The sequence below is a fragment of the Xiphophorus couchianus genome, chromosome 19 (assembly GCF_001444195.1).
Source record: "Xiphophorus couchianus chromosome 19, X_couchianus-1.0, whole genome shotgun sequence".
Taxonomy (NCBI): domain Eukaryota; kingdom Metazoa; phylum Chordata; class Actinopteri; order Cyprinodontiformes; family Poeciliidae; genus Xiphophorus; species Xiphophorus couchianus.
The window spans coordinates 12,729,183-12,854,941 of NC_040246.1; the positions used below are offsets into that span (position 1 = coordinate 12,729,183).

Below are 125,759 nucleotides of genomic sequence, written 5' to 3' on the forward strand. Positions count from 1 at the left end.
AAGGATGCTAAGGAACTTTTATGTAAAACTATAAGTAAAATCCCATGTTTTTATTTTATTGAAGTAGATATATTGTGTTGCAGAAGGTACTTTCGCTTCCTTCCCTAAAATATCTCCTTAAGAAACCCAGCAAAATTCAGCAACCACTGATTGATCCTTTTTAATGCCTATACGGGCAGCTCCACCTGTGAGTAAACCCCCTGGTGTTTAGTGTAGCATTCAAGCATACGGCCATCCCCCATCAGTGTCCGCGGGAAGGAAGGAGGAGTTTAACCCCACATTGTCTGGGAGGAGTCCGCAGTCTCTTACCGCTCCGTCCCGGGATCGTTTGCTCGGATAATGTCGTGGAAGAAGATTCTTTAATACAAGTAAAATCCTACCTTATGGTTGCAGCTGTTTTGTCTATTTTACTGTAAAATGCTCTGAGGACGAGGAACATGCGAATGCAGCGACAGGTAGAGGAAACATTAAACGGTGAGTTGGAGGCGAACTTATTTCTCAGTCATGCAGCTTGTAAAGGACTCTGCTCATAACTCTTATTTGTCTGAAAATGCAACATCCGCTTCAAAATATTGGTGCGGTTGTTTTGTGGTTTGAATAAAAGTTTGCATGTCTCGTTTAAACATGCGCCGAGTTGATTTCTCCTCTGACTTTTCATTGGCTGCAGTGAACATTAATCCCACCGTGGCAGAAGAAATCCCGTAGAAACACGCGATTGAATGGTGATTTCCATTGTGTTACGTTGAAATGTTTTGTTAGAATAATGCCTCTATGTTACATTTAACCAGATCATATGTACTTTTCCCATTCAGACATACATTAATGTACATTATAAATATTTAAAAGTAAAATTAAATGTGTGAATGAGAATAATTTTTATTTATAGTTTCTTTTCGTAATAAAATAATCAAAAATATAAAATCCAAAGTGAAATCATAGTTGGGCCATTTTGTTATTTTTTGTCACCCTCCACATCCCATCATATGCTAGCAAGATATTTGCTTCATCCTGTGATGTCACAGTTGGGGTGGGGGGATTGCTTTGGGCTCACAGAATAAAATATGTTTTGATTAAAAAAAGAACACAACCTTGTAAAAGCTTATCAGATATATTTTATGTTTCTACTCTTTAAAGCTTAAGTTTCTTGGGCATTTTATAAATTTGCAGATTTTGTTAATTTGACTCAATTTGTAGTCTGCTATGGCGACCCTGCTAGAGTTTACTTCCCACTTACCACAACAGTGGACAGTTTAAATTAATGTCGTATATGTTTTTTTACAGTCTGCTGGTTAAGTGACTTATATGTCATATGGGATCCACTTAGATTTGTTTTTGTTTGATAAGGGTTGTTGTATGTCATATTTTATGACAGTAATGCAAAATTTTAATATAATAATACCAACTTAAATTGTATATGAGATTTGGGCATTTTTATAACCATAAGAGAATACCTAACTACAGTGAAAAATTAACTCATACACCATGGTTCAAGTACAAAATGGTCTGTTCAAGAACACATGAAATGGAAGTAGGAAGTGATGAAGTTGTAACGGTAGGTATGAAATGGCGGAATGAATTGTTAGAAAGGTCCTCTAGAGTCTTTTGTTTCCATATTTTGCTTGTATGGTGAAAGAAAGTAGAAGTGTACTGAAGAAACAGGGCCTCTTACGTTCATGGGAATTGATGGAAAAAAAAATTGGCCATCATTGGTTTGTTTCTCATGGTGAGCAACTTGTTTTTAAACAACCACTTATTATTATTATTATTATTATTATTTTACTTTTTTTTTTAAGTCATTTTGTTTTTTATCACTGGTCTCTGATGAGTACATTCAATTACCAAAACATGCACAGACCATCACTGTGGGGATTTGTGATTTATGCATTGGGAGCAGAGCTCATTCCACTAAATTTTTGCTGTTTCGGGTTTCGATGTAATCTGTCATCTATTTGTATTGTCGCTTCACTGTGTGCTGGGATGGAAGTGCTCTTCAGCCACATACAGAGGCAACAAAAGGGCCATAGGACCCCTGGAGTGGAGGTCCAGCCCAGAGCAAACAGATCTATGAAACAGTGAGGGGGGGTCCAGCATGCCTTTTGGCTTATTAGACCCTCAGTCATGAAGATGGTACACGGGAAAGTGTCATCCAGCTACCTTTTAAAATGAGTTTTAATAAGAAAAACACAGGCTAATGATTAACTTCTAGAGGCTGGTTGTGTTGCTTATCTATCTGTGTTGTGGTTCCAGTTTAAACCACAAAGTCTTATGAATCACTTAAGAAAGTGGTGATTAACTTGATTGATGATGATGTAGTTCCACCAATGTCATCTATTAATTATGACAATGGGAGAAAATAAGCTAAAATGCTTTCTATTTTTTTCTTCAGGGAAGAAACATGCTGTGTGATTGGTTTAGTATTTCATCTCTCTTCAATGGACAGAAATCATTACTTACCCACGTAATTACTGCTGTTCTTTTGTCTATATGTGAGTGTGTGTGTGTGTGTAGGGGTGAGTCTCCTACTTTTTGTGTGTTTTACTTGGATATCAGTAATTGAGCTTCGGGTCACAACCACCAAGCACATATTTTGGGCTTTGTGTTCTGCATTTTCCTGTAGTAACCACAGGGAACATCAGTTTTTTTCCCCTCCTTGCTGGAACCAAACAGATACGGATACAAGTATGAGTAGTAATTTCCTCTTCATGGAAAACACAAGCTTGTTTTGGTGTTTGGTTTTCAACTTGTGAGTTGTGTTTTGTAGCTGGCAGGTCTGTCAGTTGTTATAATTGTTTGGTAGTGAGGGAAGAGTAAACCGAGTGTTGCTTTCTCTCTTTTTATGTCGCTTTGGAGACGCAAACAGCTCATTGCTTGTGAATCTGACATATTTACCACTAAAACTTCCCATATCAGAATATCTGTTGTTTTTTCTTTAAGCCAGTTGATACTGTGTGTGGGTCTGCTGCTAAATAAAGTGCAGCAGTCTGAAGGTGTTCCCTGCTCTTGTCTTTGGAGCTTTGATGCTTCATGAGAGCAGCAATGTTCTGACAGCCGGCTGTTTGTAGGTGCTTGTTAATTCTAAAGCTGCTGAGCAACACCAATGTTTCATGTCTTTCCTCAGCGTATTGTGTCCATATAAGGGCCTGTGCATGTGACCTGTAAGGCATGGATAACATCTGTGCTTCTTGTCACGGGGAGATGAAGTTCTCTCACTGCCTCTTGGTGGGAAAGACGCTGCAGGACAGTCAGGATAGTACAAACAGAAGATCAAACCAAAAACTTCTGTTTCTTAGAATCTTTGCCTCAGTGAATTCAAAGTTGAAGCCAAAATTTTGACACCATGACAGTGAGATATATATTTCTATTTCATGAAGCAGTATTTTAAACTTGTTTGACTTTCAAAGCATGTATAGTTTGTGTAAGGCCTACAGCGTCCTGAGTGGCTTTTATAAAACGCCGTTGAAGTAAAATACAGTGTTGAGTGTCTCAAGAAAAACCTTTGATTTGGTGGTAAACAGAGATGACAAGCGAGGCCAGGATTGTCCCTGTTGATTTTTGCTGCCACACTTTACTTTCAGGGGTACTTTCAGCAAACACTGTAGATGTCACAAATTAATAAAACTCAAACACTTGAATAAGTCTTGCTTTGGACTGGATTTAAACTTTTTTGCTAATGGGTTGTTTTTTGCTTTGTGCCCTTTGCATCTCTTAATCCAGACCTCGTCCAAATGGAAGATATGTTTCCCAAAACAATTTAGTAATAGTTTTTAGTAATGATTTCATTGACCTTAAATGTTGTAGAAACTGTACCAGGTCTGTCTATGGCGCAGACATACAGCCACGAAAGACCAAGAGAATCACAGATTGTCATGGAGCTTGTGCATAAAACACACTCTGATAAAGCACTAAGTGGAATGTCTGCTTGAGGTTCATGACTTAAGAGTTCAGCCTTTTGTGGATATTCCACAAGCTTTACGTGTTCTTCCTGTGAATGCCATAAGTTACAAGTCTTTTGTTCAGCAATCTCAATAGCAAAATGTAAAAACATACAGATAGTAGGTTTACTTTTTAATTATTACTGACAAATGTTGGTCTAGTCTACATCAAAATATCAGTAACCATCTGGTACAGATAACATTATTACAACTGTAGTGGTTTTCTGTTTTAAGTAAAAGCAACTAGATCATATTACACATTTGTGTTTACATTTTTGGTGTTACTACTTCAATATTTGCAGCTAGCTCAACGGCAGGGTCCAAAAGTGGATGACACCTCAATGCTCTCTTGAACTACAGGAACCTTCTGTCAAGCTAAGCAGAACAGCATGATCTTATCCAGCTTAACCCATTCATTCTCCTCTACAGCCACAACCTAAAGGCCTTTGAGGAGATTAATGTGTAGGTCTAAACTGAAGTGAACTATTCAGGGTCACTAGTCTAAACAATACACTAAAAGAGCCAAGAAGAAAATAAAGATTAAATGGAGACAGACTCTGTTTGCCAAATGAGGTATCAGATTAAGAGTTACCAAACTGGTAAATTAGGGAGTGTATGTAATTTAAATAGCACCAGATGACTTAATTTGTGAGTCAGAATTTCATTAACGTCAAAGAAAGAACTGAAAGAGGTAACACACTTTTTACTGATGGCAATATAAATCATAAAGGGAATCTTTTTACGTAACACGACTGCAGCTGAGCAGGGGTTCATGTAATTCATGCAGGCGAACAATATTTCAATCTGATAAAGCAGTTTGTTGAACCTGACAGAGTTACGTACAGGGTGTGGATAAACCTTTCATAAAATATGTTAGTCAGTGTTGGAGCAATGAGAATATGACAAAGACAAGAGTACTGAAGCTGTTGGGGGGGCCTACATATAGGTAGTCATACCTATATGGAAGTTTAAGTGCTGTATGTACAAGACGTTTTTGGCGATGTATAAACTACGTCAGAGGCTTTAAATATAAATTAAAAGATGGATGTAACTTACATAGATCACGTTTGCAGATCAGCTACAGCTTTGAAAGGCCATGTGTTGTAAATTTACTATCCTCGTTGGTATGGAAATGAGTGAATCTGCAACGCTTACTCATTAGCCCTAAGATGCCATATAGGTCAATACGTCCAACAAAAGAAATTGTGATTGATCCACCCTGCCTCTCTCCGGTAGCCATAAGGTCCACCTCACTATATTTGTCCTATTGGAAAAGCAAACGCAGCTGGTGCTACAGAGTAAAGTGCTCTACTTCTGGGATGTTCAGTTGGCGCCATGTGTCTTGTATTGTCACACATGATGGATGGGGGAAATTTTAGGTACACGTTTACTTAAACACGTCCCCCCTGCTCCTCGGTAGGCGGACAAAGACTTTCATTGAGTAAGGAAGATAAAATGCCTACTTACTGTATTTTTATTTTTTAAAATTGCATAGCTTGGTGTGTTTAATCACTGTACTGTTTTTTCCAACTGTGTGAGAGATTTATTGGCCATTTTACATTAAATAAGATATTTTTCCATCACCAAAGCATAATTGCCTTGCAAATTAAATGCAGCCAGCATGTCGGATACATCTTACTCTTGCGTAATTACAAAAAGCAGCAAGAAAAGATTCTGATGCACATTAACGGATCATTGGCCACTTTCATACATTTATTTGTCTCAGAATTGGCCTGTCTTGTTTTGTAACTTATGATTACTGTTTTCTCTCTCAGAAGCTTGTAGGCTCTGTGGACCTTTGACAACCTTCTTCTGCACTGCTTCTTTGGCGAGCATGACATTTTGGAGGGTCTTTGTCTGATGATGTATATTTGTGTTTTGTCGAGGAACATTTTCAGGCTCATTAGCACTTATTCCCCGGTTTTGCCACCAACTTTGCTTTAAATGCTTGGTGGCTTGATCTCCGATCAAGATAAACTAATTTTTCCACTTCTCAGTCTTTTGTCATGTTGCTTCAGTCATTTGGAGTCCAGCCAGCGCAAACAAGAAGACGAGGGTCTTGATTACTTTAGGTCACTACCAAACCTTGCATCTACACACTAAACACGCTCAATTAAGGCTTCCTTGAAATTCCTTTTCTCCCAAAAAGCTAAACAACTCTAGAAAACCTGTTTCCTCTGATGGTATCAACAGCTTTAGCTGTTTAAAGTAAAAGGGTACAGCACATGAGTGAAGGTTTTTAATGTAACACTTGTTGAAATGAGGTCAAAGAAAATAAAATGTCTGAACATTTTATCAGTATTTGCAACTTGGTATTCTATGAATTTGTAGCTAGCAGTTCAAGGCAAATTTTAGTGCTTCAGCCTTAAAGAACTGAAATCAAATCTCAGAATATTGATATTGCCTGAATATCATTCAGTGGAGCACATGCCAGGGAGCCATTTCTCCAACATGGAACTTAACTTATTTTTAGTGTTTTGGCAATAATTCCAAAGCAAGGTGATTTGGGGGCACAATTATATATTTCAGTTTTGGAAGCCGAAATATCAAACTTCAGTATTATTTTCTGGCCAGTTCAAACAATGCACATGGCAAAAACACATTGTGTGTGTGTTTTTTTTTTTTATATATTCAGTATGGGGTGAAAAAAGTACTATATATATATATATATATACATATATATATATTTTTTTTTTTTTTTTTTTTTTTTAAGTCATCTTATGTTGGCTCAAAAACTCTTGCTGTATGGGACAGATATTCTTGAAGCATAGAGCCTACCCCTTCAATATCTGTTGTTGTCTACAAAGCCAATGTAGTTTGCAAGATACTGTGATAAATCATTCACTTAGCAAATCATCATTATGGTTAGAGAAAAACATCTTTTAGATGAAAAGAAGTATGACTCACACTAGGCAAGGAAAATGTATTTGTACATAAACATGTAAGCACAGGAGCAAACACATTAAACCCTGCTTCCTCTAGTGTAGCTCTGATCCGGGGGACATTGTGAACAGAGCTTTAATAAAATTAGGGGTTTGCATAGGAAAAATAAAAGTTGTTTGTCTTTAGCATATGTACGGTAAGAAATTTAGCAAAACTTGATATTTTGAGCTTGGAGGAGCATTTATGTATTAAAGAAAACAACCCTGAGATTAGAGCCACGAAAAACTCAACATGTGATCTCTGTTCTAAGTTCTAAATGATGCAAAGTTGTTACATTTTTCATGGTACCAGACAATCTTAGCCTTTCAGTACCGACTGAAAGGCTAATCTTCTTTAGCCTTTCAGTCGGTACATTATGATCAACTTTATCATTGATTTCACAAATTCATCCTGTTGCTCTACAGTTCTAATTATTCATTTAGCATTTTCTTGCTGACTGTGTAGAGCTCTAGCTTTGTGTCACTACCACAAGGTCCATTTATCTTCGCATTCACATCCGGTGTGGTAACCTTTTCAAAAAAAGTTGATGAAATTCTCTGTTGAGACATGTGTCATCATAATGTAATAAGTGTATCCATAGGTAGAGCTGAAGTAAAGCAAATTACTGAGTGCAGGTCAAAGCCCGCTGGGTTGTTGTTTGGGACTGTTGTCGATATTAATACCGTCTCCTCAGACGGTGTCACAGCTTATGGTACCAGGCTCGCTCATAAGTGCTGCCTCTCAGCAGTCTAGCCTGTGGGGTCACAGTCATGTCAGTGGATTATTAAATCTATTCACGTGCAGAAACTCAACACATAACCCTGTGTCCCTTAACCTGATGGTAGGTGTAGGGCAACCAGCTCACCAGGCTACTGTAAACACACGGAAGGTGGGGGAAGGCTATTTATGGCATCACATATTCAATTGTCATTGAAATGGCTTTTTTGCAAGCTAAAATGTGATGTTTCGAAAATTTCTATGTGATTCTTTAGTTCAAAGCAGCAAAAAAACAGATTTTAGCCTTAAGTTGACCTTAATGCTCTACACAGTAACCCTCTTTTCTTACTGTGTCCCATAAGACATGACACCTGTGGCAGTACCTTGTATGATGTACCTCATATGATTTACTTCAACCTTCTGGTGCTTTAAATCAGTGGTCCCCAACCCCCGGACCAATTGGTACTGGGCCGCGCAAGAAATAATTAAATATTTCCGTGTCATGTATTGAGTCTGGAGGATCTTTTATTTTGAAAATCCTTTAACCAGATTGTGTCGGTTACGTTTTGCGCAGCAACATTGAGCCCACAAACAGCATCGGTTTCGGTCTCCTTCTTAAGCATACCCCCGGTCCTCCCGACACACGCACCCCAGTTTCTTTTCCAGACACGTGCACCCCCCCCCCCACCACATAACTTTGCGAAGTCTTAACCGGTCCACGGTACTAAAAAGGTTGGGGACCACTGCTTTAAAGCACTCAAGTTGACCATTGTTGGCTTTCCTAAAAGGAGCTCTCTAGATATGGATGGTCTTTTTACTTGAATGAGAAGGTATCTCATTCAACTGTATAATCTTCTTAATACATGCTGGTTTTGATGGCCAGCTCACCTGCTTTGAGAAATTGTTCTAGCATATAATAGACAAAATAACAGCTCCTCATAAGCTGTATAGTCCTTGATATTCACCTTGGCTCTGACAGAATCTGATGTACCACAGTGATGTCATTCAGTCTAAATTATTTCCCCCTTGGAGGGTGAAATCATTTATTCTCAGTCTCTTAAGGTTGGTGAACCGGGGAGCGCGCCCTGACTGCTGACTAATAGGTGAGGGATGTTGTGTCAGTCAACCCGCTGACTTGAAGCGGATACGCTTTGGCATCTGCATTACAGCAATTAATCTTCACTGTCAATACAAACTGGAACTAGAAAGCTTAATTTCACTTATCTGTGCTCGGGTGCTTTGCGTTTGCTTTTTGACATGTTGGTTTTTATTGGAGCTTGCCTGTTTCCTGAGTCCAAGTGGATATAATTTTTCATTTTTTGAAAATCATTTTCTCTTGTGTTTACAAATGAGCTATCTTTTTTTTTTCAATGGAAACATGTGGTTGCTTATGTTAAAGAAATAATTTACTGTACATACATGGGTTCAAACTAGCTTAAAAGTCCTTAAGCTAGTAACAACAGTTGTGAACCACCGGGAACTGGGTTTTCCCTGACTCGTGCAATGATTGTTTGGAGGAGGAAGCCTAACTTATTCTGTCATGTTGTGTTATTGGGCTCATATATCATTTTCTTTTCTCTATGTGATTAATATATTCAGAATTTAAAACTTGAACGCATTCCAGTCTTGCCTTACACACTTGAGCTGGCTTTTAAATGTACCCCAACACACAATAGGCCATTATTTTGTGGGAAGCTTCCCTAAAACGATGTGTTTAATGCATTGGATTCTCTACATGTTCATGTTTGGTCCCAGACATGCCTGCTGCTTTTGCCAATTATGCTATCATAGTGTGCCAAAGGCAAGTATTTTAACAAGCTGGAAGACTGTACTCACTCTTTCCGAGCGTCATCCATATCATCCTGCTTAATGTCCTGGCCTCTTGACAAGCTGTGCAGTAAGCTTAGTTTAGCCATGGGAGTTCTAGTCCAATGTATTTATAAAGGCATATACAGTATATCACAGTTTTATACAGATCTTCCCTTTAAATTGTATAGCTTGGATTGTAGGATTGTAGCACATCATAGATTTATTCAGAAATTTAAGAAAGCCCATAAAAGCAACAAAATGCAGCCAAGAAAGCAGCTGACAGTTACAGAAGACCAATGATGTTTCATCTGGAATGAAAAATTGGGGCATCACTGCATAATTTTTCACCCAAGACAAAATCGTCACCACAAAGTCTCAAGCTTTATCTTAAACTCAAAACTCAAATAGTTGTATGAAGATTTATTCATATGAGAAGCTCAACAGTCTGCCTGTAATTTATCATAGCAGGTACTGACCACTTGTGACAAGAACGGTACTTCAGAACGCTAAAAATCTGGCAGTGTTCAGATAGACATATTTGTTCCAGTTCTGACCAGCAAAGTTAATCTGATTCCCACAAGTGTATACTCTCCAAGCAACCCTATCACAGCCCCCAGTTAACCTCCAGTCTGCTTGCTTTTTCAAGCTACTCATCTGTTTAACTTTATGCTCATAAGCACCACTGATGGTTGCCCAACAGGTCTGGCTGTTGACTGTCTGCTCGAACTAAATGCTTCCTGTTGGAGGATATTGGTTTTTGTGGGTGAGGAGAAACTCATCTGCCCAACTTGTTTACTCCCACAAGCTAACCAACATTTCTGTCATTGATGATCTACAGTATGTAGCAAATATACTACCGACATCCTTTTTGTGTGGCCAATATGTGGGAACCCATTCAATCAACATATTTCCATTAAAAACACATTTTTTGGAAGCAAAACAATCCACTTGGTGATAAGTGCTTTAAAATTCAATAAAAAGGCTCAATAAAACAGTCTTTTTTGAGGATTTTTTGAGGAAGACTGTGTGCAGCCTTTTTGATTTAATCTGACACAAAAAAACTTTGCAGGCTGACAAGTCAGATCAAATTGTGTGCCTTTGTGGACGTTACTGTCTTTAAAATTGGGTTAGTCTTGTAAACGTAAATTCTCTGGATCACTTGGGATTCAGATTGTTTATGAATTTTCATCTACAGTTCATGCTTTTTTGTCTTTTGCTGAGAAGCTTTTCTGAACCAGTTACTGTATAACAGTAGTAATGAGAGAGACAGTAAAGGGTTTGTGATTGACTTTTACCTCAGGGGTTAAGTGTCCCCCTCTGTTCCCTCTAAGGCCATCCCGGCTCAGGAGGAGAGGCCTGTGAATAAATGCCACCCTTGTCCTCTCGTAATGGAACAGCTTGGCCTTATGAGACCTCTGCTGGTCCAAGCATCTGCCTGTGCTCTCTTCCCCCAAAGTTGTCCTGTGGGACCCTGCCTTCCTGTCACATCTGCCTGTAAGCAGTAACTCAATTAGTCGAGGAATTTCTTTCTAATGAATAAAAATTCAAGACTGGCCTATCATTTTTCAAAACCACAAAAGAAAGTCTGTCAGCTAGAACATGTTGCTGATTTATTCTATAATTGTGTGAAAGGTTGTTTCCTATGCGTTGTGCGTGACAACTGCATTATGAGCATGATCCTCATTGACATTCTTGAGCCTTCCTGTGTGGATGGGATAATAATGAGTTTGGCAGTGGCCTTAATTTAATCATGCCGGTAAAAGAGGTGCACATGTGGCACATCTGCTCGTGCTCTGCCATGTTTCGCCGTGCCCTCAGACGAGATGGCATCTGGTGCCAGCAGTGGCTTGTTCCTGTTTTATCAGCCCTTTCATAAAAGCACATTCCTCAATCAAAAGGCTGTGTAGCGTCGCACAAAGGAGTTTGTTTTCCAGAGATTTGCCTGTGACTTCTCTGCGGCAATCAAATGCACTCACGTGGGTCTTCATCCTCGTGAATGCTAAAACTGGTTGCACAGGTCAGTCTTTGTTTTGTGTTTGCGTGTGTTTTACTTTATCTGAGGAATACAAAGTGAAGGCTTGACTGCTTTGTTTAGCACCTGTGGAGGATTATAGGTCAGTAACGACTGCCAACTAATTTCTTGTGATAATTCAGATCTGGAGCAAACATAGTCTTATTCAGTTTGATTCTCTGAACTTAAGTGTGCCACTGTACTAAAGATGCAAGATTTATTTTTATTAAATTACTATTTTTTTTATTTCTAAGCAAACTGGAGTTTTTTTGTGCACTCTCAGCTTCTTGCCAGTAGACCTCTTGCCCAGTTTTGGTAACAGAAAGAAAGTTGTACACAAACTTTAAAATGGGGCTAAATTAATTATGAAGGTTTGTCTATATAATAAGATAATCACTGGCTGTAGGTTTTGAACTAGTTTTGAACTGTTGGCTCATGTGGCATTTATATACAATATCTCCACTCCCCAGAGTCAAACCAAACAAACCAGACACAGGAGCTCCAAGCAAATTTATACACACTGGCTGCTAAGTGGACAAACTATAGTAAAATTAAAATGACTGATCTTCTTTAATCTAGAGCCAATAAGCATCCACACCTTTGGGTTAATCTGTGTGAGAACTTGGCCGTGTTTATGTGTTCCTGGATCCAAGACGTTTGTCTCACCCAGTATCGGTGCTATACAAATAAAACATGCAGCCGAGCTCATGTTTGTCTCTGGTATTTGGGTTTAGATGTTCTTGTTAGGAATGCACCAGTCAGAATCTTTCTGTGCATTTTTGATTTACACATTTTAAAAAGCCTGACCAACTTATACTGATTATTGTTTATTCTATTTTCTCTGTGTTGATTTTTTTTTTCTTATCCATTTCTGCTGTGCGCAGCCATTACAAGCATAGGTGATGTCACGGTGTATGAGAGCGGACACTGAAAGACAGAGTCTCACTGTTTATGCAAAGACAAAATGGGCATGGAGTTAATTTAAGTTGTCTTTAGCATCTGTTGGTTATTAGTGCAGTTAGCATAGCTGGTAAAACAGCGGTTTCTATGTGGGTTCCCTGAAGCAGTAATTTTCAAACTTTTTCCACATGGGCCAAATCACCAAAGCTTGACAGAACGCTCAAGTTTGCTACTAAGTAGCAGTTACTAACAAGTACTAAGTTACTATAAAATTAAAATGTATCATAAAATGTGATCTATTAATAAACATACTCAGCTTATTTATATTTTTTAATTTGTCCACATCCACCTGCTGCCTGTGCTGGCTGTCCAAATCTGTCATTCTTGATTTCGAGCTGGTAATTCTGCAAACAGTTATTCCAAGGGCCAGACGTGGACCCCTTTGCCTGTACTTCAGATTGCCCTGCTCATTTCTTGACTCTGAGATTATAGAAAGAGTGTCAAAATCCAGCTTGATGATAGAGGTTGAAAGCGCAAAAGAATCAGAGCACTTTTATTGTACTGATTATAGCCTTCCTGCTATTGGGTGAAAATCTCATTCTAGTGTACATCAACTGAATCACTAATATAGAAACTGGCTAATTTTGAGTCTTCTTCTCAGTTGCAATCATCACCCTGAAGAGGGTGGTGTTAAGGAAGGTGTATTCACTAGGTTTGAGGTGATCTGATTTTTGATTGTTATTGATTCATTCCAGACATGTCCCCATCACTGTGTTGAGCAAATACACACCAACACTAGGATGAATCCATACATGTAAACACACATACACACATACTCATATGCAGCCCCACGTGACTGAACACACATAAAAACAGAATGCACACAAGAATAACTCCATAAGATAAGTATATACCCAGTATGAACACATCTATCCATACATACATACACACAACAATATACATAACCCAAAAGTCCCACTTAATGTGTCTGAAAAGGCATAGGAAGAAATAAGAAGGTTTTTGTTCAAGTTCACAATATTGTGATGCTGAGAAGGTGTTGAATATACAGTAACTATTCAACTATAACATAAACAGAATTTTAGACTTTCCTTTACACTGTGAGTTTGTCTTTACCTGTCAGGTTTGACAACTCAGACTTTGATTATAAAGTTGTGCTATACATCCAAAGAAAGAACATATATGTTTCTGTGTTTGATATGATGTAAAGCACTTTGAAATGCCTTGCTGCTGAAATGTGCTATACAAATAAAATTTGATTGATTGATTGAAAACTATGCAATGTTAAAGAACATTTAACATTTGACTGTACAGAAATATTAATGGGAGTGGGCAAAATACTAATCACCTGAATGTCTTGTTTTTCACTTTGCTTTGATTTGAGCCCACAATCTAAGAACAAAACTTGGCATTAGATGGTTTTCAGGCGGCTTCATCCACCATAGAAGTTCTACCTTGGATGTTAACTTTCAACATTCACTTATTTTAGGCTTTTCTTTCTGAATGTCTGAGTTTGAAAAGGCAAAACAGATTATGGATTGCACGCTAAGCCAAGATTAGCACATAAAGAGAGGGTTGATTTAGCGAAAATGCCTCACACATGCACTCCTGAATGTGTACTCACCAGGAAACATCAATCCAGAACACTTAACTGGGTCTGACTTGTTAAATATGGAGGAAGAAAAGCTAATAGTAGCTCCTTTTGTTCTTTGCTAACCTTGACCACAAACCAACCAGACGGGCCCAGGCTGGTCTAAGCACCACTAATGCACTTAAAGCACCATCATGGCGTCTTCCTGTCAGGTTGTCATGGTTATAAGCTTAAGCAGACGTGTGATGAATAAACTGCGGTGAGTGACATTAACCTGCTTGTTGGATATATTTTCATTTCCCGTCTATTAATCATACCAAGGTCTACTGCTTGTGTTGTAAGTCGATCAGAGTGACCTGAGTGATGCATGCCATGTTTGGCCTGACTGTGATCTACAATTTGGCCTTTAATAGGCCATAAAAGTTGAACGGCTGCCAGTTTTACAGCTAGTTTAGCATGAACATATGGCTCAGCTTGACTTAGGGAGAGGACGTTTGCTCTCTGAGTCTGAATCACATGCTGGTAATTCATCAGCTCTGGCTCTGCCAACATATTTGGGGGGAAGAGGGTCTTTCCTTGGACTGGGTAGAGTGGGCACCCTGTGAAGGGGAGGCTGCAGGAGCAAACTCCCATTTGGCGTCAGTGCTCCTCAAGAATGCAGAGAGGGATTAATGCATGCCTGCGGCAGTGATGGATGGAGCTTGACGCGCCCCCCTCTCCACCTACGCAGACATACACTCACAGAGCATATGGATGGAGACTGTTGGGCCCTACCCTGCTGCTGAATGTACCAGCTTTGCAGGTACGTTTGTATGTCTGCTGAGAAGGAGCCAGAGTTTGGTTGTTTGCCCTGCTACCCCAGATAGAGCTGTACTTAACCAGTATCAGGGCAGACTGAGCTTCTACCATCCCAGGTCACCTTTGGGACACTTTTAGTGCTTCACTTTGTAACTTTTACATCTTTTATATCGACCTCTTCCCCTCAATGCATTTCTCTTTCCAAATGCATCCGATGATCAATGTTTCTGACAGATTAGTACCTGTTCCCAAATCGACGTAGAAGCTCTGCTGCCGCTCTGTGACGTTCAGCAGCAGACTGTTTGATTTCTTTTTGTTTTGCAGTGGTCAATGATCTCTGATGGATCACCTCAGGGAGTGATCGGCGTATCTCACAAGAATGTCAGTACACTATGGCAAATGTTGCTACGATAATGAGTGAGTGAGATGTGGGTGGAGACCATTAATCACTCACACCTCGTAGCGTGAGACCGATTATCCTGCATAGCACGAAGGACAGCAGCAGTCAATTCCAGTAGGAACAATAGAGCATCTTAATGGGTTTAATGCAGATGTTGCATGTTCCAACAAGCACAATGTAAAGTCATGCTTTAACTCAGCAAAAAAAGTTAGTTTGGTAAAGTTTCTGCCTTATTTATGATGACATAGAACAGGACTGCCCTTCCTGAAGGGTATCTGTTATACTTTCTCCTTATTTCTTGGCCTCAGACACTTCTTTTCTTCTGCCTCTTATCATGTGTGAGATAATTGAGAATCACTCCTCTCCCTTTGAACGAGCAAACTGCCATGCTTTGTCCCATCATCCTTGAGCATTCCTCCGCCCCCTTAACCTTCAGGTCTCTTATCTGACCCTGTGACTGAGCACATATTTGCACCGTTTGCCATTCATTTCATCACTTGTCCTCTCATCATCCAGGAATTTTCTGTATAACCCTGCTGGATGAAATCTGGGACTCTCATACATTTACAGAATTGATTTTCAGGGATTTTGCGCTGCAGGAAAGATCTTTAGACGTGAGAAGTGCTGCATCTTTGGAAGTGGATTAAGTCCTTTATTGTTCCTTGACCTATCAGATGATATTAAACTTTTAAATAAATTGATAAAGAGCACAATTGTAAATGCAGTCATCCAGCTCACTAGGTGTTTCACACTGCACCTTCTCTCTTTTGGGTCTTTTGCTCATTACTGAGTCAGACGAGTAAAAAAAAAAAAGGAGAAGTTTTCTACATTTTGTCACATTACAACCACACACTTAAAAACTAATGTTTTTTTAAAAATAAAACATGCATTCGTATTTAATTTGCCTCAAGCCATAAAGGATACAAAGAAACATTGTTGTGGCGCCCTGGTGAGTTGAAAATGAACACATGAAGTGCTCTGTTTGGAGAAAAACTAATGCAACGCATCATCTTGGACTGCACTATAACAACAGGTTATAGTGCAGTCCAGTTTGGTAGTGGCAGCATTGGGCTGTGTAGATACTTTCACTAGGACAGAGAAGCTGGTCAGAGTTGATAGAAAGATGGACAGAGTAAAATGCAAGAAAATCCTAGAAGAAACCCTGTTAGACACTGTGAAAGACTTAAATCTGGTTTGGCAGTTCACTTTCAAACTGAACGGCCCTTAACAGAAAGCCATTGCTAAAGTGGGATAGTTTAAATTAAACCTTATTTATAAGTTAGAATGGCCTAGTGACAGCCCAGACCTATTACATGTACAGTAATGAAAAATTGCTGTTCTTAGACGCTTTATCTAATATAAGAATTTTACAAAGAATATGGAAATATTTCAATTTCTAGATGAGTAATGACAAATGAAACATGGACATCCAGCTATAATTGGTTCTAAATATTATTGATTATAGGGTGACTAAATACCAATGCATGTCACTTTTTAGATGTTTATTCATAAAACCACACGTGTTTAACTAATTTGTCTCAACCTTCCACTTGTGCTTCACTATATTGATCTATTAAATAAAATCCAACTAAAATGTATTTTATGTTTGTGGTTATAACATAACCCAGTGCAAAAAACCCCCAAAAACTAATCTAGTGGAATGAAAACTGTTGCAAGGCACTTTGCGCTTGCCGTGAAGCAGCAGATGGACAGTGACACCCCCTTGAGGACATCTCGAGTCATTGTCTCTTGTAAACAACGCCTTCAGAAGAGGTTAATGCCTCATGTCTCATTCTGAATTATTACACTAAAACCTGCACCCAGTTCATTTACAGTCTGCATGCAAGGAAGCATCTTTCTAAAAGTAAAAGCTGAACTCTATCCAGCATGGGCTGACTTGTTTGAAGAGATGTGCAGATTTCACAATTTATGTCATACTGCTGTTGATGTAACATTAGGAGATTATAACGTTTTAATCATGTTAGGAAAGCCAACCAAAAATACTTGGAATCCTTCACATGATGCATCTCACTAGTTAAATTGTCAAAGATCGGATAGGGATAGATTTTAGGGTGGAGCCCAGTGTGAAACAAAAGCTTTGACCTTTCACCCTGATTCAAAGCATCCCAGCTTAAGTAAATTCCATCTGTCTGTCTCTCTTTCTCTCACCCCCCACATCTCCCATCCTGCTAATTTGAAATGCTTCTCCAGACGCATTGATCTTTTTTTTCAAACCATTCTTCTTATTGCGACACTCTACTAATTGCCGCTAATATTAAGCAATTAAGATGCATTTATTTGTTTCCGAGGGATATTTTGTTCACAAATTGCTGCCCATCGGAGTCCCCAGCAAGCAACAGTAATCAATGGCATCAAACTGTAAACGGCCCCCAGCTACGAATGTGGCTCCATCATGCTGTTTATGAGGAAGCGGTTGAAATATTAGTGAGCCAACTAAAGAGTCATATTTCTCTCTCCCACGATTCTGCCCCAATGCTCTTCCTGTGCCCCATCTGTCAGATCGCTCCCATGAGCAAGCGCTGCTTCAATATGAGTTTTTCATCAGAGATAGATTATCACAGGCGATCGGCCTGAGATTAAATGCAACGTGATGAATGTGTTTTGCATAAAAGAAATGATTTACTCAAAAGGTTAAGATGTCTGCAACACCACATTAAGGGGATGGATGCCTTACTCTAGTTATTAAAATCAGATGAGGCGCTGCACAGTCCCTAAACAGGCTGCATCTATATGCATCTACAAGCTTAGAGTCAGCTGGAATGAAAAAGATGAATATTTGTTTGGTTTGGTCTAAAAAGATGCACTGAATTCATGGTTGGTCTCCAGTATTGATAACGCTTCGACCTTTCAAATCTCAACTTTGATTTCCTTAATAAGACCAGAATTTTAAATATTTCTCTCTGATCTTCCTCCCATGAGGGGTTCTTAATTATTAATATGCGAAACAGAGGGGAGGATAGGATTTTACCCTTTTGAAATTTAAAAAATAATATGGAGTTGACATTTTATTTAGCTTGGCATGGCTAGTGCTAGTAGAAACACAAAGCAGTATTTCTATCTCTGTAGAAATTATCGATTATTTTAAGTCTGAGGTAAAAGTTTGACAGCATTTTAAAATCCTTTTTTCCCATGACATGTTGAAAACTCGGTAATGAAACAAATCACCCATGATGTCTTATCAGCCTTCCTGTTATTCACTAAAAAGTCTTGCTCTCTCGTTCTTTTGCAGCCATTCAGTTCCTTTTTAAATAGCTTCTTGCATACGTTCCTCTGGCTTCATTTTAAACACATATTGTTCATAGTTTTTATTTTGAATCTTCTTCATGCAATATCAGAAATATGAAGAGTGCTTCTGTTAACAAGACTGGTTAGCTTCTGATCAGCCGAACAGCCGTAACTTGGTGTTGAGACCAATCTGGTTGGAAATTGGCAGCTTCGTCGGCACATGTCTATCCAAAAGTTATAATTTTAAAACAAAAAATGATATTCCAGGGCCTTTAGATTATTGAGTGATACTGTTTTCTGGCTTTACAACCTATGTTTCTAAATGCAAAGCGTAGTGAAATTAAATGTAATATAAGCTTTGCTAAAGTTCTGTTTAGAGTACTCCCTGCTGTGATGTTCTGTTAAATTGTTGTGGATCTTCGTAGCATCTGTGTGTGATGAAGATTCAATCTTCTTAGCATTGAATTATGTGACATCAGGCCATCAGAAGACACCTGAACCTCATTATGAGGGTAGAGTTACCTTTTTTCAAAGCATTATTCTACTAAAGAATGAATCCTTTGTCAATACCCGCAAACATAAAAATGCTGCTCCTGATTCGCATCATGTGAAATTGTTTGACATGCTTTCCTTCATTTTCTCTTGTATTCCTTTGCTCATAAATAGTAGTTCAAAATATCTGTATGTTGAATCTTTGACCTTCAGATTCATGTGGTGCATTCATTTCGAAGTGTAAGACAAGAATAAAAATTACCTTAGGGTGTGTGTGTGTGTGTGTGCTGTGGGTAAGTAAGTTGCCTGGAGCCTGAATATATTGGGATTTAATTCAGCTCAGGAGATTAGAGCTTATTGGGGTCTTAATTGATAATAATTAGGGGTCAGACAATTTGGCCGGGTGGAATTAGATCTAGCACCTGCTCTTCATGAATATGCATCCTATCAAGCCTCTCTCTTCGTCTGAGTCTGAATGTTTTCATGTCTCTCAGTTGCTTGAGGCGTGGCGTTGGCCAACCCTTTCTAAGATGCTTGCTCCAACAGGCGCACAAAAGCCTTTGAGAAGATCCCAGACTAGGCCACGAGAACTATTGTGCTGCTAACAATGTTGTTCAGTCCTGGTGAGCGCGGCTGATATTAGGTCTTTAGGTTGATGTCTCTGTCGACAGCAGGCCAGCTGAAGGCTGTTCCACAGCTGCTCCTGCAGCGTGGCACGGATAAGACTTTGAATTGCAATTCAAGACGATGGTTTTCTAGAGCAGAGCTCAGTTTGGTGCTTTAGTAATAGGCCAGGCAGCGGCTCTCATTTGTAAGGGTGATTCGAGTGACTCAGACACAAACCACTGGCACGTGAAAGCTTTCTAAACTGACTTTTCTAGCTCCGAGTGTGTTTTGTGTTCTCGTGTGGCTTTCTGCATGGTCCAGTTTGACCACAGTTATGTGAACCAAAGACAAATGGAGGCCTGCATGTGCTTTTAGGCTGACGGCGGTCTTGGGTCAGTCTCCACTGAGACAAGTCTTAGTCACAACACATTGGAGAATGTGATTCCAGGGAATGTTTTTCCACATTTCTTTATGTTCTGTGATTGGCCTTAGTTTGGAAAGGGATAATGCATGTCGTTGACTCTGTTTCCTTCTGTGCAGCTTTAGTGGAATGTTATGTGATGAACCAACTCCAAGTAGCACAGAGCTGTGAAGTGGAAGGAAGATGAAGCATGGGATTCAAAATTTTATGCAAAAAAAATCCACAAGTTGTGGAATGCATTTGTTTTCTGTTTACCACTAACCCCCTACGGGACACATGCCCCTGAAAACAACATCCACATGCTGGTTGGTACAAGGTGGCGGGAGCATCATGCTGTGTGAATGCAAGTACAGAAAAATGAAAACATGTCTATTTGTGCTTCTAAACTGACAACTTCACACTTTAATCTTTACTGCAAATATTTTGCCATATTTTATGTTTTGTGATTGATCTCTGGTCAGACTGCTGTGGGCATGCTGTTCATTAGTAGGTTGTAAGCGTTGGGAACATAGATGTAGCTAAATACATGTCAATCATGGAACATTGACTTCAAAAAATATGCTAGAAGTCATGGTGGTAGTCCCATTAGGTCGTGGGGATGACTTTCTTGATGCAAACCAGAGACAATTAAACATGTCTTTGTGTATGTTGGGCTGATGGTTAGTTGCTGCTGCAACATGTTTTGTCACTGGAGAAACTAAACTAAATTAAAGTTTCGCCACATTCCTTTATGTCCTCTGATCAAAAGACTGGCTTAGAAATCATCTGAAATCTTATATGTCATTGACTTCAGTTCCTCCTGGGTGACTTTTTTTTCTCCCCCTCCCTCTTGATTACCTCTAATCACTCCATGGTCTTTTTTTACTCCCACTTACCCTTACTCATAGGACACTTGTATGCTCACATTCTTTCTTTCCTTCTCCTCTGGCCTCCTCCTGAAGTCATTGTGGTATTTAGGGTCAGACAAGAGCTCCAGTCATTGCGCCCTCCCAGGCAGTACTGCAGCCATTACACGCCAGCTTGTCTAGCCCAATCGCCTCAAACTGCTTTGGAAAAAAACCAACCCTTTTTGGCTGCTACAAACCCTGCATCCTCCCTTCTGACGGAAAAGCTGAATGATGGAAAAAGAAATCAGTTACCCAGTGGAGCATATTTTTTTTTGCCTTGCACTCTTAATAGATGAGTGCTAAAAAAAACTCTTGGTGTCTTGTCCTGAGTGAGCTCTTATGTTAGGAACTTTTCACTTCTCCCTCCTCTTTGCTTTCTGGCTTTCCCTGCTGCCGCTGCGTAACCCAGGGCCACCCTTAGAGGACTGTGATTCGTTGCTCCTCCAAAGCCGGGAGGGAGTTTCCACGTGTCGTCCAGTGTGTCTGGGTGAGTGTGAGTCAGATGGCATATGTGTGTGTGTGCTGCTTTAAGACTATGAGCACTGGTAGACAAAATCCACTTTGAAAGTCAAGAGAGCACCAGTGTGATTTCCAGTTTGCGAGCTCTTCAAAGAGCTTCTAGATTAAAGCCTTTGCCACGGAGGTAAGCCATGTTATGGATTCTGTTTTATCTTTCTATCCCTTTGTTTCTGCTGTTTGGTGGATTAGTAGGGATCCAAGGTGAGGAGGTTGATTCCTATTGTTCAGCTGCACAGGTGTGGGTCCCTTTATGTGTTTGCTTGTGAATCCCCATTTAAATCTGGTAGATAAGTTTCATTTCTGGCCTACTTCCCTGTGGATTCTTCAGGATGCTGCTTTGTAAACACTGATATGCTAAAGTGACCTTTCACAGTCTCAGGCTTTATCACTTTTGTTGATGCATTACATGGTTTTTGGCATCTGTTGCCCCAAACACATTAATCTGAGGAAAAGTTATATCTAGATGCATGGATGCATAGTTTAAACTGTTTGGAAACTTTAATTTTCTTCAGGTCTCTCTGAAACGAACATCGCATACGTGTATAAATCTCTGCCTGGGGGCTGCCATGTCACTCTTGGTCGGTAGCCAGCCACGGAGCTTCGAAATGCATAATGAGAAAGTCCGAAAAACACTTAACAAGCACTCTGATGGATGTTTAGTGGCTTTGCTGGATTCACCACACAGTAATATGAGCTTTCAGAGTGATTCATAGACAGACTACTCATAAGCAAACTATTGTGTGATTCTTTAAGTCTTCTTCAGATGACAGAAACACAGCAGGAGATGGGATGTTCTTTTCTCCAGTTACACAGCTTTCCTTCACTTCCTGTTGTGGTTGTTTTCCTTTTTTTCTAGGTTTATAGTTGCAAAAGCAACTATAAACTTTGTAACTTTAAGAGCTTTGTTTTTGCAGCCCCTGAGAAAAGTGATAAGAGTCTCATGGGCTGTGATTTGACAGGAGGAAGGCAGCCCGATTCAGCCCCTACGAGCCGATGACCTCATAGCTATAACTCTGCAGTGCTGGAATACTCAACCTCACTGAGAATTTGTCACTTGCACTTCTTGTTTCTGATCTCTTTTCTGCTAGGAAAAAACCTCATACTTTTTTTTTTTAAGAAAACAACTTAAAGGTCAAACAAGATTTGTAACATTCCTAAAATGTAGCTGCAGTTTGTTGAAAAACAAACAGGATCATGATGCTTTTCTGGACAAAAACTACATGCAGGCTGGACCATTCATATGCAAGGTAATTTAAACGGCTTCACAGAAAAACAAAGAAGCAAAGTTAAATCAAATAACTGAGTACACAAGAAGAAAGAAACTATAAAATACTAAATTAAAGCAGATTCATATTATGATTAAATAAAAGTGACCCAAAAATTTTGTCTTAAGAAACCCAAATTTAATCTGATTTGTAATCCATAAATAACATAGTTCTGATTTGCTAAGTAAGGTCTCAGCCAGTCCCATTTGCCTTTGAGGCATTGGAAATTAATTATTTGATGGTATTCAGCTATTGTACTGACAATCCTATCCAGACTTGTGTTTTGTATGAGAAATATCAGGTCTAAAATACAAAATAAAGATACTGCAAATGTAAAACAAGGTAAAAAACTAATTCAAATTGAGATTTTACTGAACAAATTGTTTTGGAAGTTCTCAGGAAATCTGGAGGGAACAGTAATATTTCATTTAAATTAGCCAAATGTTTGCTACCCATTTAATTTATGGAAACTCTGAGCTGGTTTCCAGTGAAACTGCAACATTTTTGTTGTGGTCCAGCGTCTTGTTTACAAGTGACCATTAATTGGAGTCTCTGACACAGGTACTCTTTGGAACCGGATCTCAGAGTGGAACTTTTCAGAAACATTTTGATGAGACGATAAAATCACAGCACCATGTAGTTCTCTGGCATGACAACTACAGTGAATTCAAGGTGTCTCTCGTCCAAACAGTGACGCAGTGCCATCTAAACATGGAACTTTTCCCCAATCAACATCCGAAAATACCAACAGTTTCCAGACAGCGATTTAAGTAAACAAAGCTTTAGAAAGTGGAAGGATTGTTGTAGACACATAAACTTGTGAATAAACACAATGCAAGATGTAATATGTAATCTGGGTAGATAAAATAAAAAGGATCTGAAAACATAGCCTTAAGGAACCCCACTTGAGGTTTTTGCCATGTTAGACAAGTGAAATCTGTTACGAATGCTAACTTGAGACGGCTGTGTGTAAATAGTTTGGAGCTAAAACAAAGACTATTCAACATTAGACTCCTCATTCTTGTATGGGTTTGTATAAATAGTTTGAAGCTAAGCTTCTGTTTAACAAATACATGGTGGTCTTTATGTAGGAAAAAGTCAGTTACATCTTTAACACTTAAAGCACCTTCTGTGTTTATGCCACACCAAGGTGTGCCCCATTCTTTTGCAGCATCCCCGTCTGGAGGCACTGTTAGACTAAACACAAGGCTTACGTAGGAGTCACCCAGGGGTGGTGTGAGAAGAATTCCAGGTCATAGGGTGTGCCGAGGGGCACAAAAGTGGCAGTGGTCCCTTGGCCCCAAAGCAGATGGTCCTTAGCAAGACTTTTTGATGAGAACAGAGGGCTGAAGGGAAAGAGGGAGGGTGAGTTCATGGCTGGGCGCAGTGGTTTGCTGCTAAAAAGGAAGACGTGTCTTGTTTTCCCAGTGAAGTCACACAATGCGCCAGTTCAACTCGCAGCAGACGGCGAACGTGTGCGTCCTTGGAGTTTGTGTGTTGGGATGGCTTTGAGCCTTTCATACTCGCTGCCCTGCTTTGGCTGAATAAACCTTTGCAAGAAAGCATCAGCAGTGGTCCTCAATGAAAGCAGTGACTGTGACAAGTTCGACAACTGACTTTATGTTGACTCCTGGTGTCGTTGGCAGCTGTTTTCTCAGTCTTCATTTAACAAACAGAATTGTATGCTACAATTTATTCGTGTAAAGGCATTTTAAAACCATTTGGTTTGACTTCTTCAATATTTGTAGTAATTATATGATCTTCTGCCTGAATTAGATTATTGCAAGATGGTGGCATGTGTAACCTGGTTGTTGTTATAATTACACAAAATGTCTTTTTTTGTTGTTGTTTGTATTGTTCTCTACCTGACCGAAAAGCTGTCATTGTTTTGAATGTGTTACTTTAAGAACAGTAGCCCCTCCTTTTTATTTCTTCTTCTATGGTTTTGTCTTTAAAATGTTTGCGTCCCTTAGGCCCTCCCCTTTTGTCATGTTGTCCTGCGGGAGAGGTGTGTCCTATTTACTTTCTATCTAAATACTTCCAGTTTATTTGTAGATTTATTAAGTTAATTTCTGTTATGTATTTTTGTTTGTGTAGGACTTGGAGCGGGCAGCTTGTAACTATTGTTTTTCTGTTGGATATTTTCGTCAGGTATGTTGTATAAAAAAGGTTTATTTTATTTAATGTGAGACATGATCCCGCGGTCCTTTTTGTCATGTTGTCCTGCGGGAGAGGACTTGGAGCGGGCAGCTTGTAACTATTGTTTTTCTGTTGGATATTTTCGTCAGAATAAATCTTTGAAAGCCAAACAGAGTCACGTCCTGACTAACATCTAATAACCAGCACAACGCAGAAGGAATCCGGTTACACTTGGTGCCGTTTGACCCGCTGTAACGTCGAATCTCCACTGCTGCAGCTGCTGCTACGTTGTCCCTTTCCCGCCTTTGACGTCTTGCTCCGCCTTTGCCCCGCGCTTTGACTGGCAGGCGTTGGCGCGCTGTATCTTAGCAACGAAGTAACTGTTTCTGTTGGTCTTCTTTTTTTGTGCACCTCGTTTTATACAAGTGAAGAGGGGAAATAAGTGAAGAATAATTGAAAAAGTTTTTTAATTTTATAAAAGTTTTTTTGTGTGTTTTGGGACAATAAAATCAATCTTAAAACAGTACAATCAACAAATAATAATAATAATAAACAAAATGTAAAGACATGAAACCAGTCTGTTTATTACCCTTTACCTGTAGATAAGGCTGGTTGTTTTTTTGTTTCTTTTGCTGACTGTTGCATATGAGTTCTTGTGTGACTGATTTGTTTTTACACTGTTTGGGTATCTGCATTTTATTTTTGACATCGCTTCTTTTTGATCCACTGTTATTTTCCATAGTTTTTGTCTGTTATTGTTTGATGAAATGTCTGACACTGAGGTACCTTTTAAAGGTGATGAAGTGGACCGGAAGGTCACTTTTAGTTTGGGGAGGGGCCAACATTACATGTCATTTGGAAGGGGTAGACCTATGCCTTTTAGTCCATATGACTTTTCTGTTGATCAGCTTGGGATTAACCCCCCACCTGTCCCTGCTGCTGCTTCTACACCCATTGGCAAAGCAAGGTCTGACCCTACCCAACTTGTTTCTACTGAGGCTCTCAGTGGGGTGATTGCTGATCTGGCTAAGCAGATTGGGGACGCCATTACGACGAATCTCAATGGACTAAACCCACAAAGTCAGTCACAGTCTCAGGTTGCTGACAGCCAACCCAGCGACCTGACCGATCAGTCACAAGTGAGGTTTGTTGTTCAGTCTGATATTAGAGCACCTCCATATTTCAAAGGTGACCACTCTGACACCTTCTCCATCCAGGAATGGGAGGGTTTGATGAGATGCTATCTGTCAAGGATGAGATGTGTGGACCCTGTAGAAATGTGTGAGATCATCACATCCAGACTTATTGGGAAAGCCAGAGATGTGGTTCAGGTGTCGCTTCGTTGCCAGCCTCAGTCATGTAGTGACAAGTTGGTTTCTACTGTTTTTGATATTTTGAAACGCAACTTTGGTGAGCTGATCTTCTCCAGTTTGCCGATGAGAGACTTCTATAACATCCTGCCTGCTGATGGAGAGACAGCCATGGACTACTGGATTCGACTTAACAAGTCTATTGAAGCGGCTGATGAGTGTTTGCGTAGGAGGGGGAAGCAGGTGGAGGATCCAGGAGCTGAAGTTGTTACAATGTTCATCAACCATTGTCCTGATCCCGGTCTAGCTTTTTCCTTCCAGCTGAAACCTGTGGAGGAGTGGACTACTGCTGAGGTCCAGAGCCGCCTTGATAACCGTGTTGCAAGTCTTAGGAAGCCGATGGTCACTACAAATAGGACTCTTGGTTCGTCTGCAGGCCCTGTTCTCTCTTGTCTTCCTCAGCTTGGTGCTCAAACGCCTAGTGCTACGTTGTCAGCTGATGCTACACCATTTGCTGTCCGTTTTCCCCAAGCTGCTTTAGCATGTGATCGTTCCTCAGCTTCAGGGCCCTTGAATCAGCAGCCACAGCAGCATGTTGCTCCACAATCTACATCCTTTCAGAATACAGGTCCACCCCAGCCACCTTTTTCCTCCAGTTCAGGAGTTGACCCGCCTCCTCAGATGACAGAGATGTTCGATAAGGTTCTGTCTCTGTGTGCAGCTTCTCTTGCTACAAAACAGAGTGGTCAACATGTGAGGAGTTACACACATGGTTCTAAACGTCCTCAGCATGCACCATGCAGGGTTTGTTGCTCGGAGGAGCATACCACACACTCACACTGCAGATTGTTCAGACTGTGTCTCAACTGCTTCGGCTCAGGACACATTAAAAGGGATTGTCCTCAGCCTGCTCATCACACACCGCAGCTGTCCTCCCAGTATCCTAATTTAAACTAGAGAGCCCGTGTGATGAGAGGGGAAGCATGGGCAGAGTGGATAATACCCTCACGACTACACTGGATGCACGCTCTGTTTATACTGAGTGTTGCAATACTTCACCTGAGAACAGTGAAGTGATTTTCTTGGGGTCACAGAGAGTCCAGAGGGCTAGTGATTTGTTTTATGCCTCAGTTTCAGTTAGTGACCGGACTACACTGAGGGGTATGTTGGACTCTGGGAGTATGTCGTGCACATTGAGCGTGGAGGCAGAGAGCAAACTAAGAGCCGCGGGTGTTGATTTGATCCCTCTTGCAGTCCCAGAGAATGTGGTGCTCGTTGGGTGTGGTGGCCTTCTCACGCAGCCTCGATACATCTATGAGTTGGACATTGAGATCTATGGCTTCAGATTTACAGTACCGACATTTTTGATACCTGGCCAACATGATGAATTCATCATTGGTAGCAATGTGCTCCGGCCCCTTATTCAAAGAATGAAAACTGATTCGAGGTACTGGGAACTCATTACATCTAACACTGCAAACCCAGAGTGTGAGGAGTTTTTGCAGCTTCTGAGTTGTGTTTCTCGGTGGTCAAACTCTACTTCACCTGACAAGATTGGAACAGTTAGGCTCAGACAGGCTGTTACCCTCCTTCCTCGTCAGGAGTATGTGGTTTGGGGTAAGCTCCCATCCACTGCACCACTGTCACTGGGAGGCACTGTGGTTGTCGAGCCGTCATCTGCTCGTTCCACTCCAAAAAACATTTTGGTGGGTCGTGTAGTCACACCCATGTGGGGGGATCGTTGGGTCCCTATGAAGGTCCTCAACCCAACAGAAAAACCTCTGATACTGCGCCGCAATGCTAAAATCGCTGATGTCTTTCCATGTGTTGCTGTGGAGGACTTTGCGTTCAGTCAGGGGAGATCGGAACTGTACTGCAACCATTCAGCTGTTTCAACAGGTTCATCACATCACAGTGCTGATCCAGTGCAGATGCTGAGAGACTGTGGTCTGCATGACATTGACATAGAGAGCTGTGAGGTGTCAGATGAGTCTAAAAGAAGGCTGGCTGAACTCGTGGTTTCTTACCAGGATGTGTTCTCCAGGGGAAAACTGGATTGTGGTGAGGCTATGGATTTTGTTCATCGCATTCACTTGACTGATGACCAGCCATTTCGCTTACCTTATCGACGCATACCACCAGCACATTATCAGCAGTTGAGGGAGGTCTTGTCTGAGATGGAGATGACGGGTATCATAAGGAAGTCTATTAGTGAATATGCCTCCCCGCTTGTTATGGTGTGGAAAAAGTCTGGGGACATGAGGATATGCACTGACTTCCGCTGGCTTAATGCTAAGACCGTTAATGATGCCCATCCATTGCCCCATCAGTCTGACTGCCTTGCTGCTCTTGGTGGGAATGCGCTGTTCAGCACCATGGACTTGACCTCTGGTTTCTACAACATCCCTCTCCATGAGTCCGACAAACATTACACTGCTTTTACCACGCCGCTTGGACTTTATGAGTACAACCGTCTCCCACAAGGTTTATGCAACAGCCCAGCTTCCTTCATGAGGATGATGCTTAACATTTTTGGTGACTTGAACTTTTCCAGCCTCCTCTGCTATCTAGACGACCTGTTGGTATTTGCACCGTCTGAGGAGGAGTCGTTAAGGAGGCTGGAGGTTGTTTTCTGTCGCCTGAGAGCAAACAACTTGAAGCTGGCCCAGAAAAAGTGTCACTTTCTCAGAAAGAAAAAGTGTCACTTTCTCAGGAGGTCTGTGAGGTTCTTGGGCCATGTTGTGGAAGCTGGTGGTGTTTCTGTTGATCAGGAGAAGGTAAGGGTCATCTCAGGGTTTGAAAGAAAAGACCTCATGAAGGAGGATGGCTGTACTCCGTGCCAGAAGAAGGTGAGGTCATTCTTGGGCATGGTGCTATTCTATCAGCACTTTATTCCAGCTTGTTCCCGCATTGCAAAGCCTCTTTATGCCCTCACCGCAGGTCAGAAACGTAAAGTAAAGAGCGAAGGACATGGGAAAGCTGGAACCTTTCGTGTTCTGACTCCCCAGGACTGGACTCCAGCTTGTGAGAAAGCGTTTGGAGACCTTAAAACTGCACTTCTCAACTGTGTGGTGCTGGCACATCCTGATTTTGAGAAGCCATTTATTCTCTCAACCGACGCTTCATTGGATGGGCTCGGTGCTGTTTTGTCGCAGGTCCCAGCTGATGGAGAGATTGCTAGACCTGTTGCTTTTGCCAGCAAGACTCTCAGCCGCAGCCAGGCCAACTATCCTGCACACAGGCTCGAGTTCCTAGCCTTAAAGTGGGCTGTATGTGATAAGTTCAGCCACTGGCTGAAGGGTCACAGGTTTACTGTGTGGACGGATAATAATCCTCTCACATATATCCTGACCAAGCCCAAACTGGATGCCTGTGAACAGCGCTGGGTCTCTAAGCTTGCTCCATACACCTTTGAGATCAGGTATGTTCCAGGGAGACAGAATGTGGTGGCAGATGCTCTGAGCAGAGTTCCTTTTGTGAAGCCTTTGGCTGATCGCCTTCTGTCAGAACCTTGTCAGGAACTTTTGGAGCATGTCTGTGAGGTCCCTGATCATGCTGTGCAGGATGCTTTCCGTTTGACCTGTCAGCTTCAATCAGTGGACAGCTCTTCCTCCATTACAGCTGACACGTCCATGACCTGTGCCGAAGTCTCCTCTCTTTTGTCATCTGCCTGCAGTGGAGATGCTGGTCAGACTCAGCATGCAGCATATTTAGCTGATCATCTGGGCATGATAATCCCACACACCACAGGTCCATCAACAGCTCTTTGTCTAAGTGACCTGGTCTCTCACCAGAAAAACGATCCTGTTGTTTCCAGAGTTGTCCTGTACGTTGAGCGGGGACGCCGTCCATCAAGGCGGGAACGCTTTGGTGAAAATCAACTGGCTCTAAAAATTCTGAAGCAGTGGGATAAACTAACATTGCTGAATGGCGTTCTTTACCGTGTCATAAAAGACCCTCTGACAAAAGGTAAGCGCTTCCAGTTTGTGGTCCCTGATGCTTTGAAGTCTGTGGTTCTGACCGGTGTCCATGATAATGCAGGTCATCAGGGCCAGCCACGAACATTCTCCTTGGCTCGTCATCGTTTCTTTTGGCATGACATGGAAAGAGATGTGCGAGATTACGTGAGAAAATGTCCCAGATGTGTCCTCAGTAAAACCCCAGAGCCTGCTGTGAGAGCCCCTCTGGAGAACATCAGGACCAGTGCTCCGATGGAGCTGGTGTGTATTGATTTCTGGTCAGCTGAGGACAGTAACAACAAGTCTGTGGATGTTCTGGTGATCACTGATCACTTCACAAAGTTAGCACATGCTTTCCCGTGTCAGGATCAAACTGCTAAACGAGTTGCAAAAAAGTTATGGGATGGGTTTTTCTGTGTTTATGGCTTCCCACAGCGCATTCACTCAGATCAGGGTGCAAATTTTGAGAGTGAGCTGCTGGCTGAGCTTTTAGAGTTGAGTGGTGTCAGTAAATCGCACACCTCACCCTACCACCCAATGGGTAATGGGACTGCAGAGAGATTCAATCGCACCCTGGGCAACATGTTGAGATCTCTTCCTCCACGTTCGAAGCATAAATGGCCTCAGATGATCCAGTCTCTGACTTTTGCCTACAACTGCACGGTTCATGAGACCACAGGCTTTGCACCGTTCTATCTGATGTTTGGGAGAATTCCCAGGCTGCCTGTTGACCTTGTTTTTCGGAACGTTCTTCATGATGATGCTATTTGTGACTACCACACTTATGTCAAATCACTGGTTGAAGATTTACGTTCTGCCATGCTAATGGCTGAGAAGAACACCAGTGCAGAGCAGAAACATCAATGTGACCAGTACAACAAGAGAGTCAAGGGTCACCCTCTGTCAGTTGGAGATCAGGTCCTGGTGGCAAACAAGGGAGCCAGAGGAAAGCGAAAGCTTTCTGATAAATGGGAGCCTGTGATGTACACGGTGGTTGCCTCCAAACCTGCTCTCCATATTTATCGTGTTAGAGATCGTCACGGCAATGAGCGTGTGGTGCATCGCAACCTCCTTCTTGATGTGAACTTTTTACCTGTGGGGATGACCTTGGATGGGAATGTGAACCGCCAGGTTGATAGTGTGGTTCGAGTCCCCCCGGTTCCTGATTCACATGGAACAGTAAGATTTAGTGAGGCTCCTAGTGCTGTTCCTGCTGAGCCTTCCCTACCCGACTCCCTGTCCTGCAGTGATGGGGATGACCGTACTGCTTCATGGGTTCAGGATGTGTCCTCGGCTCCATCAGTTGGACATAGTGACCTGCCTCATGACTCTGAAAACTCCTCTATGGAAACAGGGGTACTGGCGACTGCTGGTTCCTTACCTCATCTTCCTGATGCTGCTGGCTCTGTTCATCCTCCAGACAGGGTGGGTGAGGATGTTGTTCGCCGCCTAACTTCACGCTTTGGGAGGGTTATTAAACCAGTTTGTCGCCTGATAGAGTCCATGGCCGTCATTGAGGCGCTTTATGATAAGGATAATGTTCAAACTGTTATTGACGTGTGAGTTTCCAAATTCTCATGTGATTCCTGCCATTGGCTAGGATTGTCTTTGTCTTGGTTTGCATAAGCTTCAGTACCATTTATGTGTTTACTCTGTATGGGGGGGTGTAAAAGGCACCTCTTGTTGTCCATGGAATACTGTGAGATTTTGCTGGGCGTCGAGCGATCTCTAGTCTCCTGACCCTATTGTAGGGTAGCTGTTTGGCTGATGTGTTACATTGTTGCAAAAAAAAAATAAAATAAAATTGTACTGCTACTAAGTGTCTTTATCACTGTTTTTTATTTTGTGTAATTCTAGGGGGGTGAATGTAACCTGGTTGTTGTTATAATTACACAAAATGTCTTTTTTTGTTGTTGTTTGTATTGTTCTCTACCTGACCGAAAAGCTGTCATTGTTTTGAATGTGTTACTTTAAGAACAGTAGCCCCTCCTTTTTATTTCTTCTTCTATGGTTTTGTCTTTAAAATGTTTGCGTCCCTTAGGCCCTCCCCTTTTGTCATGTTGTCCTGCGGGAGAGGTGTGTCCTATTTACTTTCTATCTAAATACTTCCAGTTTATTTGTAGATTTATTAAGTTAATTTCTGTTATGTATTTTTGTTTGTGTAGGACTTGGAGCGGGCAGCTTGTAACTATTGTTTTTCTGTTGGATATTTTCGTCAGGTATGTTGTATAAAAAAGGTTTATTTTATTTAATGTGAGACATGATCCCGCGGTCCTTTTTGTCATGTTGTCCTGCGGGAGAGGACTTGGAGCGGGCAGCTTGTAACTATTGTTTTTCTGTTGGATATTTTCGTCAGAATAAATCTTTGAAAGCCAAACAGAGTCACGTCCTGACTAACATCTAATAACCAGCACAACGCAGAAGGAATCCGGTTACACATGCACAAAAAAGGGAGGTAAAGTTAGAAAGTATCTCATCTTCCCCCGAATTAACAAAGGGAATTGAAATATTTACATCAAGACCTCCCATACAAAGTGAGTCCATATATAGTTTGGCCTTTGGATTCATTGGTATTATGGCTCCAGCAAGGGTGAAAATTATTGGTGTTTTACCGCTTTAATAAGTGAGTCGAGAATTATAGTTTGTCTTCCTCTCGGGATCAGTTCTACTTGAATTCAGTCTCTGCTGATTTTGACTCAGTGAATGAAACCAGTGTTTAGCTAATCTTCCGATCAGCCCAGAATGATGGTTCAAGTTCATTAGGAGCCTTGAATGTCTGCAGCCAAGTTTCCACTGGATTATCAGGTGCTGCTCTCTATCAAAGCAGAAGGAGAAAATCCTGGTGGCTTGTCCTTGAGCTTCAGGACCCCTTGCATATAAAATGCTGTGGATTCACATATGAACTGCACTCTTCAACAGCAGTGCTTTTACACTGCCAGTACTATTTCAATCTTGCTAAACAGTCAAGGTTTATTCATACAGAAGCAGTTAAACTCCTACCACAGTGGTGCAGATCACTTAAGCCAGGAGTTTAGGACTTTTGGCAGGAGTATATTTACCCTGCAACCTTACACATGCTGTTCATGTGTTGCAAAGCTCAGTGGCCTTACCACTATGTGTTTGAGCTAAGTCTGTGCAGTTAGGTTACATTACACACAACATTCATGCTTCCTCAAGATGCCAAAAGGCGCTTCAGTGTCTCCACAAATATCGCTCCTCATTGCTTCCTATGCCCCGGATCGTGCTTTCAGACAAATTTGGCACTGAGGAGAGGGAGGGGGAAGAGAAAAAAAAATCTAAGCTAGCGAGAGGAATCCAAGGTTTAAAAATAAACAAATGGTTAAACTGTAGCCGGCTTTGAAAAACCTTCCCGGACCTGATGAGAAGAGACATCATTTACATGTGGGGAGGTGGAAAAATGCAACATATGTTTGATTTGGATGGGTGATTAAACGAGGAGTGATTTTTTTTTTTCAGACCAGTAATGCTGTAGGAAGTCTATCCTGAGATTCCTGGGTGACATCCCATACACGTCTACATTACTGTGTGTTTGTCTTTCAGGCAGTGCCTGAATATGCTTTTGCAAAGCATTTTCTGAGTTTTATACCAGCAGCCTTACCCTTTTTTAATTCAGCTGCGGGACTGATTTATCTGTGTGAACAGATACAAAAAGTAGAGGATTTGTTTTGATCTTTAGGTTGCACACCTTTTATGAAGCACAGAGCTCATTACACAAAGTAAATTACAGTGCAGTGGAAAGACTAATTCCTCTTCTTCTGTTTGTGTTCCAGGTTCCAGATGAGCCACACAACCAAGGAATGAGTTAACTTTGGAAAATGAGGCACAGATAACTCTAAATTGTGAAACAAGACTTTCTAAGAGGTGAGTTTTAACAGCTTTTTGTCTTTCTTTTTTTTTAATCAGCATGCATGTAATGGTCTATGCTCCTTCCCTGTCCAGCTTATTTGTTCTTAATCTGCTTGGTGAGCTAAATTAAAGTCTTAAAGTCGACTGTAGGGGTTGATCTGCACCTGTTATGTAAGAGCAGTCTTCCTGTGATTCATGTTGTACAGCTCTCTAACGTAATCTTGGTCTGGTCACGGCTCTGACTCTCCAATGAAAACATGCTTTGGACAGTGTGGAAGAGATTTCCTATTGTTCTGAGTACTGTCACACGTAACAGCTATGACAGCCCAAAAGCCTGTTTATCTCACAGGGGTTTTCTGTTTCTAAAAAAGTAGAGGTGTAGACCTAATCATTAATGACCAGATGAGATAGAATTATTGCTATCTTCGTTTAAAAGCATATGGAAGATATTAGAGACATAGCTGCTTTGCTGTGGAAGCAGTCACTACATTTTGAATGATTATCTGTCCTTGTCTGTGAGGTGTAGCATTACGTTTTCAAGCAGGATTAGATTATGGGTGCATCATAATAAGTTAGAGCATAATCTAAAAAGTTTTTTTATTCCAGTAATTCAACAAAATCAATTGATGGAAGAGAAAAGTTGATTTGAAGGAAAAAAACATGATTTGTACAACAAGCATAAACTTTGGATCACTGAACAGTCCAGTCCTTTTTTCTTTTGCCTTGGCAGGAAACTTATGTTTTGCCAAAGATTGAATGGACACAAGCAATGTGGTAGTTGTAGCCCGTATTCTGTTTGCATCTATGTTTGGTGGCTCTCAAGCATACACAAATTGCCTTGTCAATCTTCCCCAAACTCATGGATAGTTTTTACTTCACCGTCTTCTCAAGGCCACTGTTATCATTCCCAATTGTGCTAATTTCCCCCCCTTCTACTAAACTTTCCATTACTATCCTTGAAATCCTCAGACTTTGAACAGCAGACTTTTTCCAGTAATAATCTTTTGGCATATGACTGTCTAATGGTCAGCAATGAAGTCTGCTATTTTTCAATTGATTGTAAAGCACTTTTATATGATATATTCTACAGTACAAAAATGTAAGTTTAGCTCTTTGAATGGAGTTGCTAAAATCTCAATCATGTTCTAATTGACTGAGATGCAGGTGTAAATGTCAATTATAGATTTGTATGTATTTCCCTTGCGTTTAGTAAAGGTGACCTTTATGGTTTGTCCATTTACTTTTCCAGTGCAGGATGGGGAATTCAGAGAGCCAGTACAGCATTGATGGTCCGAAAGGCACAAGCTTCATCTTCCCAAGGAAACAAAAGCCATATTCAATGAAACTCGGCTCAACCAAAGATGACGTTCTTTCCCCACACACGTGGTGGAAAAACACCCCACTTGGCTCAGGGTACAAGGCAAAGTGTGTTGGTCGTGGTTGTTTGTCACCTCCTAAAAGCAGACACTCTTACTCTGCCCAACGCTGTGACTATGTTTGCAAAGGAGCGAGGGGCAGCACTGAACATCACTGGCATCGCTCACCTGGATGCGGCATTCGCAGACGACAGTTGTCAGATGATTATGAAGAAAATCCATATGGGGCTGAGCTCAATGGGCACTCTCTGAACAGACACGGCAATGAGCAGGAAGTTCTGGAGGAACAGAGCAGCCCAAGAGTGGTGATCAAGAAGGATGGCACTCTCAGGGTAGAGTTCACAAACACCTCAGGAAACCCCTTGCTCCTGGATGAGGCCTCTGGCCCAGTCCAGCTGCTTAAGTTCTCTCCAAATTTGGAGGCTACTTCCACTCCGAGCTTGCCTGGTTCCAGTGGCAGTAGGCAGGAGGCCCACCGGGGTGGACCACCACCAGCTTCTACCTCCTCCACTGCCAGGACTAGCAAGGGAAGCTCACTGAGCTCTGAAGGCTCCTGGTATGATTCCCCGTGGGGTCCCAGTGCAGAACTATGTGATCAGGACCAACCATGCTGTACTAACAGAACATTAGAGCATTCCCCTATACATCAGCTTGACTCCTTTGCAGAAAACCCTGCACCTCCATCTAGTTCAGAGCTCTACAGGGACTCCACAATGGCTGCTACTTTTCCTACAGCCAGCGAGTTGTCCTCCCAGTCACAGCAGCCTCCGTCAGGCCGAAGGCTGCATCGCGCTTCTCTTGCGTCTGTACTGGATGTGCCTTTGGTGGAAGAATGTGCAGAGCCACGGCAGTATTCATCGTTCACCTTGCCTTGTCGCAGGCCCAAAGCCCATACCATTAGTTCAAATATGGACCAGTACCAAGAGCCGGCGCAGCAGCAGCAGCAGCAACGTAGGCACGACTTTGTTTTCAATAAGAAAGACTCTATCAAAAACCGGATCAGACGCTTCAGTGACTGGACGGGCAGCCTCAGCCGGAAGAAGAAGAAATCTCAGGTGAGTTGGTCAATATTATTCTATTGAGAAATACAAAATTGATTAGTTTCTTTTCTCCCCCGTTTTTGTGAAACTTTGACCTACAGAAGACAATTTTGTCCAATTCCTATTTAAGAACTGTAGAATTAGGACTCAGAAGCAGCAGCATTAAAGTAGTTTTTTTTAGTCTTCCTGCTGAGTCGTCATTAATTATTTATTTTGAGAGCAGAGGCGTTGTCGTGTTGCATACGAAAGAGAACTGTAATAAAGGGTTTTGCTGAAATTGTAAAACAAAGATAAATGGTTTAAAATAAATTGTTATATATATTGATTATCAACTTATATTTTCAAAAATATATGTAATATTTAACATGGCTACTTTATCTTATCAACCTTCTTCACTTAGTAAATGCTCATGAGGGTGTTGTAGTGAGCATGATTCAAGGTTGGATTTTTGAGTTTCCACTCTGCCTTTCATCATTCAGAACCAATTAAGCTGAAAATTGTCTGACCATTGTCTGATTTCTAATTAGGTTTTTAGTTTTGTTGGTTTTTGTATTTTGTTTTCTTGTTTATGTCAGCCATAGACTAAAGGCAGAACAATGTGTTCTTATAAATGTCTTAACTTCAGTCTCTTTTTTGCTTCATAATTAATGAGATTGCTAGATTGCAAGTGTCACATTAGTAAGAAATGATGCCAAATGGATGACATTTTAGTCCACACTACAAGTGTCTATAGTTTTCTCTTTTTCCAAATATTTGACTGTCTTTCTTGTAAGTGAAGCCGTCTATCAGTCACTTGATTAATTGGGGAATGGGGAGTGCAAAGGTGCACTGTGCCACCAAACACCTGGAGAAAACTTGGATTATTCCATCACTTTCTCAATGAAAGGACTTTAAACCACAGGAACAGTGTATTAAAAGATTTTAGCACATTTGAAACTGATTTTATAACCTTGGTGTGGCTTGATACCAGTCAGCTCTGACTGTTACATTGTTTCCACACTTTTTTTTTTTTTTTTTGCATGCTAGCTGCACGTGTAAGCTCTAAGTTTGTTCATTTGGCTTTTTTGTATATGGGTGTGCTAGGTTTTTCTTGAGACAAGTTCAAAGATACTCCACTAGATATGATTTCCCTCGAGTAATATGATCCTTGGACTGCACACGCACTGATCAGAACTTGGATTAGAAAGAACTACAGTTTGTCTTCATGTTTCACGCACTTGTCGGAGTTGTGTGATTTTTCTTGGCTAGTCTGCAGCTTTACTAGCTGTAGTATGATCCAGAAGGTTTGTTTAAACTGAGCCTGCACCCTTGTCCTTCGTCTTCGCAGCTTGAGAGCAATTGTTTTTGCTTTAATTCTTTTTGGCTTTGCCTTGTAAATGTTTTAAGAACGCTGGTTGGGTTCTGCCTGAAGGATAGCTGTAAGCCTTTGAGACGCTCTGCAGAGTGAAACTAAATCCTTAGCTAAAGATTTAACCCCACCCGGCCTTTAATGTTAATGAAGGAGCTGTGGTTGTTCCAGTTGTTGTGCACAGATTTCCAGGACTCCCCTCATAGTCTTTGTAGGAAATATCTGCTAATAGGTATTTGTGCTTAATCATTGAATTTTGCTTCAAAACAAACAAGACTGGACTCATTATAATATTCATAAAGTGTTCTGAGTATTTTTAGAATATTTGAGCCTCTCTTTATGCTCAAACAGGAGTGATTTTGCACTACCACAGTAAACTTTTCTAGACTAAAAACACCCCTTTATTCTGCTGCTAAATGTTCTATTGTCCAGTATTTGTTAAATTCATGATCAGGTGCTGACGCTTAACCTCTAGACTTACTTCTCTTGTCAAAGAAAATGTTTGTATCAGACAGCTTTGCTGTTTTGTCCAGAAATCCTCTCAACAAAAACAAAAGAATAAATCTACAGCTGATCTGCATTATTACAGTGCAGGTTAGATGCTTAACATAATTAATTGTGAGAAAGTTCACACAAGTTAAACAGGGGGAAACGCTTACTTTGAGATGCAAGGACTCTAAACAAGTTTTTGTTTGAGTTGGTTAGGTTTTTCTCCATGGTATATGTCCTAATTTTCCCAGGACTTATTCTGCTGCTGCTGGTATCAGGAGCACCTCATCTGCTTACCCCCCTACCACCTTTCCCTCTAGGTAAAGGTCACACTTTGACCCTAATGCCAAAAACCAAGAACCTGCTTCTAATGAAAAGCAGCTGCAGGGTTAGAATGTTAACAACAGGACATCTGGGGTGAATCACTACAAGAAAATTATGGAAATCTTAGAAAAATTCTATACTCCAAACCACATGTTATTACAACTTAAAGAAAATATGATTAAAAATCCACAAAGTCAGGTTCTCTAAATTCACAGTTATGGTTCTTAACCAGAAAGAAGTGGATTTCGCCATACTGGTTGTGAGTCTTTCTGTCCCACAAGCAGAGGTGTTCAGTTATCTTGGTTTCTTGCTAAGAGGTGATGGTGTCATATTATTGTTTATCAGACGATTTGGAGACACAATGTTATAAGAAAAAGTCTGTCTGTCCTGGTGAGGAAAAATCAAAATCTAAGACTTTGTCGAACTGGTAAAAAGTGGTTTCTCACAACCACTTTCCCCTGTGGCTGTGAGATATGGATCACGACCAGATCCTGTGGACCCAGTGTGAGACTGACCCAGAATCACATACTGAGATGGCATAATGCATAGTGTTAATTAATAGCCAGAGTAATGTCCCAGACCTGTTACTCATAGCTTGGAAACTGTACTTTTAAATCCATCTTACCTATGATTTATGAATGGATATAGAAAGATCAACATAAAACGTGACTATGACACAGATAACATGCTTAGAACTGAGCATGAGACATAAAAAAAAAACAAAAAAAACAACTAAAACCCAAAAATGAACTCCGCCATGACGGCACATGCTGAGAGCACTGCACTCTGCTGTCAGGAGCAGAATCGATGCTGCAATCTAGTCAAGTGTCAGTAGACTGTCATCAAGGATGAAAAGGAGGCATTTCCATCAAGTGTTCATTTTTGGAGATTGAGAAGCCACATAAGACCACAAATGATGTAAAATTGTCTGATGCAGAAGGGATCCACACTCCCCGATGTCTTCACAGGAGATTTATTCTACTTTCTCTGCTTAGTGAAAAATTTAGTAACTTTGAAGTAGTTTTGAGCTAGACTACATTTTAAATTTGTTTTATATGGCTTCTAGGCTGAGTGAAAAGAGAATATTTAAATACTGTTCCATCTGTCTGTATAGATGGTTGCAAACTGGGTGCATTTTCTTTACATATAGTTGGGAATTCTTTGAATCAGCCGAGCACTTCCACTGCCAAGTAGTTCATAAAAAATGTCCTTTTATTGTCTTTCACCAGGCAACAGCAACATTTACAGTCCAAACAGTCTTTGTTGCTCTTGTTCCTACCAAATAAAATCTGTCTAGACCTCCAAAACCTACTTGACCCTTTAGAAACACAGAAGTACCTTTTAGATTTACATCTAAAATAATTTTATTCAACCAAGAAGTTTGTTTCTGTGAGACATATCTCAAAAGACGAGACAAAGGACAAGAATGTTAGATTTGAAGAATTTTTTATTTTTTTTTTTTACATTTTAGCAAGCATATAGAATGTCAAATCTTTTCTACAATTCTTAATAAAGGTAAACTCTATACTGGAATTCCAATCAAATGTTTTCATCTCCAAATTGCCCATTTTACCTGACTAAAAATCCCAGGATTCATCAAACAAATTTGCTATGAATTTCTGGTAGATAGTTGTCAGGACCTAAATATTAATAATATACTGTAAGAAGGTGGGAAGGTTGGGTAAATTATTTAAAAAAGATGAGAAAGAACAGATGGATGCTATTTCTTAATACTATTACACCTTTAACAATATTATTTATTTGTAATTGTTTTGCTTTAGGTTATTAAGAACAACTTTGGGTGGGTTCTTCTAAATTTTAATCATTGTGTTTACATTGTGCCTCCCTAGGAGACCAGATACAAAGATGCAAGCGAGGCCTTCGACAGTGGTGTCGACGGCCTGACTGCTGACACCAGCTCCCCCTCCCAGGTTTCCAGCCTCCTATGGTTCCCCGGAGCCTCCAGAGCTCAGTCGTCAGGGGCCATTCACCAGACAACCAGCGATGCTGTCCGCCAGAACATCTACGAAAACTTCATGAGAGAGCTCGAGACGGAAACCAGAACAGGAGGGGGCGATAGGAGAGACCCATCAACTGGAACGGAAGAAGACGGAAGCAGCAGCGAGTCGGCCGAGGGCTCCATGGAGGAGCTGGACCTTTTATTTGAGAAGGAGCAGGGAGTGGTCAGAAGGGCGGGGTGGCTGTCCTTCAAGCCCCTTGTTACCCTGCATAAGGACAGGAAGCTGGAGCTGGTGACCCGACGCAAATGGAAGCACTACTGGGTGACTCTGAAAGGTAAGCCTCAAACTCGTGAGTTTTAACATAATGCTGAAAACATGAGTTGGGAGAAGCTGAGGAGATTATTCTAATATCCTTTCTCAAATGTTGCTTAGCTAAGCACAAAAGGTTCCTGTCTGCGCTCAATCAGGGTTTTTACTCTCGTTCCAGATCAGTGAGTTATAGTTGACTATAAGTAACTTTTACTGTAAAGGCTTTTAGGAGAATTATGTTGATGCTTTAGGCCACCGGGATAAAATCATTCAATAAAATGTATGTGTGCTTTTATTGATGGTAGAGAAAAATCTTGTAGGAAATGAGAGAGTGTCAACAAAGCTTATTTTGTTATTCTCTAACCTTTCAGCGGACATTATATTCTTTTAAGAAAGGTACTCTAGACTTTGGCATATGCAAAGAGTTCACTGGACATCTTTCCCTTTTTTTTTCCTAGGGTGCACATTGTTGTTCTATGAAACTTACGGGAAGGGCTCTACGGAGCAGGAGCTGTCACCGCGCTACGCCCTCTTAACTGAGGACAGTGTCGTCCAGGCTGTCCCGGAACACCCCAAGAGGGAGAACGTCTTTTGTTTGAGTAATTCATTTGGAGACGTCTACTTGTTTCAGGTAAACCCTTAACTTTTAGTCATTACTCCATGTGTGTGTTATTCTACAGTAGTGTAATAGAGACGTACATTTGTCCAATAGCAATTTACAACAGCTTCCTGCTTCTTTGCTTCCTGTGACTTCAGGTCACTGATACAGAAACTAGCCAGCTTTAGATTTTCTTCACTCAGTAAGTGTATACTGAGTATTATTGTTAACACTCTTAACAATAATAGTGTTCTTATTGTTAACCTGTTGCTACTTAGATTAGTGAAATTTGGTGATTTCACTGAAATATGGAGTTTATAGCTTCCTGACCTGGCAGTTGAGTCCAGTTTCCCTCAAAATTGACCTTTTGCACCAGTAGATTTCTCAGTGCATTGCTGATCTTCTCACAATGCATGTATACTAGGTTGCAAATACATTAGAGTATATGAGAATTGGATTATGAGTTAAGTTATTGTCATTGAAAATGACCTTCAATCAATTTCTGAGCCAATACTTTGTCTCCTGGACACGTTATTTCAATAAAACTACAGGGGACATTTATGCTGATGCTTTCTGATACTGGTGCATTTGTCAACCAGTCATCCAGTGATCCTTCACAGCCTATCTTGGACTCATTTATTGAAATAATGCAACCAGTAATGCACTAGCCATGCTGCAACATTTATTATCCTGCTGGTTTTGAACTTTGTCGCTAAACTGAACGTCAGCCTTAAAGCCTTATCACATCCCCTTCTCTTTGATCATCTCAGGCCAGCAACCAGACAGATCTGGAGAACTGGGTGACAGCCATCCATTCAGCCAGCGCCTCGCTGCTCGCTAAGCGGCAGGGAAAGGAGGACACGGTGCGTCTGCTGCGGAACCAGGTACGCACGCTGCTGCAGAAGATAGACATGGATGGAAAGATGAAGAAGATGGCCGAGCTCCAGCTGACCGTAGTCAGTGACCCCAAAAACCGCAAAGCTATTGAGAACCAGGTGAGTTGAGAGGAAAATATAAAAAGAAATATTTTAGTACTTTAAAATGTTTATGAGAATGAATCAGCCTGCGTAGGTGAGGATGCAGGTTAATTTTGGAACATTTCAAAAACCTTTAGTGTGCCATGATGCCCGAGTGGGTGCTCTACTTATTTTTTCTGATTTGGCGACTGTGGTGACAGGTCTGTGCGCTTAATTTTAGTCTGTGGGTGGTTAAAGTGGCCTGGATGCATCAGTCCCCAAATGCATAGCTAGGGGCTCAGGGGAGCTGCTTGTTCCTGGAGCATCAGATTGGGATTCCAGATGTTTTCTGGTAATAGGCTCTCAACATGCATTATCCTATTCCTCCTCCTCGAACAGCCTGAAGGGGAAAATCCAAAGCACTCAGTGCTGTGCTGTAGCCTACATACAGCAGATTACAGAGAGGCAGAAAAAAGCCCATAGTTTAACTAGAAGCCTAATTCTTTTTACAAGAAACTACTTTTAGGTGAGGAGTCAGGTTGCTTATTTCCACAACTTGCAAGTCTTGTCAAATGACTGACATTCTGCATCATTTCTGCTGATGGTACTAAAAAAACGAAAAGAAAAGCAAAACAAAGTCTCATAGTTATCGTAAAATGAATAAAAATCTAATCTTGCATGATGTATTCTCAACAGCTCACTGCAGGCATAACCATTAGAAATGTCACTGCCTGACTACCACCAAGCTGCCTGCACTCACGTCTGTTTCCAATTAGCCAGCATGCCACCGCAGAGAGACAAGCCGGAGTTGGAGTGAATGATAGGGTCAGAAGTGGTACAGGACAGGACTCTGATAAAGGCGCCTCGAGGCTGATGATAAATTTAAGTTTCAGCGGGGTTGTCGAGCACCGACAGGGCACCACTTTGATGTCTCTTCCTACCCCCACACCCGTGTCTACTCCAATCAGTACCAGCAGACCTTGTTTGATGTTGCCCTTGCCCCCCCCCCCCAACACACAAACACACAAATGCCCATATGCACTTACACACCATGTGATCAGGTTTCACTAAAAGAATATTAATGCATTCAGGGTTTTGCAGATATTAAAGCAGGGAACAAGAAAAGTCAAACATCTGGTTAGAGAAAAGGTTTTCCAGACTGAAGTTCAAGTGTTGGGTCGGTAATCACTTCTGAAAGAAAGCCAGGCGGGCTTGATCTTAAATCACAGTTGTTTCATTCATAAAGAAACAAAAATGTCAAACTCTAGCAAACAATCTGCATGTAATCCACTCTTTCCATAAATCGTCTAAGAAATTTTACACACAGAACATTTCAGGAAAAAACTGACTTTTTTTTTTCCTGTCAGATCTGTTTTTGTTTTGAAATTTGTGCCACACATATGTAAATAAATGGCTAAACTTGAAGCGGTCTCAGCCAATCTAAACAGGTGTGGGCTGCAGCAACATCAACAGTTCTCGAGTGCCACCATCCTGCTACTTTTGGATGCATCTCTGCTCCAGCGCACCTGAATCCATTGGAGGGTCAATAACCCAGACCTTTGCAAATGTTGCTGACTTGCCAAGAAGGTAATGCAGACTTTTATTTAAGCAGTTTTGGAGCAGAGAGGCATCCAAAAGTTGGAGAAGAGGAATTACCGATTGCCATTAATTAGAGCGTAATGGAAATGAAAGAAAAAAAGTATTTAAAAAAATCTGAAAACTGCAACATCAGTTTTATAAACACTTTTCTCTGACACCCCTAATAAATCCCACTGCAACCAGCTGCAGTCAGAAATCACCATTGTTTTTAAAAAAATTATATGTAATTATTTTATTACAACAGTTTTTAGGGCCTCAATGATTTCCTTAGATGGAAGAGTTTGTGAAAAGAACAACTATTAGTCTTGGACCTTACAGATCTGATCTTTCTTTTTCTATCTTCTTAAATGTAGTCATTGTTAATAAAGAACAGGTATTTTCAATTTCTATATTTCTAAAACGTAGCTAAGTAAAATCACCAGGTTAAGCACATATTTTTGTGAAATCCACTTGCCTCACAGATATTAAAACCTACGATTGCCTACATATTGAGACCACCTTATCTATCCACAGGGAAAAAAAGCCGAACTTTCGCCACAGTTGATAAGTGGGGGACATAAATCTGGTCCTCAGTGACCAAGTAGTTTGCCAGATGTAGTATATTTTCAACAAGAAGAATTCACAGGGTAAGCTGGTCTTCCTGGCCTACTTGTTAACTGTGCCCACCTGCACAGCCACATAATTGTTCAGAGTGCATTAGCCGCACAGTAATTTCACCACAAGGCCTTTGTTTAAGATGTTTGTTTAAGGTGTTCATAAAATGCCACCCTTTGGCCCTGTTCACAGTTTGCTCTTAATCCCGACGAATGCATGTTGATGTGAGCAAAACCCTAATGGGACATCGCCGTGGGTCCATTTTAGTAAGTGAAGTCATAGCGCAGACGAGACCCATTAAACTCAGTTGTTATGGGGGGTTGTTTTAGCTTGAGTGTTCTCGTTAAAACCAGTCTCCAGCCAACAAAATGAGCACTTTTCTATAGCTAAAATAACATAACTGTATACTGGCAGTGTGGTGGAAGTTTATGTGCGCAGTCTGTTCAACATCCCCCTGGTTCTCAAGACATAAAATGTGCATTTGGGTTTGCTGCGCACATAGAAACGCCTCTCTGTGAAATATGCAGTCATTTGTCACCAGCAAACCTCCACCAAGACATGATGTTGCCCTCCACCAGCATCTGCAAGCTATTACACTTTAAACTAAAACACTTGCCTGACCCTGCATCTCTTTTGATCCCCAAGTCCCCCCCTTCCCCAAAAGCACTCCTTGTTAAGTCATCACCCAAAGAAGTAATTCACATAAATCAAAATGTAAGCATTGTTTTGGTTTTTTCCTTGCCATCAGATTCAGCAGTGGGAGCAGAACTTGGAGAGATTCAACATGGACCTCTTCAGAATGCGCTGCTACCTTGCTAGTCTTCAGGGGGGAGAACTGCCCAATCCGAAGAGCCTGCTTGCCATCGCCAGCCGTCCAACCAAGTCCACTCTGGGACGCCTTGGGGTTTTCTCTGTGTCCTCTTTCCATGCACTGGTGAGGAAGATGACCTTAGAATAGAGACAGGTGTTGTTTTGTTGACTCTAGTCCTGATTCCGTACATCCCTTCAGATCTGTTCCAGGGATGAGGCCACAGCCAGGAGGCGTTCGTTGTCAGTGACTTGTGGCCAGCGAAAGAGAAGCATTTTCTCCTCTCTTAAAGGCCTGGACAACTTGACGAAACGTGGCCGGGACAAGAGACCCTCTGTAGCGCAGGTATTATTCAGCACAAAGACACATTTTAAACATAATCGTCAATACTGACACCGTCACATTTTCTGTAAGTCTTACACTTAAAAGTTGCATCAAGCCTTTGCGTAATATGTCTACATTATCTTGTGAAAGTTTGGACACTTCTCCATTTTGTAACATTAAAACCACAAACTGAGTGGTTTGATGATGCTGCTCATCTGAAGATTTGTAGAAACTCTGCACTTGGGTTTCTTATGTATGAAATGTCCTGGTCAAATGAAAGTTCTTGCCATCGCTAGTAAAAGAACAATTTCTCCCTTCTTGCAGGTAATGAAAAGGCAGTGCAATGAATAGGTCAAAAAAGTAATGAAACATTTTAGGATGATCTGTGATTAATTATCACAGGTCTGAGATGATTAATCATTCCACCTTATCTGTTCAGGAGAAGAATTTCACAAGTATGACCACAGAGTATTAGCATGCAGAATTGATGTGTGGACAAAGTGTATGCATACATATTTGAACATATGCTCTCGAGTCAGCCCTTCCATGTAAGTTGTACCTATTTGTTAAGAAAACAACCTGAAACCATGTTGCACTTTTGCTTACTTGCATGTATTTCTGCAGCACCTTCAGCACATTTTCACCCCCTGCCCCCCATGTGAGCGTTTATTAATGAAGAGCACATAGGCTCACATCTCTCCTTGCTTCTTTCTAAGTCTGAGAGCAAACCTCTCATCAGCATGAGCACACAGGAACATTCCTTACCCAGGTGCAGATGGGGAAGTCTATCCTCTCAGGTTAGTAATTAGAGTTGCACAGGCTGCCTATTTCTTAGTGCTAAATCAGTTATAAATCCTCCACTCGGCGCCCTCCGGGCCATGGACGACACTGAGGAAACACTTATTTACTGAAGCGTTTCATGGACCCCTGGGTTTTAGTTGAGAAGAGTGGGGTACATCTGAATGCCAAGACCTCAATATTTTTTATGAGCTAACAGGACAGCTACGAGTTAATTATAATCTTTAGGTGAACCCGTACTCCTTACGGCTTGCAGAATGTTCCCTGTCCTCTTTTGCTCCCTCTCATCTATCCCACCACCTGCTGTGTGATATTTATGTTTATGCATTTGTGCATGTCTGTCAGCATCTAGGTACACTTCCCCCTGTGTTGTTATTTTTCCATGGAGTTCCTGCCGCCGAGCTTAATTTAGGTGCAGTTCCATTTTGCTGTGCAGATGGCCAAGGTGGCGCTGTATCACACAGATGAATTATTAAAAGCTGTGTGTGGTAGATGGCATTCTCTGCTCTCTATCCTCACTCCTGTAGACTCCAGCAGATGGTTGGTGTAAAGAAGCTTAATGTTATGTATCATAGCTTCATAAACTTTCATTTTTCAAGGGTCCAAATCTGATTTGTAGATGAGATTAAAGGTCTGGAACAACTTGTGATGAAAATATTTATTTTATAAAATTTGTTTAAATCTCCTGCTCTCCTGTTTTATAACTAAGCACTTTGATTTGAATGTCATAGCTATTAATGTCTAGTTTTATTGCTGCAATATATTGTCATGAGTGTTGTTGACCAAATGGGTCAAATCACAGAGACAGAGCCTGTAACAGCAACCAATACAGTCTCTCTTCTTATTAAGAATGTCCGTGTAAAAAGTACACTGTCACTTAAATTTTAATTACCAAATTTCTCATGGATTTCAATTGTATTTTACACTCCACAATAATAGTTGTGTCCTCTTATGCTTCAATCTCAACTGTAAAAATCCCTGCTACCTTTTTGCAGTTCTTAAGGTTTAATTTGTTGCCAATAAGTGTCAGTACAGCACTTTGAATAGTTTTCAGAATGCTGGGTTTCACCTTTACATTTATTTTGTTCTCAGCATGACAAAGATGAGTCTATTTTTTATTTATTTATTCTTTTTTTGGATTTGAACTGAGACTTTTTGATGAGATAATCTCTCCAGAACACATCTAACTTAATTTCTGACTGTTTTTGTGAGATATCTCTGCCTTTCTTGTCCTAAATCAAACATGTTGTCTTTTTACTCTTTACCTCTCCATCCTCTGCATAGGTAATCACTAGAATCTTGTGTTTTCTCTCGCTTTCCCTCTCATCATCTTTCTTCCCACCCCCGTTTCCAGCCCAATTCTCTAACACAAACAGTTCCTCAGAGCATAAACAGAGCGTTACCCAGCAGTCCTTCTCTGACAATTTCCATACTGACTCATCTATGTTGACTAAGCCTAAATCCCATTTACCACAGCAACGCTCTGCTCCAGAGCCTTGCCCTGAAGTCACGCTTTCACCCTTACACTGTCCTTCCTTCTTGGTTACTGTTCCCTCGTCTATCTTAGCAGTGCTACAGTAGGGAGCTGGCCGTCGGTCGGCTGTGGGAAATAGGCCAAGGTCTGAGGATTTGTGGGAGCATTGGTAAATCTTTCTAAAATTAGACAGTTTACGGCGAAGCGGCACCGTTTATTGCCAGGTTATAAATGTATGCATGCTGAGGAGACGTAAGATGAGGCCTCCTGCTACCATAACAGGGACTTGAAAGCTTTCTCTTGGATTGTTTTTGTAGTTAAGTAACTTAATGGCATTGAGTGTCACTTTCATATCAGTTTTAACAGTAGTGTGCATTCTCTGACAGAGGGAGCTTAAGGTAATGGATTTGCTACTTGCATCTTTATCACTAAAGATGCAAGTAGCAAATCTCGTTTGCTACAAGATTCACAAACAAATCTTGCATAAAGCAAGCAATATTTCTTATTGAGCCATTTCTATCGCATAAAAAAATCATGAAAATATTTCCATATGTTACAGTATTTATTCATATTCAACTCTGTTTAATCAACACTTAAGTTATGGATTGTAACAGGCGTCGAAATAAAACTTTTTTTGAGCATAACAACAAGGTCATATACTGCACATATTATATCCAAGGGGACAGAGGAGCTTATTTTGACTAAACGTTTGAAGGAATGTTTTAACATTTTGTCTAGAACTATTCTTCTAAGTGAAAGATCAAATATGAGTTGTCTGCTTCCACTATAAACCCCACAGTTTGAACAACACCATGAATTGGTAAAAGGTAATTGGTTAGAGAAGCTGGAGTCAATCAAGAAGCAGTCCCGAAGGGGAGAAATAGTGAGGATGCTTGTCCTCTCCTCTCATCTGCTATTGGACAATTTTCCTCTTTCATCTCTCTGCAATTGCTCAGCAGCCAACCCCTGTCTTCACACACACATCACATTTCCACCATGCCCCCTTCAAAGACTACAAAAATCTAGTTTGGAAGCAGTATCAAAGTGCTGTTCTCGCCATGAATAGTTTTTAATTAACTACCTAACTACCAGTGCTGTGTGTTTATTATTGTGTTACTGATGCCAAGGCTTTATGAGTCAGTCAGTCAGCATGGTGCCCTTCTGTCTGTGCTTTCTGACCATCCCTTCTTTTGATTTTTCAGGTCTTTGAGTGCGATGCTGGAGGTCAGACATGCATCCTGCCCCTCAGAAGTACAGAGGTGAGTCAGAAAATGTATTAATTCTGTCCACACACACACACACACACACACACACACAAAACAAAACATTTCTGTCCAAAACGTGTGGCTTTGTTGATTATAGCATCATATAGCCTTAGTGCAACCACTGCTCTCTTTCCTGGTTTTGATTGTGGGCTGTGTGAAGATATTTTTACACACAAGGTGTTTGCATGATTGAGGGGATTAGAAAGCATGCGTGGGTCTGTCTGAGTATGTTACTTATTGAGGTTCAAAGCAAAGACTCCTTTCATGTTTATCTGTAGGTGTCTGCCAGATAAACACAGCAGATCTAACAGAAGAAATTCAACATAGCCAAACTAGCACCCTCTTATACTCTGTTGTGCACTGAGTTTAGAGCATTGAGTGTTTGACAAATGTGTCAATCTGGGGAGACGGGAACATCAACCATTAAAGATTATCTTGGGATTTCATAATTGGGTCATTTCTAAATGACGTGGGCTGCACAGTGGTGCTGTTGACCTGTTGCCTTGCCTGTCTTGGGTTTGAATCTTGACCTGGGATCAGGATTCAAACCCAGGACCTTTATTGTGCTCACAAAGCATGACATCGCATGTGTACTCTAACAATAGAAATGCACAAATTGGTGAAACCAATATTTCTCAGTACTTCAGATTGTCTTGGTTTGGAGGATATCTTTAAACCAGGGGTGTCAAACTCCAGTCCTTCAGGGCCACTGTCCTGCAGTTTTTAGATGTGCCACAGGTACAAAACACTGGAATGAAATGGCTTAATTACCTCCTTCTCGTGTAGATCACTTCTCCAGAGCCTTGCTAATGACCTAATTATTCTATTCAGTTGTGGTGCAGCAGAGGCACATCTAAAAGTTGCAGGGCAGAGGCCCTCCAGGACTGGAGTTTGACACCTGTGCCTTAGACAATGTACAGGCCTTAGCAGCTTTAATACTGTACATGGTTCATCATTGGAGCAACAACTGAGATGTCTGTGTTCCATCAAGTCATCGTACTTTAAGTACAGTAATAGGTTGATGGCATATACTGTGAAGTGGTTTTGCAGAGTTTCGAAAACATACTTTATGGCCCTTTTGGATCAAAGATATATGTTTTGCAAAATTTACGTTGTGTGCAGAGTGAATATCAGTTTGCAAACATGCTTTAAATTTAATTTCTATGCTTCTGATGATCTCAGAAAGCCATAGAGTATCTGTCATGAGGAAATAACTCTTACAGACGTGCACAATAGATACTTTCAGGCATGGTAGGATTGGTGTCATGGAGATCATGGGTTAACTCACTGGAGGTTATGACTCATAGTAGGAGTCTGCAGTCAATGTGGCAAGTGTTAAAACTGGCCTCATTTAGGGTCTAGAAAGAGACTGATCAGGAAGTGGTTTAGGAAAACAATAAAGGCTTTCTTTAACTCTGAGCTGTAATGTTGACTTTAATGGTCTGGCTTCCTCTTTTAGTTAAGCATTGTAACTTCTCTCCATATATGGAAAATCTAAATCTTACAATAAAAATTTTAAATCATGGTTAAATCTCAATTTTTGATATGTTTATAGCTGTGTTTCCTCACAGTGTGAAAAAAAAAAAAGATTTAACACATTAGAGCAAGTCATTTGTGAATGACTTTGTGTGATGTACTACTCGGTACTTAAATTCCCCTAAAAAGTCATCATCTTCCATTAAACCTTTTTTTCAGTAAGGCCAACTTGTGTTGGTGTGAGCAAGTGTCCAAGCTCCATTGTTACTTAAATGGTTTCTCAGAGAACCGACAAGATATTCCAGCAGGCTGAGGATGTGCAGATGCTGTCTAGCTGTAGCTTGAAGGAAAGAAGCGAGCAGCTCCATGTGATGGGTCTGTCAGCTCTGCTGCCCTTATTGAGAGGTTAAAACTTATTCTGACTGAGATAGTTTTGCTCGTGTCATCCACCCTCCACCCACTCGTGCTGTCTGCTGTGCAGTGAATTGATATGCTGTGACTGCATGAAAAATGACAGGTTTGACAGCTAGCACCACTTAAGAAAGTTATTTTATACTTAAAAGGTATTTACATCCAGTGCCTTTCTAAAATAATAATGCCTTGATCTTTTTCGTGTTTTGTCATTTTATAATGATGAATATAAAGTTTATTCAGACCTTATATGATGAACTGTACAGTGAATAATTGTGACGTTTTACAAATAAAGGTTTCAAGCCCAATTTGTTGTTTTTCCTAATTAGATTTTTTTTTTAAATGCTCTTGCTCAGCCTGATTCGATAAAAAGCATCAAATTTTCACGTTTTCTTTTTTTGCAGATTTTCAATTAAAATTAGCAATATACTTTGAGTAGGCCACTCTAGCAAATGTTTGAAACCATTTCATTGTAGCAAGGGTTAGTATTAGGGAACTTCTTGCCCTGTAGTCATTTATAGACTCCAGCAGGTTTTCTTCTGGGGTTGCTCTGTATTTAGTGCCATTCACCTCCACATCAACTGTAATCCTTGTTAAAGAAAAGCATTCCCACAGCATGATGCTCTCACTACCATGTTGTACTAGGTTGATAAGTGTTCCAGGAGATATTCAGAGCTTTGAATTTTGTTTTATGACCTTAATCTGAACGTTGTTCCTGACCTGTGGTGTGTTCATTTTATCTACATTATGCTGTTTGTTAGTGAACATTTGTTAGGTCCCAATAGGTCTGCAGATAATAGACATATTTAAATTTGACTCATGTTATCACCTATTTACTGATAAGATCAAAAATGTGTTTTTCACAAGAAATACCAAAACAATACATTGTAGCATGAGGTTTCTAAAGAAACAAAAGGCAAAAAGTTTTGAAGGATATGAATACTTTAAGTGAGCGTTCGTATATCTATTGTTTTACAAATGCAGTTTCATCCATTTTCTGTCTCTCTTTCTCAGTGGCTTGTTCCCAGACTGAATTAAAAGCAGCTGGCTCTTGTCCAGTGTCCCATCACCTCCCATCCATAACATACTGACCCTCTTTGGCTGTCGTTGCCTCTCAGCACACTCCACTAACTCCAAATGCACACATGCAGCTTTAAATCCTAAATTCTGGCAAAGATATTGTCAGAAACATCCAAAGCGTTTTCTGGGTGGCCACTGAAATCACTTAGTCCAAGAAATAAGGTGGATTAAGGAAGTTTGGGTGGAGCTTTTGGGAAATGAAGAGTAAACTTTTAAGAACTGTAAAAGATGAAAGTTGCTTTTTTGAGGTCCACTTGTACTCAGCGCTGTAATATTTGTGCTGCTCAGGGTAACAAGATGGCTGTTTTTGTGCACCGCCCGTTGCTCTGCGACTCGTAGGGGGAAATGGCTTACTGGGAAATAATTTCCACACTTGAATTGAAACACTGCATCCACACACACAACAACAGAGCACCTGTTGAAGTCCACCGTCAAGGTGGGGCCTCCTGCTAATATTTGGCCGCCATTCATGGAAACAGGCAACTGTCGGCCCGCTCTCTAACCATGAATGAGCATACAGTGTTAGTCAGTTGTTGGTCAAGCTGCCGTTGGAAACCACATTTTGAATTTCTGGGTGCACATATGTTTCTGGGAACACGTGCGAGGTCGGGTTGGGAACCATGCTGCAGTGACGCAGAGCTTGCTCATCCTTTGTCACTACATTTCACCTCGCATCACATTTCAGAGAAATCACTAGTGAATCTTGACATGTTCCGTCTTTACGACAGGTAGGGGGGGATTTCATTCATGCACAAACTTCTAAGTTGTCATTTAGCCAGAAAAGGAGACAAATGTTTGTATGTTGATGTTTCTTGAAAGAGCATGTGTGTGTGTTTGTGAAGCCATGCAATGCTCTGAATCAGAGATGTTTGCTTGTCCCTTTAGGCGGTTTGTCTAGCAGGGGGAAAAAGGTCTTTTTCCTCTTGAGCTGATTCATCAGACCAAGCAAGCAGCGTATGAAATTGACAGACCTCATACACATTGGATAAAAAAAAAAAAACAACTCAGTCACACACACATCACTCTCCATTTATTGGTCCCATAATGCGTTGCAATTATCCCCCCTCACTGCCATGTTTGGGTTTAACTTGATATTGTCGGTATATTTGCTGCGGAGCCTTTCCTCATGATCTATGGCTGTAATAATTGTGGCTTTAAGCTGCGATTGTGGTGCCGGCCCCCGACTCCACGACGCAGCAGTGGTGTTTTTTTTTCCCTCCAGAGACACAAAGTCTCAACCAAAAGCCCCAAATGGCTGCCTGAGAGGCCTAGAGAGGGGCTAACCCCCCACCTTAATACCCAACTCAGACCTTGCTCCTAATGCCACAAATACTGCAGCTTGTAATTACCTCCAAGATCTTGGAATCATTTCCAAGCACATTGTCGATGTACATTACAAGCCTTGCAAAAGTCTTTATACACTCTTGAACAGTTTCACATTTTTCGTGTTTAAACCACAAACTTGAATGTATTTTATAGGGAGTTTTTTTTTTATTTTTATTGATGGACCAACACAAAATATTGTAAGGGGAAAAGGAAAAAACATTTGTGGAATCTTGCAACATTTTGTTTATACAGATAAAATCTGAAGAGTGTGGCATGCCATTGTATTCAGTTCCCCTGAATCACTCCTGAAAATAAACATTTTGCTGAGGTTACAGCTGCAGGGCTGCGTCTCAACCTCTGTTGCATTTCATTGATTGAAATTTGACCTATTTTGCTTTGCAAAATATCCCAAGTTCCATCAGATGGTATGTTGTTTCTAACATTTTGTAGCTCCAGCTTTATATTTGGGGTTGTTGTCTGGCTGAAAGGTAAACCTCTATTACAGTCTCCGTTCTTTTGCAGTCTCCAATGGATTTTCTTCCAGCACTACAGTGTATTTCACATCACTGCCATTTTTCATGGTGAATATGTTAGTTTTCCAGCTATTTATTAAAAATATTTAGGGAAAATGTTTTTTTCCTTCTACTGTTCAATTATACCCATACTTTCTGCCTACAATAAATGGGTATGATTACTTTATAACACATCGAGCCTCTATCTGATGTCAGCACCAGGCAGTTTGGCCCTTGTCAATCATCTTGTGTACAGAGCTATAATCATGACTATAATGTGCAGCAACTGCCATCTATGGATGTTAAATGAATTTCTGAAAACCTAATTGTTGGACATCTTTGCTCTACTGCTTGATCTGGAGCCAAGCATTCAGACTAATGGAGCTGTATTGATTTGTGTGCTTTGACTCACAGTCACTCCCTCCTCGATTACCTTTTGTATCTCGTGTTTATCCCTTTATACTTCCTCTCTTTCTAATGCTGCTTATCCTCTTCACTCTGCTGATCCCTTTTGGGACTTACCTTAATTTTCCCCCCTTTTTTTCCACAGAAGCTCAACATGTTGACCAGCATTTACTCCATGTCGCCACCCGACGGGGGCATTTGGGACAACGTCGACGCTTCCTCAGACATGCTGACATGCGTGCACATGCCGGATGGCCTGACGGTCCAGCTTTCCATCAGAAAACACCAGACAGCAGCCGACCTTCTTTGTGCAGCCTGCAAGGTTGGTTTTCAAAGAAATGACATGTCGCCAGAGTGAGAGGACAATATTTCTGACAGCTGAGGGGAAAAAAGTGAATAGAAGCAGTGAGGTCATTTGGATTTCATTGTGTAGTGTAGGAATTCATGCAAATTTAATAGGCAAATATAATATTTTGAAGTCATGCAAGCTTTAAATATTGAAAGTATGAAGCATAAATAAATCATATGTGGTTGCTAAATTGTTTTTAAAGCAGTCAAGTCTTATCAAAAGCACTTTCTGAGCCATGGGTTTGCAAAAAAAAAAAGTGTGTGCAATATATGGATGATGACGCATCATCTATATCCTCAGTGTTGGGGGAATTTATTGAATGCTGTGTGATCGCTTATTGGAAGACAGGAAAAAAGTTGTGACAGTTTTTCTAAAATAAATTTGCTAAATGTGGGTCAGCTACCACAGATGGCACAAGTGGGGAGTGAACTGCCAGACCACCTGTTTGTGAAAGTTTATCAGCGAAAACAGAAGGGCCGTGTTTTACGTTGCAATCCTTTTTATGTCCTGTCAGTGCAAAATGCCTGCTGATGTTTTGCAGGTTGGTTAAATCAGCATAGCGCTCTTGCTTTGCTTAAGTAAAAAATATTTTTCTGTATCTGAGGTAAATTAAGGAAATGGTCTTTCAGTTCAACTATTTTCTTTATCAGTATTTTAACCTCCTTTCCAACCACAGCATATTGCTCAAAATGTGACTTAATAAGCTGTTCATTTCAAAATGGACTGACAGTGTTTGAGTGACCTGACAGATCACTCCGTGTAAAGCTTTGACAGCTATGTTACTGTAGTGTAGTTAAAACCTCAATAGTAAAATATGATTTTGTGGAGAATAGCGAGAATTGCACAATCACTGCCAATGTTACAAAGTAAGTGACGCACATGTAGGAGGAAATGCTGATGCATTCCTGCGCACAACAGCTTAACAATGACGGTCACAATGACAGCAACATCAGAATGCTGACAGACTTCTTGTATTTTTTCTCAAAGTCATTTACTGCTGTGGTATATTCCAGGTACTCTCTGCTCGAGTCAGAGCTTTTAGGTCCCTCCATAAGATGCCAGTTTGTTAGGTCTACAAGCTGAGCATGTGCTGGGGACCCTATTATCACCGTGTTATCACTACTTTTGTTTTAGTTAGCTTTTTTTCATTCATGCTTATTCCATATTTTGTATTTTATTCAGGGCAACAAATATAGTTATCATGACCAACAAGCCGTAACACAGCTCAGCCAAGTTGTAAAAATTGTGTTTGGCCTTTAAGTAAACAGACATTTAAACTTTGTTGTTAGAGTTGAGTCACAACTTCTGAAGCTTCTGCAGCAGTATTTGAAGTTGCACTGTGTAGGAGTTGTTTAGTTTCTGACTTTGTACTGCTCCCTGTGAATGACTGCACAAACATTGACACATGCACGCCCAACATACGAGCAATTGCTTGGGCAATGCATCTTTGTGTCTCTCTGCCACGTGAAAAGTTAGTAAATAATTTACACCTCTGCTGCACAGCAGCTGCCCAGCTAAGTACTGGCCCATGAAATATGCTACATTGTTGTGTTCATGCAGACTGCTGAACATTAAAGGGCCTCTTGTGTAAACAGGTGAAGCAGCTGGACCCAGGTTTGCACTGCATCCGGCTACACAGACAAGCAGGGCAGAATGTGGAAGTTCGATATCTGGCTCCTGCCGAGCTCCTCCACGAAGTGGTGAGAAGGACGTGCATGCACTGTCTGAAAAACACAAATAACTTTTTATTATTCTGGCTTTTTTATTGTGTATTGATTTTATTTTCTATCTCGCCTTAGGTCTGGGATCAGCTGGAGGTGGTCTCTGCTAATGTGTTTGCGCTGCACATGAGAAGGCCGAGCAGCACCGCCGACTATGGTGAGCCAGCTTGTGGACAAATTAATGCTTAATTAAAATGACGTTTACTCATGCCTCATAAGTTTTATTTAATTCATCTTCTCTTTGAACTTTTTATTTTATTTTTTTCAATCCTCAGGCTTTGCCATAACAGGACACTTTGACAGTCAGAGGAACAGCAGGATTTTTGTGAGCGAAGTTCTTTCCGATGGGCTGGCTTTCAGTGGAGGTGGCAGCTTCTCACTTTCCCTCGAGTTTAAATCATGTCGCAGGTGCTCCCTAGGCCGCTTTTTCCTGAAACACACCTGCGTTTGCATGCAGGTCTCCGTCCAGGCGACGAGATCCTGGTGCTGAATGGCCAGTGTGTGTCTGTTCTGGACCTGGCCTTGATCCAGACTCTGTTTTCTGAACGGACCCTGCACCTGAGGCTTCGGCGGGATGGCCCCACGCCATCAGCTCGAACGTCTGACTGCCCTGCTCCTTTGGGCAAACGCAGCCAGGAGGTCCGCAGCAAGCATCACCGAGCCAAGTCCTCTTCAGGTGCATTAATTTTTTCACATTCGAGCTGTGTCTCCTTACATTAAACACTGGGACAATAAGTTTCACTGAAGATGGGACTAATTTTGCAGCTTAGTCTGTTTTTGTGATCGGATATACTTCTAATGTATATCCCTGTCGTCAGTTTAACACTTTCCTTTATCGAAAAATCCTTTGTCATTCTCCAGAATAGATTATGCAGCAGTGGAAACCTCAAGGTTCCTTTCTCTTCCTGCATGTTTGCAGGTTTTGTTTATGTGCATGTAAGTTTATGCAAATAGAAAAGTTCTGCTCTGCTGCCCAACGTTTACTGTAATGCCTGAGACTGTTGGTAGTTTTGACACTTGAGCCACAAAATTACCAGCTCACTTCTGTTTTAGTTAAGATCTCCACTTCCTCAGAGTCAGTCTTTTTCACAGAGGAAAAGCTAAAAGAGAAATGCAAAAAGAAGTTTAGATGAAGCTTAACAGTTTTACTTGAATCGGAGGTAGAGAAAAGGCTGGAAGAGGTCTTTGACTGCAGGAGGCTCATAATCTCCATGAGTGTATGGTGTCCTGTCAGACCGGATAATCTCCCGGTGGATGCGAGGTGACAGAGGCGAACGGTAAGGTCATTCATCACGCCACACAGGCACAGCTGATACCGGGCAGGCAAAGCTTTTCACTGAAACAAACAAAAAAATGTTGTTCTAGTTGCCATTAACTTGGAAACTTAACCTCAGGATGTTTATGATATGAACTTTGACCCTCTTGATGCATTTTTTTCCTTCCAATTCTTAAAATGTTGCTGCTGTCCCTCATTTACAATCTACAGAAGATTTTGTGCTGCACATAAACAAAAAGCTTCAGTTTCACTGAAAGTGTTAATTGTCATCTTAATTATAGCTATTCATTAGCGTTTCCTCCAGCATAGACATAATTGAACACAAAGGGATTAATGACTTGAAGGCCTCATTATGGCAGTTTTAAGTGATCAAAGCGCCTGCAGTTTTTGTTCTTCGGCCCTAGAGGGCGTCTGCTCCAAGGCATGGCTGATGAGGAGAGGAGGAGGTAAATGCTGCCAGCAGAGGAATTAACGGTTGTATGACAGGAATTACAAAAAGCCTTTGTTTTTGCTGGAAGAAAGCATTCTGTTTTATTTTTAGAGATCCTGATGTACAAAATAAAGGATGAGCGAAATGGAAGTTGATTATATCTTTAGAAAATCTGCTCCAGCAGTAAAAGATTTGTTGACAGTGATTGCAGGCTTAAAAAAAAGTTTTTTTTCTCCTTTTGTTTCCTGCTGTTACTTTGGCCCGTCTCCCAGGCTACAATCACAGTTTATGTGTTTTATCTGCCAACTGCTAGAGAGTTTGCCCTTGAGATGTTGGATCTCAAAGCACTCACTTTCCTCTTTTCTGACACCATCATCCTGCGATCAGCAGTAACATGCAAATAAACATGTTATCTAGAAGAAGCTTTATCTTTTTATCTTTAAGTAGGATTCAAAAGAGATTTGTTGGTGGATTCTAATAAACTTATTCAAATAAAAACTGAAACTCATATGCATTCGTTACACACAGATTTGAAGGGTTTACTTCTCTAATTTTGATGATTATGGCTAACAGCTAATGAAAATTAAAATTAGATTTTTCTGATTATTTTATTACATGTAGACAAAAATGTTAATCTTCGTACAGGAATGTGATGTTATTGTTGACACAATCGTGGAAATTGTTCAGCAGGCAGGTATTGACACTCTACACAGGAGGGCAATCAAATAAAAGATCATTGCTAAAGTCGCAAGCCATTCAGAGAGCAATGGATCCTGGCATGTTTAGCTTCCACTAAGCTTTAATGGAAAGCTCAGTGGAAGGATGAAGTGTAGCAGAAAGAAAAGGCACAGGCATAACTGCATCCTTCAGAAGATTGCGAAACTACTCTTGAATGGTAGTTCTAAACTCTTGAACTACCATTCAAGAGTTTAGAGAAGATTTATTAGAAGTGGACTCCAGCTGGGACTGGTGCTTCACCCTTCTTCTCCTGATTAACTAGAGGTACTTGTCTCTATTCAGAAACTCCCATGTATGTCCTGCTTGGCACATCTCTGTGAATGCGTGCCTCATTTGTGGTATGAGAACTTTTGAAGTTTCAGGCAACAATGTTGGTTTAAAAATGGAACAAACCAGCGTTGTTTTTGTGGTTTGGTAGGATGAGCTGCAGCAGAAAAACCACAGTAGTTTAAATGAAACAGCTGTGTGACAACCGTTCTGTTGCTCTTTTTCTCCAGATGTGTTTGCTGCAGCAGACAATGGAGAATCTTTACGCGTAGGCCTGGAGAATGATCACTCCCACTGTGCCCACAGGCTCGTACAACACAGCAAGGTAAGATGGGCTTGAGTGGGTATGCTGTACCTTCTCCATCTTTCCTAGACCGTGTGTGTGTGTGAGTGAATGTCTGTTTGTGGATGGGAAGAAGGTAAAAGAACCGTACACGTCGCTTTGAGCCTGCACCCACTTGTGTGGCAGCTGTGGGGCCATCACAAAGCAGACTGGCACCAATCCGTAGCATTACCATAATTAGGATCCTCCGTCGTAGCCACCAGTATAAACACAGCTTATTACTGTCACACAGACAGGAGAGGAGGCTGTTTTGCTCTCCCACTGCCTCAGGCGCACGTACACACATGAAGATGAACACATGTGAGAGGAAGGCCTGCGAGGGCTGAAAGTGACTTTATTTTGTGTGGTAATTAATCGAAACAGACTGGTTTTTCTCACCAGTTGTTCTTTAATTTGTCTTAAAGAGTCTTGGCTTTGGCCCAGTGCACTGCAGATAACGTGACCAAATCATTTTATAGGAGTTCTGTCTTTTTTAAAGTAATTATTTCATAACATTTGGTGAATTCTGATGCCTATTTTTGTTTGATCATGTTTTTTTCATAAACTGCTTTTAATTGAAGTCATTAAAGCGTGAGCTTGCCCCCCGGGGAGTTGTTCTTTTTTTCCCTCTGCAATGTAGAAATGTAATGTGCTAAAATCTGTGCAGCAGTGTTTATTGAGAGCACTAATGAGTGTGTGTGGTCACTGGAAAAAAAGCCAGGTGTTAATGATGTAGACATGGCTCAGTGCCTGAAAGCTTATGAGCGTGTACGTTCATACATATTCACCTTCTCTCTGCTCACATTTTACATCCTACCAGACAAAGCCGAGTACTGTGATTGTTGTTGCAGTTGTGAGTGCGTGTTTGGCTAATTTCCTCATTGTGTAATTTGTGCTAAACGGGAACGGATGCCTATTTACTGCAGGGACTTTTAGACAGAGATTTTGTGCCAAATATTTGGAAAGCTTCCCTAATTGCTGCTTGCCTAATTGCCTGTGCAGAAAAAAAAAAAAAAAAACGCCACCCAGCGTTTGACCTGAGGTCAGCCACGAAGAAGCCTGGAGAGAACAAGCCTCTTCTTCTCTATTCTTTTTGTTTGCCCAGCGACATGAGTCAGTCCTACTGTGCTGGGATCTGCACTGCACCACTTCTGCTGCTCAGCTCCCTGCCGGTTGTGTTTTTACTGGGGAATGAATAGAATATAGGTGTGTGTGCAGGAAGGATTCCCTGCGATGTGTGCCACTTGCGTCACTGAGGCACAAAAGGAGACAAATGCCACTTTTTTGATCAGCTATGTCAGGCACTGTGATGGGAATTTAAAAATAAATGGAGATAAAACACAGGGCAAGATATTGCTGCTAGTAAATCACATTTTTGCTTTTATGCAGAGCTGGATTTAATCACAGTGCAGCCGTCTGCTCATTCTCCACGGCAGAGAGAGAGAAAAATTGAGTCACCGGGTAGAAAATCGTCCCCACATCAGCAAATGGGTTTGTGCCTGCCTGCACGATATAAAAGTCAAGGGAGAAAGATAGAGGAGAAGGAAGAATTTCAAGTCTCTTGTTGCATCTTGTAATCAGTGGCCTCATTAGAGAGCGACCACCTTTGATTAATTGGTCGGCTGCAATGCAGTTTGCTCTAACACAAGAGAGATCTTCACGTGTCTGTTCTCGTTGTAGGTGTCGTTTACCATCACTGTAATCCATGTGTTGGTGTTGCATAATGAAACATTTGGATTGAGAGCACCATAGCAAACAGTTTAATACAGCGATGTGGTTCCATTATGAGCTGAACCAATCGATTGTTGATGTCAGCCAAAGTGGTCCTGGATAACTCCCACAAGACACCTCAAGCTAAACTGGTTTGTTATGGATAGAGGGCGGAAAGATGCTTACAGGCAACATTAAAACAGATGGTTTTTTCCCCCTATTTGTTTCCATTCCCTCTAAATCTAGAAGTAGCTGAACATTGTGTTGGGTTGGTGTGATAAACTTGAGTAAATATATGCTTTATTAAGAAAGTTTCACAAAAAAACCTAAAACAGAAATACTTTACAGTCCATTTCTACTGCTACCAAAATAATATAGGATTATGTAAAATAATTTAAAAAGATAGATAATTTCTATATGGTTCATTAGTGCGCTCTTTACATAGGCATCTAGCCTGCACTCGGCTGCTTAACAGACATCCAGCTTATAGTTTGTCAACTGGACTTTCAAAAAAATCAATACTTTAGTTAGAATTAAATTAATAAACATTATGGCATGTTAGTTTCCACACCATGACTATCTGTGTATTTTTGTCACCAGAACTATTCTCAAATGGTCAAATTTATCTTTTTGAAATTGTGATAAAACTGAGTGATAAAACTGAACTCCGTCTTGTTGGAACTGAATCAGTGTTATCTCTGTTGACAGCTCCAAAGTCTGTGTTCTCCTCGTTAACATTGATTATTACAATTCTTTTTTTTTTTTTGTGATCTCCCTCAAAAATCCCTTCATGAGCTCCAAATGGTCCAGAACTCGGCTGCTTGGGACATCTTCATTTTATTATGACACCCCAATTATACTGGAGCTTCATTGGCTCCCGGTCAAGTTCAAAGTGAAATTCTAAATTCTTATGTTAACATTCAAGGTCATCCAACACCTCCCCCCTCTCTCTTCTTAGTTTATCTGACCTCCTCCATGTTGCCACCTCCTCTCCCTTCCTCAGATTCTCCTCTTCCATCCACCTCACTGGTCGCTCTGCTCGCTTCGGTACCACGAGGAGCAGAACTCTCTCCTGCCCTGCTCCCTAACTCTGGAATTATCTCCTACCAGAAATCCGCAACATTGATACTCTTCCTATTTAAATTCAGATTTAAAACCTGCCTAGCTAAGACTGCCTACTCATTGTGATACATATCATGTTTCTTTATGCTTTTTTGTTTCTTTACGCTCTTTGTAGACTGACCTTGAGTGTTATGATAGACCCAAGTCATGCTTTATTATTATCATCACATTGTGAAGGCATCTTCAGTAAAGCCAGAGCAAAGTTCACAGAATTGTACAAGACTTGAACTTGTTGCTCTGTGCTGCATGATTAAAGACGTCAGGCGGCACAACCTCATTAGACAGATCCGTTTCTGGGACTGTTCTGAATACAAGAAATTCATTTCTATTTACAGTACTTTGAGCTTACTAGTAAGGCTTTACTTCAACTCGGTGTTAAAATGTTGGTTGGTGCACAGAAGTCTCTGAATGTGCAACAAAAACACATTTCCTTCTTGCTCACTTTACTTTACGAGCTTTTTTGATGTCATTTTACTAATAATTTGCATAATATTGTTACCACTGTCCTGTCCTGTTCTTGTTCCTCCAGCCTGCTATTGTGAAATTAGACATTCCCATCTTGATTTAAGCTAAAGGTTATACAGCGAACAGACATATTAAGCTTCTTTGCATTCGTCCAGACTAGACATTTCCGTAAGAGCATTTAAATGGACTTATAAAGAGAACCATAGGTGGAGTCGTGCTCTGTCTGCCTACCAGAGTGGAGATCCAGCTTGATTCATCTAATTTACACACTGATGTTATTAGGCTTTGTATAAAACAGGCATACACACACTCAGATGGTTGCAACATTTCTGGTTGATGCCTTGTTGCAATATCATTTCCCCTGCCCTTCTGATGGTGTTCCTTTTCTACTCCTCTTGGTGGACGAGAGGAGTATGAAGTGTTATAGCAGCTTTTTAAATAAAATGTGTAAACTTTAACTTCAAAAGTTATGCTTGCAGACATAAGCATGAGTGCCTTCTTGATGCGTCGTTTTAAACTCGAGAGATTTTCCTTTAGGGTGTGTGTTTCCACATCCAGGAGGAGGGAATCATTTGAAGATGTGCGTTTGTATTATGATTAAGCCCATCAGTCGCCATCTGGTCATGAGCGGGCTAATAATCAGGGCTTAGTGCTGGCAGTCCAGTTAATGCGAGCCTCCTCTTGTCAGTCTACCCATCTGTAAACAAGACGGCACTAAAAACTTACTGTAGGATCCCACATGGACCACGGCCCGTTATGATCCCAAGAAATGGCTACTTCAGAGGGAGCTGTGCCGACTGCAGGCCTGACCATGAACGATGAAGACCTTCAGCCGTCCCTGTACCTCACCACATTTTTTGAGGTCTTCATGCAGGAGCAGTCACCGGCCCATACCTTGTGCTCCCTGTTTGCCATGTGCTGGTTCTGGCCGTCCGGCTCTGAACCCGAGGAGGATGACGTGAATCTGGGGTCTGCTCTACTCGGTTTGGGGCGTCTCATCAAAAGCAAGGTGGCCTGTCTGGCAGAGGACGTTTCTGCTTGTCTGCAATGCCAGAGAGGGTCCAAACAGGCGGTAACTATATGCTATGGATGTAAAGATAGCAACGTTTTGTGTCATAATTGTGTCTAAATTAATTATGGTTTTATAAAAACATTATTAAAGTATGCAGAAATTATTATTGCAGGAGTCCAGATTGTTTGCTTCCAGCATTATTAGTATCTTAATAGTATTATAGTAATAGTAGCAGTATTCTTTCCTTCCTTTTCCCATAAATTTTACATGTTTTTAGTGCAATATATCTGTTTTTAAACTATAATGCATTGTTTTAGGAATGCTGTGTACAAATAATGCAGAATTCAGACTAACTCTGCATGATTTTAGGAAAATGTGTCATTATTGTTCAGTCTTGCCATAACATTGTAATGTTTGGACACAATCTGGACATTTATTGAGTTTTGGCCTCCAAGTCACTGAGATCTATATTTCTGATGTGGGCATCACAAAAAGTAAAAGGCAGTTTACATAGCTAGCAAATATTAGCTGGCAGAGTTTTTGGTGTCTGACATATTATGGTCTGCCAAATATTGCATCCGAAAAGTCTTCTGCATTTGCAATATTGGACACTTTGGAATTCTGTTTCACGCCGTTGTTTTTTTATGTGGTGGATATTTTAAATGGTTTTAATTGACTTTAAAAGGCGCTTCTGGAAACTGAGTGTATAAAATATTCCTTCAGGCAGGGATATCCAAAGTGTGGCCTGTGGGCATTTTTAGCCTTGAAAGGCTTTTCTATGGATTCTGAATGCAAAGCAAGACAGCTTTGAGTGTGACCTAACATAACCTAACAAAACATAATTAGTGACGAGATTTTTACTGTAGCGAGGCTTTACGAACAAGAGACAGAAAAATTAGGATTGTCTTAAATGGAAATGTTTGGAACAACACAAAGTATTTGTCTTTCACTGAGCATGTTTGTTTTTTTGCTTTCATTTTTGTTTTCTTGTAAACAGAACCACAAACACGCAGCCACTTTTACTCAAAAGAGGACATGTGGACAAACCCACTTATCAAACTTAGTTACATAACTCTCTGTTTCCAAGAGAAATATTGTTGAGTGGATAAAAATAACAAAATACTAATGAGTACTTTCAACTTGAAAATTTTAAGATTCAGACAAAAAAATTTTCTATTTCATCCCTACGGCAAAAACACAGTACCTCCAGCAATCAGGAAACCCGACTCGGGTAGCAAACTCACTACCGCCTATTAAAAGAAAAACCAGCAATGTACCAATCGAAGAACAAAAGTTGTATCAGAGAGGAGCTTGCTCAGCCTCTGGAGGGCGAGATGATCCTCACAGCTCCAATCGTAGTCTCAAGGGCAGCGACAAGTAAAAGAAAACAGAAGGTCTTACTACCTGTTCTACCTGCAAGCGAGAAGGTGAAAAGGGACTGAGCTGTCATTGTCACGTGACTATATAGAGTCGTAACTTTCGCTTTGGTTTGTTTACAGTTCAGTACACTCTGGTGTGACAGTAGATTGATTTGATCACTCGTTTTTAGGGTTCCATTTCTATTTATTTGTACGTATTATCTTTATTTACTTATTTACTTACAATTTTAATAGCGAAAATCATCAAACTTTAACTAAAACTTGAATTTTGTATTTGACAAACGAATGGAATATTACATTAAATAATCTACCTTAAAATAAAATGAAATAACTAAGCAAAAAAATATTGTTCCTCCATCAGTAGTGCCATTCTGTTGTGAAAATATATACGTGTACTACATGAAAAACACTGAAAACTGAATAATGGTACTAATTCATATTTCACCTTCGATTCACCCGGCTTCAGTGTATTCTTAGGATGGAAGAAAAATGTTGCCATTTAGAAGTTCATGCACTTTGTCATCAGAAAAACCTCTCTAATTAAATGTGTTTATTTTTAGACATGTTGCATTTAGAATGCTGCATAATGCTGTCATTCCTTTTGCCTTTGTTCCGGTAGTCATGCAGTGAAGTGGATCTGAATAGAGTAGAACAGGTGCTTCAATCCGAAGCTGGCTTTATTATTAAAATACACTCCTCTCTTTAAGTCCTCTGAGACTTTGCTGAATAATATTTGTTAAGGATGAATAATAAAAGGTGTAAATGGGCTAGAGTGAAGCGCAACGGGACCGGCCCTCCCCCTCATCTTTCTCTCTCCTCCCCTCCGTTTGATTTACGAGTCAGTGTTTTCTTTTATTGGGGAAGCTTTGAAAAGAAGGTGGCATTGTGGTTCTACAGCCCGCTAAGATGGCACATGAATCACCTGCAGCCGGGTGGCTGCTGCTGCTGCTCTCTTACTGCCTTACAGTGTCAGGACAGGGCTGTTTTCTGCGAGGGATTGGTAAAGCCACCCACGGGGGCATGCCTGCATTTCATCCTGTCTTTTCCATCCTCTGCCTCCCCACATGTGTTTGCTTATATCAGCAAAGGCAGAGCTCCTCTGCGGGTGACGTGTAAGGCTTTTCCTTTGATTTTGTGCAGCGTTTCATTGCAAAGCAGCAGTTCTGCACATATTGACTCAGAGCATTAAAGGGGTGATAGAGATGGTGTTTATCGTTTGTCTTGCCTCCCCCCCCCCCCCCCCCCCCCCCCCCCCGCTTTCAGATCTTTTTGCATCTCTTGCAAGTGTTTGTGTGGAAAAAAAGGCTTTGAAAACACTTCATGAAATCTGATTTAAATGTTGTTACTTGGTGTGATTCACACATCATCTCAATTTTAAAGAATTGCATTTGCTGAGCAACTTTAAGGTCACAAACCACCAATGAGAGACACTTGGCTTCAGTGGCCGATTACAGATTTTTATAAAGCTCGGCTGGTACAGATTTTAACTGCAAGAGCTGTAATTTAAGACCATAAAGAGCTGTGGCTGTAAAATGGGGCTTTATTATTTGAAAACAAAGGTAAAAGGTTTACAGAAATACCTTTTTTTTTAAAGCTGTCTTCAGCATCTTATTTTCACAATTGCTTACTTAGCATAGCAGTTTCCATGTTTTCTCCAGAGATTACAGAACCATACTTGAATTTTGAATTCCCAGATGGATGCCAACATGTCCAAAACCATCATATTTCTTAAAATTAGATATGAGTACTGCTGAGGGCATTTAAAGCAGATTCATTTTTGTGTGCACAGACCTGGCCAGTAAAACTGATTATTACTTTTACTTTTACTTTCTCATTTTGCAGAATGGGTAACGGGAATAGGCCTCTATGTCACGTCAGTTTTACAACCCAAGAAAAGACAGTTATTTGTGTAGTAAGTGAAAGCTGTTAGTCACTCTTAGATTTTATTAAAAGCTAAAGAAAATACTGAATTCATATTTTTTTTTCTAGAAGTTAATTGTGTCAGTTGTTTTGAAACTAGAAGTTTTACTAACAATGGATTGTTTTTTCCCCCCCAAAACTAAATAGATATGATTATTAATGCAAAGTGCTGTATTAAGCAAATAACTATCACCTGCTGTAGCAGCTGGCTGGAGTTGATGTGATTGCCTCGTGCTTTGGCAGGTTACTACAATGTGAAGGTGTGTGTCATAAGCAGGGTGAAACTATAAACTTAGTGAAGTGATTTCCAGGAACTAGAATTTTTTTTCTTATTCATAAAAGTGGGAAAAAAAGTGGTCTGGTAGTGATTTTGGAAATGGGAGAATGTATCAAAACATGTGACAATAGTTTGTATCTAATTTTTATTTAACTTAAATAAGTCCAACTAATACACGTTTTGATGCAGTTATAAATTGGGAGAAAACATATTTTTCAGTTTAACCTCCAAATTGGTTGACATTGATCTCTGGCTAAAGTTTGTGATACACCTAAGAAGGGAAGGAATTGTAAACAAATCTTAATGCACATTTATTCACTGCTGTATGCACTAATCATAACTTATTGCAGTGCTCAAGGTGATAATCACCTTCATATCACTCACTTTCTAGAAGTGCAGGTCTTTTAGTAGAAAGTTTTCATCTGTTTATTAATTCCTCGCGAAACTACGTTGTTCACCGAGCAATAGATGTCATGTTTTATTTTTGTGCGAGGCCACAGTTAACATTCCTACCCTGTTACCCCCGCTGGCTCAGAGCTTCCCATTTTTGAGTCAGCCATTCCTCTGTGTGTGGAGGTAACAAGCCAGAACACTCTACATTGTATTGCTGCTATTGAGAGGCAGGACACCAATCCAGCCCCTGGCCTCTCCGTTAAGCTCTCTGGAAGCCACACCAGAGTTCCTCTGTAGCCGAGGAGGAAGGTGAGAGATGGAGGCGAGGTGTGGGGACCCAGACTGCAGTGATGATGCCGAAGATGGACTGTGAAAGCTGCGAGTGGAACGAGTCCCCAAAGTGGTCAGACTTTCCTCTTCTGATTGACATGTAAATCAAGCCGGCAGCAGGCGCTTTTTCTCTGCCCACGCTCCCAGAACGGCAAATCAATCAGTCTGTCCCTATTGGACCCGGTTTGATCGGGGAGGCAGAGGTGGGCTCAGAACCGAAGCGTGTGATCCAGGCATAACTGGGAGATGGGCTGCAAATGAGAAAAACATAAGGAAGGTGAAGAAAATCTAAGAAGCTTAGTGGATTTTAAGAATTTCCAGGTGGTGAAACCGTATAACTGATATACGGCAGGTGTCATAGAGCTGATCGGTCATGCCGACGTTCAGGGGAGGCAAGCTGCACAGGAAAGGCTGTTCGCTGGCTCGCAGGACCCGGCGGCACGCCACAGCAGCATGGAGGCTGCTCTACAGACTCCTCTTCCTGGTGACCAGAAGGCTGGGGGAGGTAGTGGCACTTTACGCTCTCGTGTTTGATGCTTTGCTTTTTGTGTCGCTGCTCAAATTTAAAAGGAGCTTCTTGGTTGGTATTTAAATAGTTAACAGCGTGAAGGCAAAATCACTTCTTAAGTTCAGCTTTTTTATTTGCAGGTAGATTTTACATAGCTTGAAAGAAAATTTTGACCTTACATTTATACGCATCTATTAGGCGTAGGTGGGAAAATCCTTTTTTAAACTTTTCCTCCATAACACTTCTCAAAGTTAGAGCACACAGAGAGATCTTTCACCGTTCCTCTTTACCCCCATCTCACCTTCAAGGCTAAAAGGTTTGGATCTGAAGGCTAAGATGTGAATGGGAAAACATTGATTTTGTATGTGGTGAACCACTTCTGGGTTGATGTTTTGGATTATTTTTCTGCTGAAAGATCCATTAGCAACACATTTTTAACTTTCTGGATTATTTCCTGTCATTTCAAAGACATCCTGACTGTAACAAAGTACCCCTAATCTTGGACCGGAAACACTCCCACAGCATCACAGACCCTCCACTGTGTCTTACAGTGGGCATGAGGTGCTTTTCCACATATTTGTCCTTTGTTTCTGGAGTGTTTGTTGCTGAAAAGCTCAAATTTAGTCTCATCTGCTCCAAATTTTATTGCAGCAATAAAACATGAGTTGCTTTCAAGGTCTTTTACAGATTTTTACGCCGTGTGGTGACAAATTGTTCCGAATCTCTACGCGTTTGCATGCAATGAATTCAGAATTTTAAAAAAAATCCAGCTAGCTGTTGGCCAGAATGTTATCAGGCAAGTAAATCAAGCCCTTCTCTGATCACGCCTTGTTTTCTAATCTGTAAAGTTCTGCAGAGCCGTATGTTCTGAATCGACTGGAGGGCATGAGCTAAGGTACAAACGTAACGCGGAGCTGACACCTGTCAGCAAGAAAACCCCTGAATAGGAATTCACAGCAGCGCTGTCAGATCCACTTCTTCTTCACAGCTCTCCCCGGCTTTTCCTCCGTCTCTTCTGGCTCACGTCCTTAGCTTTTAATTGGTTATTTGGGCTGGCTGTCAGGCTGTGTTGGTTGGATTGTTGTGAGGCAGTTGCAGTTCCTGAGTCATGAGTGTGGAGCCCCCACCCGTCCTCTCTTGCCGTCTGTTTCTCTCTGCCCACCTTATCTAGTCAAGCTCCAGCGAATATTTTTTTTTTTTTTGTGGATTGAAGTGAACAAAATTTGGTTTCTCTGAGCAAAATGTAAGCATCTTCAGTCTCTGTTCTCGAGCTTTGACTCCTCCACGCTCTCATAGTCATATGTGAGCTTCAGCTGCACGTATTGGGCCAGTACTAGAATGTGATGAGAATTAATTAAGCATTTGAGTGGAGATTTATGCTACCAGGCACATACTTGTTTGAAGAGAACCCGACAACCCTTCCCTGTGGGTGTCTGGAGCAGAAATAAGCGTCACATGCGAGTGTTATCACTCTCCCAAAGCCTACTCCCTTCCCTGTCTGGATGCATGAGTGGGCTGTTTGATGAATTTGTTGCTCTGATATCCTTTAACCTCAGTGCTTCCTTCAGGCCATTTCTCCCCTGTCCGTCTGCCTGGTGGGAGTTTTCCCAAAGCGTATATCACTAAATGAGGGCTGACTGCCACTGCGTGCAGCGTTGTCACCGGCAGGCTTTCTGATCTTCAAAGGGAAAGTGTGTCAGCAGCAGTGTTTACAAGCTAAGAGAAATCTGACACGCACTCAGTCGCATTTAAGAAAATGCTGCCGATCGGCTCAGCAAACGATCAGCTTCTGCCTGGATGCTCGTGTAGCTGTGGGTTCATGTTTACGAGAACATAAGGTTGCCTGTCAAGTCAAATTGGAGACGTTCTCAGCAAGCAGGGAGACATTCAGTCCCCTTGCAATTAACAGCTAATACTCCCAAGAACTGCCTCCTTTTTTTTTTCTTTTTTTTTTTTTTTAGTTGTTTCCCAGAGATGAGGATTCTGCGCTTACATTCAGGGAGGTACATCTCTGGAATGCCCGTGTTATAATGAGCCAGCTGATGAGCCGCCGGCTTATTAACGGAAGTCCTGATTGTCTGTGAACTCCCTGGGAGTTTGTGGAGGGGTGGCAGCTCACACCAGTGCCCGAGCTAAATGACTCAGACAGGCTTTTACACGCTGCTCGCATTGTGTGCAGGCATGCGCTTCGGCGGCCACAGCGCCAGAATGGAGAGCCTATCGATCCATGCCTATTGCCGTACATGCTTTAGTTGGGTGAGCTGCATTTGACTGCTTCCTGAAGCAACATTTTAGAGTACCTGCACACACACACACGAATACACACACACTGGAAGAAGTTGGAGATTGCTGAGCAGCTGTTTTTCTTGGCACTTGGACTGTCCCACTGCTCAGTGTTGCTGAGCAATAGATTGGAAAAACTGCCTTTGCTGGCACCTATCAGCCTCAGCTGATGTCAGGAGCTGGCCATAGATTGTAATGCACATCATTTCACTCACCTGCAGCTAGAAGTAATAGCCATTATGGAGCTAGAGCACTTAGATCTTGAGATGCACCAATCAGAATTTTGTGGCCGATTTATCATCTTTGAATTTTGTAAAACTTTGCAATTGTTATTTTAGCAATTAGCACAGCTGGCAACATGAAAATCATTCAACCATCCTAAACAAAAAAAATCTCATTCTCTCTTGTTCGCCACCTGAATGACCCACAGACATACTGTATATGTGCATGTTGTAGATAATATACTCTTTTAAATAGGTTTTTACTTCTGACCAGCCAATCACAGCTCAGCACCAATTAAGCTAAAACTGATCAATTATGATTGCCAGCTGATCTCTCATTGCATCAACTAAATTAAACCAAAGTGAAGTGAATGTGAATTCATAGTTGGTAAACAATGTAGAAAGTGGATTTCTTTCTCCTCATTGCTTCCCATGTAATATAAGTGACAACTTCTTAATTGCTCACTTTCTGCCACAGCCGCTAACAGACTGTACCGTCTCAACCAGCCACAGGCGGAACTTTGCAATATGTTGCCTAAAGCATATGTTCGTTTTCCTGAGGCTGTACAGGTGGAATGAATACAAAGTAAAGCAGATCATCTGCCTGTGGAGAACATCTCTGTAAATTATATGACGCTGAGTAATCCACAGGGCTCCACCTGTCAGAAAAGTATGTTTGAGCTTCCTTTTATTTAGCTGTAAATTAGCACACATTAAACACGCTAACAAAGTATTACATGTCAACGTGGGATTTCCTGACAAACTTCTGATGTTTGTTATAGTGTCAGAGGAACAATCAAATGTGCATCAAGGCGATCTGCTGAGATATAGGTAGTATCTTAGATGCGCTGTGAAGTCTACAAAGCCAATTATTGAGTGCATGAATAAATCTCCAATGTTTTCAGAAAACCCAAGATTGTCCATGGATTTATTTACATAATTATAATATAAAGCTTTGAAATGTCAGTCATTAGAGGTGAAGATATGAAGAATTTATTTTATTGAAGCGTGTGTGTGGATTCATGCAGTTTAGGTGCGATCCACCATTTTATTCTTCCGGCTGTTCTAATCCCCAAGCTGCCTAACCTAAATACTCTGCCCTCTCTGTCGCCCCCTACAGAGCGTGGACACGGTGTGCACCATTTACAATTCCTTCCAAGAAGGCTCAGCAGCCGGGGGTGTGATGGATGATGTGAAGGAAACTCAGGGAGGCGAGTCAGGCTCAAGTACCACCAGAGAGGCCGCGCTGCTCAGACCTTGCCCCAAGCACATGAGCGTCACGGAGAGGCTGCGCAAGGTCATCCAGGAGCTGGTGGACACGGAGAAGTCCTACGTGAAGGTGAGTCTACAAAGAGTGGACAGCTGTAATATTAGTACTAGATGTAAGAGAAGTGAATTAATATTTCATCAAACTCCGCTTCACACTTCCTAAAGATTTAGTAAAGTGATCCGATGTCACCTTTTTTTTTTTTTTTTTTTTTGAAGACATTCACTTTGATTGAAGCCACTGGAGAGTGTGGGATATAAAAGTCTGAGCATTGAAAATTATTCATTTCCCTGTTACACCTATCTGGTATTATGTAATTATATCCTGATTTGGTGTTTTTGATTACACTGCCTATTTTTCTGCTGCACAATAAAAGCCACAATCATAAACTCAGGGAGCCTACAGCCTTTCATGAGTTTTCAGGGCTTAACAAGTATGGAAGAAAAAAAAAAGAAAACCAGTTTCATTTCGAGACTTTCTGATTTCTTTGTCCAAAAGTTGTCCTCTTGTATTTCCTTCTTTTAATCTTTCCTTACCCCAACCCATCATTTCTTTTGCCATATCTCACTTTCTTCTGTCCTTCTTGCTCTTGATCATTGTCGTTTCCTGTATGCTTGCTTTATTGTGTTCTTCTTTCTTTTCTTCCCCCTGAAGTCTTTCCTTCATTGTTTTCTTTGTTTCCTGTTTCTCTCTGCCTTTACAATTTTTTTTTGCCTTGAAACTATGAAATTAAAAATGTGCCGGAACCCTTCAAACTTCTGCACTCTGTAGCCCTTGTGGCATTTCTTTCCCTTCTTCCAAATTTCCTTGTTGTCTTTATCTGTTCCCCCTCCCTCTTCAGCCTACCATTGAGTCGTAATTGAGGGAGGAGATTGCCTTCCCAGAGCAGCTTGATTCAGGTCATTTCGTCTGAATCCATGCACTGCTGGCTGGGGTGCTGAAGGGAAGGAGGGAAGAGAAGGATGCTCATAAATCAGCCTAATGAGAATATTCTCGCTGATTCTAAGACAAGCTACAGCCATATTAAGGGAGCGGGCTGCAGGGATAGAGAGGGGAAAGAGAGGGAAATGAGGTGATTGCGGAGGTTATGATGGCAGAACTCTGATGATGGAGGGGATTTTAAAGGATGAGCATGTTCAGGAATAAAGCACAGATGACTGACCATCTTCTGCTTCTTTCCCCACTTATAGGACCTGGACTGCTTGTTTGAGATCTACCTGAAACCGCTGCAGAGTGAAACCTTCCTCACACAGGACGAGGTAGGCTGCAGATCTCTGTCCTGCAGAAAAGGTCAAAATCATTGAGTATGTATTACTCATCGATGAACTCAACCGGATCATCTCCCTTATTGCCACTTTAACTGGTTGCAGGAGAAATTAACATTCTCCAACCCTGACCTTCGAATGCCACAAAGGAGCGCAGCAATAAAGGCCAGCTTAGGTGTAAAGACACTCATCTTAATCCACTGATTGCTGTTCATGCTCTTTATTACATGTGTAATTTTTTTTCAGTTAAAAACAACCTTGATTTATCTATGACAGTATAATAGCTAATCTTAATATATTACTGAAATATCACAGAAGTTTATTAAGCACAGGGTGATTTATTTCAATGTTTTATGACCATCACTTAGAGCCATGATCATCGCCAGAAACTTTTTTTTTTTTTTTTTTTTTAAAGAAATGTCATCTGATAAAAAAAACCCCCACATAAAATAAATACAAAAAAATGTAAAAAAAAAAAAAAAAAAAAAGGCCACAACAATTAATTTTTTAAAGAAATTGGCTTTTCACAGTGGAGTGTTGTATCCAATCATCTTTCTGAAAAGTTGAGTGGAAAGAAAAGGTGAGGTAGAAATAGGTGCAAAAATTGTAGCGTTGAGAGGATTTGGAAGCAAAGCTTGAACTTAACTTTTCTCTGAACATCTTGTCAATAACTGTCTGATTGACTAGGCTGTAATGTCACAATCCTGTTTTATAAACTTTTTCTTTATTAGTCTTACATAAAATTACTTATTCTGAATTTTGTGAATTCACTGAGATGTAAATGCAGAGTGTTTCTGCAGTATGCTAATGTAATCACACTTGCTGGGCTTGACCTCAGACATGGGACACTCCTCCTGAGATACAGAAGTCGATAGTCCTGCAGAGACAGAGGGCAAATAACATACCCATTATGAGACACAGGGACGTGTCCAGACATAGAACGGACAGGGCAGTGTTGGCCCCTTAATGGCTTTTAAGGAACGGTACTGTCGACCTGGGCTGTATAGTAGACGGCATATTCATATGGCTCGTCACTAACAGGCTTTGTCAGAGATGGAGCCATCACAGAGGAGATTTTCTAACACTCCAGAGGGAATGTGTGACTGACTGTTATGAATTACAAGTCATCCTAGCTTTATTTTGTTTCCACATAACCTCACACTCTCTCGCTCTCTCCTCCCACTCTGTCTGTGCTGTTCGCCTTTCATACATCCCCATCGATCAACTTCCCACTGTTCCACCATTTCTCACTCCTTTCCTTCCTTTTCTTTTCCATCCATAACTCTTCATCCCTGCCATCCTGCTCTCCTTGTCAGATGGAGAGTTTGTTTGGCAGCCTTCCTGAGATGCTGGACTTCCAGAGGGTCTTCCTGCAGACCCTGGAGGAGAGGACTGCCTCCAAGCCTGACTTCAGCACCCTGGAGACGCCCTCACAGTTTAAGGTACACAGACACAGCGATATTTATACCCTTATCGATTAAAGCTTAACATCTTTTAAACACACCAAACAGGTAATCTGAGTTACTTTAACCATAAAAAGATGTGACCGTTGAGTTTTGGAGATTTATTAGACAAATGAAGAGTTGTGACAGCAGTACAATGTCCTGATTTATAGGCTTAGCATGACGAGTTGTGGAGTCTATTGATTAAATTTGCAGTTCAGCCCTGAACCCAGAAAGGTTAGTGGAGAGGAAGGCTTCAGAGGGGGCTTCTGAATGGTCTCCCAGGAGAGATGGAGGACGGTCATGACTTCACGTGTTCATGCTCTTTCATCTTGTATAAAGCCACTTTCTGTCTGTGTGGAAACCTCACTCCATCTTTTTTTTTTTTTTCTATTTCCTGGCAGAAGCTGCTGTTTTCTCTGGGGGGTTCGTTCCTCTATTATGCGGACCACTTCAAGCTCTACAGCGGGTTCTGTGCAAACCACATCAAAGTCCAGCAGGTCCTAAAGAGAGGTAAGGAATCCTGATAACGGAGTTCTCGCCATTACTTTTCCAGATTCAGATCCACACAGTTCTGTTCTTTCCAGCCATTTAAAATGTTAAATACCAAAAAAGTGAGAATTATGACTGATATTTTGTGGGTAGGCTTCATATACAGAGGATGAAAAACCCCACAGACTGGATGGATAGATAGATAAATGATGGGGAAATGGATAGATGGGTGGATTGATGGCTAATGGCTGGAGAGATGGCCAGTGAGATGGATGGATGGATAGATGGCCAATGGGTAGATGACTGGGTGAAGGATGAGAGTGGACAAATAGATGGATCGAGGATGTTGTGGAATATTATGGCAAATGAGAAATAAAGCAAGGAAAAGTCCATCTTCAATACTTTTTCCAGCCCAAACCTGGATAATTCTTAAATTCCATGATTTTCCATGACTGTGTAGGAACCCTGCAATAAGCACTACATAGCATCCTGTGAAGCAGAGGATCAGTGCATGTTAAGTACCTGCTTCCAAACTTTCTTCTCGTCAGCTCCCTTACACCTGAGTTGCATCAGTGATATACCCACGGCACTCCCTTCTCTATTTCTGGGCATCAACTCTTAGGAAGCAAGTCAATTATTTATGAAAGCAAATATCCCAGAGTGAGGCATGTGGATGAAAGTGAGCTGACTGATACCTTTCCAGTTTTCAATCTCCTACGTCCGGCGCAGAAATTCTGTGATTTGCGATTTCAAAACGAAGACATGTCCGACTTTGAAATGATCCTGTTCACTTGACTGCTTGCTTTTCACAGCACGCATGTCCGTGTAGAAAAATTAAAAGTTAATTTGTGCATGCCAAGATGTCTGGCATTACTTGGGAATGCTGCCCAGTAAAACAGGACAATGTAAGAAGAGTGACTGCTTTGCCAACATGGGAGGGTGGCGAGAGCTTAAATCTGCCATATTAACATAACAGTTTGGGGTATTCCTTGAAGTAAGTAGCAGGAGGGATATTTAATCGGATTAACTCTCCAAAGTCGATGACGGGTCAGAGTTACCTGGAGCAAAAATAAACACTTTGAGAACTTTCTTGAATATTTTGATCCTGCAAATAGTGTTTTGTTCCAACAAGTGTCAATACAATTTTGAGAGTAGAACATTTAGTTTTTAATATAACAGGGTTATAAATTGTTGGCAGCAGGAAAGTAACCAACAGTTATCTAAAGCTTAAAATGATGAGGTGTACCTTTATTATAGTTGGCGCTCACGAGCTAATACAATAGCGGGTAGCACAAAATTTGCACAGTGCAGATAAAAGCTGCTTTGTGTAATCTCTGATAGCTAGTTTGCTCTGAATCATGGAGAACTCCCTGCACAGCCCATAAACAGGTGCAGTTTTCATCACCCTCCTTTCCCCCGCAGACCGTGAGTTACCTCGGCTTCTGTTTATTCGTTCGACTTGTTAATCGCCTGCCAATTACTGCAGGAGGTTCCGATGCAGCCGGCTGTCTGTAGCTGAAAGTGTTATAATTACTGCTGTAATGGCCCCCTCCCTCCTCTCTGTGGAAGCATACCGCAGTGGGAAAATGTCACCGCCTTTACAGACAACTCATTTTGCTGCATGCATCAAACTTTACTCTCGTTCACACTGTTGGCAAGAACTGTGCAGGTCAGATCTGAGAGGTTGAGTTGCTTCTACTTAGCGAGTCAATTAAAAAAAAAACAACTTTGCCATTTGTTATATCATAGAGGTAATTTACTGACGCAGTATCAGTGGAGTAGATGTAGAAGAAAGCTGCACTACCACCTGCTGGAGACACGTTTTTGCACCGTGATTCTGCCCTTACAAGACTGACATTTGCAGCAGCATTTCAGGAAATCCAAGTACCATTCATTTAAGAAGAAAAACAATCTATTTCAGTAGTTCAGTTGTAAAAAGTAAAACCTATGTTATGACTATTTTTAATGCGTTTTTCTTTCATTTTTTACTCAAATTTCCTCTCATTAATGTTTGACAACACTGATGTGCAACTACAAATAGGATTTAATCAAAAAGATAAGGCCAATCCCCTACAAATGGCAACATATTTCAATGCAGCATATATTTTTTTATTATTTTCGATGATCATGCTTTACAGCAAATGTAAATCTAAAGTTTGGTTACTTCAACCAATAAAAATTTAATCTTATGTTATAATAATGGGGCAGGCTTTTTATTAACATAATATAAAGCCTCACATTTCAGCTCAGTGGTCAAAGGTCATGAGCAACACCACATAGCCACAGGATGTCATATATTGGAGGAAACCCCAACAAAGTTTTGAATGCAGATTCCGTACAGGTCATAAACATACAGTACTTTGAGCAGGTGAACATTTCTAAGTTACCGTAAAATCTTTCTTGTTTTTCATGGTTTTATTTATTTATTTTTATGTAACTATGGAAAATTCCAAATAATAAATGTTTGAAAAACTAATTATTTTTTTATGAGTTGAACTTAGACTTAATGAACTGAATGGCCGAAATAAATCAACTATTCATGATATTCATATTTATTGAGACACACATGTAGATTCAACTTTGGTCTGTCAAAGGTTTATCAGGGAACTCAAAGGATGATAATAAAGTGGTGAAATATCTCATGCAATTTTATATTTTTCCTTTTAAATTAAAGCAAAGACGGATCAGGCCTTTAAACAATTCCTGGATGCAAGGAACCCTACTAAGCAGCACTCGTCCACCCTGGAGTCGTACTTGATTAAACCGGTGCAGAGGGTCCTTAAGTACCCCCTGCTGCTCCGAGAGCTGGTCTCCCTTACCAATGCAGACAGCGAGGAGCACTACCACCTCACCGGTAGGAAAACACATGCACGGTTCAGAATCTGCACAGGTTCACACTTTTTCGATGATTTGATTTAATGCACATAATGATCAAGTATCAAATCTTAACCAAATACTGCATGTGAAACCCTGATGTGTTGCGTGCCCTTGCAGAGGCTGTGAAGGCCATGGAGAAGGTGGCGAGTCACATCAACGAGATGCAGAAGATCTACGAGGATTTCGGCTCCGTGTTTGACCAGCTGGTTGCGGAGCAGACGGGCCTTGATAAAGAGGTAAATCTGCTTTTCCAAATAAGAACTGAAATTATAATGTCAGAATAGTGGAGATGCATGTAGTCTCAACTGAATTTAGCAGCTTGGCCGATTACAAATGCATGAGAGCTGTCTTATTTACATGCTTCTCACATTGTTGCAAAAAAAAAAAAAAGAACATACAGCTTGTTCTTCTCCATCCTCAGCTCATTTTTGAACTTTCCTTTTCTGTTCCCGTCAGGTCACAGAGATTTCCATGGGTGAGTTTCTCATGCATTCCTCAGTGGTCTGGCTCAACCCTCATCCATCGCTGGGCCGCATGAGAAAAGATCCCGAAATTACTGTATTTGGTGAGTCTTGCAGCGTGTCATTCGTGGATGTTTGCACAATTAAAGTCCATGTAGAACAAGTGAATTTGGTTTGTTAGAGAAGTGCGCAGAGGTGCATGTGAACAGCGCTCTGACTGAGACTCTGTTTGAATTTAAATATCCATAGCTGTAATGCTGATGTATGCTTTAAGGCTTCAAACTGGCAGTTGAAATGCTTCTGTGGGTTCCCAGGAGGTATTTGCAGTCAAAATCTAAGATGCTGATGTGCTTTTTTTATTTCCCTTCTCCTCCACCAGTCTTCAAGAAAGCGGTGATATTGGTCTACAGGGAAAACTACAAGCTGAAGAAGAAAATGGTAAGAATAGCATCTGTTATACTTTCCCATGACACAAATATTGTGTTTAGTTTGAAAAGTGGCATTTTCTCCTTTTATTCCAACATGGCTTTGTTTTTCTCTGCTCCATGACCAGACGAATCCTCGTTCAGCACTTTGTCACGGCGATTCAGACCCGTTTAAGTTCCGGCGGCTCATTCCTCTCTCTGCACTGCAGGTCAGGCTGGGCAACGCTGCAGGTATGAGGCTGGCACATCGCCATATTATCCCCCTCCTCACACTGCCCCGCTTTTCACATTTCAGCTCAGCCCCCCCCTCCCTCTTCTTATCTCCTTCTGAAAGCATAAAACATATTTGAACTGTTTGATTAAAAGCTCTGCCTTCATTTCTTTCCCATCTCTCTCCGTCTCTTTTTCCAGGAACAGGCACGGAAAGCAGCTGCATTTGGGAGCTGATTCATTCCAGGTCTGAAGTGGAAGGCAGACCGGAGACGGTCTTCCAACTGTGTAGCAGGTCAGAGATTTACCATTTAGGTAGTTCGTGTTAATGCTTTTATGAATTCATAATTTAGTTTATCTACTGGAGGATGCTCTACTGAAGGGCTCTTCTCTCTTAATTTGTTCCCAATTTCCTAACATTACAACCTCAAGCTACATATTTTACTGGGGATTTTGTTTTGATAGAAAAAAGGTCTGTGTATGTAAAGTGGATTAATAATGCATGCCACTCTTAAAAACAGTGTATCTTTTCTTCTGCTGTATGGAGTTGATCAGATAAAATCCCTATAAAATAGAAAATTGTTTATTTTTACTTTGGTGCAGGAAAATGGTCTAATAGTCTAATAATAAGAAAAATCCATTCAAAAACTAAAATTTTTATTTACAATATGTTTTATTCAATAATAACAAAAAATAAAGAGTTTCATGTGGAGACCTATTTAAAAATTGTCGAGCAGAAATGAATTTTCTTGTAGTCTAAAATTTACAGGGTCTCCCTGCCCCCTCACAGCCACAGGTGCTTCGATATGTTAGCAAGCTTGTAAATGTCATTCCTGATTGGAAAGGTCAAACTTTGCGTGTCTTCAATTGGAAATTGGGACGCAGCCTTAAGAGTAGAGCTGCTGCTGCTGCTTTGCATCAAAATAAGAGTTGAGGTGATTGGAGAAACAGGATTTCTCCTGGGCTCCTCCTTTTAGTGGAACAGGCCCAGAACTTGCTAGAGGGAACAAATTTCTCTTCCAGCCAGACTGTTGAGAGAGGGATGTCAGGGTTTTTCTAATTAACTTATCACCTGGGTAAAGAAATTATCTGTTTCCTCCAAACATAAATCCAAAAAAGTTACCTTATAATAGTATATCTGATATAGTATTTGACATAAAACCTGTAGAGAAACTTAAAAACAATAACAAAAAAACATCTAGTTGTAAAAGTGACAAAATGGCTGATATTTACACAATCAAAAATAATCCAGTTATAATTTGTCAAAATTTTCATTGACTGATGGAGAACTTTGTCATTAGGAATGGATTGAAATGTGTTTCCATAAAACATCCAAGGTCGAATATATTCATCAGGTAAAATTTTAAAATGTGAAAATACATTTGAATTAAATCTAGTAGATCTCTGGGAAAAAATAGACAAGCTGACTTGTTACTGAATATTGGATCTTCTTTTAGAAAAAACTGTTTTAAAGTCAATCTACTAGAAAATAGTTGCAGCTGGACAGATTAGAATACAGCTTCTAATCATAAATGGAAATTTGCTCAATAATATAGAAAAAATTTGAAAGTCTGTAACCTGGTTAATAATTTTCACCTGCCTCTCCCAGCAACAGTTAGGAGCCCATCATTCAAAAGCTCCTTTTTTGTACCCTACAGAAGACTGCCATGTCTGCTGTAGTGTTAGCATTTAATAAATTATTTTCACAAGCACACTGGTGACTGAGGGCTGTGACCAAACTGGTAATTCATATTACATACTGTGAAATTGAAATCACTTCTAATGAATCAAATCAACCGTTTGACACACAAAGAGAAGCCTCACATATCTTCTATATCTAGTTCCTGAAATCAAATCTCATTGTGCCTACTTGGTCACTTTCTTCTGTCCTCTACTCAGTGTGCCCGAGAACAAGGTCAACGTCATCAAGGTCATCCGCTCCATCCTGAGGGAGAATGTGAGGAGGAACATGAGGAGCGAGGGAACTCTGGAGAAGAAATGTAAGGAGCGATTGGTCCCTCTACTCAAAACGTTGCCAACCTCCGCCAAACTAGGTGAGCTGGAAGACTATTTACTCTTTTTTTTAAATTCAAAATCCCAAAATGTTTGTATCTTTTATTTTTTATTATATTTCCCTAAGATTCAAATTTTGAGAAACACTGCAAAGTTGTACCAACAACTAAAATGTATGTACTATTGATAGAATAAATTTAAACACAAAAACAAAGACTCATGCAACTTCCTTTGACTAGGAAATGAATGTTCAAAGCAATACTACATCAATTAAAATCAAAGAATTGTCAGGAGCTCAAGGGATTCTATGAAGCCTAATATATTTTATTACCCAACTCTGATCTCTAACCAAAAGGTGAAATTTGGGGAAGATTTTTTTTATCAGTTTTCAGAAACATGTTGGATGTAGTCAGACAACAGCTTTAGTGGAACACCTTATTTGGTCCGCAATCAGGCCGTGTGCGTACAGCCATAGTAGTTTCAGTTACTTAACGAGAACAATGTATTTAAGTGGGCAGAGATGTCAGACACTAAGGGGGAAAAAAGGTTTCTACTGAAAGCTCCTAGTAAAAAGAAAGCCTTATTGAGGAAAAACAAAATAGTCCTGCTGAAGTGGACAAACGATTTAATGTCAGTCACACCTACATTTGATGATCAGATGTGGACGATGGTATGAAAGTGCAAGTCAGCATCAATTTATTTTAAAGATATTTTCTTAGAGCATCAGAAATTAAACTGAAATCTATCTTGCTTTCGTATGAGCATTCTTTCATCTTAGACATGATCACATCAATAAATTAACAGTTTTAACATTAACAAGTTGACAATCAAAATTGTAACCAATCACAAGTTACTTAAAATGTTTCTGAAATTTAAGACCTTGGTACACCACCTGGTTAGAAATATGGTTTGACTTGGCTGGCGGCCATTAGAGGTCATTCACAGAGGTCTGGACAAGAGTTCACATCTGACCAAGGTTGACCAGAACTGAAAGCTCATTTAAAAGTCATTAGTTTCAGATTATGAACTTCAAAAGAGATATTATCTTGCTTTTAAGGTCAAATTGTATATTTTATTAAATGTTTTTGTTCTGATAGAGACTGCCACTAATGACCTCCATCTACCTATAATTTTTTTTATCAGGATCCTCCAGAGCTTCCTGGTTGTGTAAGCAGCCGCTTGAGGAAGTCTCCTTCCAGGCCGGGAATCCTAAGTTAGGACCTGACTCAGACGATGGCAGCCTAAGTAGTGGAACTTATAGTTTTTCTGGCGTTCCTCCAGCTTGCACCTCTTCTGACTCTCAGGCCTCCACCGCTCCCCAGAACTGGTCTCAGGCCCAAGAGTCTGACTCACAACCTCGCTCCACCTCTGTGAAGGAGTCGGACATTTTAAGTGACGAGGATGACGATGGTTTCAGCGAGGGGGGCACGAGAAGGGACAGTGGGGACAGCAGTTCCCCAGCAAGTGCCATCGAAGCCCAGTTCCTCCATCTCAAGCTGTCAGAAGAAGCCGTGTCAAAATGCGTTCTGGCACCTTGTGTCCAACCAGAGGGAATTGGGGACACTCCTGAGATCCAACACAAGCCATTGCGAAGGCACTACAATGGAGTTAAGGGTAAAACCAACAGTCTGAAGAAAAACAAGGAGCACATGAAGAACCAGAATAGATCATTGGATAGTCAGACTGGTTCAGTGTCACCATGTGGTGTTGTGGACCTCAACACTCTGCTGGAAAGAGAGTTCAGCGTCCAAAGCCTGACATCCGTAGTGAATGAAGAGTGTTTCTTTGATCGAGCTGAAAGCTGTGCGACAGACTCTGGAAATACCATGTCTACATAGAATCCATAATGGGCAGAAAGAAAAATACTGTATCTGACCCACAGGTAGATCATAAAGGTGAGGGGGCTGGTCAAAGTCCCAGCATTACAAGTGGGGAAACCCGTGTGGCTTACAGCAGTCACTGCCAGGCAGGGTGCGAAACTGTGCCTCACTTCAGAAGTCACTAAGTCTGACACCCTGCCACAGAGGGTGAGGTGCAAATGATTTCTTGGCTGGCAGACCTGGGTTTTCCACCTGAAGTGGAGACGTGAGACAATTTCTCCCCCACTGATGACTGCAACAAATCCTCCAAGCACTGATGTCAATGTGCAAGTGTTTTGACTTTTTCAGCTTCACCTCTTTTTTTTTTTTCTCCACCAAACCATCTAAAAGACATATTACATTCCCTCCTCTCCACATCTTGGGCTGATTGGCAGGTTTGATTTGATTTCTGACCTTTTCTGTGAAAAAAAATGGGGAGAATGTCCTCGACTGTCAGTTACAGAGGATTGCTGACAGAGAGGGTGAACCAACAGTGTACACATAGTGACAGGGTATGGAGAAAGAATCAAGTTTCCTATGCATGGACTGAAATTATTCAGACAGGAGGTTTCCACATGAGTTCATATTGCCTGATGCATTTACTGTAATGTAACCAAATGCTGTAGATCACAGGAGCAAATTTAATTTAGGTGATCATAGACCTTATGAGCTGCACAGGCCAAACTCTTTGGCCCAAATCTAAAAATAACTGCAAATTGATTGACAAAACTAAGCCTTTTTGCTGTATTTTGTGCACTAAAGTACACTGTTTGCCTACATATTTGAATTATTTTTTTACCTGTACAGGTTCTGATATCATTACTGCTGTTTTTTAAGTTATTTCTTGAATTATTCTTGGTTGAGAAGCTTTTGGGTGACTGCTTGAACTTTAGGCTACAGATCTGATTGACTCTTAAATTAAAAAGATGCTAAGGTTTGCTGTTTCCTTACTTCATTTTTAAAGCAGCCATTTGGATTTGGTTGTGTCACTGAAGATTGTTTTAATTCTTATGTTTATCACATTTGTAATCTCTCCTAACATTTCTGCATGCAGCATTTGTGACACTGAACAGTTACGAAATATGGCAGGAATTTGCAATAAATTTGATATTTTTGTAGCCAGTTTGCCATAGAATAAATCTACATTTTGAGGTACTATTAAAAAAAAAAAAAAAAAGGCAAACCACTTCTCTTCTGTGCAACTTTACCTTGCCTTTTAATGCTAGTATACCAATGAATGTGAATGCTCTATTCTTATGGAAATGTTTTATAAATAAAAGCTTCATCTTGTGAATGACATCTAGAGACTAGTGTCTTCAGTTCTGCATTAACTTCCTTCTTATTGGCTGCATGGTGAAGCAGTTCAGGGACGCAAAGTGTCTCATCTCAATTTGACACGTGGTCCCTGATTGGCTGTCATGTAGGATTCCACGTCCTCCTTTAGATGGAAAAGGTATGTACTCAATAGAATGCATAATTATGACAGAAGTGGGGCACAGAAATATGAGATTGGGAGAAGCTTTATTCCTATGCATGGTTTTATATGCCAACAACCTATTTATTCCCAGTAGTCAACCTCTTGTTTTTGCTACTTCTTAAGCATTTCAACAAGGATTGTGCTTAGTTCATAACAGTAACACTAAATACCCAAGTCTAATTCTCCAAAGCTTCTATCCTATAACCCTCAGGTTGAGGGTTCTGCCACTGAGGGTTCACCAACACAACTGAATCAAACGGCCGTTTGATGGTTTTTCCATAATTTTTATTGATGTTGAACTCTAAAGGAATCTTGTTTTCTCCAGTGTGTGACAGCAGCTTGTTGGTAGTGTGAAGCCTATTTTGTGGCACTTCCTCACCATCTCATTAACAATGAGGAGTGTTGCTCAAGCAAAAAATAAATAAATAAAATAATCTGCAAAGGTTCCTGTGGCATAAAGTGGCCATCATCCACAAAAAAACATGGTAAATTCTAGGAAAAGGCACAGAGACACCAGATCTGAAAAAAATACCAGATACACTACTAGTACAGAACTGTGACACACAAATCAAAGCAGATATTTCCATAAAAAGGTATACTTACTCCATTAACTTTCATAGCAACTGTGCATTCTATTGGGATTTTATGTCATTGACTAGCATTACATAGCACACATCACTGTGAAGAAGATAAGTATGAAACTGAAAGCCTACTGAGATATGGTCATCCAATTAAACTTATAGGTCCAGCTAGGACAGCATATATTAGGGAAGCAACCAAAAGGTAACTAGAGGAACTGCAGAGACCCACAACATGGTTAAGAAGGTCTGCTGGCCAAATGAGAATAAATTCATTGGATTACAAGCTTAAAATCACATGGTAGAAAACTAACACGAGTATCATGTTGTGGGGATACTTTTCTTCAGGAGGGACTGGGAAGCTGGTCTGTGTTGATGGTGAGGTGGATGAATCTAAATACAGGGCAAGACTGGAAGATAACAGGTTAGCGGCTACAAAAGACTTGAGATGAGGGCGGAGGCTCACCTTCCAGCAGGATGGCAACACCAAAACTGCCAGCTACAAAATAATGGCTCTGATAGAAACATGCTCATCTGTAAGATTGGCCAAAAATGAAGGACCCTGGATGGTAAAGACATAACCCAAAAAGATTGACTCAGGGCAAAGAATCCAAAGGCACAAGTCAGATTCTTAATAGCAGCTACTTGTGAAACCCAGTATTTTCTTTGCTCTTCAATGTTTTGCACCATCACACAAAATCCTTTTAAAATGAATACAATCATGTGCTTGCATTTAGAAAAAGCAAGGCACAGTCTGATGCTAAATGATCTAGTTATAAACAAAACCTGCTTTGCATGCAGTTCAAACAAATCTTAAATGTCTGTTTAATATTATCGAGTTAATAATAGAAATGCTGATGAGACAGAACTCCCCTATGATTACGTTGTTGATACACAATGCATGAAATTTGACATTCAAAGACCTTATAATAGCTCATAAAAATACTGCAGAGTCCAAAGAGGTGTCTGCACCACTGCACAGCCATACCTCATTAGCACATCACTACCCTGCTGCTCCTCTGCATGACATAATTTCTCACCATTAAAATCAGCCACGTTCCCTCACTTACCAAAATAAAAGCTCAGCATAGCACTGCACCACTCAGGATTTCTTTTAAGGCCAAAGAGTGAACTGTAGAATGCAGTATCTCTATCCATGTGAATTTTCCATTGCTGCAAGAGATTATCACCCATCTCTCATCAAAACGGAACGAAGTCGCTTTCTGGCAAGTCAACCCAAGCATACCATCTGTCGCACTGGCAGGGAGCAGCAGCGCCATGTTCTGCTGGTAAAAACCTGCTCTAATATTCAAAAAGGAGTATTTAAAATACTTTCATGTAACATTTGAATAATAACTACTGCTTCAAGTTTATTCACAACATTAATTTTGCTTACAAAGCATTTTAATTTGATAAAAACAAAACTGGTAATATTTCGTTGGCTCATTTACTAGTAGCTTTGACATACGTGCAAACAACGGCTTACATAATCAATAAAATATTTAATGAGAGAATGTAAAAAAAGAAAAAAGATGGTTAAAAACTATTTTACTATGAATTCTGATCCTTATTTTGTCTGGTTTCTTATTTGAGCTGACAAATTCGCAGCAATTTCAGCAGCCCTTTAAGCTCCGTCTCCCAAGTGACGGAGCAATACACACTTGAATGAAAAAAAATTGTCCTGGATGTGGAGCTGCCATGTTCCCGTTCTCTAAATCACTCTGAAAGCACTGACATTTCTTTCAGCTCCCACAGGACAAGGTGTTAGATAGAAATGAAAAAAGAAATGGGACATAAAGAGATACTTACTCGCCAGAAGCTGCTATGGGCAACTAGCTGCTTTCTTTCCCTTTCTAAAAACGCATGGAAGGCAAGCACCGCTCGTACACCATTCATGTGTTTCGAGTGACGTATTTCTCCCAGGGTGCAAAGAGAATGTTTAAAAATGCATGTCTGTGCCAGGTGGAAATGTCAAAGCTAAGAGCAATGTGTTGTCTTTCTGTACTAACAGAGGCTATTAGTGGGCTCCTTTTGGTTTTCATGCTTGTTTTCAGCACGGTTGTGGAGCACTCTGCATCTCCTTAAACGCGTCCATTGAAGTGTGGTGATTCCTCCCCAGGTGCTTCAGTCTGAGTTCTTCTCTGAAGTCGTAGCTAAACAGGCTGGGGTCGTTGGTGCAGAGGTGAGCGTAGGCGTCCGATAAGGCCCTTATGTGGGGTATGGTGAGCTCGGTGGGGCGCAGAACGGGGTCCACGTCTGCCCTCTGCATCATCTCCTGCGTCAGCTCCAAGCGGCACGCCTCTGGAAACAGCATTCTGGGGACAGATGGCAGGAGACATAATGGTACAGATTCCCACATTCAGGTGGCTTTGATGTATTAATATTCATGCAGTTTTAATGGAATTTCAAAATTCAAATAGAAATATATTATTCCTTAGCAATTATTGCTAAATCTGAGGAGTTAATTGAAATCACACAAATAATATGCTCATGAATGATTAATTTTCTCCCCTGCAACCAACAGTGCCTTACAAAAATATTCACCTCCCTTTAATTTGTTCATATTGTTTCATATTAAAACCACAAACTTTGAACTATTTGAATAATGAGATTGTATGTGATAGATCAATAAAGACAAAGCATAGTTTTGTAGAAGAAGGAAAATTATTAATGAAACTAAATTAATGCCCTTTGAGTGCATTCTGCAGTGATTTCTCTGATATTCCTGAATAAATTCTAGTGCTACCATCTGCCTTTAAATAGAGGAATCTGTTGACAGAACAACTATTAGTGGCGTATTCTGCAAACCTGGCCAGGTAAGGATTTGAGGCAAGATTTGAACATTGATGTTAACAGATGTTTTCCATGCAATCTGACAGATTATAACATACAAACAGGAATGAGCAAAACTTTCAGTCTATGTTCTAAGCTGATGGTGGCAAGGCCAAAACAACTAGCAGCTGTTCTTGAACTGAAAGGTAGCTGTGTGTATTGACTCAGGAGATCTTAATGCAAATGAACGCAACATTTATATTTATAAAAACACCTTGAAAACCTTCCACTTCATAGCAATGTACTACTTTGTGTTGGTCTAATACATAAAATCCCAATAACATAAATTGTGACTGCAACATGGCAAAAGTTTGTAGGGTGTGAACTCTTTTGTACGGCTCTAAGAGTGAAGGAGTGTCAGTGATCAAACACTTTGACATAAAAAAACCCCCATTGATTTACATTTTTCTTTATATTAGATTCAACGCAGACAAGCTCAAGATTTTAGTATGTAGACATTCTTCTGTCTGAAAATGTTCATCTATATTCATCTTTAGTCCGTTAGAGAACATTAGCCACTTCCAGACTCTGCAGAGACTCTTAAGGTGCATCAGTGCTGAAGGCTGCCTCTGAAATTTGGTGAAGCTGCCGCCAACCTACTGCTCTTGCATAAAACAGTCTGCCTCGTCTTCCTGTGCCACCTCAGTGAGTCATAATTACCGCTCTCTCACACAGCCTGGGTTCTTTTGTTATCCAGGCCTACATACGCTTCCCCAACAACCACGGGGGCGATGGGCAGCGATTGCATGCATGTGGATGAGTGGGTTTGTTGCTACTGGTTTTTGAACAGAGTTCTGAAGTTGCTTTACTGTCAAGGGTTTGGTTACAGAAAGACTTAAAATCTGTGTTTGTCAGAGTGTTGCGTGCAAAAAAAAAGTCAATCAAAAAGCAGCCTAATTAATGATGAGATGAAGACACTGCTGTCAGAGCGCAGAATGAAAAATGTAGAGAGAGAAAGGCAGATGAGGACGAGCCAAGATTAAAAAGTAAAAACTTGAGGATAGTGGCCTTCTAGGGCCCACCAAGTTTTATAACTGTGCTCACCCAATTCCTTTATGGCAGTGCTTCCGACGGAACTGGAAAACGTTCCTGACTACTTTTTCCACCAGCTTGAAGGACTGTTGAATCTGAGGCTTGACCAGAGGGGTGAAGTGAACTACTCCCACGTCCACCTACGGACACACACACACACACACAAACACAGTAAGCGGAAATAACAGCAGGGGGAGGGGGATGAGCAGAGACCTTGAAAATGGATTGCAGAAAGAGTGCTGACTGAAATGTGTGTGTGGAGGCATGCGTGCTGCATGAAAGCACAGACAGGTGTGATGGGAGAGAAGAATTCAAGAGTGTGGAGAAGAATGGCGCCGAGAAAGCTTACCTGATCAATGCCTAGAGAGGCACAAAGCTGAACAAAAAGAGACAATAGGAATGATCAACTCGCTGTGCAAAAACAAAAAGAAGAGGCGGAACAAGATGACGCAGCATGGCTGGCTGCCTGGCAGGTTAGGTCCAGTTGTCACAGTAACATCTGTGAGACGAACCAAAGAAACTGAGTCTTCCTGTGTTGCTGCATCATCTGGGAATTTCTTCATAATTGTAAGCCTGATTTCCCAATTTACAGCATGCCTTCTATCCAGAGAGTGGTCATCAATGCAGAAGGAACAGATGCAGTGTACTTTGGAAAAGTATACATACCCTCTGAACTTTTCCATATTTTATCATGCCAGATGTGGCATGTATTTGAGTTTGTGCATTTAGAGGTATCAGATCAAGAGAGACTGGATACCTATAAATGCACAAATTTTTCAGATTAATGCTTTTTTGCAAGAGTTTAGACGATAATGCATCACTTTCTTTCAAGGTCGTTTCAGGGTTATGCACCTTCTAATGTTACTTTTTTTTATCTAAAAAAAGTCTTTAAAATTTGAAAAAGTTAAAGTTTTGGAAATACTTTTGCAAGGCACTGTACATGTCTAGTGGTGGGCCTGTCTTTTACCAACTCCTTATAGGGGAAAAATAAACTACACAAAACTATGCCCTATGTCTTCCTTTTTATTAACTGTCGATTAAATAAAAGCTTCAGGGGCCAGCTGTGACACACAGACATATTTTCTTTCACTGTTTACTATACTCCCAGCGCACTGAGGTATCCAATCACCAATGAATAAGTATGCAAATAAAGTAGAACCTTCGTATCCACATTCCTTAGGGACTATAGCCACCTGTGAATTTGTATTAGTGCACATTGTGGAAACAGTCTTGGCTACAGTAGAACCTAAAATATACAGTATTCCTCATCTGTGCTTTTGGGGGTGCTGACAATAAGCAGCAAGGATCAATGGCACTCTTGGATTAGCTGATTTGCAGACATCAACTAATAGAATGTGACGTAGAATTGCACTTAGGTATGTAGGCTCCCAAACTGCATTTTCTTTTTGATATTTTAGAAATAAAATCTGAATTTTCTGTGAATAATTTGCAGCTGCGCTCCACAGTGAAGTCAGTAAGTAATGTACAGTGAATTGGTGAGGATCCACTGTGATATAAAAAAAGGTTGATGATGCAGTTGACAACTTTTTACCACCCTTAAAGTGATGGTGCCGCCCCCTGAGCAGTGAGTGACATCACTCATATCAAAAGCTAACATTTAGGAGGTGGAAGTATGTCAATCGGCAGGATAACAACCAAAACAAAATTTTTTGTGCTAAAATGAATAATAAAGACAAAAAATACAGTTATTAATATAGCAAAGCATGTAGAGTTTAAGTTGATGCTCATTTTTCATATAGCAATATAGAAAAATCTAGATTAAACTTTTTGTGTTCAACTGCTCCACTTTCACCACCACAAACATTCCAATCATGGTTTTGGAAATCTGAGTTGAACTACAGTTTAAGTGCCAGAGAGAAACCCGGCTCCACTTTCATACACACCTGATCCTTCTTGTGTCAGGTTTAAGTGTACAAGACGCTATGTAGGAGGAACTATTCCAGACTAGGAAGAGCCTGTTTGTTATAACTGGGAATCTCAATTCAATATTTGTATATACAGTATATCCTTCAGATAATTTCTACACATTTAAAATTTTATACTAGTATTTGAGTTTTATGATGCCATGATCAGATCTTTTAAACTGTAAATGCATCAAAAGGTGCTTCCTAACACTCTTTTTGGTCATATAAACCCACATAGCCAGAGTAGATACAACACAATAAGAATGATGCTCCACTCAACAAAGCAGAACAGTTGGTTGTCAGATTCCCCATGTTTAGTTCTAACCTTACTTCTTTGATAAAGAGTGCGCTGAGGCTAATAAAGACATTTTGAGCAGCGTGACTATGGGATTCCATGGAGACTCATTCACAACATTCGCCCTAAAAATAATAGCAATACATCTCACAACTTTTAGATGATTTTATTTAAATGCCTTTCAAGACGCTAAAAGGGTTTTTGTAAGGCAAGATAAAAATAATTACCTCTATAAACTGTCTCAATGGATATCAAAAAGTGGGGTATTATTTTTTCATATCAAATAAAAAACTTGAGAAAAGGAAAAATTTGAGCTAAGTAGAAAGAGGGTATGCAAATGGTCCTATTACTGTAGTATGTTGCTTTAATGTTTGAGGGCAAACAAATCTGTAAATAAAATATTGTCCTGAGGACAAACCCCACCTCCAACTTAGATTTCACGGAGTTAAAATAAAAAGACGTCTAATTCTGCTCAACAGTTCTCCTGCTGTGAATGCAGGCCCTGCGGAGCTCCTCATGCACCCTTCCTGCTTATATTTCTGGATTGTGACTCACTCATTCGCAGCTGCCTGTTTGCTTTGGGCTTGGGGCTCGCGTTGATAATTAGGGGAGGAAAGCTAAAGTGGTCCAAGGGCGTGTAGAGGGTTCCTAATGAAAGTTTGAAATACCCCTCTTTCTCTTTGAACAGCAGAAGTAGCATTTGGAGAGGGACTTGTAAACTGCAGCACTATCTCTTATCAGATCTATAATCCCAGTGTATCCCAGCATTGCCTGCCTGCTGCTGAGCTTCCTGCCGCAGTGGCGTTTAATGGGCCAGCAGCAGTGGGGACCGACAGTCTCAACAGCCCTGAAGACTGTGCGCCAGAAATGAGAATGCTTTAAAGTCTTAGGTTCAGCATAAGATAACAGTACCAGGATGACAAAAAAAGGATTTTCTAGTTATAAGTGAATGCATCTGTTAAATAAAGCTTCTGTTCTACTCCAAATGTTGATTTTTGTCATATTAAAGTCTAAATAATGACCCCAGGCTTTTCTTGCAGTGATTGATAGCCCTTTCAGATCAGTTTTATGTAAGGGCTTTGAGGCAGGGAATGTCAAGGGCATCAATGGGCTTTCGCAGCATCATTTTTATTTCCATTATGAGGATGGATTTATCCAACTGTCATATCAACAACATGTTAAGAATTTGATCAGGATTTCATACCTGGACCCGCAAATTACTTTTCTCAGTCTTTCAGTTACGCAAGATCAGATCTGCAAGGAAGACGCAATAAAAAGGAATGCCTTTAATTTCACTCTCTGCTGGAATAATTAGGCCATTTATATTCCACAATTTATGATTTAAGAGAGGAGCAAAGGGAAAAAGTCGATATTGGGCCTATACAGGCAGCAGCAATTCACCCATCAGCTTGTCCAAGTCACTTTGCTGCTATGATTTATGTATGGCCTTGCTACATGGCTCGACTGGGTAGCACCACTGTAATATACCCCGCTGGCTGCCATTAATTCTTCACCGATAACCCCAACATGCAAGGGAACTCCATCTTAAATCACATGCAGTCACCTGGCCCCTCTGCAGGAGGTGTTATGGACATGCTGTTCTACTAAAAAAAAAAACAAATTAATATGGTTCTGGTCAGAGGGTCATATATACTCATGATATGGCATCAATGTCATTTTAATATTGAGCTTTTAAAAATGCATTGAAAAGGAGGTGATTTTTCCTGGGTGGAAGGATTATGTAACTCAACTTCTGTAGTTATTTTAAAAACAACTGATGAGTCCACTAATCCACAGTCAAAATTAGACAGAATAGCTCATCATCTCTCATACCTCCTTATTAGGTACAGCAGCAACACAATGCATTTATGTATGTAAATATAGTGAACCTCCATAGTGAATATACCAAGCATCAGAGGCTCTGACTCTGAAAATGGAATAGTTGGCACGCTGGTCTGAGTATTTTTGAAACTGCTGATCTATTAAACCTTTCACACACCGTCATCTTAAAGGTTTCCAAAGAATGGCTTGAAATAGCTAGTGAATGGCAAATGTATTTGCAAAGTTAGCCATTGATGTCAAAGTAGAAGGGGCAAATTGGTTTGAGATAACAGAAAGTCAAAGTAGCTAAAGTACCCATTGGTTATATCTTGAAAAAGATGGGCTACCGTGGCAGGGTAACACTATTATCAGGTAAAAACAAGAAATGGGTAAAAGCTCCCACTGACTCTGCAGAAATGAAAAAAATGATTCTCTGGTTTATTGACTTTTGATTTCATAGGAATATTCAGATGACAAGGTCAGAATTTGATATAACAGTACGAAAGCATGGACAACTCCTTGTATCAAGAGTTTAGGCTATCAGCGTTGAGTTTAGGGTATGATGAATAACCTTCATCACCCTTGGTGACCTTTCATCCTTGCGACCCAACCTCTTGATTAACTGATCAAGTAAAATTGTTTTTGGCACACTTTGGGTCACTTAGTACAACATTTATGGCCTATATGAGAATTGCTGCTGACTGTGTTCTCCATAATGTATCCATGTTTTGGCTACTTCCACCAGGATACTGCAACATGTCAAAAACCTCAAATCATCTCAAATTGGTTTCTTAAACATGACAAGTTCACTGTACTCCAGTACCTACTAAATTTTGAAACAGCTACATGCAATACTTTTGGAATGCTGGGGAATTTGAGGTTTCCATAAAACCAAGGACTACTAATACTGACTAATACTGAAGAGTGGTCAAATAGTCAACAAGATTTATACCACAGCCTTGGTGACAGCAATAAAAGTATGTGCTTCCTTATGTGGCTTGATGAGAACCACTTATCCAAATTTTAGTGTACACTTAGAAAATCCCCAATGAATGCAACTTGTACTCTCTTCAAATACAAAAAATAAACAAACAAACAAAAAAAACATTGTCATGTCATTGCCTGAAATTAATTATATTCATGCTTCCGTTGGGTGTCTGTAAACTTGACTGAACTGAGTCTCCAACCTTCGGTGCCATATCCTAATTTTCCAAGGCCAGTGGACTTTCTGATCATGCTTACAATGTTAAACATTTTGTCTTCTAGTTCAGACGCCTTCTCCTGCACTTCAAAAGGGAAGTGAATGTAAGCCAGATAAAGACTAACTATTCTCTGATGTCAGTCATTTCTTTAATTGGTATGTAAATAAGTTAACACAGACTTACCCTTCTTATTAAAATGTTACATAAGGCTATGTATTTAATAATCTTTCTCTGGCAATAATTGGTTTAACAATCAGTTTGGGAGAGAAAAAAAAACTTCAAACACTCAAACAAACTTTTAACTTTTGCTTCTCATCTTATTTTATACTAATTATTCTGATTAACCCACATTCACTCCTTGTATTCCCTCTTACAAAAAAAGGCATTCTGCTGAAAGAAAGTAGAAACTCACTAAACTTGTGAGAAGGGCATAATATGAGAAACTTCAACCTCAAAATTCCATATCTACTTCTGTCCACAGCTCAAGACCTTTTAACAACCACATGGGAACAAAACATTGACGTACATATTAAAATTTTAGCATATTATCATATTTCCTGTCTGACCTTCCCATAGCTCAGCAGGGTACTCCATTACTCCAGCTTTGCCCTATGATTCTCCAGCTCCTTTTTCTCCTATTCCACCTCTGATGCGTCTTTCCCTGAGAGTTCTTGCCCGATGGGGTGTGAGCAGTAATTTGTCATGTCCCTCTAAGCGTAACCAAGACGAGATGGCAGGGGCCTTGGGGCACCACCTGAACCACCAGCACTTGTGCTTACTTACATAATGGAAGGTACCGAGGAAAAAAAGGGAAATGGAAGAAAGCTCTAAAACAACCAGGGAATATAAGAGAGAGTAGCTCACAGAGAACGTGCGACAAAAACTGTGAGACTTGCATTAATCATGACAATACCTTAAAAAGACAACCCCCATTATATCAGTGGAAGAAGGCAGCCTATTGACAGAGGTCTATGCCAGGGAAAATACCAGAACCATGATAGTTTATGGGCAAGAAGAAGGAATGGTTTGATGTCCTGGGAAAAGAAATTACCCATGACATGCACAGAGGACATTCAAGACTGTCGCTCTGGTTTTCAACAAGATCAGCTCCTTTGAGAGATGCTTCTGTCATAGAAAAGCATGAACCTTGCCCTAAAACGAGCAATTTACTGTTTCAGAGAAGACGGCATGGTAAAAAAGCTTTAGTGGGATATTTAAGAATGTATAAATGCCATTCTGAATGGTAGATTTGGGAGAGATGATTTAATAGAAATGTGTCACATAGGATTACAGAGGGTACAAATATTTATGGAAAATATTACTTATTCCAGAAAGTTAATTCAAAACATGAAATTTATAATTTAATTACATAGTCATATAATTAGCTTCTCATTGATCATTTTCATGATTATAGTTCAGATCTCATAAAAACACAAATTTAAGCTCTCAAAAAATCAAATTTCATATACAAAGAGTAATGTTGAGTGTGAGTAATTTCATAAATAAGGACTAATGTTATGATTTTATTGACAGGGAATTCTCCATAGTAGACAGTTGTCCAACACAAACTCACAGAAATCTTCAACAAAAGGTAATTTACTAAAGAATCTGAAAAAATGCAGAAGAACCAGGAAATGGCCTTGCGAAAATGATCAAATCCCAATCATACTTCCACTCCTCTCACCAGCTTTATGCAGGGTTCATATGCATTTTCCCATATTAAAATTCCATACTTTTCCAGATAAAAAATTCTCCAGTCATACGATTTTGATTTCAAAGATGGAACATTTAATATAATATTTCTCACATAGACATGTTTTATTGCTTTATGTATTGTACTGTACATGTATTATTTTCAATAGACCCATATTTTTAAATAAAACTTTTCAATGCTTCTCTGGAAAATTTTTATTTTCTAGGAAACTGGTTTTGAGCTTTCATGAGCTGTGAAACCCTGGTCATCAAAATTAAGATATTTATAGTGCTGACATATAACATCGTGTGTAATGAATCTATATATTATGCAAGTTTTAAGTTGAAATGTGGAATTAAATTAACCTTTATATAATATTCTAAATCTTTGAGATGCACCTGTATATACACATTGAAACTGAACCCGAGCCTTTCTGCATAAATACTGTTGACAGCAACATCCCAGCAATCAGACAACACCTTGCATCTAATCTGTGAACAAACCGTCCTTGCAAGACGATGAGCATGAAAACCAATTACGTGAGGGAAGAACATAAAAGAAAAAAAAATGCAAATTGATCGATAAAAGCCCCTCGTGTGGGCAAAAAGCACTGTGGCCAGCCAAGCTGTGCCTCAGAGCCATGCTGCAGAAAAAGCTAGCGAGCGCTGCTGTGGGCGATAAAACAAAGGGGACCACACTCACAACAGTCTGCAACATCTTCACACATCACAGCCTCGCACATCTGCACTCACTGGGTTTATGTCAACTGCATTTTGCCCTTTTCTCCTTCTACTTTTTCCCTCATTTCTTCCACTCCCTGGATTATCCATTTATTTATTTATCGTGCTCCCAAAACAACAACACAGCATTAGCACTTAAGATCTCATCTGTTACCATGAGAAATATCACACATGCCACGCTGGCTGTAGTGCGTCTGCGGGAAAGTAGAAAATTTCTCGTCTTGCTGCAGCGGTATTCCATGAGGAGTTCTGGGAATGTAGTGCTGTTGAAGGTCGACTGTGTGCACCAACCCACATGCTGGCCAGATCTCATTTCAAGGAAAAGGTGTCTTGGGGATAGTTTAGCAAAAAGAGCGCCGGGAGAACAGTTGAGTAAAACAAACAGATCAATACTTTCACCAATCAGCTGTAGGCACCTTATTTATACGCCGCAAATATCATTGCAACCAAAAGCAGATTGTTGTAGGTGAGGAACTGGTTTGTTTATTAATGCAGCAATAAAAAATATCATAGATCTGCACTTAGAAGTATATTAGATCGATTAATCTTATCCTCTTCACCCCCCCCGCCCCCCCAACACACACACATTCCTAACACTATTGTTTTGTCCGCTTTGTCATTCATGAATCAAGGCCATCTAAGCCACTCCCCTTCTGTGATACATGTCCTCTACAGAGAGGAAAGAAAGACATGCAAAGACAGGATAGCAGCTGTGAGTTTTAGTCTCCTGCTGACTGATTAAGATGATGCTCTGGGGATGGTCAGTTTTGGCATGATGGGTAAACCTGCTCCTCTGGCCTCTGGCACGTAAACAAATAAAAAAACATTCTCTGATTTAAAGGTTGGTGCTGCCGATTTAATCTTTAAACCTAATGGTAGCAGACATTTCTTCTGTATAAACTAGATGGCCCTCCCCAGTTGTGCAGCGAGTCTGATTAGAAATATTATCACGGGTTTACATCTTTGTCACTTCTTATCTTGTAGCAGCAGCATAGCAGCACTGCAATATTATGACTGCTGCAATTTAATGTAAGTATGTGATATTTATGGCAGTGGCTTGCAAAAGTATTTACATAACTTGAACTTTTTCACATTTTATCAAATTACAAACACAGCCTTATAATGTAATTTATTGGGAATATAGTGCAAAAACATTATCGACATAATTTAATATTGTCGACTTAAAATTGTTGAACATGTTGACTGTTGAGCTTATCTTCTAACCTTGCAAATGCATGTTTCCTGCCAGTTATTTCAGAAAGTACAACTCATTATGACATATTCCAAGCCTTTGTTTCTTGTCATTTTGCTTAATACGGCTTACATATTAATCAACTTATGAAAAAATATACTAATGTCAAAAAATTAATTAATGGAAGCTTGTGGTGTTACAACCTAATCAGCTAATTAACTCATAACACCTGCAAAGGTTCATTGAGCAGGTGACCTTCAAATGGTCTCTCACCCTGGGTCAATAGGCAACACTTATGAGGAAGACTGTTGACTTGACAGCTGTCTAGAAGACGGTCATCGACACCCTTTAAAGTCACAAACGGTGATTGCTGAGGAAGTGAATCCCTATACTTTTCAGAAGCCTGACATTTATGATAAAAACATCCATTTTTGATTAGTTTAATCTGATATCAAATTTTCTGAGAAACTGGATTTGAGTTTTCATTAGTCATGATCATATTTTCCTTATTTTGAATGGAATTACTAAAATAAATGATCTTTTATCTGATATTTTAACTTACATACACATACATGGAGAGTTGTTTCATAAAAAAATAAAGATTTAAGGTCCCCGCATACTTTATCCGAAGACGAACAGGCAACGTGCAATCACGTGGTTGCAAACCTTTCATTCAACATCGTAAACCACACTTGGGGCACAAATAACTAAATGTACCTCTAGGAGCCATTTATGTTGATTCCTGTGCTTATCTTCACTAGGAGCCATGCTTAATTTGGGCACTGAGTATGTCGAAGGGGGATGAGGTTACTTAAGGTCAAGTGATTCTGTTCAGGTGTTGTTAATGGGAAGGAGCAAACGGTTTTGATTTGTCAGTTTTTTTAGTCTAAATTGAAATGGAAAAATAATTTACATTGTGAAGGAAACAAATGACTTCAAGATTATAAATTCAAATGAAGATCAGCATAAACAATCTTAATTGACCACACGCAAAACCAAAGACTACCAGCAACAACACGACCAGTAGCCTAAAATATAGGATTTTACACTGAATAATTAACAAAATACAGTCCCCCCCCCCCCCCAATGTGGAGCTTATTTTATCAGTCTTAATTAATTTCAGGATTTAGCTATTTATTATGTATTTCGTAATGGTGTTTTACTTTTTAACACTTTGTAAAGCTACTTTATATTCTTATTTTTTTTTAGATTTGTTTTTATTTCATGCTCTTATATTCACATAAGGAGGTGGAGTTTACTCTGTAGAAGGGGTCCAGTCAGAGCGCAGAGACCTGAGAGACAGTAAACATCTGCATTAGTGGCTGCAAAGCCTGTTGTGCTGATGCAGGAGAAACAAATTCTGTCAGGGATAACTACCTTGGCACCACACCAGCCAAAACAGAAATGTTAAATCAGGTTGCTCAGTTTCATTAGCAAACCCTTGCATATCATCTCAGAGTTCTCCAATCTCCTTCATATTGCCCACTAAACAATTTTTCATAATGACTTTGTGAACCCAGTTGATTCATGACATGATGCTAGTTGCACCAAACAGGGCTCAGGAGGGAAAACACGTTGCTGTAATTGTTCTCTAATTTAATTAATTACTTTATTTCCCTTTGGGAACAATAAAGTATTTTTGAATTGAATAAAGGTTGGAGGAGTAGTTTGTGAAAAACAAATGTGAACTCACACCATTGCTGTGCTACAAGACCAGCTCCAGAGAAAACTCCACCCCCTTATTTGAATATAGGAACTTGAAATAAAGAAATCACGGAATAAAATTGTTTAAAAAAATAAGTGATAATTAAAAGTAAATTAGCTTTACAAATTAAGTGTCACAAAATAAAAAAAAACATGAAATGAATGAATAGACACATCACTGACAAAATAAGCTCCTCATTTAATAGTATTTCTATATTGTTTTGTTTCCATGAGATCCATTTATTTATAACTTTATTTGCTTATAACTTTAATTTAATTTTGTAGACTCCCCACACATTTGTCGAGTTTAAAAAGCACATAAAGAGTGATTTATTTATGTGCCAACATCTGATGCTAATTTCCCTTAACATCGTTTTTTTTTTTAAATAGTGCCAATAAAATACCGGATAACGAAAGTTAATTTCCACACAACTGCGTTCTAGGACTGAATTTCGCTTACTAGTGGTGATTTTTTTTAATTTATATACAAAAATGTTAAACCGGATTAAAAGTTGAACATTAATAAGCAGCAACGTTCGCAGTTCGGTAAAACATTGTAAAAACGGTTCAACTAAAGCAGCAGCTAATCGGTTTGAGACGAGGCTCACGCACTGCGTGTAGTGATTAGGGCGCATTGCTGTGTAATCACTGATGAAGTTGTGAGGCAGACGGCGCTCCCTCTCTTTCTCACACACACACACACACACACACACACACCCCGGTGAGGGGAGAGAAAGAGAGAGAGTCGCGCTAGGAGAGAAGAGGCGGCGGAGGCGCTACGGTCACTTTCTCACAGGCTCTGGTCGAGCCTGTGTGGTCTCTCCCCGCGCTGTTGCTAAGGAAATGGATGGCTTGAATGGATCGGTGGTCCGGACTGAGCCGTCCTCCTCGCCCCCTCAGCTCAGCAGCCTGCCGTGTTTCAGTGCGTGTTTACGGGAATTACTGCTAAAAACGTGACGCGTCCGCTCCAGCTCTGCACCAGTCGGGGTAAGAAATTATTTTAACATCGCATCATTGGATTTAAAAAACAAAAAACAAAGAAGAAACAAAGGATTTTTTTTAAATTAACAATACAAACAACGATTTTATCCTCCTAAATAAAATAATGACATGTATATTCAGGTCAGTTATTGTGACACCTCACCTTGAGGAAAACTGGTTTTTAGAGAATAAAGTATAAATTGTACAGCTAGATGAGGTGAGGACACTGCAGCTTTAAGTCCAGATAGCTGTTGCAATGCAAATACCACAACTCCTTCCTCACTCTCCAGACTATGTGGCTGTTAAAGATTAGGAGAACAGAAAGCGCAGCAGAGTCCAGTGTTTTGATTACCTACTGTCAGCCAGAGTCAGCGTCTTCCACCTTAGAGCCATGCTCTCCTTTGTTTGCAGCCTCTGCATGTGTGAGGCGAATAATATGAGAAATAAGGTATACTGTAGTGCAAGTCAGTTTCTCATTTTGCTCTCTTTACCCCAGTCCAGTGGAGCTGCAGCTGGAGACGAGAGGTTAAGAAAGGCAGAGGGGTTGACGAGCCTGGCTGGCGCCGGGTGGATGCTGCTTGAAGACGACAAAGGCTGAGGCGGCAGCACTGACTCAGAAGAGGAGCATGGCATCCACTGGCATGCAGATATTTGGATTTGTCCTGGCGCTGCTGGGCATTATGGGGGCCACGGTGGCTACCCTGCTGCCCAACTGGAAGGTCAGCGCAGATGTGGGCTCCAACATCATCACGGCCATCTCCCAGATGCAGGGGCTGTGGATGGACTGCACCTGGTACAGCACCGGCATGTTCAGCTGCACGCTCAAGTACTCGGTGCTCTCTCTTCCTGCGTACTTGCAGACTGCACGCACCACCATGGTGCTCTGCTGCGTGCTGGCCGCCATGGGCCTCTGCCTTGCTTCTCTGGGGCTGAAATGCACACGGTGGGGAGGCGGACGCCGTTCCAAGCGACACGCCGCCATCGCCAGCGGCGGCTGCTTCGTCACCGCTGGCTTTCTCTGTCTGGTGCCCGCTTCTTGGTTTACCAAGGAGGTCATCACAAACTTCTTGGACTCCAGCGTGCCGGAGAGCAATAAGTTTGAGCCCGGGGGTGCCGTGTATGTGGCCTTTATTTCAGCAGGTTTCCTTTTTGTCGGAGGGTCCATATTCTGCATGTCCTGCCCGGGGAAAAGACACGGCCCTCAGGACCTGGTTCTGCTTCCTCCGCCGGACAAACTACTGCTCCAGCAGCAGCAGCAACAGCTGCTCCAGCAGCAGCAGGAGCTCCAGCACCAGTACTGCTCTCTCTCCCCTTTAGACAACAAGACTGGCTACAGCCTGCAGGACTACGTGTAATAAAGCAGCAGCTATAGGGAGGCAAGCCTGAGGGAGAAAACCGTCACAGTTAAATCCGTACGTCGGGCTGTACTGAAAGCAGCAAGAGGAGGGCAACAACTTTGAATTCATTTTTGTCTCCTTTTAGTCTGTTTTGCAAGCACAAGCGGTGGAGGTATTCCCTGAGCAGCGCCTTCGTAGGAAACAGCGCAAATGTGAAAGGAGGCAGGATTCATGCTGCAGAATGGAAGGAAGCTCCCAACAAAATGCAGATTGTTCATCAGTAAAGTCGTCTGTGTAGAATTCACCCCCACCCCCTCACCAAAGCTTTGAATAGAAATAAGCAATCATTTAGCTGCTATTTACAATCATTCATAAAGATCTCCCTCCCTCCCTGCTTTATTTAACTAAATAGGCAATATAAACACCAGAGTGCAGAAAGTAAAACCCCTTCCATAGCAAGCCATTTTATTTTATTTTTTTAGTATACATATCTCTTAGAATGCAACCTTGAATTGATTGAAATTTAAAGGGTAATATTTTTGTTAGCTACTAGAAGGATGCTGATATTTTTGCCTCTAAAGCATGCCGTGTGGAGCCTGTTTGCGTATTAAAACGTTGGAATGCCTGGTAGAGCGACTGAACCACACAATGCCTGTGCCTGAAAACAAAGCTGTAGAAACATTAACCCTGCTGGAAGTGTTCAAAGAGGACTGTCAGGAGCAGAGGATGTGGGGCTGCTGGCTGCACCTAACAAAGACGTGACGGACAGACAGATGCCCGCATATCACTCTGCAGGTGGAGATATGGGAGAAAGGGAGAGAAATTTTGCAGGAAAAACGTCTAATCGCTTCAGATGAATGGACGTTTTCATATTTCCCAACCAGACAAAATCAACCTGTGTGTAACTTGGAGCCTGTCTATTGCAACAATCCATTGTAGATGTTTACACCCACACCACATGCATGATTTTTGTGCGCTTTTTGTGTGCATAGTAAACATTCAGAGGCTTTTCACATGTGCTTTTCACTTGTCAACCGCCTCCTCACTGCCCTGGAGACAGATTTGCCGTTTAAACATCTTTATTATCTGTCAGTCACAGAAGTTCTTTTAGAGGGGGCATCCTTTCATGCAGTCAAATCCTCCTGCTTTCAGTTTCTTCAGATGGATCTCTGTGTAGAAGCTTTTAGAAGACTTTCTTCTTTGCAACGGTTTTTTTTTATAACCATTCCCTCATCATATCAGCATTTAATGGTCCAGCATCGCAGGAACACGATTGAAGATAACCAGAGGCTCCTTGAGTCAAGTGGATAGTTATGTGGCAGACGACTAAAAAAGCTTTGAGTCATTCTCCATATGTGACTTGTTTTCCAAGTGCGTCAGCAGCGAGGCGCATATGTTACCAGTCTTCACCTGCAGAAGCTCTCGGTCTTAAATTGCGTTCACGTCACTGTCCCACTAGCCCTAGTTCCTTGTACTCCTACCAGTCGCTCCTATTTTTTTTTTCCTCCTTTCCAACTCATTCACCCTGGCCTGTTTGTGTCAGCCGTCACATGGATGTGATCCCTGACGAGAGAACGCTGATGCATGCTGAAAGCGTGTCCTCCTCAAACGCACATCCACACCAGGCACACACGCTTTTCCCACCAATTGCCACCCACACGTACCTACTCATGTGTCATTTGCAGGGCTACGCTTTCATGGTTATATTTCAGGGCGAGTCTACACTTTGACTCTGAGCATAGGAATATTGTGTTTTGTGCATGGTGCAGGCAGGGATGTATAGAACTGCACATTCTCTCCTTTTCTCTCATAAGCATGCAGCTTCCTGGGGAAGTGCAGATGGCTGAGTGCAGCCTGCCACCTGCAGGCGGCTGCCAGCACACCACGAGCTCCTCAGTGGGCGCCACTGGCAACCTCGGCAGCCCAGTAGTGCTCGAACTGGCACGTGTCAGAGCTGGCCACCTGACAGTAACACACTGCCCAGGCACCACTACTGATAAATGCAATAAAACTAGTAAAGAATGTGCCATGTCATCAGCTAATACTGACACATTATGTGTTTGAGAATGTGCCAAATTGTCTCATGATGACAAATTTTAATATCTGGAATTTTTCTGTTTATTTTTCTATGAATTTTACATTTTAAAATGTTTTATGGATTTGAGATTTGTTCTGTCAGACTAGATGCTTGTGTACAGTCCTTTGCAGCTTTCGAGGGTTATTTTAAATCCTTCTTATTCCTCGTTCCCCTCAAAGCACAGTAAGACTCCACAGTGTCTTGTAAAAGTATTCCTGCCCCTTTAACTGCAACCACAAATTTCTAAGTATTTTATTGGGCTTTTATGTGATAAGAGTAAATAGAATCATTAGGAATGTTAATCCCATTATAAATGCAGATGTTGTGTGAGGTTTATCTTTATGTGAGACCACGGAACTCACGTAGGTATACCAGAGCACTTTTGACAACCTAAGCTGTGGAGGTCTCAGAGTAACATTCAATCCATAATCTCAAAATGGAAAAATATGGAACAACTGTGACTGCAGTCTGCCAAGAAATGGTGCACCAAGACTAAATTTGGTGCACCAAATTTTGTCTTGGTGCACCACGACTAAGGAAAGTGAACGCGAAGCAAAGTCCTAAGTCAATACCATGTGCAGTTTCACAACTGCATAGAGCTTCTGACTGCAATATTTTGGAGTTGGGAAAATGGGAATAACGTAATTGATATTGTCAATCGTAATATTCAACAATAGTAGCACCCTTGCATCATTTCCTGTTTTCCTTTTAGCATTAATCAGAAAAGCAGCCAAGAGGCTCATCCATTCCATTGAGAGTAATCTATAGAGGCCTGAAGAAAGCCATTAGAAATTTTGTTTGCAGTGTGTTTAAACTTTTTTATATGTAAAACATGTTTCAAGCCCATGCCCCCTTCCTAATCATGTACCACTTTGTTTAGCACAAGATTCCATTCATGGAGGTTTCTGGTGAAATGCAAGAGAAAAAAAAGATAAAATGCTCATAGGGCATGAATACTTTGTCAAGCCACTCTAAGTGTGGGGCTTTAAAAATGTATTTATATCAGGAAATATGATTCCATGTTGGTCTGTGACGACTGTACACAAGTGTCTGTGACTTTAACAGTGTTTTGTTTGTTTATTAGGAGGATTTGTCATCCTTCAGATTGTTTCAGTCTAAGATAAAATACCATGTTCATGCCATATCTTCTTTATAAGAAGACTACTCAGTGCACTTTTTATTTGTGTTTCTATTTGATGGCAGTTTGGTTCAATGAATGAGCATTCCAGGCTCTCTGGACCAGTATCAATACATAACACAAGTGGGCACTCTGGACAAAAAAAAAAGAGAGCAATTTCTGACAGGGAAATACCAGTTAGAGATTTTTGTAGTGGCTGTGCAGCTTAATCATCAGCACGCAATTTTATTTGCTTATAAATGGCCAGAGTGCAATGTGACTAGGTCCTTAAAGTCTACAGAGTTACAACTCTCTGCGTATACTGTGCCGAGATGTTGGGTTTATTACTTTGATAACTGCAGCTTATTTTTGTGAATGCTTTAGCACTTCTTACTTTGCCAGAGCATATTTGTGATGAGCAGTTCACAAGTTCCGATACAGTTGTCTCAATGTGCTTGTGCAAGTAGTTCTATTTTTTACCAATAAAACTATTTTGTGAAAGCATACAGCTTTGGTATTATCTGTGTTTTTGATTTAGAAGCGCTCAGCTTCTCCCAAGCCAGTAGATTGCAGGATGCTACAGCCTATTCTGACAGGAAACAGGAAGCCGGTTTTTACAAACGCTGCATCAAAGAAATTACTGCGCTATAAACTTAAATTCAAAGAGGCGTCCATAAAATGCAACTGTGCGCCAAAAGCGTATTACAGAAAAGATTTAATCTAATATAATTCCCAGAAGCATTTCCTGTTACTGCTTGATTAAATGAGAGCATTAACAAATACAAAAGTGAAACATGGGTTTAAATGGGTTAACAACCCCAAAATTAATGACTCTATCAATAACATGCATAACATGCAAGTCATGATAAGAAGGGCAATATCATTGTTTCTTTTTAAATGACAAATGTAACTTTGTCTGTACATGGTGCTAATAAACCATTTTTTTTATTAGTGCCAGTCTGGCAGCTCCTGCAAATTTGCCACAGAATATTTAATAAATATAGTCCTTAATTTGAGATTTTATATCATCGTCATTTAACGGCATAGCAGCTGCAGAACATAAAAGACACGCACTTATAATCATTTCTACTGAACAGTAGTCAATCAGAAACTATAAAAAAGACAAATTCCTACTTTACAGCTAAGCAGAAAGAGGCCGTCATTTCCCAGAGTTTAAAGAAAGTGGGTTAAGAAATCAAATATTTTTTGGTCTTTGTCCACAGTTTGCATGTTCCTCTACAGCATGCGAGTTTTCTGCATACAGTCTTACTTTTCCGTTTTTTTCTAATTAATATTAAAAATAGAAAACTAAGCATTGTTGCTAATAATATTTTATTAACACTACTAGTAATAATACACATCTCTCTGTGGGTCTATCACAAGCACTGAAAGAATGCAGGCGTTTTCAAAACCTATATTTTCTTTAGCTTTAATAATATTCATCTGATTCTTAGGAAATTGTTTCTGAATATTAATTTTGACTAAAAGACTCAGTAACAAAGGTTATATTGAAAATGCCCCCCCAAAATATTCATATGAACACAAACTTTACTGAATGTCATCAAGCAATGTAGGTTAATATTCTTTTGGTGTGTTTTTAGAGAAAGACAGGACTAAAAACATGAGGCAATAATGCTAAAATATTTTTTTGAATGAGTAAAGTGTATAACCAATGAGGCATTAAAATAACTTGAGACATGCAGTCTTTGATTTTTAATTCCTCTGTCCTGCAGCCTGAAAACTTCTCATGGAGCCTTTATTAAATTAGTTAGAATCTGGCATTTCATTAAAACTGATTGGAGTCTCCTCATTACTCGCCAAGTGAGGAAAATACCATGGATTATTAAAGGATCTCTTTCTCATGCACCCACTCCTCGTCGTTACGCAACAAGACTGTGCATCAAATATCTGCTCCTCTTGTGGGGAGGCGCTAATAGGATCTGCTTCTCTGTGTATTTAACCTACATTTCTCATCAAAGGATTTCACCCACAGTTGTTACTATGAAAGATTTGGGAAGTTGGTTTTAGACGAGAGAGCGAGAGAATGTGAGCGCTCCTCTGTATCACGCACGGGTTAATTAGGATACAGTCTTGAGCTCGAGGTCTTCTTCCATGTTAACATTCAGATTATTTGGTCGACATTCTGGCTCAGTCAACAGTCAGCCCACCATAAGAAAAAAAAAAAAAGAAAAGAAGACTTGGCATTAATGTGACAAAAGCGAGTGGAAGTGGCACTTACAACACACCCCAATTCCTAAAAATAAACTGAGCACCAAATGGCAGCAGTACGTCGCCAACCTTAATGTGCGTCTTTTTGTTCTGGTGAGGCAGTTATGCTCATGAATGTTCGTACCGGAGGTATAAAGCCGCCATCGACGCTCGAGAGGGAAATGACCTTCCATTGTCAGAGCAGCTCTGTTGTGGTCTCGACGTTCACACGAGGCTGCTGGAATAATAGCAACGACCTTGGCTGAGCAGTAAACTGCTGACAAAGGCAGTAAAAAGCTACGGAGATGACAAAAGCAGAGCTCGTAGGAAAACAATACAGGCTGACAGTTCAAAGAAGGCCTTTCAATATCTCCGCTTTGAGCCCCGGGCAGTGAGTGCAGCTGTGGGGATTTCTGCAAGATGAAGAAGGAGGCGGCTAAATGCGTGAAAGGTGTAGAAGGCTTCACCATTTTCTAATCAATTTCATTAATGATGCTGATCAATGTAAAGATCATGCACTGCTTTAATTAAGTTTGTAAGAGAAACTCAATCAGATTCCCACCAGATCCACTCATCCTTAGTGCATCGTTGCTCATAGAATTAAGGGATTTTATGATTTAATTCAGGTTTCAGCACATGAGTTGAGCATTTAGGATTTCTGTTTTGGTTGCTTGTTGGCATAGTCAAGTGAAGTTTGGGATCGCGCCATTACTTTATACAGATGATGTCCTTCAGATGGAGTCTTCATGCCGTGACCTTCAGCAGTTGGCATCCGAGGGGATGAGAGTCAGCTCCACTGAGTCTGAGGCCCAAGACAGAGTTTACCTGCTCCGTTTAGGTCACAGTTCAGTCTCTGCTTCAAACAGAGTTCATTTATGCTGATGTCTCGTTCCAGTAAAAGCTGAGTCACTGCTTCTCTTCATCAAATGGAGCTAATTCAGGTGTTTCAGGCACCTGATTTTGCTGAAACTCATTCAGCTTGCCTACATTAACAGGAAAACAAATTGTCAAGTGCTGGTTATCCAATTTTTTATTATTTGATGTTTCCTGGAGAAAAACCTCTGGAGGTGTTCTGAGCACATCCCACTGGGAGGTACATTGGCCGACAGATGCAAACAGCAGAGTTGCTGCACATTCCTTTTGGCTTCCATTTTTTGTGTTTGCAGCATTTTTCTCTTGCACTTGTGTTTTTGTGCTTTAGACTTTGCATCATTCAAGTGTTTGCAGTGCACCAAACTCAGTGCCATGACTATATTTCCCTTCTTGTATGGGAAGGCATTGGGGATCCCACAGAATGAGATAAAAAATGTTTCTGAGCAGTGAGATTTTTTTTTAAAACTGGTACCTGCTTGTTTTACGCACTTCATTTCCTGAAAGTGTTTTTAAGCAACGCTTTGCTCATTTGCAGCTTTATAAATCTTCTACATGCTTGCATCCTGCATAATCAATAACTACACAGAGCTTAATTTCCTAAACTGAGCACTAACTCGCAGCAAACTGCATGGTTCATTAGGAGCAGCGTCTCTGGAGAGGTGATAAACCAGCTATGCCAACCTTTGCATTTTGTTTCAGAAGAGAAGTGGAGGCCGAGTATTTTTAGGTCTAGTTTACCCTTGGTCTAGAACGACTTAAGACACTCTCTTCTGACATTTTCCCCTCTGGCACTAGTTATTGAAATATTTTTCTCAATTCTCTAGAGGAAAGATTCATTTGACTTCGTTTATGAGATATAAATAGAAGTAGATGAATAGTGCGTAAGGAGGAGACTAGAAAGCAGTTCAGTTCCTCAGAGTCAATTTTCACCTCTGCTGCTCCTGCAGGTGGGCTGCAAAAGGTCGCACAGAAGAGATCCATCACTATGAGTGAGTTTTACCGGACTGAGCTATATCGGATTCAGCAACACAAAAGCGTATCCTAAAATTCAAGATAAAATTTAAACAGAAAAATAAATGCTCAAGCTGCAGATGGATATGCAGGATTCTGCAGAGACTCAAACTCTTCCTGTTATTACATTACAAATGCTCAATGCAATTTAATCAAGCTCAGCTCGTCTGGCCTGTGCTCTTGGTAAACAACTGCGTACAAGGCCAACATCTGCAGGGCTTTCCTCTTGTTAGCTGGTGGGTGACGGCTGATGCAGCCATTATTCAGAGACATGCAGACAACCATCTGCTAGAGGTACGCCTCACTTTCCCTTCAGATCCATCTCTGTCACCAATCTGTCTTCTGCTGCTCTGTACTGGCATGGACGAAGAAGCCCTTTTCCTGGATTTGTTTTGTCACATACATCACATCTGTCATTTCCATCCCTGCATTCTTTCAACTCAAACAATGTCCTTTTTCACATTATTTTAAAACTGCAACCCTTAATACATGATACTGGGACATTAGTTGAAAGACCAAAAAAAAAAAAGCATTGAACAATTACTAAGTGGAAGGAACTATTAGACCTACATGCAATGAATTAAAACAATACTTTACATTACCCTAACTCACCTTTCAAACTGTGAAAAATGGCGGTGGCAGGATCATTCTGTGGGAATGCTTTTCTGATCCAGGGACAGTAAAGCTAATCTTTACAACAAAGATAAACATACACAGACGCCCTCCATCAAACTTGATTGAGCTGCAGTTATGTTGCATAGAGGACTGGGCAGATATTTCTAAATGTTTGATACTAGATTTGATACTAGAAGCCATGTGATGTATTTATATATGGGCACACTGAGACAAAATCAAATCTTTCCTGGAGGATGATTCTGCATGGCTGGGTGTTCACACTCAAGATGAAAATGCATGATGGCAGTATGCACTCAAAAACTCCTTCACCTCTGACATGATTATAAATTTCACATGACAAATTAAGTAAAGTCTGAAAAATAGCTCTTCCTATGAGATGGGAAAAAAAAAGTTCAATATAAGCATATAACATTCAGGGAAGTGCTCATATATGTCGGAGTGAAAATTAAAAGAAGCAGAGTGACTTAATAGAAGTAGTAGGGTGAGATTATGGGAAGAAGTAGAACATTATGGGAAGAAGTAGAAGTTCAAGGCAATTTAAGTAACATCAAAGTAGCCATTCGATGCTCCCTGGAAAACGTCAAGGACGTTCTCTGTCACTCAATGTGACACAAGGAGCGTGCTGCACTCTGGAGCAGAAGGGACAAATTAAGCAGGCAGGATAAGAGCCGATCTCCTCAACCCTCATCAGTATAGACCCAGCAGTGGCTGATGTAAAATAGATGCAACATTTCCCCATCTCATTAGGTGGAACTGGTCAGCTCCTCTACGTTCTAATCAACCAGCCAATCAAACGACAACCGTCCTACTTCCCTTCTTCAACTCAAGCTATTTTTTCCCCAGCAGGCTGTCATTCTGCAGCTTTTTAGCAACTTGACGTGACTCATTGTTTATTTCATTATACAGCACTGAATCACTTCAAAGGTTTTTAATCACACTTTCCACATAGCCATGCGTGTGCCATGTCACCTTATATGGCTTATTTCATACGAGTCCTATTCAAAGATAGTTTCTGGTGACTGCAGCGGAGGACTGTGACTGGACCGGACTGGACCGGAACGAGGGACAAAATGTTAAAAATATGCAGGAGCCTCTCAATAAATTTGAGTTTCATGTAAAAAAAAAAAAACAACAGTAACTTAATTATATAGCCTGGAATGAAAACCCAAAATTTCTAAAAATAAAATTACATTTTGTGTAAGATAATAACAGCTGTCATCATTCTTAAATGTCCATGTATTGTGTGATGATTTTGAATAATTTGTTTTAGGGTCAAAGGTCTGTCTCCTAAAATTGTCAGAATTTTTACATATGACCCCACAAACCTCACAAAAGATGCAAGTAAGAAAGTACATTTCTCAACCTAAGCAAGTTAGTATAAACCTAAAGTTAGTGATAACCAACCATGCAGTTTTAAATATTTCCAAGTCGATAACCGAACAGTTCAGTTCAATTCCAAACAAAATAGAAGTCCTCAGTACACTTTCCGGTCTCCAGTTGAGTCATGAAACTTCAAAAACAAATTAATTAATGTGGGTTTTTCCAAACAATCCAAATAGCTAATGAAAAACAAGGGAAGTTATCTGAATTAACTGACTGGACAGTACAATTCTTGCAGTTCTCTGGTTTTTCTATAGGACAGAGGAATTTTTATCTTTGTCCAAGCTGGATTAATTTTGGCAGAGCTTCTCGTCTTCAGGTTAAACTACCCGTGCTTACACTCATCCAAGTTAGAACGGCTAGTGACAGGTGCAGAGCAGTGAACTGTAGTTATGGACAGTAGTAGCAGTGTATGATTAAACACCAGCTGAAGGCTAAGACTGACGGAATTAAAAAGTACCTTTATCTACCTTTTTTGTCCCCTTTCATTCAGCTTTACACGCAGCAATGTAAGAACAACCAGTTGCTTTAGCAATGACCTCCTGAGGCTTACTTTCTTATAGATGTTATAACATATTTGTGTGTTAAAGCCCTCTTTGTTGGTCTTCTATAGCATTTTTTAGAAACTGGACTGGGATTCAGAAAGCTGCAATCTTCGAAATGAACAGATATCTGAACTTTCTGAATTGAATTACAGAAATAAATTAACTTCTCATTAATATTTTAATTTATTTAACCTGTATGATTGACCTGACATGAACATAAAGGATAGACATAACTAACACAAAGCTTGAACTCTTGACAATTAAATTACAAGGAGAGGGAAAACCTTGGTAATTGTGCTTTAGTTTGCATAAATTCCTCTTCATTAACACAGTCAATGATCCCTGTGCTTCCGTTGGAGAGAGATAATACCTACAATTAGACCACTAAGCTGAAGAATGATCTATAGACACGTGGTTCAATAACACCTTTACACAGCCTGAGAAAGCGTAGAGCAGTAGTAGCCCAGAGAGTATACATAAGAAGAGATTTTGCCCTTCACTGGATTTTCTTTTCTTGAGTTTCCTGTGTTGGCTTAGCTGAGTTGCACCTTGCAGTTTTTAATGGTAAAGACAGAGCATCTGGCTGTGGAGGAGCTCAATAATGAAAATTTAATTTGGGCAAAGTTAAAAGCACATAGCAGGAGGTTTCAGACACACACAAACCAGCACAGACCAGTGTGTAGATTACCTGAAGTAAAAATACACTGGATCAACTGCATAAAGAACAGCACTGATAGATATTGTGCTTCTTTATGACCAGAGCATTAAAAACAACAACAGTCAGTACCCAACAAATACAATCTTATTCTACTTTTTATACATTAAGTATTGGAGGTCAAACTGTTGCCAGTGAGGCTGGTTTATCAACCAAATAAAAAAACAAATACATTCTTTTAGTTCATTAACAGTTAGGATATATTTAAAAACTACAATCATAAAAGTATGCATTATATTTTAGTAAATTATTCTAATGATGTGAACACTTGCTTTAATTAAACATTTAATATAATAGCTTAATAGTTAATAGTTAAGCATTGCAGTATATTTACGTCAATGTTAACTTCAGAGGTTTAATATTGTGTTTGCTTTGCAACAATCTGTACACACACCTTTGATATGCTTCTTGGTATTCATTTAGATAAAAGAATTTGATCAGACGGCTCTTGTTTCTGCATGCTACAGACTTCATCGGTTCTCTTCCTGCACCTTTTAATGTTATTCCATAAACCAGGCAGGACATTTTTACTGTTCCTGCAATTCTGTATGATTACACTGGCGTGTAAGCGCAGTAAACAACAAAGAGCCATAGAACTTTTTATGAATAATACTGCATGACATTATATCAAAGAGGGGCTCTGTGTGCTGTTGAGGGGACAACATAAAAAAATCCCTTCATGCTTGATCTTTTATGGGGCGTAAGCAGCAGGAATTCTGCTCATCAAAGAGTGCTCATCTGGTCTAATGATATTAATTCCACCTTTAAAACACTTATCAGGAATAGACACCTGGAACATGCAAGGTGCTGATTTAGCAATGGCAATGCTGAATGTTTAGTAACCATCCCATAGTGAGGAAAACTCAGTAAGAGTTTGAGATTTTCTTGCCTTTCACATCGATAATAAAAAAAAGTTACACTGCAGGAATGTAGCGGCTCATCTGTGTAATCTCTGGGTTTTAAATTAAGTTTAATGGCAAAAATATTCTAAAAAGGACCTAATATGTTATATAAATTAATGTTTGAGATAACTAAAGCAGTATGATCTAAAAGATAAATGCATTGGCCTTCTTGAAGCATAAGAAGATCAACTATCAGATTATCATGAATATCAAGTAGTGCTCCTTTGCTTTTAAAAAATCCAAAGGTTCTCTTTAAATGTGGATCAGTCTCCGTCTTGTCACGCCGTGAATGGATGCTATCTTTGCTGTCAAGAGAGCATTGAGTTTTGATCTTCACTAAGTTTTTTTTTCAAGAGTTGAAAATTTACACACGGATACGAAAAAGAACTGAATTCAAATATAATTTTATTTCAGTCAAAACATTTTTTTTTTTTTTTTAAAACAAAATGATTTAAAATCACATGTGCACTGTTCATCATGTGAGAGTCAACATGTAACCCTGAGCAAATATTTCAAAGTGCCAACAAGCATGCTCCAGTACTGCTAAGCTGCAGTTTGACAAACAGGGAAAAATGAGATGCTCAAGAGAGAACAAACGGAGAAACGAGACAGCAGTGGGTGATGAAATAATCATTGGAATCTCTTCTAAGAGAATGAACAATCAGTGTGGCGCCCGTTCACTCTGCTGCATTTTACTCTTTGCTGGAGATTAAATATTTACCTTGAGTAGGACTCCTAAAGAACTTCCCTGTCTTTAAGGGACCACCTGACACCTATCTGCTTGATCCAAGACAATGCATACGTGGTTTCACTTGCCCCAAGGGTTTTCTACAACATTTGCATTAATGTCGATGAACCCCTTGAGCCTTTCTAAAGACTTTTGTCTAGGATTCAAAATATCTCTCTGAAGAACTCTTTATTCACCAACATGAGGGCTTGTATTTTCTTAATGGATTCCCCAGTTCTGAAAAAAAACCTCTGCCACTGATTAAAAGAAAAAGTCTCATGTTACATAAGCCATATCGTCTTTCTTTTGCCACTGAGACATCTGTGTGTGGGTAAAAAGATAAAGACAGAGATATTGGGCCTAAAAAAAGAACAAGGCTCTCATTACATGGAACAGGGAGATTGTGCCACATCTCAAATACCCACCAGGCATCATTACAACTCAGAAAGAGTCCAGAGACGGAAGAGAGAAAACACTGATTTAAAATCGAATGAAGCCCAAAAGCAAGAAGGAGAGAGAAAGGAGAAGAGTAATGGGGATGAGATGACGGACTCTGATGGGAATGTGGGTCCATATGAGGAGAACCAAGTGTCACCCGGGGGGGGGAAATCTGCCAGCTGCCACCTCTTAGACAGTGATATACCAAAGACATTTTATTTTAACTTCACCTTTAAATTATGGATGAGATCACAGATGCATATATGTAGCCAGACTATTTTATCTGCCACACCTCAATCAGAACCAAAACCAAAAAAGGTTTGTGCTGATTAGGGCTGCATAATATTGAGAAAATATGATATGCATTATATTGCTGAACTGTGCAAGAACAGTATGACTTATGATAAACAAAAAACAGATAATAACCAGATGATAAGTATCCCACTTATAAAATAATATCTGAAATTTCCCTTGTAAGCACAAAGCTTGAGTGAAAAAGTTCTTTCTGACCAGAGTCTGCTGCTTTGCCAAACTTAGTTATAGCTTTTTAATGACTTCGTTTTTATGTTGCATTAAATCACAAGGGTCACTAAATAAATTGAAGGCATAGAGAGCCAGAATCTGTGGTATTTAAGTAATGAGCCAGTACTTATTGCAGACCATCATATGCAAACTGAAGAGAGTGATATTGTAATGACAACACGTTTGAGATACATTGTGCAGCCAAAGGGCTCAGTAAACAGATGAGGCATTGTCTGATTACCAATTAAATTAAAAGTCCTACCTCTGGCTTGGGAACAAACGCTCGCCCAGGGATGACGAAGCACTTCTTGACGGTGCAAAGATACTGAGCCATGATGGACAGACGACTTCTCTGATTGCTGCCGGTGCTGGCTGTCAACCTCTGGATGAAGGGAAAAAAACAAGACGTTTCAGTAAATTAAAACCGATGTTCACAGAGTTCTGTATCTGGACATCAGAAGCATCTTACGTAGGCCACATAGAAAAAAAATAAAGGACTGGACTGTTTAGACTCTGCTGTCCAAAGGCAACTTCTCAGATTAAAATAAAATGTAACCTAGTGATGTTAGGCTACTCTATTTTATTAGATCCAAAAATTTGCAGAATCATCTACTAAGAAATTTTGGAAAGATTAAACCTTCCTTCTTTTGAGAAGCTCTATAGAGTTGATAATTTCATTTTTTTCAGAAGCAGAATAGGACTCTCAGCAGGTGAAAATTGTGCATAAAGACTGGATGCCAGGAGGTCAATAAATAAATAAAAAATAAAATCAAGCAAAGCCACAGTGAAATATTTTGGCGTAAAGAAAACTGAGCTGGAAGTTAAAGATCTGTTGATAATAGTCACATTATTATTTTTAATCTGCTTTTATGTGATTTCTGACACCATGAGAGGCAGCAGTATGTGTTCACCCACCTCTGCCACCTCCTTTTGGAACGTGAGGGTGAGTCGGGTGCGTCCGAAGGTGAATGGCCCCGTCCTGTCTGCTATATTTTCCAGCCACTTGATTATGAGTGGGGTCGAGACACTGAATGGTAGGTTCCCAATGATGTGAAGGTTTGGTGGGTCTTTGACAGAACCAAACATTTAAGTCATACAAACATATTTCAACCAGAGTAATCTAACATCTCCTGTTATTTTTTTTTCTCTCTCACCTTCCTCCCAAGGCTTTGAGATAGCTGCTGGGAATCCTCGATCCATCCTGTAGGTGAGAATGTCTCCGTGAACAATCCTCAGCCGGCCTGGTGATGCCTCAGACAGCAGCTGGAAAAACAACATCTTTAACAACTTCCACAGAAACCTGCCATTAAACAGTCCCTCTGTAAGTGGCCAACAAGTTTGTTTTAATTTACCTTCAGTCCAGGGATGAAGCGTGAATCTTTCTCCACAACTAGCACATCTGCCGCTTCTGCATTAAGAATGGAGCGGGTGAGACCACCAGGACCTGGACCCACCTCGCAGACGTGAGCACCCGTCAAACTGCCGGCCTGGCGAACTATCTTGTCTGAAAACATTAAAGGTAATGATTCAAAAAAAAAAAAAATTTAAACATATTAGTATACACGTTATACTACCTCAGATGAGTTCAGCTCCTCCAAATGCAAACAATGCAGTCTCTAATCACATGTTTTTATCATCTAAATTAAGATTGATGCTGCCCGGTGTTTCAATACTGGTAAGCTTCTGCTGGATGAAGAGAGACATTAATCTAACAATCACCTTGCCAGAGGACAAGAGAGCAGATCAGACCTGCACTGCATCACTTATAATCATATTACCGCCGTAGCTCTCAAGGGTTGCAAAAAACCTGAGCAAGTCCTCTCATTAGGAGAGCTCTGAGGCCAAATCCACAGCAGTACATCAAACAATGAATCATTCCATAATTATTTCTAAACATAAAGATTTAATTGCCATTTGAAATTAATAAATAAAATGTCACGACAAAGCATTAAATAAAATAGAAATTTTGAGTCAGCATATGTAAAACTATATTTGTATATTTATATATTCACAGAAATAACTTCCTGTGAAATAACATTATAGGAAATTAATTCACACTTCCTGTGATGCAGTGGATATAAACTGTCACTATTGTTTGTCAAACTCATCAGCACAGTAACTCAGCTTGAGACCAAATTGATGAAAGCATATGACAGACAATAAAGTCATTATGTGCAGCAGTATGCCAGCGTAAGTAGAGACATACTGACCTAATGATGCTTCTTTTAATTAAAAAGATATACATATATTTTTTAGGAATTACTAAACCTAGCTGAATGCAGTTTGAAATCACAGGCCTACAAGATCTCTGACGGCTGAAAAATCACAGATGTAAGTGAATGTATTTTCTAACTCGGTTTAATTGCTTAATTACACACATTTAAGACAAAATTGTTATTTTAAGTCCTCCATTCAGAGGACTTAAAGTGTCCTCTGACAGAGGACTGCTACTTTTGCCTTATTTTAAGGCTGCTTTTGATGCCTTAAAATAAGGTAATGTGTTATACATAAAAGGTTGAAATCATCAGCAAAAACACACGTCACTGCCGGGATCTCATTCACTTTTACATCATGTTAAACTGAAATTCGGTTGGAAGACTAACCTGTGAGCTTTAAGTCCAGCAGAAAGTTCTGGGAAAGCTGCTTCTCTGCTCGCAGGTTGTACAGCTTTATCAGCTCACCTACAGTGGGCAGCGGAGGCAGGCGCAAAGATCCCACTTTCCTTGAAGCAGCCATTGTGCAAGTGAATACTAAAGCAATGAAATACAAACCTGATCAATTCACAATTTTCTATTTTTAATATTCAGAGGCTTGTACACCAGATCAATTGTGAGTCTGACATTGTACGTTTTAGATTAAAAACTACACCACCCAGTGGTATAACAGAATATCACCTTCACAAAACAACGCAATTTTCTACCCTACATCATGAGGTAAGTTTAATGCGTGGCAAAATAACCAACGGTACAAGTTCATTCTGCACTCCGTGAAACATATTTATGTGTACATTTTTCTAGCGATAACTAATCAGTCAGGACGTAATGAATCAACCAGACCGCTTGTTGACAGCTCGCATACTCGTTAGCGGCTAATGTTAGCGTCTTAGTCCACATGCTGTTTACAGAGCCAGTGTGGTAGCTATTAATGTCTACGACACGATTAACAGTGATTCTAACAATGGGCATTAGGTTGAAATTTCACTACAAACAGAGTGGAATAAGGACATAATCATGAAACTACTGAATTATTTACCCACGTTTGTCCCCAGTGTCCCGTTTTTCTCCGGTGCATTTCCGTACACGTGATAGTGTTGATATCCAATCAGCCAAAAGGAAGCAAATTTTTTTTAACCAATCAAATAAAAGTATGGCCGTTTTTGCCATGTCCTTCAAAATGTGTTCTCTGGTGATGTACTGTTGCTACGTAGCCACCAGATGTAGACATTTCTTTCAATAATAGCTGGTATTTAATGTAATAAAAAAGCCATTTTTTGTAAAGTGGAGTCAACAATTACAAGTGATAGAATTAAATCAAAACGTCATTATATAAATGAGTAGTTCTAAAAATAAATGTAACAAAATATATAAATCATCCTCATAATCTATGACAATAGTTGAGGTGGTTTGTGTTGTCACTAACAGACAAACTTCTCTATTATACGACTTGTAAGTTTTGGAACACATTACCATCTTATTTTAAGACCATAACTGAAATTAAAATATTAATTTTATGGCTTATTTATTGGTTAAAAATCAGAATCACACTAATTTTTAAACATTGTAGTTGTTATAATTCAGTAATCAAAAGTACATTGTTTTGCATCTATTTTCATCATTTTATTGTACTTACCGGTGATCTAACTTTTCATTTAAATCAGCTGTTAAATGTCCTGCTAGGGACAAGTTTTGTCAGTTAGCCATGGCTATATACACTGATGCATGCATCAGACTGTTTTGATTAAAGTTTCTTGTATCTGTCCCAATCAAACAAACAACATAAAAAACTGTCTATAGTCAAAGTCTATAGTCAGAGTCAGAAGTTAAAAAGTTTAAGAATCCCTTGAAATATCAAGCCACCGCATCTCTATTTTCCAGTATTTCCTCTGCCAGTTTCTCCTGACACAGATAACGTGAGATTGGGAATCCCTAAATAACACAGAACATGGTGGATTCAGAATGTGAAGGAAATTTAAAAACACCTGCTAACTCCAGTGAAGCCACATTTTTTGTCCTTATTACAACATTGATCATTGCTGGGCCCTGGACTAAACGGTTTGGAGAGGTTACAAATGTACAGAACAATATTGGTGGGGTCTGGAATGTGAAAAACAGTTGAAATGGACATAATTTAATATTCCTATTGATCTAGTTCTGCTTCAAGTTCTACTCAGTGAATCTGGATATTCAATTATATTTTTTTCAATTTTTTCATGTCCAAGAAATAATTTTGGTAACCCTAGCCAAACTAATAAAGATAGTAATATGAATTTTTATATAATGTATGTAAATATTTGGTCTATTTATTGACCGATGTAAAAGTTGTTGTTTTTCCGTTTTGTGTGGCTAAAGGCTCCAGTGTTGGTTGATGAGTATGGAATTGTATGTGAAGTGTTTGCCCATGTTGTGAAAGCCAAAATAAAGTAAATGATTTTTTAAAATCAAATATCTTAGTGTTATTTCGAAAGAACAAAAAGACAGGGCTCTAATGTACTTCCATTATCATTTTTGCAACTTGTAAAAAAATCTCAGAATATAAAGTGTAGCCTAAGTATTTTTGTTAAGCTGGCTGATGCACAGCTGTTATTTGGACTGAGCCCAACAGCTGTGTGGTCTCCCCTCTTTGCTCCTGCTGGGGCACAGAAGTCTGAGCTCGGTTTGGAAATACCCGCCGCCTTCTCTGTTTGGCAGATGACTGAGACTTTTGTGCCTTGCTGTGGCAGACCTTGGGACGGAGACTCCGACTCTGAACAGTAGAGACCGAAATAAGCACAATGTAGGATCTGGCTGCTATGGCAACCCCATTAAGCCCATCGCAAATTATAATATGCATAAGAAAGCATTAGAGAAAAATATGCGTGCCTCTGTAGCATGCATTCAACAAATGCAGGAAATGAGACGTAAGCAATTAACATTTCTGGGTTGGTAAGTCATCACGTAGTGAGACATCAGAGAAAAAAACAAAGACAGAAATGCAAAAGGGTATATAATTTCTGAGCAAAACAGACTTACATCAATAAACACAAAAACCACAAGAGACAAAACGCCCATATGCTCAGCCTGTTCATAGTGCTATGATGATAATCACCTGCTGGGTCTCTGTTTTCCCCTTATTTAGCTGAATGTGTTATGGATGATTCAACAAGTTCAGCAGGGTTAAAAGACCCTGAAGTGAAACCAGATGTATGTGATTATGAATGTTCTGTTTACTATAGAAACTCCCAGCTAAATAGTGCTTTTTCACAACCACATAAATAACAAGGAGTTTGCATTCAAATTGAAGTGCAGTCATTACAGCAAATGAGATACAGCTTACAGTATTTGGAAAGTTATACTTTGCTTTTATGCAAGAGTTGATATAAGCCTGCAATATAATGATATTGGGAAATGTTTAAACTATTAAAGGGCATATTTGAAATTTGGGTCATCTTAGGAGACTTGTGATTAAAAGGAGTTTGAAAAATTGGATGATGTCATTATTGTTTTTTTATTTTTATGAAAACATGGACATCTATCAGCTTTGGACATGACAGCATTCTTGTGTTGGGAAAAGGAAACTCTAGACCTTAATTCCTTTGTCTGTAAATCTTTTTTTTTTTTTTTAATGATTTTAAACATCCTTTGGTACATAAATGTAGCTGTGGTGCTTTAGCATTGAAATTCCTGTGGTGATGATTGTAATCCGGTGATACATGTTTCGTGGTATTTATGTGGCTGTCTGAGATTTGTTGGTCTTTTTTCTTTTTTACAATAAATTACTATGAGACAATTTAGGTCCCGTGGGACAGCTTGGAGTCTAAAACTAGCGTCTTATTGTGGAAAAATGAATGAAAGAAATATCTTAGTTTTATTACAGTATAAAATGAAAGGATAGGACCTGCTTCATTCTTTTTGTCTTTGTTTTCTTGTCCATTTTGAGACGACCTAATTCATTCTCTCATTACCTCATTCAGGGAGAACACAATGTTCTAATTAGTATTAACACAAATTTCTGGTTCTTTTTGTGCAAGGTGGATAAAAAACAAAACTTCTGAACCGACACAAACTTACAGCACTTTGCTATACATTTCCCTCTAATTTCTTTAAAGTTTTTTCTGTAATCTTTTAAGGAGGTCGTCTTGAATTCCTTAAGGTCTTTCTTTGGATTTAAGCTGATTTTTAATTTTCAAGTTCCTGGACATGATATCATACTGGGCATGTGTCTAAATAGGAGGATAATGAGCATAAGACACATCAGGCCTGATAACTATCTACAGCAGATTAGTAATAGCTGAAATTATCTACAATAAAACTAAGAGATTATTGGTCTTTTAGTTGATAGTTTACTGTTTCTAGGGTAGTTCTTCAAAAATAACACAACTGAAGCCAAATCACTTCAGTATGGTTTTATTAACATATGGTTGTATGAAAACCACAAAAAATGTTTTATACTTTTTTTCCTGGATTCATCCAAAGAAATAGGAATCAATAAGGCAACGTGTTAGCTAAGAGCTATAATTTACCAAATCTTAGTAGAGATTTAAAATAAATTCTCTGCTAAAATCTCATTTATATGTAAACACAACAATGGTTAATCACTTGAATTTAAGAACCTGTAAAATATTTTTCTTAAACTCTTGCAGTTTCATTTAGCTTATTTTGCATGTAAGCTGCCAGCTTGGTTTCCATAATGCCTTCTTTAGCATCCACCAACAAGGATTGTTCAGTTATACCCTAACATTAGATTTTAACTGAATGTGATAATAATTTTAAGCTGTCAGTGATGCATCTGAATCTGTCTTTTACAGGGGTAAAATGGGTACACAACAATTTCCCCGAATTTATTAACAAGAACTAGATTTATAAAATTCAACTTTGATAAGACGGTGGATGTTCTGTAATCCACACAGGCTCAAATATATGCAAACACTCCACTAATATTTAGAGAAATTTCCTTTTTCAAGTCCAAATGGAGCACACACATCTTGCTTTTTGTAGGTTTTCAGGAATAAAGACGACTTCTTTCAAATGTGAGAAGACTGCACTAACAGCCAAGCTTGGTAGGAGTATCGTCATGCAATGGAAGTGCAGTGGAAGTGGTCCATTTCACACAGTGTAAAGAACAACAGAGAGGAAAAAGTACCTCCAAATTCTCAAACTCTACATCTCAAATAAACAACTGGTTGAAACATGAAGTCTGCTGGGTGTCCCAACAGGATGTCAATCCCAAACACACATCAGAAGTTATCTAAATAGATTAGGCAATGCAGGTTTATGGATGAATGTATGTAGTCTATAAATTGATTATTTGTCTTGGATGGCCACAATCTTTACTCTACTGAAAATGTATGTATTACACATAAAAATGATCTGTTGATGACAAAAAGCCAGTGTATAAAGCCTGTCTCATTCTCATAAGTGGTCGAATTGCAGTCAAATTTATATCAGTGGCTTGTCGATGTAGTTTCTCTGCAAAACACAAAGGGACCTTCAGACAAATAGTAACATGGTTGCAAATATTTGATATATACCCAATGTATAATTTAGACATTTAGTTTGAATTAAAGTAAATCTGTAACAAATTCAATCTTGTGCCACTTATTCTTGCTTTTAAGATCCATTAAATTAGTTGTTTTCAAGTGCTAAAAGTAGAGTTCAAACACTTTATTAAAAGCTCAAAAGTGATATGTAAATCAGGCTTATTTATCAAACTCTCATCCCCGCGCAAACTCAGCAGATACAAAGCGCGCCGCTTGAGAAGAGATGTTCATCGCATTCATTGCACTCTTTGTATAATGAGCTTATATAAAAGTTTTACTTCCTTTGTGAAATTGTAACTTTTTGAGATGTACCCGTACTTTATTATGACAAGATAGTATTAAAGAAACTTAAATTTAAACTTCACTAAGTTTAATTTTCGTTTGTTCCAGATCATCTCACAAAATCTTTGATGTGCAAGTGTAACAAATTTGACAGGGGTGAATAATTTTGATTTAGCTGGCTTTAAATGGCTTTCCAGCCATTTTTTAAAATAGAGGTTTTATTTATCTCTTCATGGCAGCTGGCCAGGAACATAATGTTCCCTGTAGTCTCCATCTAATCTAATCTCACTCTGCTTGGACAGCTCGTTAGTATCTGTCAGCACAGCCAAAACTGAAAATGACCCAGGAGAGCCGAGGTGATGTCCTAGGAGAAAGAGTAAAAGTGAATGTCAAGTTGTTTTGCAAGAGTTGCAAGTGTTGGATGGGAGCTCTGTCATTACATCAGCACTGAGAAACGCTTCTGAAAACATGGGGTGATTAAAGGATCCTCTTATCAAAGATTGTGAAGGGCTGTATTTTCATTTGCCTATTAATGTATTATTTAATAACTTTTAAGATTAATACTGAAGCTTTCAACCAATTTATTTCAGTGTTTTTTATCATCTCATTGTGATCAGATGTGAGTCATTCTGACTGCATCATAAAAGTGATGCTACTTCAACCAGCCCTCATATCTGAAATGTTTCAAAAGAACACCAGTATCCATGGAGCCAGACAGAACCATCTTCCTGCAAGCATTGTATACAGAAAGAAAGAAAAAAAACCTTCATTTCACTAAAATCCCACGACATTACATCATTTCAGGGTGTGGGAACTGTGGCATTTAATCAAAATAGCCTTCTCATGACCTCATTTTTGGGTAGATCTTCCTCTTTGATACCACATGAACAGTATCAGGATGACTTCATTCATGAGGAAAGCGCATTTCAAACAAACAGAATTTCTATTTGTTTTTTGCTTAGTTTTGCTTTTTTAGCTAAGAATCAGTTTGGTCTAATTGATTCTTAACATCACTCATAAGGGTGGCAAAAATCCTCCAAGATGAATAATAACAAGTAAAACCTTTAACACCCACTCATTATTGTCTTATCTATTGTCTCTATGTGTTGTAACTGGAAAACAAAACATTACAATAGCACCACACCCAGGTGAGCTAATGGTTCAGCTTCAGCAAAATTACTCTTGGGGCACATATCTGACTGAGAAGAAGAAAAAAAAACCCAACCCAAAAAACAGGGAGTGAATGTGTCCATGCTCATCTGCCATAACTCTGTTTGCTTTCGTTTCCACTTAGAAATAAACATTTCATTTTGAGCATGTGGTGTTTCCCTCTGGTTGCTATACAAAACTTTAAGTGAAGGGAAAATGCAGACTGTGGTGCACTCCCTTGACTTCTTGCATTATGTAACCACGGCACCACAAAAATCTCCAAACTGCAAATTATAACATCAATGCATGGTAATGTAAGATTTAAAACCAGAGAGTAAATGACTGTTCTGAGGTCCAAATAAATTAAACATTAACAAATACCAGCTAGCACACATTTGGGTAGGAATAAAGAGATTTTTTGTTTCCAAATATGAATTCAATCTTGTTGCTTACATTAACTCAGAAATGTCAGGAAACAGAGGATTCAGAAGTACATTCCACTGAATCTGTTGTTAAACTTAGTCCAACTTTGAGAAGACATCATCTCTAGTCTAATAAATGTTACCCGTGAGATGAGAAAAGCTTACTGCAAAGATTTGTAACAACTTTACTAATAAAAATCCTTCAGCGCCATTCATTACTTCCAACAGAAAGACAGTTTGGTCCAAAGATTTTGTAAGTATTCTGTTACAAGGCACCTCATTATACAGGCCAGTTCTTGAAAGTAAAGAGTACACTCCATAACAGTTCTAGGAAAGTATCTTATAAGTTTGAGGTAAGTGCCATGCTAAGACCTCATTTACAAGTCAAGGTCAGGGTCAACTTCATTTATAGGTTAGCTTCATTTATTTGCAAGACATCAAATAATAAAACAAAGTTTCTGAATATAAATAATACATTCTGGGCAGTCAATCATTGAGTTTCATGCAAGTTTCAGAAAAGTTCTGGAAAACATCTATTCCATTCTGGAACTAAGATCTAAGATTCAGCTAAATTTGATGAAAGTTCCCTGAAAGTGCTGAGTGAGTCACAGGAGAGTCTAATGCAAGTTCAGTGAAAGTTACAGAAAGTATTTATTATGTCAATGTATGCTACATGAAAATTTATTTGGTAATTTGGTAATTTCTAAGAAAGTTACAGGAAGGTTTCATGAATCTACAAACATAGCTGCTATGTGAAGGCCCCAAAGGTTAGTTGGAGAACATTAGTGAATGGCAATATAGTGAAAACCAAGGAACACAGCAAAAAAACAATAACGTCTTATAGAGCATACTACAGTCTATATCATTTAAAAATAGAAAAGTAGGGGATAATTGT

The 125,759-nt window shown here is 40.0% G+C and overlaps 3 protein-coding genes and 1 long non-coding RNA gene across 6 annotated transcripts; 2 read left to right on the top strand and 2 right to left on the bottom strand.

Annotated features, from left to right (window-relative positions):
- Positions 1 to 300: 300 nt before the first annotated feature.
- tiam2a (TIAM Rac1 associated GEF 2a) lies at positions 301 to 84,613 on the top strand. 2 transcript variants are annotated; one of them, XM_028000148.1, is made up of 27 exons: positions 301 to 474; positions 33,734 to 33,824; positions 35,059 to 36,240; positions 40,237 to 40,681; positions 41,115 to 41,287; positions 42,025 to 42,249; positions 45,152 to 45,337; positions 45,413 to 45,556; positions 49,010 to 49,066; positions 54,428 to 54,604; positions 56,227 to 56,331; positions 56,431 to 56,509; positions 56,628 to 56,717; positions 56,810 to 57,028; positions 59,294 to 59,388; positions 72,126 to 72,344; positions 73,463 to 73,531; positions 74,854 to 74,979; positions 75,384 to 75,492; positions 78,146 to 78,325; positions 78,466 to 78,584; positions 78,805 to 78,913; positions 79,189 to 79,247; positions 79,363 to 79,465; positions 79,646 to 79,739; positions 81,344 to 81,498; positions 82,601 to 84,613. In XM_028000148.1, the coding sequence occupies exons 3-27, from the start codon at positions 35,065 to 35,067 to the stop codon at positions 83,293 to 83,295; spliced, it is 5,208 nt and encodes a 1,735-aa protein (XP_027855949.1). In that variant the 5' UTR covers positions 301 to 474; positions 33,734 to 33,824; positions 35,059 to 35,064; the 3' UTR covers positions 83,296 to 84,613. The 2 variants fall into 2 exon arrangements, with proteins under 2 accessions (XP_027855949.1, XP_027855950.1); XM_028000149.1 differs by lacking the exon at positions 301 to 474 and adding an exon at positions 21,265 to 21,393.
- Positions 25,089 to 28,644, bottom strand: LOC114133990 (uncharacterized). The gene is made up of 2 exons (XR_003593321.1): positions 28,530 to 28,644; positions 25,089 to 26,542 (listed from the first exon to the last, which is right to left on the bottom strand). It is a non-coding gene; the product is annotated as an uncharacterized LOC114133990 (long non-coding RNA).
- A 209-nt stretch (positions 84,614 to 84,822) lies between the features above and the next one.
- tfb1m (transcription factor B1, mitochondrial) lies at positions 84,823 to 118,657 on the bottom strand. 2 transcript variants are annotated; one of them, XM_028000156.1, is made up of 9 exons: positions 118,529 to 118,657; positions 117,880 to 118,026; positions 116,629 to 116,780; positions 116,431 to 116,539; positions 116,192 to 116,343; positions 115,539 to 115,658; positions 89,248 to 89,375; positions 85,338 to 87,686; positions 84,823 to 85,163 (listed from the first exon to the last, which is right to left on the bottom strand). In XM_028000156.1, exons 2-8 carry the CDS (start codon positions 118,010 to 118,012, stop codon positions 87,422 to 87,424), a joined length of 1,059 nt encoding a protein of 352 aa, XP_027855957.1. In that variant the 5' UTR covers positions 118,013 to 118,026; positions 118,529 to 118,657; the 3' UTR covers positions 84,823 to 85,163; positions 85,338 to 87,421. The 2 variants fall into 2 exon arrangements, with proteins under 2 accessions (XP_027855957.1, XP_027855956.1); XM_028000155.1 differs by having other exon boundaries at positions 118,533 to 118,606.
- On the top strand, positions 99,961 to 105,825 carry LOC114133989 (claudin-20). Its single transcript, XM_028000157.1, has 2 exons — positions 99,961 to 100,794; positions 101,285 to 105,825. Exon 2 carries the CDS (start codon positions 101,415 to 101,417, stop codon positions 102,141 to 102,143), a length of 729 nt encoding a protein of 242 aa, XP_027855958.1. The 5' UTR covers positions 99,961 to 100,794; positions 101,285 to 101,414; the 3' UTR covers positions 102,144 to 105,825.
- Positions 118,658 to 125,759: the final 7,102 nt, after the last annotated feature.

What these genes read in the sequence shown, in the direction of transcription:
- tiam2a (XM_028000148.1), top strand. Translation starts at nt 35,065, where the DNA reads ATGGGGAATTCAGAGAGCCAGTACAGCATTGATGGTCCGAAAGGCACA. An exon ending in AGAGACCCTCTGTAGCGCAG is followed by an intron (nt 45,557 to 49,009) that starts GTATTATTCAGC and finishes TTGATTTTTCAG; the next exon opens with GTCTTTGAGTGCGATGCTGG. An exon ending in AGACGCCCTCACAGTTTAAG is followed by an intron (nt 74,980 to 75,383) that starts GTACACAGACAC and finishes ATTTCCTGGCAG; the next exon opens with AAGCTGCTGTTTTCTCTGGG.
- tfb1m (XM_028000156.1), bottom strand. Translation starts at nt 118,012, where the DNA reads ATGGCTGCTTCAAGGAAAGTGGGATCTTTGCGCCTGCCTCCGCTGCCC. An exon ending in TCCAAAAGGAGGTGGCAGAG is followed by an intron (nt 115,659 to 116,191) that starts GTGGGTGAACAC and finishes CCCTTCATCCAG; the next exon opens with AGGTTGACAGCCAGCACCGG. An exon ending in CGTTTGTTCCCAAGCCAGAG is followed by an intron (nt 89,376 to 115,538) that starts GTAGGACTTTTA and finishes GTGTGTCCGTAG; the next exon opens with GTGGACGTGGGAGTAGTTCA.
- LOC114133989 (XM_028000157.1), top strand. Translation starts at nt 101,415, where the DNA reads ATGGCATCCACTGGCATGCAGATATTTGGATTTGTCCTGGCGCTGCTG.